Below are 144,179 nucleotides of genomic sequence, written 5' to 3'. Positions count from 1 at the left end.
CTCCATCTCCGAAGCACCGTCGTGATCACCATCGTCACCGGCGCGACACCTTGATCTCCATCGTAGCATCGTTGTCGTTTACGCCATCTATTGCTTCTACGACTATCGCTACCGCTTAGTGATAAAGTAAAGCAATTACAGGGCGTTTGCATTTCATACAATAAAGCGACAACCATATGGCTCCTGCCAGTTGCCGATAACTTCGGTTACAAAACATGATCATCTCATACAATAAATATAGAATTACGTCTTGACCATATCACATCACAACATGCCCTGAAAAAACAAGTTAGACGTCCTCTACTTTGTTGTTGCAAGTTTTACGTGGCTGCTACGGGCTTAGCAAGAACCGTTCTTACCTACGCATCAAAACCACAACGATAGTTCGTCAAGTTAGTGCTGTTTTAACCTTCGCAAGGACCGGGCATAGCCACACTCGGTTCAACTAAAGTTGGAGAAACTGACACCCGCTAGCCACCTGTGTGCAAAGCACGGCGGTAGAACCAGTCTCGCGTAAGCGTACGCGTAATGTTGGTCCGGGCCGCTTCATCCAACAATACCGCTGAACCAAAGTATGACATGCTGGTAAGTAGTATGACTTGTATTGCCCACAACTCACTTGTGTTCTACTCGTGCATATAACATCAACGCATAAAACCTAGGCTCGGATGCCACTGTTGGGGAACGTAGTAATTTCAAAAAATTTCCTACATACACGCAAGATCATGGTGATGGCATAGCAACGAGAGGGGAGAGTGTTGTCCACGTACCCTCGTAGACCGTAAGCGGAAGCTTTATGACAACGCGGTTGATGTAGTCGTACGTCTTCACGATCCGACCGATCCAAGTACCGAACGTACGGCACCTCCGAGTTCAGCACACGTTCAGCTCGATGACGATCCCCGGGCTCCGATCCAGCAAAGCTTCGGGGATGAGTTCCGTCAGCACGACGGCGTGGTGACGATGATGATGCTCTACCGGCGCAGGGCTTCGCCTAAACTCCGCGACAATATGACCGAGGTGGAATATGGTGGAGGGGGGCACCGCACACGGCTAAGGAACGATACGTATATCAACTTGTGTGTCCATGGGGTGCCCCGTGCCCCCGTATATAAAGGAGTGGAGGAGGGGAGGGCCGGCCCTCTCTATGGCGCGCCCTAGGGGAGTCCTACTCCCATCGGGAGTAGGATTCCCTCTTTCCTAGTCCAACTAGGAGTCCTTCCAAGTAGTAGGAGTAGGAGACAAGGAAAGGGAAGAGGGAAGGGAAGGAAGGAGGGGGTGCGGCCCCTCCCCCTAGTCCAATTTGGACTAGGCCTTGGGGGGGCGCGCAGCTTGCCCTAGGCAGCCCCTCTCTCTTTCCCGTATGGCCCAATAAGGCCCAATACTTCTCCCGGCGAATTCTGGTAACTCTCCGGTACTCCAAAAAATACCCGAATCACTCGGAACCTTTCCGAACTCCGAATATAGTCGTCCAATATATCGATCTTTACGTCTCGACCATTTCGAGACTCCTCGTCATGTCCCCGATCTCATTCGGGACTCCGAACTCCTTCGGTACATCAAAAATCATAAACTCATAATATAACTGTCATCGAAACCTTAAGCGTGCGGACCCTACGGGTTCGAGAACTATGTAGACATGACCTAGAACTGTTTCCGGTCAATAACCAATAGTGGAACCTGATGTTCATATTGGCTCCTACATATTCTACGAAGATCTTTATCGGTCAAACCGCATAATAACATACGTTGTTCCCTTTGTCATCGGTATGTTACTTGCCCGAGATTTGATCGTCGGTATCCAATACCTAGTTCAATCTCGTTACCGGCAAGTCTCTTTACTCGTTCCATAATACATCATCCCACAACTAACTCATTAGTTGCAATGCTTGCAAGGCTTAAGTGATGTGTATTACCGAGAGGGCCCAGAGATACCTCTTCGACAATCGGAGTGACAAAACCTAATCTCGAAATACGCCAACCCAACATGTAGCTTCGGAGACGCCTGTAGAGCACCTTTATAATCACCCAGTTACGTTGTGACGTTTGGTAGCACACAATGTGTTCCTCTGGTAAACGGGAGTTGCATAATCTCATAGTCACAGGAACATGTATAAGTCATGAAGAAAGCAGTAGCAACATACTAAACGATCATGTGCTAAGCTAATGGAATGGGTCAAGTCAATCACATCATTCTCCTAATGATGTGATCCCGTTAATCAAATGACAACTCTTTTGTCCATGGCTAGGAAACTTAACCATCTTTGATTCACGAGCTAGTCAAGTAGAGGCATACTAGTGACACTATGTTTGTCTATGTATTCACACATGTATTATGTTTCCGGTTAATACAATTCTAGCATGAATAATAAACATTTATCATGAAATAAGGAAATAAATAATAACTTTATTATTGCCTCTAGGGCATATTTCCTTCACTTAAGCCAAAGTAGCTTAGTTTTTTTAGGTTGTTCATCATCTTGGCTTCAATGACAATGCTAGAGACGCTAAATAAAGTTTCTTCAGATGCTACTCCGACGAAGTGATCGGTCCTATGGTTGGGATGGATATGGAATCCAGTCTCTTCAAGCAAGGATGATGCGGCGACGGCGGCATCCTCATGGTGGATCTGTGTCAACGAGCTCCGCCGTTGCGATGGCGTCTGCTCCAGCACTGGCGTGGAGCATGGGAGGTAGTCCATGAGCGGATGCAGGTTGTGGTGTTCATCGGATGACATGTATGGTTTGTTCCTCCGACGTCTTAGTCATGTGTGTGTGTGTGGGGGGGGGATAGATCTGGAGTTCAATGGTGTGTCCGGGATGTTGCCCTGGTCTGATTCATTCAACGGTAATGATTTCACCTTTGACGAGACACCTTGAAGGCCCATAAATCTGCATATCAGCAATGGATACGCGTCAGGCTCGGGTGTGGAGGTGATCTGTCATTTTTTTCTTTGGTGTCTGTTGTGCTAGTGCCAAAGGCAGGTGAATCAAGCTCAGAGGTTTCTTCGGTCTTGTTTGTAATTTTACTTCTTGGCTGATATTTCTTTGTGCAAAAAGTAGCGTTCTGCTAGTTGATCAGTTTTGTCAGGTGGGTGTGTACGCGGCTTGTACTATAACCTTATAATCTAAATGAGACATGTATTACCATGAAAAAAACATTGTTATACTATATGGTAAGTGACCAGACAAACATTTTCGCTCTCGAAATAAATGCAATGCTTTTAAAAGGATGTAATATTTCCAGCATTTGTTGAAGTATATCGGATGTGGGTTGAACACTCCTCTCAAAAAAATTAGGGTTCCTCTGCCTATCGCCACCGGCGCCGTCCGTCAGCATCGTCTCTCGTGGCCTTAGGACCATGGGTCGCGGTGGATCCTGACCCTCGACGGTGGGGTGGGAGCGCTCAGTTTTTAGATGTTTCTTCAAGTTCTGCTGGGGTTTGTGTCTTGCTCAAGAAGGCGATACGGCGGCTGCTCCCTGAAGATGAAATAAGATTTTCCCCGTCCAGCCTCCATTCCGGTGGTGCGTCTAGCAATGTTAGTGGGCGTGTGGGGGTGTCTCTCTAGCGGATCCATCTTTGTTGGATTTGCTCAGATCTTATTGTCGTTCGTCTTCCTTCATGTGTCTTTGTAGGTTGGATTCTTTCGATCTACGCTACTCTTCATCGGCGGCAATTGTTGTTCTGGACGTGGCGGTTGCTGTTCTGGTGCGTTAGTTCTATGTGGCATTAGCACAACGACTTCCCGAATGTCTATTAGAACACATTTTGCCCGGTTCCGACGAGGGAGGGGCGATGACGGCAGTGCGCCTTCGCTCACTTCATTACTAGTAGTCGCCCCTAGGTGGTCTATGACTCTGGATGTAATTTTTCTTATTTATGATGTTTGTTGTACTACCATGATTGAAGAATGAATATATCAAAAGTTTTCCTGCCAAAAAATTAACAATTGCCTTGCTAATGTTAAAGAATTGGCCGTGGTGGTTGCTACCACAATAAAGTGTTAGATCCAAGCCCATGGTGATGGTGCCAATAGGCTGTTGGGGAACGTTGCATGAGAAACAAAAAAATTCCTATGCTCACCAAGATCAATCCAGGAGATGACCATCTACGAGAGGAGAGATTGGATCTACATACCCTTGTAGATCGCTAAGCGGAAGCATTAAGAAACGCGGTTGATGTAGTCGAACGTCTTCGGATCCAATCACGGTCCACCCCACGAACGTCTTCGTGATCCAATCATGATCCGTCCCGCAAACTCCTGATCCAAGTGCCGAACGGACGACACCTCCGCGTTCAACACACGTACGGCTTGATGACGCCTTCACCTCCTCGATCCAGCGAGCGATGGTAAAGTAGTAGCCCGAGTCCTCCGGCAGCACAGCGGCGTGGTGGCGGAATCTCAGCAGAGTTTCCCTAAGCGCTACAGAGAGGAAGAAGGCTACGAGGGAGAGGAGGGGAAACGCCGTGGTGTATGAGGGTGTGTCTGCCCTCTCTCTACCTCTCTATATATAGGGGCAAGGGGGAGAGGGGGCGCCCCTAGGGGATCCCATCTAGGGCCAGCGGCTACAAGAGGGAAACCCTAGATGGGTTTTCCCCCTTAGGAGACTTGGTCCGCAAGCCAAAAGGGTGGGAACCCTAGGGGCGCCCCCAACCCCTCTGTGGATGGAGTGAGGGGGGAGCACAACCCCTTAGTGGGCTGGTTTGCCCCTCCCCTTGGCCCATGAGCCCCCCCAACACTTGTCGGGGGCCCCCGAAACCAATTTCGGTCATGCTGGTCATCACCCGGTACCCCCGGAACACTTCCGGACTCCAATACCCTTCGTCCAATATATCAATTTTCACATCCGGACCATTCCGTGGTTCCTCGTCACGTCCATGATCTCATCTGGGACTCCGAACGACCTTCGATAACCACCATAATGACTCCACTATACTTATATCGCAATCAAACGTATAGTGTGTAGACCCTGCGGGTTTGAGAACTATGCAGACATGACCGAGACACCTCTATGAACAATAACCAATAGCGAGACTTGGATGCCCATATTGGTTCCTACATATTCTACGGAAATCTTATCGGTCGAAATGCAATGTCAAGGATCCAGCTAATCCCGTATGCAGTTCCCTTTGTCTATCGGTATGTTACTTGCCTGAGATTCGATCGTTGGTATCCGCATACCTAGTTCAATTTCGTTACCCGCAGGTCTCTTTACTCGTTCTGTAATACAAGATCCCGTGGCTAACCCATTAGTCACATTGCTTGCAAGCTTACTATGATGTTGTATTACCGAGTGGGCCCTGAGATACCTCTCCGTCATACGGAGTGACAAATCTCAGTCTTGATCCATGCCAACTCAACAGAAACCCTCGGAGATACCTGTAGAGCACCTTTATTGTCAGCCAATTAAGTTGCGGTGTTTGGTACACACAAGGTACTCCTCCGGTGTCAGTGAGTTGCATGATCTCATGGTGATAGGAACATATGCTTGACATGCAAAAACCGTAGTAACAAACTTGATACGATCATATGCTATGTTTATAGTTTGGGTCTTGTCCATCACATCATTCCCCTAATGATGTGATCCCGTTATGAAATGACAACTCATGTCCATGGCTAGGAAACAATAGCCATCTTTGATCAACGAGCTAGTCCGGGAGAGGCTTACTAGGGACATGTTGTTGTCTATGTGTCCACACATGTATTTGAGTCCCGGATCAATACAATTGTAGCATGGATAATAAACGATTATCATGAACGAGGAAATATGATAACAACTAATTTATTATTGCCTCTAGGGCATATTTCCAACAATGTCCCACTTGCACTAGAGTCAATAATCTAGTTCACATCACAACACCCAATTTGTTCTGGGGTTTGATCATGTTTTGCTTGCGAGAGAGGTTTTAGTCAATGGGTCTGCAACATTCAGATCCACGTGTACTTCGCAAATTTTATGTCATACTGTAGATGATGCTACCATGCTCCACTTGGAGCTATTCCGAACGGCTGCTCCACTATACGTATCCGGTTTGCTACTCAGAGTCATCTAGATTGGTGTTAAAGCTTGCATTGATGTAACCCTTTACGCCGAACTCTTTATCACCTCCATAACCGAGAAACTCTACTCAGAGTCATCCGGATTAGTGTTAAAGCGTGCATCAACATAACACTTTCCGCCGAACTCTTTATCACCTTCATAACCGAGAAACATTTCATTATTCTTCTAAGGATAATTTTGACCGATGTCCAATGATCCACTCCTGGATCACTCTTGTACCCCCTCGCCTGACACGTGGCAAGGTACACATCAGGTGCAGTACACATCATGGAATACCGTACAGAGCCGATGGCTATGTCACGGGGGACGACCTTCATCCTTTCTCTCTCTTCTGTCGTGGTCGAGCTTTGAGTCTTACTCAACTTCACATCTTACAACTCAGGTAAGAACTCCTTCTTTGACTGATCCATTTTGAACTCCTTCAAAATCATGTCAAGGTATGGGCTCTGTCGTGGAATTATCATGTCAGATGTCCTCGTGAAAGGACTTAGTCGTGGAGCCATTGCAACGGGTTAGCTTGAAGGGGTTAAACCGGACAAGGGACACGGGAGTTATACTAGTTTGGCCCCTTCGATGAAGGTAAAAGCCTACGCCTAGTTGTGATGGGATTGATTGTGTTTCGATGATTAAGGAGCGGAATACGCTTGCCTGAGTCTCGAGTTGTTGTCTCTCGTCCCTGAACCGCCGCCGGGTCATCCCTTTATATACACAGGTTGACGCCCTGGCCGGTTTACAAAGCCCCGAGGCCGACTCATACAAAGTGTCCATCTCGGTCTCTCCTTTCCTAACTTATACTACAAGTTTACATAGTCATGGCGGTTTACCACTATGGGCCCTAATCCGCCTTTGGGCTTCGGGCTTCTACGCTTCCTTTAGTAAAGCGCCATCTTCTGGATCTTCGTGGGCTTCAACATAGTCGAGGGTGAACCGGGCCCTCCTGGCCGGTTTATACTCAGTAGCTATATCCTCCACATTAGGCCCCAGATTGATTTGAATTTGTTCATGTCAATCTTCAATACTTCAAATATCTCTTGCAGGCATCTTCTTGTATTTTCGTAAACCGCCATATTGTCTTCTCTTGAAACTATGTGAACCGCCGTGACATCATCTTCTGAACGCATCAACGGTCCATCATGACATCATCTCTGTAAACAATAATTAAAAAAGATTCCCTTCACTTAATGGTTATCCCAAAAATCGAGGCGACAGGCACACTCATTCTGCCGTTTCAGGCTCCTTGATTCCCGCGCCTGCCGTTTTACTCTCTCCTCTATAAATAAGGCCCGAGGGCCCTTCTCTCTTTTCCCCTTTTGTGCCTTCTTCTTCCTCACGACGCCCAAGCTCTGGAGCTCTGCCACCGTTCGCGACCTTCGAGATCTGCACTGACAAAGGCCGCTGCATCAACCTGAAATGAACCAGACTTTCATCGCCTTTCTTCCGCAGTAGATCTGCAGTGGTAAACTTCCTTTCTCCTCCGTTTTTAGATCTGTTTCTAGGGTTCCCAAGTTCTTCCGCACAGTTCTTCAGCCTTCTTTGTTCTTCCACCTGCCGCGATAGTTTTGACCCAATAATAGTGTAGATCTCATGCGGTAGGTACTCTGCGTCCATTTTTAATGCTAGCAGATCGTTCTTTTACCTCTGTAGAGTACATGGCCTTCCCTACTCTATTTAACACCTTTAGAGCTCACAGAGAAAATTGCTTTACGGATGTATGGCAGATCCAAATAAATTTGACCATTGTGTGAAACTTGTTTCTGTCAATACTTCGGATTCTGGCCCTTTTGCCTACAGGCGGTTTAACCCTTTGATAGTCAATCCGCCATATATCATTAGCCCTCTCTTAAACCGCCAACTGAACTTTGCATAGTATTCTTCTCTGGTCTAACACTGAATAAGACACCTTAAACTGGCATTTTTACTTTCAGTTCCTCTGTCGGAATGTCGAAGCAATTTTTTGCTTGCAATTGGGTTCCGTCCCGGATCACGGAGACACAGATCAATGGTTATGTCACCACTGGTGCCTTAGCCTCAAAAAGGGTTCTCCACTGGAGAGTTCTGGAATCGGAATGTCCACCTGAACCTCAAGAAGGAGAGGTGATTGTTTTTATGCAACACTTAGACCGGGGATTCAGTCCGCCCGGATCAAAAATTTTCCGGGATGTCCTTGCAAGCTTCCAACTCCATCCGCAAGATATTGGTCCGAACTTTGTGTCAAATATATGCAACTTTCAAGTATTCTGCGAAATCTATCTTCAAGAAGAGCCAACCGTGGAGTTGTTCCGGGATTTCTTTCATCTGAACCGCCGCACAGAATTCTCAGATGGTCCCAACACAGAGCTTGGTGGCATGTCAATTCAAAAAAGGAAAGAAGTTGATTTCCCTCATGCCAAACATCATAGCCATCCTAAAGATTGGAACCAGACCTGGTTTTACTGCCAGAACACTGCTCCTGATGGAGAAAATCCCTTGCCGGGTTACCGCCCTCATCGACTTAGCAATGGCCACCCATTGCCTCCATGTTTAACCGCCGCAGAACAGAAGAATTTTGCTCCTCAAGTTGCCAAGCTCCGGGCTCTGATGGCCAACGTTTAACTGGCATTGATCTTGTCCGCTGCTGGGTTTCTTGGGGCATTTTGCCTTTGAGCCGCCGCCCCGGATTGATGCATGAGTATATCAGCAATGTAAAAGACCCTCAACGATATCATGAAGTAGTAATGACCGACTTTGAAATCGCCGAATGTGTAAAGAGGATGCTTGATGAACCGGTCTCTGCATGCAGCCAAACCGGTTTGGCTCCATTTTACGTCTCCAATAAACCACCAGCGGTAAAGTTCATGTACATACTTTACTGATTTGCTTCCGTATTGATTGTCTACTAACCTTTCTTTGCCTTAATTTCAGGCCAACAACTCTTTCTGGAAACGGACTAAACCGTCCCGTGCTCCTCATGTAAAAACCAAGGCCACCAAGAAACCTGGAAAGAAGAAAACCGTCGAGTCTTCTGACTCCCCGAAGGAGGAGGAATCAGATGCTGAGGTAGAACTCGACTCACGTGGTTCCTTTTTCGTACATCTTATTGACAATGACCATCTTCAGGATGACGCTGAGGCCAGCCATGCAGATCATGTTGAGGTAATTCTTCTTTCTTCCGACTCAGATCCTGTACCGGGTCAAAGAATTCGCCGTACAGTCCAAAAAGTAAAACAATCTCACCCCCTTGCTCATTTGGATCCGAAATTTTCTTTGAAGACACGGCAAGACGAAGAACATCGCACAACCCGGCATAGTGGTCAATAATCACTTTGTCCGGTTTAGCTGATACGCCCTCCCGGAAACGCCGTCCAGAGGTGACTTGTTCTCCTGAAAAACATTATCCTTTAAAAGGTTTCTTCCGATGCCCTCTCAATCCATCTGACCCGAATTACCAGGCTTCTTCCAACTCGTCTGGCGGTTCGTCAACCACTCAATTGCCTCCTCTCAAAGTTGTCGCTGGGTGAGTATTACGTAGTTTATAACTTTATTTGTCTGTTTACCACTCTAACCTTTGATGTTGTAGCGCCAAGGCTCGATTAAGCAAGAAGGCCAGGACCAGCGACCCTACTATTGAAATTGATCCGGAAAAGACGCCAGAGCATCATGACGAAAACCCTGAAGTTGCCATGGACAGCTCTGCTGGGCAGAACCAAGATGGTAATGCTAACCCACCAGAAGTTGAACCGACTGCAGAAGCCGACACTTCACATCCTCCTGCTCCTCCAAGTCCAGCAGTGGAACAACGAGGCTCAACTGCTGATCCGCCAAGTCCAACTAACAAACTGCCAAGCCCTGCCACGAAAACACCAAGTCCTGTTCAGAATATTGATTCTTCCAGCCCGGCCAAGGATGATGACGTTGTTGTTACGGGCACTGCATATAACGCCCTTGGTAATCCGGTTGCTCTATCAAAGCACACTGCCAAGGATGAATTTGCTGCCATGAGCAAGGGGAAGGGGAAGACTGATTTGTCTGCTTATACCGATCTCTCTGCTCAAGATCTTCACTCTGGCTTCCTGAACCGGCTGTACACAAGCCGTGATTATGAAGCCGGTTTAGTAAATCTGATGAAGGAGCGCTATGAGGTAAACATTATTGCTCCTTGTTCTGTACCTTTATTGCATTGTAGCCCCTAAGGGCCGGTTTGTCTTGAGAAAGTCAAACCGGGACTTTGTATACTCCATACGGTAACTTGTGAAATTTTCTTTATGTCTGATCAAACACACATTAGCCCCCAAGTGCCATGATTAAAACTTGTATTGATCCTTGGGACTTCAAGTACCCGCATAAAAATGATCCGCATTAGCCCCCAAGTGCCAAGTGTATAACTGGTTATATGCTTGGGACTTGAACAAAGATATTGACATGCTCTCGTACTGTTTGCAGAGTGAAATAAATCAACAAATCTTGCAAATTGCTGATCTTCGAGCAAATCTGAAAACCCAACAAGCAGAAACCGCCAAGGCCAAGGATGAGCTGAAAACTGCCTTGACCACCATGGAGCAGCTTAAAGAATGGTTTAAGTCTGAACAGGCCAACTGGGACACCGAAAATGCCGGACTGGTGAAGCGGGCGGAGACTGCTGAAGCAGCTCTTGAACCGGTGACAGCAGAACTGTCTGGATTGAAGCGCCAAATCAATGCCATGACCTCTGCAATATTTGGTAAGAAGTGGTTGCCAAAGTTTTATGACTCTTTGAAATTTCATCGCTTTAACATGCATTTCTTGAACCGATATAGGTAGTCGCATTGCTCATTTAGGTTCTGACATGCGGAAGAAGCTCAAGGCTGCATATACACTGATTGAACAGTTGTATACCGGCGCTCAACGGGTTATATGCGCAACTTCATATGACAATGCGGCACCAACACTTATCAAGGACACGCTCGATCGCTCTCAATGACGCTAGTGCAAATAGAAGAGTTGAAGCGATCCGCTGCTTGGGCAGGCACTTTGCTGGCGCTGACTCGAGCCAAGGCATGGATAGCTGATCTTGATCCGGCTGATATAGCCAAAGGCTTCCCCAGTGCACAAGAAAACAGCAAAGAATTTGACAATGACACCCTCAAGCGGGTAACAAGGGAGGTGCGTCCTTTGGCGAGTCAACTAGCAGAAGAGGCGAACCTGACGGTTCACCGATCTTTCTATGATGCAAACAACAGACGGGTTGAAGCTGTGATTCTGGAAGTGCAGAACCTTATTCCACCAATCCGTAAGCAAACTTACGCCCCTGACATTGACCCAGCTGAGCTTATAAGTGAAGAGGCTGTCTTTCAGGCCTTGACCCGGATTGATTGGACCACCAATGACTTCCAGCCATTGGATGAGGAGGAGGCTGAACGGAGGCCAGATGACCCATCTGCCTCACATCAACCCGGTGATGAAGCTTAATCCGTCAAGGCGGTTGATATGTCAGAAACTGTTCATGTGAAAACAATTCCATATTTTGGGCCTCGGAGTGCCTTGTAATAGGGTAGCAAAAACTTATGATGACCTGCTGCCCTCGTGCAAAAGGAGATATTTTGTGTAGACCCGCCATATCAATGTCAATTTTGTTCCAAATATCAGAATATGCAACTCCTGTGTGCATAAAAAGACAAAAGGGTCCTGGCGGTTTCCCACTGGACGGGTCATAATGCCCAAAATAGGCCGGATTGATAATCAAATCATAAAAATATGAAATTATACATACCGGTGATATAAATCCCTGGTTAGTTGGTTGGCCAACTTGTATTGTAATAAGGGTAAAAAACCCAAATCTGGATTATTTGTATCTCCATCATTTTCTGATGTCGTAGAGTAAGTCATACCGGGTAATGATTCACGCCAGATGATCCGGGCTGTTGACAGGTAGTCAACGTTAGACCGGGTTAAGAAACTCCGGTTTAAGAATAAGGTCTGTCAACGTGTAGTTGCAAACCAAGCCGGTTCAAAGAATACCGGGCTAAGAAAATGACTGATCAAGCCAAGAAAATCGGTTTAACAGAAAATTCAGCAAAACTCGAATGAAACCGTGTAGTTGAGGCTTTTGGGGGGCTGCCAGGCCCAAATTCGAGGATTTTTGTGGGCTGCCAGGCCACTGAGTTGAACCATTTAACAAAGCCTTTTAAGATGGACCTCCAACTAACCAATCACCGTTTTAACTTTGACAAGTGCAGGGTCTCAAGGGGAGTAACTGTCAAACGATCGGAGGGCCGTGCCAGGATGACCTGGATAGGAGTGTCTTACTTGATGAAGGCAGGTTAACCCGGGGTTTTAGGTAAATATACCAGGCTTCCAAGCCGTGGGTCGATACCCAGCTACAAGGGTCCATTCAAACTTCTTGGTATTGGACCAAGGAGCCCCCAAGTAACGTGATGAGCTGTGCTCATTAGGTGCCTATGTTTGAGTTGTGCATAGCATCGAAACTCTCTTTGGCCCTTTGGGTGTGAAGCTCCCAAGCTTTTGTGGCGTGATAGTCGGTTTAACAGGTAGTACTCCGCTTTGTCAGCTGAAGCCCCCATGTTGCTCAAAGAATATTTGAGAAAAAACAGCCGAGGCCCCGCTTTAAAGCAAGGATGCTGATTTATTTATTGATGATGATATATACATTGTCAAAATATGTACATAAAAAAGAGCCTATGGCTCAAGTGTAGTAAGGCCGAAGGAGAGCTATGTTCTAGGGCTGCCGGGTCTCCTCCTAAGATTTGCGTGAGTCATCTCGAACGTCAATGAGGTAGTATGATCTGTTGTGTAGATTCTTGCTGACCACAAACGGTCCTTCCCAAGGCGGGGATAACTTGTGTATGTCGGTCTGATCCTGGATAAGCTGGAGCACCAAGTCACCTTCTTGAAAGGCTCTTGTCTTAACCCGGCGGCTGTGATAACGCTGCAGGTCTTGTTGATAAACCACCGATCGTGCCAAAGCCATATCCCGCTTCTCATCTAGCAAGTCCAGTGCCTCTTGGCGTGCTTGCTCGTTGTCTGCTTCAACGTAATTAGCAACCTGGGGAGAATCATGACGTATATCACTTGGGAGAACTGCCTCTGCCCCGTATACCATAAAGAAAGGCGTGTATCCTGTTGATCAATTGGGGGTGGTGTTGATGCTCCACAACACTGAAGGTAATTCTTCCACCCAACAACCCGGCGTCCGCTTCAAGGGAATCATGAGCCGGGGTTTAAGACCCTTTAAGATTTCTTGATTAGCTCACTCTGCTTGACCGTTGGATTGAGGGTGCACCACAGATGCTAGGTCAAGCCGGATGTGCTCTCTCTGACAGAAGTCCTCCATCTCACCTTTGGAAAGGTTGGTACCATTATCCGTGATGATGCTGTGTGGAAAGCCAAAACGAAAAATAATCTTTTTGAGAAATTGAACCACCATAGCTGCATCACACTTGCTAACCGGCTCCGCTTCAACCCACTTGGTGAATTTATCAACTGCTACCAACAGGTGGGTCTTCTTGTCCTGGGAACGTTTAAAGGGTCCCACCATATCAAGCCCCCAAGTAGCAAAAGGCCAAGTGATGGGAATCATCCGTAGTTCCTGAGCCGGAACATGAGCTCTGCGTGAAATTTTTGACAAGCATCACATCGCTTTACCAGATCCTCCGCATCAGCATGAGCTGTCAACCAGTAAAACCCATGACGAAAAGCTTTTGCCACCAGGGACTTTGAACCAGCATGATGACCACAATCCCCTTCATGAATTTCCCGGAGGATCGCTTGGCCTTCTTCCGGAGAAACACAACGCTGAAATACGCCTGAAATGCTATAGCGTGTAACTCGCCATTGTGAATAACCATGGACTTGGATAGCCGGACTATCTGTCGGGCCAGGACTTGATCATTTGGTAGCTTTCCCCGGCTCATATACGCCAGATATGGAACCGTCCAATCCGGCACAACATGTAAAGCGGCCACCAGCTGAGCCTCCGGATCAGGAACAGCCAGATGCCCTTCTGTTGGCAATTTAACAGATGGGTTATGCAAGATATCTAAAAAGGTGTTAGGAGGTACCGGTTTGTGCTGAGATCCAAGCCGGCTCAAAGCGTCTGCTGCTTCATTTTTGCGCCGATCAATATGCTCAACCTGATATCCTTTGAAGTGACCCGCCACAATATCTACCTCACACCTGTAGGCCGCCATGAGTGGATCCTTAGAATCCCAAGTCCCAGAAACTTGCTGAGCCACCAGATCAGAATCTCCGAAACAATGAACTCGAGTTAAGTTCTTCTCTTTAGCCACATGGAGACCATGAAGTAGAGCTTCATACTCAGCTGCATTGTTAGTACAAGGAAACATCAAGCGGAGGACATAGCAAATTTTATCACCTCGAGGGGAAGTAAGGACAACTCCAGCCCCCGAGCCTTCCAACTGCCTTGATCCATCGAAATGAATAGTCCAGTACGTATTATCCGGCTTCTCTTCCGGTGCTTGCAACTCGGTCCAGTCATTGATAAAGTCCACAAGAGCCTGAGACTTGATGGCTGTTCGAGGTACATATTTCAAACCGTGTGGACCAAGCTCAATTGCCCACTTTGCAACCCGGCCAGTGGCTTCCCTGTTTTGAATGATATCACCCAAGGGAGCAGAACTAACCACTGTGATGGGGTGACCTTGAAAATATTGCTTGAGCTTTCGACTGGCCATAAAAACCCCATACACCAACTTCTGCCAACAAGCTTAGTCTCGTCAGCCGGTTTGAAATGTAGGGTTGGGTCATGCTCAGTGGTGGGCTTCTTCAGAGGGGTCATATCTGCCGGATCAACATTCTCCTTGTAAAACTTTAACTCCTCTGTAGCACAAACCGACTCAGCGTAAGCCGCATCACTCTCTTTGCAATCCAAAGCGATTTTCCGACTTCCGTGAACCGTGATGGTTCCTTTGGGACCCGGCATCTTGAGCTGTAAGTAAATATAACAAGGCCTCGCCATGAATTTTGCATAAGCCGGTCGCCCAAACAGTGCGTGATACGTGCTCTGGATTCTCACCACCTTAAAACTCAATGTCTCAGACCGGGAATCATGTTCATCCCCAAACACAACTTCCAAGGCAATCTTGCCCACTGGATATGCCGACTTTCCTGGTACCACACCATGGAAAACAGTATTGGACGGTTTAAGATTCTTATATGTTAGCCCCATGCGGCAGAATGTCTCATAATACAGAATATTAATACTGCTTCCTCCATCCATGAGTACTTTGGTGAACTTGTAACCTCCCACCTGAGGTGCCACCACCAGAGCTAGCTGACCCGGATTGTCAACCCGGGGCGGATGATCATCCCTACTCCACACAATAGGCTGTTCCGACCACCGCAGATAGCGTGGAACTGCCGGTTCAACCGCATTGACTGCCCTCTTGTGCAGCTTTAGATCACGCTTACACAGACTAGTGGTGAATACATGATATTGTCCACCATTCAGCTGCTTCGGGTGACTCTGGTAACCCGACTGCTGCTGATTCCCTTGATTACTCTGTTGGTTATTACCACCTTGGTTGTTCTGGTTGCTATGATTATTCTGAAACCCAGAGCCCGAACCGCCGCCACCATGAAAACCTGGACCTGAACCGCCCGACGGGCCCTGATCATACCGAAAGAGATCAGAATTTTTGAACTCCTTCATAATGTTACAATCCTTCCAGAGATGTGTTGCAGGGACCTCTTTGGTTCCATGCTTTGGACAGGGCTGATTCAACAAGCGCTCCAGATTCATCGTCCCACCGCGCTTGGGCGGTTTACCCTTACGACGCTGCACATTAGCATTAGCCACAAAATCTGAATCCGCTTTATGCTTACCATTATTCCCATGGCCTCCCTGGTTGTGCTGCTGTCCCTTCGCACCGTCATTCCTCTTTCCCTTCTCCGGTTTCTTGTTATCAGAATCGGGATCCTTGGTATTATCAGAATCGGCATACTTTACCAAGGCTGCCATGAGGGTTCCCAGGTCGTTGCAGTGGCGCTTGAGCCGTCCCAACTTCTCCTTCAGTGACTTAAACCGGCAATTACGTTCTAGTGTGATAATCGCTTGGCCAGCGTTAATTCGGTCGGACGAGTGCAAAACTTCTGAAACCCGGCGCACCCAATGAGTCGTGGACTCGTTCTCACCCTGAACACAAGCATCCAGATCTACGATGGACATGGGCTGTTTGCACGTGTCTTTAAAATTGGCTATAAACCGGGCCTTCAACTGATCCCATGACTCGATGGAATTAGCTGGCAGATTTTTCAACCAAGTGCGGGCTGTTCCTTCCAACATCGTCGTGAAGTACTTTGCACAAGCCGCTTCATCTACATCTAGCATCTCCATTGCCATCTCATAAGTCTCGACCCACACCTCAGGCGGCTGATCCGCCGTGTAGTTAGGTACTTTGCGTGGACCCTTGAAATCCTTGGGCAGACGCACGTTACAGAGAGCCGGAATAAGGCACGGTACTCCCCAGGAACTGAAAGCAAGCCCGGTGCCTCTGTCAACCGACACTGCTGGCTGAACCGGGGCGGGTTGATAACAACCCAAAGCACCATCCCTTCGTGCCCTGCCATGATCCACTACCTCCTGAGCATTGCGACGCCGCGCGCTGCTAGATACTTCCGGTTCGTCCATCCGCCTGCTATAACTTGGGCTCGGACGAGGGGTTGAATGGATTCTATCCCGGCTATATGAATAAGCCTGTTGCTGCACTACGGCGGTTTGAAGAAGATCTCTCGCCCGCCATGTCTCAACTGCCTCTATTGAATCTCCTTCCATTGGAATGGCTGCCAAGCATGAGGCCGCAGCAATCATGTTATCTAGAGGGCTTGAAAAGTGACCCAGTGGTGTAGGCACATACTGCGGTGGGTTAACTGTCCGTCGGGGTAGCTCTGTTGCTCGTGGATGATCGGGAGCTATCCTAGGCGCTTCAGCTCGGTTTGCAGCTACCGGATTGCTTGCCCAGCGCCTGGCGTCTGAAAGAGATTTAACCCTTCGTAAACCGGCGGCAGGCGCGACCGATACTTCCTTCGTATCACATCCTCTGACGCGGTCCGATCTAGCATGAGCCGGTAATTCTGCGCTTGTATCTGCTGTGATTGAGCATTCAAAGCGGCCTGTTCCTCAGCCATCCTATTATCCTCAGCCACCAGGTCCTCCTTAGCCTGCGTAATTTGCTCCTTCAGTCTCACAACTTCCGCATTGTGCTGATCCTGCGTATCTGGGGTGACTGTCGCGGTTAACAAGGTCGCCCAAACATCCATTAAACCAGAAAGAACCTGCGCCGGCCGGTGCGCCAAGGTGCCTGCCGTGGCCGCTGATCCGGTATTCATTGCTGTGGTAGATGAAGACTGCAACACGGGCTGTGTGCCGACCATGTAAATAGCAACCCGACTCGGCGCTTCAAGGAGGTCCGGAATGCTGTTGCCATCGGAATATCCCTCGAACATACCGCCATGAATCTGGTATAAGGACTCAGTTTCACCAGTGGATGACTCGCCGTCGAAATATACAGCCGTCTCGCTCTCAGACACCGGTTCCGATCCGATCACATGGACACATCCTACGAATGCACGCTTCTCGGTGGGCTTAACCCGGGCTGGACTCGCACGCTGAGCCGTCTCGACGAGGTCGGTGTAGATGTCTGGCTCAGGGCCTGGTTCGCCGATCTTGCCAATGAAGACATGAATTCCGCCGAAGGGGACCCGATACCCGTACTCGATTGAGCCGGCCTCGGGGGCCCATCCTTTGTCGTCGATGTAGAGCTTGCCGCGATGACTTTTGGTCATCCAGCCGATCACGTACCCCTTAAGCCCTTCAGAGCAGCCCTTCAAGAACTCGACACCATTGTGCGATAGCCCCACGGTGGGCACCAACTGTCGTGGAATTATCACATCAGATGTCCTCGTGAAAGGACTTAGTCGTGGAGCCATTGCAACGGGTTAGCTTGAAGGGGTTAAACCAGACAAGGGACATGGGAGTTATACTAATTCGGCCCCTTCGATGAAGGTAAAAGCCTACGTCTAGTTGTGATGGGATTGATTGGGTTTCGATGATCAGGGAGCGGAATATGCTTGCCTGAGTCTCGAGTTGTTGTCTCTCGTCCCTGAACTGCCGTCGGGTCGTCCCTTTATATACACAGGTTGATGCCCTGGCCGGTTTATAGAGCCCCGAGGCCGACTCATACAAAGTGTCCGGCTCGGTCTCTCCTTTCCTAACTTATACTACAAGTTTACATAGTCATGGCGGTTTACCACTATGGGCCCTAATCCGCTTTTGGGCTTCGGGCTTCTACGCTTCCTTTAGTAAAGCGCCATCTTCTGGATCTTCGTGGGCTTCAACATAGTCGAGGGTGAACCGGGCCCTCCTGGCCGGTTTATACTCAGTAGCTATATCCTCCACAGGCTCTGTGAAAGTCTTATCAGGCGTGTTGATCTATCTCTATAGATCTTGTTGGCCAATATGTAAGCAGCTTTACCCAGGCTTCCTTCAAAAAACTCCTTTCAAACAACCCTTTATGCTTTCCAAAAATTCTACATCATTTTCGATCAACAATATGTCATCCACATATACTTATCATAAATGTTGTAGTGCTCCCACTCACTTTCTTGTAAATAGAAGTTTCTTGCAAACTTTGTATAAACCCAAAAGCTTTGATCACCTCATCAAAGCGTATATTCCAACTACGAGATGCTTGCTCCAGTCCATAGAAGGATCGCTGGAGCTTGCATGCCTTTTAGCATCCATAGGATCGACAAAACCTTCTGGTTGTATCACATACAACCTTACCTCATGGAAACCGTTAAGGAAACTCTGTTTTGACATCCATCCGCCTGATTTTGTAATCGAAAAATGTAGTAATTGCTAACATAATCCCAACAGACTTCCACATCGCTACGAGTGAGAAAGTCTCATCATAGTCAACTCCTTGAACATGTCAGAAACTTCTTTGCGATAAGTCGAGCTGCATAAATGGTTACATTACCATCAACATCTGTCTTCTTAAAGATCCATTTATTGTGAATGACCTTTTGCCCTTCACGTAATACTTCCAAAGTCCATACTTTGGTTTCATACATGGATCCCATCTTAGATTTCATGGCCTCTAACCATTTGTCAGAATCCGGGCCCACCATCGCTTCTCCATAGCTCGTAGGTTCACCGTTGTCCAACAACATGACCTCTAAGACAGGGTTACCGTACAACTCAGAAGTTGTACGTACGCTTGTCGACCTACGAGGTTCGACAGTAACTTGATCTGAAGTTCATGATCATCATCATTAGCTTCCTCTTCAACTGATGTAGGTGCCACAAAAACATCTTTCTGTGCCTTGTTACTCTCTGGTTGAAGTAAAGGTTCAACGACCTCATCAAGTTCTATCTTCCTCCCACTCAATTCTTTCCAGAGAAAACTCTTTCTCGAGAAAGGACCAGTTCTTAGAGACAAACACTTTGCCTCGGATCTGCGATAGGAGGTATACCCAACCATCTCTTTTGGTATCTTAGGAAGACACATTTGTCCGCTTTGGGTTCGAGCTTTTTTCGGATGAAGCCTTTTGACATAAGCATCGCAGTCCCAAACCTTAAGAAACGATAACTTAGGTGTCTTGCCAAACCACAGTTCATACGGTGTCATCTCCACGGACTTACATGGTGCCCTATTTAAAGTGAATGTAGTTGTCTCTAATGCATAACCTCAAAACAAGATTAGCAGATCGGTAAGGGACATCATAGAACGCACCACATCCAATAAGGTACGATTACGATGTTCGGACACACCATTACGTTGTGGTGTTCTAGGCGGCGTCAGTTGTGAAACAATTCCACCTTGTCTTAAGTGACTGCCAAACTCATAACTCAGATATTCTTCCTTCGATCAAATCCTAGGAATTTGATCTTCTTGTTACGATGATTCTCAACTTCCCTCTGAAATTGCTTGAACTTTTCAAACGTTTCAGACTTATGCTTCATCATGTAAATATACCCATATCTACTCAAATCATCAGTGAAGGTGAGAAAGTAATGATATCCACTGCGCGTCAACACTCATCGGGCCACACACATCAGTATGTATGATTTCCAACAAGGACGAGCAATCCAGGTCCCTTCCCCTCCTCCGCTCTCCCGCTCCCCCGCATGACCGCTCCCCCGCTCCATCGCTCACCACCGGTGACTCCTCCTCTCCACCGCCTATTAGAGCCTAAGAGCACACCCAACTCCGTCACCCTGGTCCGGGGCCTGGATTACCTGACCTCGCGCAGGAAATCCCCCGAGCGACCATATCTGTCGCCAATATAGGGCGACCTGGTCAGAGCTGCAGATGGGGTCGCGAGGGCATGGGGCGCCAGACTGATGGCAAAGCTGGAGATGCTACAAAGGGGGGCACAGAGGGCGACGCAGGCTGTCCGAGATGCTCGCTGTATGCTAGCAGTGGAGGCAATGTCGAGGATGAATGACGAGGAGAGGCGGAGATTTTTAGCTTCACGGGAGGAGATTACTGCAGAGAGGATATTGTATTGGGCTGCGAGAGAGGCGGAATCACAATCTCGTCCTCAACGGAGAAGATGGATTTTGTTCAGGGAGGAGTGAGCTCGGACCTGTCATGGTTGCGAGGTGCAGAGGAGGTGGCTCCGAAATTGAGCTGCGTTCAGGGGAGATCCACGCTGCCGGGGTCACCAAATCAGTTTGGGGTTCAGAGGAGAGGGCTTCGGCAGGCTACGCTGGTGGCGACATCGCCGGTCAGTAGGCGAGACTCGCCGTCACCATTGGTGATGACCTCACCTAGCAGAAGGGTCAACGACAAAGCCAGGAGGGCCCTACTGCTGGGGTTTGGTGAGAATGGACGGGACGAGATGGAGCCACATGGCGCAGCGGCGGCCGTCCGTTCTGAGGTTATGGCGAAGAAGGCGCCTAGTGGAAATACGTTTTCGAACAACAACTACCGGGTGACAGATAAATTCCCCATTGCTAGGATTCGCCGTCATAGAGCCGCCCACCAGAATTTGGTCTGGATTAGAAAGGATTTGGTGGAGAGGGTGAGTTTGGCTGAAGATCGCTACCAAATAGGAAGATCTGATCAGCTACCTCATCCTAAGCAATTCAGTTTTTCGAGGGATCTGTGGTCGAGGAATACCGGGAGGATCCCATTTGCTGCGGTAGTGAAGAAGATGGATGGTGGAGGTGGCCGTGAGATCTCGAGAGGAGGAGGAAGATATGCTGCAGGAAGGGGGAGGAACGAGACGGGGAGACCTACTGGCGCCATCCCCACTGTTCCTCCGGCTAGGCCCTATGCGCAGAATTCATGTCGCCCCATGTCCATCTACTCTAGGCCACCTATTGCACCGATGATCCTTGGTGCGAATTTGGTTCCACAGGGACACATGTTCTCTAGCTACCCTGGAGGGGGATGGGGAAATCAATGCAGTCAGATGCCGCAGTGGCCTCAGCAGATGCAATTTCCGTACCAGTTCGTCCTGCCACCGGCTGGTCCACCCATCAACTATCAGCAGCAACCTGCGGGGAGCAGCAGCGAGCAGGCTAGGGGAAGCATTCAATCGGGGAACTGGGTCAACCAGGGACTAGGGGGACTAAAAAGAATTAGAAGCCCAAAAATCCGAAAAACTCAGAAGCTCGTGCTGGGATAAGTCAAGCTACTGAGTCTCTGGATGAAGCTGGTAACTATCATGTGGATCCGAAGTTTATTGGTGCTATCTGCTACAACTGTGGGGTTCCAGGACATTTTGTAGGGATGTGTCCTGTCCCGAAGGTTTGCTTTATGGTGTAAAACCCCAGGGAATCACATGGATGCCTGTCCTACATGGTACGAGACCTACCCTGCTGCTCAGTACTGGGGGAGTGCCAACACAGGCTTGGTTTTTTTTCATGTAGAGACAGGGGGAGCAAGTGACAATGAATGGCTGAATATTGGAAATGTGGGTTTGGTTATTTTTGAAGAGGGAGTCATTACTGCTGAAGAGCTGGGACAATGTTTTGCAGATATGTGGAAGACTAACTGGCCTTGGCAGATAAGGCCATTCAATAAAAGCAAGTTTCTTGTGAGATTCCCTCCAAACAAAAAGATCTCTGAGCTGGTGGAGTATGATTCAATCAACCTGAAGAAGAAAGGTGTTACAATATCCTTTGAAGACTGGCTTGGAGATGTATCTTCCTTTGATTCATTAACAGAAACTTGGGTGGTCATTGAGGGGCTGCCTCCAAAATGATACTTCTGGAACACATTTGTTCAAGTAGCCGCCATGCTAAGGATTCTGGTTAATGTGGACTGGCTTTTATGAAGAAGTGAGAATACAGGTGGTTGTTAGAGATCCAAAGAAAATCCCTACTGATAGAGTAGTGGAGCTGAACCATGAGTTATACCTGCTGAGGTTTACTGCGGAGGAGGAAGCAGTAGCTGGTTAGAGTTCTGAAGACCCATCTTATCCAAAGAAGGGAAACAAAAGAACTGGCCAGGGTGGAGAGGATGAATTTGAGGATGATGATCTCCTGGTGGAAGATATGGACACTGGGCATGACAACAACAACAAATCAAATCATACCCCTCTACCTTCTATAACCCCCAGACACAAGAACAACAACAGTGCAGTGTGCTCCAAAGGAAATGAAGCAAGTTTAGAGAAATCAGTATTCAATAAACTACAAGGAGCACCTTTGACTAAGAGCTTTGTGGAGATAGTTAAGAAGAAACCTGGTGAGAATATTGGTGTCCACCTGTTGCCTCAATTTGATGATGCTGTAGGGAAGGGCGATGCTAATGGGCAAGTTAATGTTGTTGCTACAAAAACTGAGAAAAAGAAGTGGGGTCCTGTGAGGGAGTCCTGGATTAGGGGATCCTCGGACAGCCGGACTATGTACTTGTGCCGGACTGTTGGACTATGAAGATACAAGATTAAAGACTTCGTCCCGTGTCCGGGTGGGGCTCTCCTTTGCGTGGAAGGCAAGCTTGGAAATTCGGATATGTAGATCTCCTTCTCTGCAACTGACTCTATGTAACCCTAGCCCTCTCCGGTGTCTATATAAACCGGAGGGTTTAGTCCGTAGGACAACAACAATAAGAATCATAGGCTAGCTTCTAGGGTTTAGCCTTTACGATCTCGTGGTAGATCAACTCTTGTAATACTCATATCATCAAGATCAATCAAGCAGGAAGTAGGGTATTACCTCCATCAAGAGGGCCCGAACCTGGGTAAACATTGTGTCCCTCGCCTCCTGTTACCATTAGCCTTAGACGCACAATTCGGGATCCCCTACCCGAGATCCGCCGGTTTTGACTGCGACATTGGTGCTTTCATTGAGAGTTCCACTATGCCATCACTGTAAGGCTTGATGGCTCGCCTTGTTATCAAGGACAACATCACCTCCGGGGGAGCCCTGGCTGTAGGCCAAACTCTCCGACTAGGCGGCGTCGTCATGACCGCCCGTTCGGCCGCCGCGCCGACGATGACTTCTCGGGTCATCAAAAACAGCCTCCACGTCAGCTCGGAATTCACCGAGCAGATGGATCTAATGGAGCTCTCCTCCCTGAACGAGCTCTTGGATCGCATCGCCGCCCTGGGAGTCGCTACAGACTACGACCGGATCGGGCTTAAACCCGACCAAAGGGAGATTAACTCTCCGCCGGTCACCCATCAGATAGCGGTGGTGGAGGAACAATACAACGATTCTTCCTCCATTTTGAGGACGAACTATGACCAAATTCCCGAGCTCTCTGAGCCGGATACCCGTCTACGGGAGGACATGTCCCGAGCTCCGAACCTAGAATCGGACAGCGGGCTAGAAAAATTGGGCAACATCCCGGAGCCCGAACTGCCAAGCTCGGAAGCTCCTCTGCCCCTGGGTCTCAGATCGGGTCACCGTTTGGACTTAAATCTACCCACCCACCCAGATACAAGTGATCTTTCCCACATTAGACAAGATCCCCAAGAGACAGTACATCACTTCTAGGCCAGATTCCTCCTTGTAATGAGCAAGGTCAAGGACTGTCGCGAGGAAGACACAATTTCATTATTTTGCAAAAATTGCATGGACAGGGGAATCCTCAACGCCATAAGTCCCCGTGACATAGTACACTTTGCTGACTTGGCGACCATAGTACAGAAGTACTGTGTGATGGAAAGCGCCTGGAACACCCAAACAAAATTCTGGGATCCTCCGGCTCTCACTAAACCCCTCGTTCGAACTAAAAGGGTGCACTCTCACAAGTCACCCGATCCAATTACAAAGAAACCAAAGCCCACTACAGGGCATGGAACCATATTGGAGGGATGGCTCAATGGGCCATGCAAAATTCACAATACACCGGATACCATACCAACACACAACCTTAGAGCATGTTGGATACTCCGGCAGGTGGCCAAGAGCGGCGAGGATCTCGTCATCAACAATACCGCAGAGCATCATCCCGCGGAAAATAGCAATACAGTATTGGCAGTCTTCGAGACTTTCACCTCAAATAATAGGCGCAAGCGAGCACTCGCAGCCTCGCCGAAGTCTGCCACATCGCAGCAATAAATCCATGGAACGACACGGCCATAACCTTCAATGCCAGTGACGAACCTCCATTCCGAACAGTCCAAGCACCAGCCGCTTTGGTCCTTAGTCCAATTGTGGACGGCTTCCGGCTTACTAAAGTACTCATGGACGGCGGTAGCAGATTAAACCTCATCTATGAGGAAACTCTCAAAAAAATGGAAATAGACAAGAGCCGCATCGAGCAAAGCAGCACGACCTTCAGAGGAATCATCCCTAGTTGGGAGGCACGATGTGCTGGAAAAATCACACTAGATGTGGTATTCGGCACGCCGGAGAATTATAGGTCCGAAGAAATCACATTCCAAGTGGCCCCATTTAGTAGCGGATACCACGCCCTTTTAGGGCGGGATGCATTCACGAGCTTCCAAGCTATACCCCATTACAGGTACATGAAGCTCAAGATGCCCGGGCCCAATGGAATCATCACTCTAGCTAGTGATCCAGACGTAGCACTCCGCGCTGAAAATAAAACCACCGCACTGGCCCTTGAGGCATTATGCGATGCCCTCGCGGCCGAAGAACTAACTGCGCTGCGCTCCACAGTGGACAGGGATGACATGATACTCGACAAACGACCCAAGTCCACCTCTTTCAAACTAGCAGCCGAAATAGTCAAATTCCAGGTCCACCCAATGGACCCTACAAAAACAGCATCCATCGGGGCACAACTGAACCCCACAATAGACGCTGCACTACGAGAGTTCTTGCACGAGAATTGGGACATCTTCGCCTGGCATCCTTCAGACATGCCAGGTATCCCACGCAGGCTGGCCGAGCATAGCCTAAACATACTAAAGGGATACAAACCGGTCAAGCAGACTCTTCGGCGTTTTTCAGAACCTAAGCGACAAGCCATGGGAGAGGATCTAGCCAAGTTACTCGAGGCATGATTCATCAAAGAAATAAAACATCCAAACTGGCTAGCAAACCTGGTGATGGTACCAAAGAAGGACAAATCCTGGCGCCTATGTGTCGATTTCTAGGACCTCAATAAGGCTTGCCCCAAGGATCCCTCCACCTCCCCCGCATCGATCAAATCATCGATGCGACCGCAGGACACAACTCATTGTGCTTCCTCGACGCATCCTCTGGATACCATCAAATCAAGATGCCGGAGTCAGATCAAGCCGCAACGGCATTCATCACACCATATGGCCCATTCTATTTTAACACCATGCCTTTCAGGCTCAAAAATGCCAGTGCAACCTATCAACGCATGATTCAGACATGCCTGGAAAAACAAATCGGCAAAATAGTGGAGGCATACATAGTGATGTGGTCATCAAAACCATAACATTGAATCTTTAATAGACGACTTGAGGCTTACGTTCGACAATCTCCGAACATATGACATAAGCTCAATCCGGAAAAATGTGTTTTTGGCGTGCCTGCCGGAAAGCTCTTGGGCTTCATCGTTTCCAATAGAGGAATTGAAGCAAATCCGGCTAAAATCCGAGCTCTGACATGGTTGGCTACCCCAACGGACCTCAAGCAAATCCAAAAATTAACTGGATGCATGGTTGCCCTAGGCTGCTTTATCTCCCGATTGGGAGAAAAGGCACTACCTCTTTATCGCCTTCTTCGATGCACCCAACACTTCGAGTGGACGGATGCAACTATGGCCGGACTAGAAGAAATAAAGGCCCTCTTGGCCAGCAATCCAGTCCTGGCAGCACCAAATATCGGTGAACCCATGCTGTTATATATAGCTGCAACACACCAGGTTGTAAGCGCAGTGCTTGTCGTCGAACGAGAGACGGACGGACATAAGTTCCCACTTCAAAAGCGGTATACTACGAATCCACTGTCCTCACTCCATGCAAGTCATGGTTCCCACATTATCAAAAGATAGCCTACACGGTCTTCATGGCATCCCGGAAACTACGACACTACTTTCAAGATTGTTCAATCACGGTGGCCTCTGAAGTACCACTCAACGATATAATAAATAACCATGATGCCATGGGCCGGATTGCTAAGTGGGCTATCGAGCTCCTCCCGTGCAACATCATATACAAACCACGGCGAGCCATTAAGTCGCAAGTACTGGCTGACCTCGTCGCCGAATGGACAGAATTCGAACTCCCTAAAGAGTACGGCGCGTACTCCAATTGGATCATGCACTTTGACAGCTCTAAGATGCTGGCTGGTCTGGGAGCAGGCGTTGTCCTGACATCCCCCACCGGAGACACAGTCCAATACGTACTCCAAATATTATACACAGACTCCAACAATGCAGCCGAATATGAGGCTCTGTTGCATGATCTTTGGATGGCAGTCTCCATGGCATTCAATGCCTAGAAGTGCGTGGGGATTTGAACCTTGCAATATCTCAAATAAATGGAGACTTTGATGCCAAGTACCCAAAAATGGCGGCTTATCGCAATGCCGACCTCAAAATTTCAGCTCGGTTCAAGGGGCTCGAATTCCACCATGTGGTCCGAGAAAACAATCAAGCGGCGGATATCCTCGCCCGCATCGGCGCTAAGCGTGACCCCGTCCCACCTAATATCTTCTTGGAAAGACTGTTCAAGCAATCCGTCATGTGGTATGGGGAGACCAGCAATAACAGTCCAGATCCGACCACAACCCCAGATCTCGAACGCTCTGACGTAATCGGAGGCTCCGCCACCGAAATAACACCTTCAGCCCACGTGATTATGGCTGTCATCGCCCCATGGACAGAACCCTTCTTAGCCTACCTAAATGGGCAAGAACTCCCTGAGGACCAAAATGAGGCACATTGCGTTCTGCGCCGCTCTAAAGCCTACAAGGTTCACGAGGGAGAGCTTTATAAGAAAAGCGCTACCGGAGTACTCCAAAGGTGCATCTCCGAAGAGGAATGACGACAGCTTTTGGCCGAAATTAATGCTGGACTCGGCGGCCACCACGCCGCAGCTCGGCCCTTATAAGCAAGGCCTTCCGTACAGGTTTCTTCTGGCCGACAGCCCGAGCAGACGCACAGGACCTCGTCCAACATTGCGTCGGTTGCCAGCTTTTTGCAAATCAAAGCTATATGCCACCTACTGCTCTCCAAACAATCCCCATAACTTGGCCCTTTGCATTCTGGGGGCTCGATATGGTTGGACCCTTAAAGGAGGAAGCCGTAAGAAAAAAATACTTGTTGGTCATGGTGGATAAATTCACCAAATGGATAGAAGCCAAACCAGTTAAAACGGCCGAATCCGGTCCAGTGATAGACTTCATATCAGGGGTCGTATACTGTTACGGTGTCCCCCACATCATCATCACCGATAATGGCTCCAACTTCACAGCCGACAAGGTGAAAACTTGGTGCGGCAACATGGGCATCAAGCTCGATTACGCCTCCGTCTATCACCCCCAAACAAACGGTCAAGTCGAACGAGCAAATTGTCTTATTATGAGCGGCATCAAACCCAGACTAGTGCAATCCTTGAAGGAATTAGATACGCACTGGGTTGAGGAGCTCGACTCCGTACTATGGGGGCTGCGGACCACACTGAATCGCACTATCGGATACACACCATCTTTTATGGTGTACGACGCAGAGGCGGTATTGCCCTGCGACATCATTCATGACTCACCTCGAGTGTGCATGTACGAAGAGAAAGAACCCGAGCTTGATCGGCAGGACAGTTTAGATGCCCTGGAGGAGGAGCGTGATGTCGCAAAAGCTCGCTCCACATTCTATCAGCAACAAGCTCGAAGGTATCAAAGCAGAGAAGTACGGGCCAAAACTTATAACGTTGGCGAACTCGTTGTACGCCTACCGAAGAAGTAAAAGGACAAGCTCAAGCCCAAGTGGGAGGGTCCCTTCATCATTTATAAGGTTCTCACCAGAGGAGCGTACTGTCTGCGTGATGCATCTGATAATCGACTCAAGCCAAACCCATGGAACGCGGCCAGACTCCAAAGATTCTACGCCTAGTGCCGGACTCTGTGTTCGTCTCCTTACCTCCACCCTTTTTTAAGTTATATCTGCTTTCCTTCTTTCTTTCTTCCTTTTTCTTTATGGCTTTAAAAGCTTAAAGTGTGTCTTGACTACACAATCTTGACGCGGCCTGCGCGATCATTATACCCGGGGGCTTCTTATACAGAAGCTTAAAGTAATTATATCCCGGGCTTTATGCCCATTACATATGTGTCGCTTCTCAATATGTACCTTTTTTCGCCATTATATGCATCGATATGACTTAAGTTTTGGCCAAGCTGGGTTGCTTGGCTCCTGTATTTATGCCCTACATTCTTGTTAGTTTGTCTAGGGCATAAGGGGAGCACCTCTGCGATTGTTACTGCCGGATCAGCCGGATGTGTACCTCAGATTGGGTGAAGCCGAAAGCTAGCATTCTTAAGGGAATATTCGGCCGGTGAACAAAAGATGTTTCTTACCTATTACAATACATGCCCCCAGATGTTTTTATCCCGCATCTCTTTTCGCAGTTCGGACATGCACTCTCTTTTCATAGTTCGGACATGCACATTAATGCATGCGTTCCCAGGGAAAGGAACCCTTAACGGAACTATTCTCCCTGGAAGATGTTTCTTACTATCCATGTAATTTAACATAGTTAGTTGGGTACTTGTCTGTTCAAGAACTTATAACCCCTACACCTGGTTTCCACGCGTACCCCGGTTTTTACATAGCTGAGCGGGTATTCGGATAAACTCCGGACTATCGGGTCCGGAGGTTGAAGCGAAAAGGTCCGCCATGACAAATGATTTACAATCCGTCTAGGGACAAAATATGTCATTTGAAGTACACAGTCACTTAGACTGACTAAATTATTCTTCTATACCATCCAACAGGCTGTCTAGCTTACAATCCTGTTGGGAATACTTTGCGGCTAAACCTACCTGGTCATATACCAGACTAACGGGGATATCTTTCCCATCTGACCCTATAGGTCCGACCTCGACCATGTGATTCGTGTCAACCTTGGTGTACCGTGTTTTCACCATGGCCCAGGCTTCCCTCACACCTTGTCGGCAGGCCGATATCTTCCATAATCGGAAGCGCCGCCGCGCTCCCTTGAGCATCTCTACAAGCTCCTCAATGCCTCCTGGCAGGGATGCGGATGGCCACAAGGCCTGGGCAATACCCTGCATCACCTGCCAAGCTCGCTTGTGTAGTTGTGAAAGCTCTTGCAGAAGATCGCCTGCGGATCTGGGCATCTCCTCGTCGGGGAGACCTGTCAGCATACCTACAGCTATAAGTATGTTAACCCGTTTCTTCACCAAACTATATAAAGGTTCAATTGGGCACATACTAAAAATGCCGTGTCGAAGCCTCTTGTTCTCCTTCACGGAGTCTGCAAGTTGGGCCCGAACATCTCCCCATTCAATGCCCATCCGGGTATGGGCATCCTGGAGATCATTTTTCTCTCGAATAACGCGTGTAAGCACGCGCTCGCCAGCCTCTAGCTGTCGTTGAGCATGTTGCTCATCCCCTGGTATGATCTCCTGATTACCTCCAGGATTGTCTGCAGAATCTATTATTAGATTTGCATGCATGCTGAATACTAACTGGTACATGTCATTACATTCTTTTCGCAAGACAAGTATTACCAGATGAGGCCTTCTTGGATTCCTCCATTCCGGCAACTGTGGCCCGTAGCTGGGCTTTGCACTTCTCCAGCTCTTGAGACAACTGTGTATTCTTCTCCATAAGAACCTATGCATACGATGATCCTTAAATCAGTTATGCCAACTGTTTCAAGTCTCAAGGGCTATTGATATACATAATTATCAGATTTTCTTACCCGTATATCCTTTACATATTGGTCAGTGGCTCTAGCGAGGCCACCTTGAGTAGCTCGGATGTATGCGTCTCCTGAATTGAAGGCATTGAACGCCTCTTTGGAGAAATTAGGGTCGCGGAGTACGGCCCGTCGATGCCTGTGATTCATGGCGCTCTCCACTTCGAAATTAGTAGCAGACATTCTATCTGCATCCTCCGTAGGAGGACCGTTCGGTGTTGTCCCCGCGTTAGCCTCCGCCCCCGAGTCCGGCTTTGGATTCCGGCTGGTGGAGGTGTGACCAGCAGGCTCTCCAGACACAGTCCGGCGAGCGTTCTTTCTGCCAGGGACGACAGACATTATTATATTTTAAAGATGATAATCATGGAGCAGGTTTTTAATCATACCTCTGCGACGGCATCTCGGTCCTGACCGCCTTCCTTTTAAGCCTACCCGGCTTCGGTGCGCCCTGTTGACGAGTCACCGCGGGTTCGACACGGCGCCCTGATGGCCTTCCCTGTAAAACACAATACATGTGTGGCGGGTAAGGCGCAAAGAAGGGATCCATCTTGGAGGTTAGGACTCTGGTTTTACTTACACATGATGCAGGGAGTAGGCTAGGATAATCAGCTATAATGGCCACTAAGGCACCGTCATAGCTTAACTGGTAAAACGTCCTATCGACGAGCTCCACAAATATGCCCGGATCTTCTTCGAGTCTGGGGTCGAGGGCCCGGTCAGGGTCCTCTAGCTGTGGAGACGGGCTGTGCACCTCCCTCACAGCTTTTCGTAGTTCCTCCTATGAGTTAGCGAGGTAAATGTTTGTGATGAAGAATGCAGGGATGAATGGAGTTGAGAAAAAGATAGCAGCTCACCCAGCTTGGGGGGCTGTACATGGAAAATCCATCCCGCGGCTTAATGCGGAGAAACTCCTCTTCTTCTCCTTTATACAAATCAGACACTATTTTCACCAGAGCGCTGGCAGATTCAGACCTTTACGATCGTAGCAGGTGGCATTGTCTTCTCCCTTGAAGTGCCACATGGGTTTCCCCGAATACTGAAGTGGTTGCACCCCCCGCATTATGCATATTGACATAACCTCGATTATTGTCAATCCTGATTTGGCCATCATTTTTATCTGGCCCATCAGATAAAGGACCTCTCTGTTATCTTCCTCCTGGGGGCTCCGGGGACGCCAACTATGGCATTTCTTCAGTGAGGCATTGGCAAACTCAGGAAGGCCTACCCGGATAGGGTCCGGAAGGGGGACGTCCTCTATATAAAACTACTCCGAAGGCCAGTCTTCGGATGTCTTCTTTAGAGTGCCGGATAGGTATCCAGTTCCAACGATGCGCCATACTTCGGCTCTGCCAACTTGGTATATTGATCCCTCCTGATTGTGAGGGACGAGGCAGAATAGCCTCTTCCATAGCTCAAAATGAGTTTCGCAGCCCAGAAATAGCTCACAAAGGGCGACATAACCTGCGATGTGCAGTATGGAAGCAGGAGTGAAGTTATGCAGCTGGAGGCCGTAGTGCTCTAGGAGCCCGCGAAGGAATGGATGGATTGGAAATCCGAGGCCCCTTAGCAAGAAAGGTACGAGGCATACTCGCTCCCCCCTGGATGGGTTGGGGAAACTCTCTGCTTGCTTCCCGTCATCATAAGTGGCTAGTCCGGCTCGGACAGGGACCATATATGTAGGCGGGAGGAACCCCTGGGTCTGCAACTCCACCAATCGGCCATGGGATACAGAACACTTCTCCCAATCACCTGGCTTAGTGCTACGGGAGCGAGAGGAGGAGCTGCGGCGACCATCCATGATGGGATGACCTTTTTCGGGCGCGCTCTGATGAATTCTTGCTCGGGGAAGATGGTGTGATTTGGATCTGAGGATCCCCGTCTCTTTAATAGACGATCTACTAACATGGTCTTTGTGGCAAATGTAAAAATGCCCCGACTTCTCGCATTTGCTCGACACGTGGAGATTGCCATTATTAAAGTATAGAAGCCGAGGAGTGCAACATTAATGGGAAGCCGGACACTACTCGTTACAACAGGTACTCTGGATTTAGAGAAGAACCCGCCTTGCAATGCCGAAGACAATCTACGCGCCGGACTCATCGTCATTGAAGCCTGGTTCAGGGGATACTGAGGGAGTCCTGGATTAGGGGGTCCTCGGATAGCCGGACTATGTACTTGTGCCAGACTCTTGGACTATGAAGATATAAGATTGAAGACTTCGTCCCGTGTCCTGGTGGGACTCTCCTTTGTGTGGAAGGCAAGCTTGGCAATTTGGATATGTAGATCTCCTTCTCTGTAACCAACTCTGTGTAACCCTTGCCCCCTCCGGTGTCTATATAAACCAGAGGGTTTAGTCCATAGACAACAACAATCAGAATCATAGGCTAGCTTCTAGGGTTTAGCCTTTACGATCTTGTGGTAGATCAACTCTTGTAATACTCATATAATCAAGATCAATCAAGCAGGAAGTAAGGTATTACCTCCATCGAGAGGGCCCGAACCTGGGTAAACATTGTGTCCCCCGCCTCCTATTACCATTAGCCTTAGACGCATAGTTCGGGACCCCCTACCCGAGATCCGCCGGTTTTGACACCGACATCCTGTAGCAGCCACCAAAATGAGTGACAGAGTTAAAAGAGAAGGCAAACCAGCTTTACAAAAATCTCAAGAATTGAAGAAGGTGAGGGACCTGGAAATACCCAAATACAAACAAGATAAAGGTATGTCCAACTCTTTTGCTTGCTTAGATAATGAGCACTTAACTGATATTGCTAATGGTTCTGGTATTGATTTGGGTGATGCTTCTTCTATCTCTATTAATGTAGCTATCATTAAAGAGGTAGAGAGAGACAAAATAAGCACTTTCCATGAAAACAATCCAGATTTGTTCCTACCTCCTGATATTGATATCACTGGGGAGGAATTTAATTGTTGTTCCGCTAGATCTAAGAGCATATCAGATAAGGCTTCTAATGCACAGATAAGTGTGGATCAGGGGTCTGATCACTCTCCGACTGAGGTGATTTATAGTAGAAACAGTAGGAGTAGGAGAAAAATTGAATATATTATTAAATGATAGTTAATTTTTGGAATGTCAGAGGCTTGAATAGCCCTATAAAGATCTTGAGAGATGCAAGAGTTGATTATAACTCACTGCCCTGATATTATTTGTTTTTCTGAAACTAAGAAAGAAAGTTTCACTGCTTTGCAATTGGAATCCATTGATAATAGCCGTGGTTTCATTTGGAAGTGGCTTCCTGCTGATAATATAGCAAGGGGCTCCTTATTGGAGTGCAATAAGACATATTTGATAGTAGTTGTTGTAATATTTACAATTTTTGTATCTCTATGTCCTTGAAAAATAAGGATGATAAAAAAGAGAGGCTGGTATATGTTTATGGTACTACTTATGATGCATTAAACTTGGAGTTCATTAATGAGTTGCACAATATCTTAGCTGGGTGGGATGGTCCCACCATTACAGGGGGGCATTAATATCATTAGAGAAGCTAAGGATAAAACTACTGGCCAAATCAATCAACATTGGGCTGATATGTTCAATGACTGGGTGAATAGATATGGTCTTATTGAGCTTAAAAACTCTGGTAGGAAATATACCTGGGGTAATAACCAAGACAATATGATCATGGCAACCCTTGACTGTTTATCTCTATGGGCTGGGATGCTATATATTCTGCTACCCAACTGAAGGCTTTGCCTAGAGTGGGTAGTGACCACCCCCCTTGGTGGTTGACACCAAAGTTATCCCTGTCTCTAAAAGTAAAATGTTTAGATTTGAAAAGTGGTGCTTAGAAGTGGATAGTTTTAGAGATGTTGTCTGTAAAGCCTGGAACACTAAGTGTGATGCCACTAAAGACATTGATGTTTCGCAATTTAAGACTAGAGTCACTAGGAGTGCTATAAAAGGGTGGATGCTCAACTATGAGGCTGCCCAAAATAGACAAAAGCATGCCTTGGCGGCTGAATATAATTGTTTAGACATTCTTACAGAGTCTAACCCTCTGTCTCCTAGATTTAAACAGAGAATTAAATGTATTTCAGGTGAATTGAATGAAATTTGGAGAAGGGAAGAGATCAAATCCAGACAGAGATCCAAAGACAGGGACATCCTGGAAGGAGAACATAACACACAATATTTTCAGGCGGTGGCTAATCAGAAAAGAAGGAAGAAGCAGATACTGATGCTGGAGAGTGAAGATGGTACTGTCATTGACACCCCAGGTATTTTGAAAACTGTTGTGGTTTTTTATCGCAAGCTTTTTGGTTTCCAGGATAAACTGGACATTAATCTTAGTGAGGATTTCTGGAACCAAAATAGCAAAGTTTGGGCTGAGCATAATGCTAGGCTTGATGCTCCCTTCTCTGAACAAGACATTAAGGAAGTTGTCTTTGGCTCATATGCTGAAGGTGCTCCAGGTCCAGATGGATTCCCTTTTCTGTTCTATCAAGAGTTCTGGGAAGTCATAAAAAAGGATATTTTCTCTTTGTTTAGAGATTGGGAGAATGGGGAGTTAGATCTGTATAGATTAAATTTCTCTCTCCTCACTTTGGTTCCTAAAGAAAATGAGGCTGTGAAACTGGAAAAATTTAGACCATTAGCTATGACTAATTGTAGTTTCAAAATCTTTTCTAAATGTACTAGTAATAGGTTTGGGCCTGTTTGTGATGATATTATATCATAGAATTAAACTGCTTTTATTAAAGGCAGGTTTTATTGCTGAGAGCATAGTGGTTGCGCATGAAATTATTCATTCAGCAGCTAATAATAATAAACCTGGCTTTGTCTTTAAGCTGGACTATGAGAAAGCTTATGATAAAATTAATAGAGATTTCTTGCTTGATGTTATGCATAAAAGGGCTTTAGCAACAAGTTGATGAGCAAGATGAAGTCACTACTGTTGAAAGGATCGGTTGGGGTCAGGATAAATGACACCAACAACGACTTCTTTTTGGTTGGTAAAGGGGTGAGACAAGGTGATCCTGCCGCACTTCTTTTTGGTTGTTGCAGATGTCTTTACTAGAATACTAGTTAAGGCAGCTGATAAAAACTATATCTTTGGTATTTTTTCCCAACACTCTTGCTGGAGTGATCAGTATGCAATATGCAGATGACACACTTCTGTTCCTAGATAATAACCTAGAGAATGCTAAACATCTCAAGTGGTTATTTTCCTGTTTTGAACAGATGTCAGGGACGAGGATTAATTTTCATAAATGTGACTTAGTGCCTATTAATATAGAGCTGGATGAGGTAGTTAAATTTGCTCAGTGCTTCGGTTGTAGAATTGGAGCTTTCCCAATTAAATATTTAGGAGCCCCCCCCCCGCATCATTCTAAGATTAGGAGGGAGGACTTGTAGCCTGTGATTGATAAGATTATTAAAAGAGGGGCAGTTTGGAGAGGGAGACTACTATCTTATGGCAAAAGACTTATTCTGGTGCAAGACTGTCTAGCCAGCATTCCCTCTTACCTTATGGGGATTATTAAATTCCCCAAATGGGCTTTAAAATGTTCAACTCCCAACTTTCCCATTGATTTTGGGATAACTATGAGGGACACCACAAGTATCACTTGGCTACTTGGGGGACAGTCACTCTTAGGAGGGAGTATGGTGGCTTGGGTATAACTAACCTAGCTGATTTTAATCTTTATTATGCCGGCCTCCTGGGTCAAAAGATATGCTTTGGGGGATGGTAAAATTTGGAAACTTATTACTGATGATAAATAGATACCCATAATCCTAACATTTTCAACTGTACCACTGATGGTGCTTCCCCCTTCTAGAAAAATATCATGTGGGCTGCTAAAGCAACCAATATTGGGTATTTCTGGAAGCTGGGTAATGGGGAATCTGTTAGATTCTGGGACGATAAGTGGTGTGGCCAGGTTAGCCTAGCCACCCAGTTTTGGGATCTTTACAATATTGCTAATGAACATAATGTGACTGTTGCGAATGTGTGGGATGGAACTAACCTGAAAATCAATTTCAAAAGATGTTTCTCTCAGGACATGATGCAGTCCTGGAATGAACTGTTTGAGTGCATAAAAAATGTTCATCTTTCCAATGTTGTTGATAAGTTGGTTTGGAACTATGATACTAAGGGTGTTTACTCTATTAGTTCTTTCTATAAGATTATAAATTTTAGAGGGGTTATCCCTGGTAATGGACCAAAACTGTGGGATGTTAAAATCCCACCTAGGGTCCAGATCTTAATTTGGCTAGCTTTTAATAATAAACTACTAGCCAGAAACAATCTCAGTAAGAGATATCATGTAGATGATCTCTCTTGTCTATTTTGTGTTGAGCTTGAAAACGGGAAACATTTATTTTTTGAGTGTGTGGTTGTGAAGAAAATTTGGAGAAATGTTTATGAACTAGCTGATACTGCTAGTATTAATTACATGGGGTCTATGCTAGACTGGTGGAATAATAATTCGAACACTTCTCTTAAGATATACCAGGCTGCAGCTATGTGGGCCTTATGGAAACTTCGCAATGACATGTATTTTGGCTGCGCTATGTGGTCTGACATGCAGGTGGTGTGGAGAAGGATGGCAGCTATACCATCAACGTGGGAAATCCTGTACTCATGCCATGTCAAGGACAAGGTGATGGCTGGTGGCAAGACTGGAACAAAAGGCTAGAGAGCCCCATCTGATCATGTGGCCAGATCCTGGCTAGGACAGAGCTGCTGCCGTATGCTGATCCCTATACCTGATGGGCATGAAGAGTGCGAAGAAGCATCCTCCTCCCGCACTGGTGCCCCGCGCTATGTGGTCTATGATCCCCTGAATGTCGACTATGGAGTATTAGCTGGGTGAAAACACAGATAGGTAGATGTGGGATTGTTGCATTCCATTGGACTTTTTCCTGTTCTGTAGTTTGTTTTAGAGGCGTAGTATTCAGGGTATACCCCTTAGCTGCTGCCTAGTCGAGACTCTGGTACGATGTAAACTGAGATTTGGTTGGGTTTCATTGATTAATGCAATGGAGCCGGGGCTCTCACGCCCTTTTCTTCTAAAAAAACAGGGTCTTAGTCATCTTGCCCATGAGGCATGGTTCGCATGTGTCAAGTGATTCAAAATCAGGTGACTCCAAAAGTCCATCAACATGGAGTTTCTTCATGTGTTTTATATCAATATGATCTGAGCGGCAGCGCCACAAGAATGTGGTGTTGGAAATATGCCCTAGAGGCAATAATAAAATGGTTATTATTATATTTCCTTGTTCATGATAATTCTCTATTGTTCATGCTATAATTGTATTAACCGGAAACTATAATACATGTGTGAATACATAAACCACAACATGTCCCTAGTGAGCCTCTAGTTGACTATCTCGTTGATCAATAGATGGTTGTGGTTTCCTGACCATGTACATTGGATGTCATTGATAACAGGATCACATCATTAGGAGAATGATGTGATGGACAAGACCCAATCCTAAGAATAGCACAAGATCGTGTAGTTCGTTTGCTAGAGCTTTTCTAATGTCAAGTATCAGTTCCTTAGACCATGAGATTGTGCAACTCCCGGACGCAGTAGGAATGCTTTGGGTGTATCAAACGTCACAACGTAACTGGGTGACCATAAAGGTGCACTACAGGTATCTCCAAAAGTGTCTGTTGGGTTGGCACGAATCAAGACTGGGATTTGTCACTCCGTATGACAGAGAGGTATCTCTAGGCCCACTCCAGTAATGCATCATCATAATGAGCTCAATGTGACTAAGGATTTAGCCACGAGATCATGTATTACAGAACGAGTAAAGAGACTTGCCGGTGACGAGATTGAACAAGGTATGGGGATACCAACGATCGATTCTCGGGCAAGTAACATACCGATGGACAAAGGGCATTGTATACGGGATTAATTGAACCCCCGACAACGTGGTTCATCCAATGAAATCATCGTGGAACATGTGGGAGCCAATATGGGTATCCAGATCCCGCTATTGGTTATTGGCCGGAGAGGGATCTCGGTCATGTCTGCATGGTTCCCGAACCCGTAGGGTCTATACACTTAAGGTTCGGTGACGCTAGAGTAATGGGAATTGTATGTGGTTACCGAAAGTTGTTCAGAGTCCCGGATGAGATCCTGGATGTCACGAGGAGTTCCAGACTGGTCCGAAGATGAATATTTATATATGGGAAGTCCAGTTTCAGTCCCCGAAAAGGTTTTGGGAGCTATCAGTATTGTACCAGAACCACCGAAAGGGTTCCGGGGGTCCACCAGGTGGGGCCACCTGCCCCAGGGACCAAATGGGCTGAATATGGCTGGGAACCAGCTCCTTAGTGGGCTGGTTCACCCCCAAGGGGCCCAAGGCACCTAGGGTTAAAACCCTAGGGGTGGGGGCGCCCCCACCAACTTGGGGGGCAAGCACCCCCCTTGGCCACTGCCCCCCTCTAGATGCATCTAGGGGGGCCGGCCCCCTCTCCCCTTCACCCTATAAATAGAGGGGGGTGGGAGGGCAGACGCACCTCAGCCCCTGGCGCTGCCCTTCCCCCTCCTACACCTCCTCTTCCTCCGTTGAGCTTGCCGCAGCTCTGCCAGAGAACCATGAGCTCACCACCACGCCGTCATGCTGCCGGAGTTCTCCCTCAACTTCCCCTCTCCCCTTGCTGGATCAAGAAGGAGAAGACATCTCCGGGCTGTACGTGTGTTGAACGCGGAGGCTCCGTCCGTTCAGCGCTAGATAGAATCTTCCGCGATTTGAATCGCCGCGAGTACTACTCCATCAACCGCGTTCCTTGCAACGCTTCCACTTAGCGATCTTCAAGGGTATGAAGATGCACTCTCTCTCTATCATTGCTAGCATCTCCTAGATTGGTCTTGGTGACACGTAGGATTTTTTTTGAATTATTACTATGTTACCCAACACATGGTACTAGCATTATTAACTCTACATTGTTTGGCCTCAATGTTATGGACATGTCTATCACTATGATCGAGATTCAATAAACCATTCACATTGGGTGTATGGCCATATAAGGTATTATTCATGTAACAGAATAACCATTATTCTCTGATTTAAATGAACAACCGTATTGCAATAAACACGATCTAATCATGTTCATGCTCAACGCAGACACCAAATAAGAATTATCTAGATTTATCTAGGTTCAACACTAATCCCGAAGGTAGAGGGAGCGTGCAATGGTGATCACATCAACCTTGGAAACACTTCCAACACACATTGTCACCTCATTCTTAGCTAGTGTCCGTTTATTCCGTAGCTTTTGTTTCGAGTTACTAATATTAGCAACTGAACCGGTATCTAATACCCATGTGCTACTAGGCGTATTGCTACAAAGTACACATCAATAACACGTATATCACATATACTTTTGTTGAAGTTGCCAACCTTCTCATCTACCAAATATTTGGGGTAGTTCCACTACCAGTGACCATTCCCCTTACAATATAAGAACTTATTCTCGGGTTTAGGAAACCTAGGGTTTGTTCACTGGAGCGGCAACTAGCTTGCCATTCATGAAGTTTCCCTTCTTGCCCTTACCATTCTTGAAACCAGTGGTCTTGCTAACCATCAACACTTGATGCTCCTTCTTAATTTCTACCTTCGCGGTCTTAAGCACCGCTAACAGCTCTGGGATCATCTCCATCCCTTGCATGTTATAGTTCGTCAAGAAGCTCTAGTAGCTTGGTGATAGTGACTGGAGAACTCTTTCAATCACTATCTTATCTAGAAGAGTAACTCCCACTTGATTCAACCGATCATAGCACTCAGACATTCCGAGCACATGCTCACTGGCTGAGCTATTCTCCTCCATCTTGTAGGCCAAGAACTTGTCAGAGGTCTCATACCTCTCAACATGGGCATGACCCTGAAATACCAATTTCAGCTCTCAGAAAATCTCATATGTTCCATGGCGTTCAAAACGCCTTTGGAGCCCCGATTCTAAGCTGTAAAGCATGGTGCACTAAACTATCAAGTAGTCATCAGAAAGTGTCTGCTAGATGTTCACAACATCCACAGACGATGCTAGAGGGGCTGGTACTCCAAGCGGTGCATCAAGGACATAAGCCTTCTGTGTAGAAGTGAGGACAATCCTCAGACTACGGACCTAGTCCGCATAATTGCTTATAATATCTTTCAACTTAGTCTTTCTCTAGGAACGTATTAAACCAGGGAGCTATGGCGCGAGCTATTGAACATAATTTTCAAAGACAATTTAGACTATGTCCATGATAAATGAGTTCAATTAATCATATTACTTAAGTACTCCCACTCAAATTGACATCCCTCTGGTCATCCGAGTGTAACATGATCCAAATTCACCAACCCAAGTCTGATCATCACATGAGATGAGGTGGTTTCAATGGTGAACATCTCCATGTTGAGCATATCTACTATATGACTCAAGTTCGACCTTTCGGTCTCTTGTGTTCCGAGGCCATGTATGTGCATGCTAGGCTCGTCAAGTTTAACACAAGTGTTTCGCATGTGCAAAACTGGCTTGCACCCATTGTATGTGAACGTAGAGTCTATCACACCCGATCATCACGTGGTGCTTCAAAACGATGAACTTTCACAACGGTGCACACTTGGGGACAACACAATTTTATTGAAAATTTAGTGAGGGGTCACCTTATAATGCTGCTATTGTCCTAAGCAAAATAAGATGCAAAAAAGGATTAACATCACATGCAAATCATAACTGACATGATATGGCCATCAACTCGTGCTTCTGATCTCCATCCCCAAAGCACCGACATGATCTCCATCGTCACCGGCATGACACCATGATCTCCAACATCGTGTCGCCATCGAGTTTTCACGCCAACCATGCTTCTACTACTATTGCTACCACTTAGCGATAAAGTAAAGCATTACATAGCGCTTAATGATTGACATGCAGGTCATACAATAATTAAATACAACCCTATGGCTCCTGTTGGTTGCCGTACGCATCGACATGCAAGTCGATATAAACTATTACAAACATGATCATCCCATACATCAAATATATTTCATCATGTGTTTGGCCATATCATATCACAACATACCATACAAAAACAAGTTAGGCGTCCTCTACTTTGTCGTTGCATGTTTTATGTGGCTGCTATGAGTATCTAGCGAGAACGATTCTTACCTACGCAAAGCCACAACGGTGATATGCAAGTTGCTATTTAACCTTCTATAAGGACCGCCTTTGTCGAATCCGATTCAACTAAGGTGGGAGAGATAGACACCCACCAACCATCTTTATGCAACAAAGTCACATGTCTGTCGATGGAACCGGTCTCATGTACGTGGACATGTAAGGTTGGTCCGGGCCGCTTCACCCCACAATACCGTCGAATCAAGAAAAGACCAAGGAAGGAATGAATCTGAATACAAACGCCCACAAACTCCTTTGTGTTCTACTCGTGATGTCATCTACGCATAGACCTAGCTCATGATGCCACTGTTGGGGAACATTGCATGGGAAACAAAAAATTTCCTACGCTCACCAAGATCAATCTAGGAGATAACCATCTACGAGAGGAGAGATTGGATCTACATACCCTTGTAGATTGTTAAGTGGAAGCATTAAGAAACATGGTTGATGTAGTCGAACGTCTTCGCGATCCAATCACGATCCGCCCCGCGTACCTCTTCATGATCCAATAACGATCCATCCCGCGAACTCCCGATCCAAGTGTCGAACGGACGACACCTCCGCGTTCAACACACGAACGGCTTGATGACGCCTTCACCTCCTCGATCCAGCGAGTGATGGTGAAGTAGTAGCTCGAGTCCTTCGACAACATGATGGCGTGGTGGCATTGGTGGTGGCAGAATCTCAGTAGAGCGTTGCTAAGTGCTATGGAGAGGAAGAAGGCTATGAGGGAGCGGAGGGGCAACACCGTGGCATATGAGGGTGCAGCTGCCGTCTCCGCGAGTCCCGGCAGGCCCTGCCGGGATGCCTTGGCCATCTTCTTCTGGGGGTGGCTGTCACTCCCAATATGCGATGCTATCCGAGAGGAACTTGAAGGTCTCACCAAGGATAGAGCCGCATATTGAAACGCTTTTGCAAGGTGGATATCATTACATCGTACCATTACATAATAGATGGGGATACATACAAACAGAAACTCAAATGACATCCACCCTACTAGCCCAGGCTGCTGACCAGGAACCTATCCCCTGAACAAAGAAGAAGCAGAAGAAGAACTCCAAAACAAGCAAACATCGCTCTCACGTCATGATCATAGCATTACTTGTACCTGCAACTGTTGTAGTAATATGTGAGCCACAAGGACTCAGCAATCCCATTACCATGGGTATCAAGACTAGCAAAACTTAATGGGTATGGAATGTATAAGTGGTAAGTTTGCAGCAAGCGACTAAGCAATGTATGGTGGCTAACTTACGAGTACAAGAATAAGATGAGAAGCTACGCAAACGGTCGCAAACTAGTAATGATCACTAAGTGATCCTGAACTACTTACGTTCAAACATAACCCCACCGTGTTCTCTTCTCGAACTCACCCGATAAGAGACCATCACGGTTACACACACGGTTGGTATATTTTAATTCAAGTCTGGTGTCAAGTTCTTTACAACCAGACATTAAAAATTCCCATCTATTATGTAATGGTGTGATGTAGTGATATCCACATTGCAAAACATTTCAATATGAGGCTCTATCCTTGGTGGGACCTTCGAATTCCTCTCGGATAAGATCGCATATTGGGCGCGACAAGTTCGTACCAGAGCCTTGACTGACCATAGGAGCCGTTGTTGAGTCTAGACGAAAACTATTTTTCGGAGTTTAGTTATATTAGAGAGTAGGAATTCTTTTTACTCCTCAGCCCCTTCGTCGCTCTGGTGAGGAATCTTGATGTAGGTGTTTTGAATTACTCCTCTATCCCTTCAAATTTTCTTAGGATCACGCAGTTAGTTTTTCATTCATTGTGTTGTCATCTCTTTTCATCCGGCAGACTTCTCCTTGAGTTGATTCGATCCTCTTCGTATTTGGCAAGATCAATCCTCAGTTCTTTCTCAACGAAGTTGTTTCCCCGTCCTCAGTTGTATTCTTCCCCCCCCCCCGCCCACCCTTTTTCTTCTCGAGCCGGATTAGTAATCTAGTATCAATCCTATTCGTGCTAAGCCTCTACATTCTTTCCTCAATTATTTCAATCGGTGCTTTCTCTTCAAGTTATTCGCCGATCCCCCGTTCCAAGTTGCCTTTGTTTTTCCCGCTCTCCCACCCTTTTTTCCTTCCGGAGTCTACTTCTCCATTCGAGCATCAATTTAATTCATGCGGAGCCTCTTCAGTCTTTCCTCAATCATTTCAACCGGTGAATTCTCTTCAAGTTCATCATTGATTTGTCTTGTTTTCTTTTCCGGTGGACTCAATTCATGTATTCGGTGTTGATCATATTCTTTCCCTCAGCTCAAATGTTTCCTTTTGCGCGTTCGTCTCTTGCTATTCTATTGCCCCGGAGTGCTGAAGATATCTTAGGAGATTCATGTTTTCGCTCAAGACTCGTTCGTTCTATTCGAGGTTGTTGCCTCATTCAAGTTTTTCAATCGTTCTGGTGCATCATCTCTCTCAACTGATCCTTTTCAACGGTGTTTTCTCTTCAGTGGGCCCTAACCCACATGTCTTTTCCCAGGATCTTACCTGACTCTTCTGATTTTCCAGAGTTATTCTTTAATTCTTTCCATGTTTGATGTCAGAATGAATTTCATCAGTCAGGTGCCTTTCCAAGATCGATATCAAATTATTTTCATTATTGGCTCAACCTCTTCGCTTTTCATTCCCCCGGAGTATCTCTACAATTTTGGAGGTGTTTCGCGTCGTCATTCTCCACAATTGAAGTCCGAAGAAGAGTTTCTCCTAAATCTTACCCGTTCTCCCGAAGATCCATAGTTCTAGCTTCTTGTTATCCTCTCAAATTATCCCGTTTGTCAGAAATTATTTTCTTACCCATCTGGGGTATTTCAGGAGTTGTTTTCCATTTCGATTTCGATTATCTGGGGGCCATCATCCTAGAAGATTTCCTCGTTCTCTAATTATTCGGAATTGATGCCTCTTCATTCGTGTCCATATTTTTCCGGTGCTTCGTTCAAGTATTCTTTAATATGCTCGTCATCTCTTCATTCTCTTGCATCTAAATTCCCTCAAGTATCTTCGTTCGTTTTATAATTCTTCCCGGTGATTCATTCTTTTTCTTCATTCATTTTCAAATTCTTACAGTGGTTCGCTCAAGATTCCTTTTCCTTGTTATCAAATCAATTCATTCATTCTTTCCAATCCTACCAGTGGTTCGTGAAGACTTTCTCAAGTTTTGCGCTATATCTCCAACGCGAATAAGTAGTATGCAATCCATGGCTTCCCATCGATTTATTTGGTGGAGGATAAGCATAACTTAATTCTCATTCTTCTTTTATCAAGTTGATTAATCCCTTTCTTCAGAGTTTGTTCATGATGAATAATTTCTAGCCCCAAGTGTTTTCATCTTTTGTTTTCCGGAGTTCAAATTTCCTTGGCCATCTTGTCGGAACCTCCATATTAATTATCGCAAGGCTTTAATCTTTTTCTTTCAACCTTCATTTCTATCTCATCATCCATTTGTTTGCCGGAGTTCTTCACGGTTGTCCTTCAGGATTTAATTCATTCTTTAAGTGTTCATCAAGATTCTTATTGGAGGAGCTCAAGTATCTTTTCTTCTTGCATCTCAAAGTGCAATAAATACTCCGTATTCTTTTAAAGTGGAGTTTTGCATTTCTCCGTTCTTCTCAGATATTCAAGCATTTGGTTATGGCATAATTTCACCTCAAGTTTTGAGATGTTTTTCCATAAGTCCACAACAAGCTTATTCTTTCGTTGTTGATTTTCTCAACAACTCCGTTCAATCCTTCCTTCTAAGGTTGCTATCACATTCATTTATGGTGGATGTTCTTCTTCTCTTATCCGTTCTTTTCATTCCACAATTTCAATTCTTCCGGAGACATTGTGTTGTTCATCCGGTCAAGTGTCACCCCAATTTGTGAAGTTCATGTTCCATTCCTTCCATTTTAAGCCAGATTGCTGCCCAAATTCGGTAGTGTCTCTTCCTTTTCTATATTCTCCTAATCAGAGTGGTTTCATAGTCTATCTTGTTCCTTCAGCTTTTGATTCTTATCATATTCGTCGTTCCTTTTTTCTACCGAGTGCTCTCGACTTGGTTCTTCTTCTCCCTTGCGTTCTTACTTCACCTCATCCTCTTTTTCTTCCATCTCGTTCCTAAGATCTCGGGACGAGATCTTCTGTTAGTGGAGGAGAGTTGTAATGCCCCGAGACCGAAGCGCCAGGTGTCTTCCAGTTATTCGCCGTCGTTACCATGTCATTCGCTTGCGTGTTACACCTTGCCATATCATCATGTGCATTTCATCTGCATGTTTTCCAAAACTTGCATCTGTTTGGGTTATCCTGGTTCTCTCCATTGTCCGTTCTAAGCACAGATACAATCGCACGCGCCCGCCGCACCTCCTAGATCTTGTTTTGTGAGCCGCAGAAAAACATTCTCAGAATGGGGCGAGAGTTGACGAGTTGTCTTGGTACATCACCGGTAGACCGCCTATCAAATTTCTTCGCATTCGGAGTTCGTTTGATAGCCCAACCGTTAAACATACAGCCGCAATATAGCCGGTGTATTTGTCGGACGTTTTCGGTCTCCGAAAACCGTTGTCGGGCTGCACTCCTTCCCTCTCATCTCAGCCCAACCCCTCTACACAACCCATCTAGCCCATCCTGAAACCCCCCTCCAACCGGAACCGTCGGATCATGATCGAAGGGTCCCGAAACCCCCCTAAACCCCCCTAAACCCTGAAACCCAAGCCCCTTTCTATTTATAGACGCCTCCCATGCCATTTTGGGCCTCCACCAACCTCCCCCTCGAAATCCGTGTTGGACCTCCCTTTCGCCGCCACTTGGCGCCGGCCAAGCGGCCAGTCGCCACAGCATGGCCGCCCTGCAGCCAACCAGGGCCCATCACACGCCCCCTGGCCTCTCCCTCCGCCGCCAGCCCGCCCGGGCCTGGGACGAGCCCGCGGAGCCCGCCCCTGAGCCCGCGCGTGCTGCTTTCTCCACCGCCCTGGCTTCCGAGCCGTGCCGCTCGCCGCGCCTCGCCCCTAAGCTCTAGGAGCCCCGCTCCGCCCGATGGCCCCGCCTTTGCGTGTGACCCCAGTGCCAAGTCATCCCGCCAGCGACCCCGTGCCGCCGCCCGTGACCGCTGCAGCAGGTCGCCGCCCTGCCCTCCTTCCTTCTCCCTCTTCTCTCCCTCTCCCCCTCACTGGTTCTTTCTCTCCCCCAGCAACTCACCGCCGCTCGCCGTGGCTGCTGCCGCACCATCGGGCCTCGCCGGATTCGGCACCCCCGAGGCCTGATCCGGCTAGCCCATGCCATCCCCGTCATCCATTGCTCGCCGGAGGGTGCCCGCATCGCCATGGCCTCCTATGCCCACCACTGGGACGACCTCGTCCCGAATCTTCCCCCGGACCCGCAGACCCCGCGAACCAAACACCGTCCCCGCACCGTACATCTCCGTCCTGGATCCCCTTGTCCCGTTTTCTGTGAGGTGAAAAACTACCAAGTCCTAGAATTTTTCAGCATATGTGCTCATGTTTGAACTACCATAACTTTATGCATGTGACTCCGTTTAGCTTGTATGATATGTCAATGCGTTCATCTCTTGATGCTATACATGATGGAGTAGTTTGCATGCATGTTACTGTCCATCTTGATGCCTTAATCTTCTTAGCAAAACTGCTAAGTGATATAAACTGCTGAAATCTGCTGCTTCTGAACATCATGTATGCATCTTGTGAGTGTTATAACTTTGTTCCTGTTGATCCTATGGTGATGACCTTGATAGGAAAATGTTCAGCTCAGAGTTCTCTACATGTTGGTGTGCTTTGAATTCTTTTTAGGGTGCATCTTGGCATGTTAATCCCTGTTACAAAAGTGCTTGCTGATGTTAAATACTGAAAACTGTTATAACTTGCCCTTTTGTCTTTTTATATCTTTTTGTGTGATTTTCTTTTGGGCATAATGCCAATATATTTTAGGAGCATAATCATGTTCTCTTTGTAGTGGTGCAATCCATGTATTTTGATATGCCATGTGGTGAGTGCATCAAGCTTGTGAAGTGGGGTACTTGTTGTTAATGTTCTGCCAAGTCTGAATCTGCCATATCATGTTGCTATGTTCGCTTGATGCTACCATCAAATCCATGCATAATCTGGAGATACTTAGTTGAAATATTTTGATGTCAATGTTATGCTCTATAATTCCATGCCATTTCAAGCCTTATATTTGTCCTTTAGCATATGTCATCATTGCTAGGAACATGCCTAAATGATGTTTCAGTTTTCTAGTAACTTCATGATGCCATGTTGTGAGCTTGACATTACTTAATCTATGCCTCTTCTGGAGATACTCCAATTACATGAATTGAAGTATACTATGAGTACTTTGTCCACATGTCACGTTTGATAATTATAGACTACATAGGACCTCTGTTACAATCTTGAAAACATGCGACGATGATGTTGCTGTTTTACAGTTGCTGAAATTGTTATAACATTCGAACTTGTCTTGATGGTTCCCACTAATCCATGAGCCATATTCACATGATGCCTTGACGTTATGTGTTCTTTGTTATGTGTAATTTTATGCCATGCACTTGGTTGCTATGTATAGTTGTTGTAGCATCTTTGTTTCTTGCCTCCAACATGTAATCATATTAACTCTGCTCATACATATGCCCTGTTTTTCACTGTCATGAATCTATGTTATAAAGTTGCTTTTTGCATTGATCATCCTGGATTAATCTTGATGCCTATGAACCTGAAACTTAATGATATTTGAGTGAATATCAAGTTTGTGTTCATATGATTCCTGTAGCATGTTGTTTTGACGATTGCAAAGTGCCTAGTTGCTGTTTTGGGCAGATTGTTGTTTTAACTTGTTTGGAGTGTATGAGGTGCACCGTTGCTCCATTTTGAGCATGCACTATATGAAACTTGCTTAGATTTGCATGTAGTTTCACATTGTCTTGTTGCATCCATGTTTGGAGTGTGTTTGTTTGATGTTTGAATGCATTTTGCATCATTGCCATGTTTAACTTGTGTTGCTCATATCTTCTAGGCCGTAGCTCCAAATTAAATGAACTTTATATGAAACTTGACTAGAAAAACGTGTAGATCATCTTGGTGCATCTTAACTTGTTGTTTAACAACTTGAACACAATGTGTTATTCAGATCTGGACCAATTTCGAAATTTGCATATGAGGACTTACCGGAATTGTTATATGTTCTTTCCGGTCTCATTTAAGCCTGCTTTGGGGTGTGGTCTTGTATGCATCATCTCTTGCCATGATTAACATCATGTAGCCTTGTAATGCATCATACTTGGTTGAGCATCATGCCTTGTTTATTTGTTGGGTGTTTACCATGTTGGTTGCTTATTTCCAGTTGTGCTTCTTCTCGATAGTTCCTGTTTCGTTTTGATCGTGAGGATTCGTTCGACTACGCTTGGGTCGTCTACGCCTGTTCGTCTTCTTCATGGACTCATTCTTCTTCCTAGTGGGATTTCAGGTAAGATGACTATTACCATGGATCTCACTACTATCATTGCTATGCTAGTTGTCTCGATGCTATCGCCATGTCGCGTTTCCTACCACTTGTTTATCGAGTCTCCCTATATGCCATGAAATAGCCTCTAACCTTTTCCACCATTCCGGCAAACTGTTGTTTGGCTATGTTACCGCTTTGCTCATCCCTTCTTATACTGTTGCTAGTTGCAGGTTATTCCATGATGGGACATGGATATCATGGGATATCACAATATCTCTTATTTTAATTAATGCACATATATATTTGGTAAAGGGTGGAAGGCTCGGCCTTATGCCTGGTGTTTCGTTCCACTCTTCCCGCCCTAGTTTCTGTCATACCAGTGTTATGTTTCTTGATTTTACGTCCCTAACACGATGAGGGCTTATGGGCCCCTCTTGACAGTTTGCTTTGAGTAAAACTCTTCCAGCAAGGCCCAACATTGGTTTTATCATTTGCCTACATAATAATACTAAATTAATTAATTAATTGGCATAGGGCATCATGAACCCGAGGAGTAATTCCACATAAACAGGGGGGCCAGTGCTGATGGTGTTGGTCCCAAACTAGAGCACTGTGCAGGGCCGCCCCTTGGCAACTTTGGGTATTTTGGCACCTGTACTAGATACGTGCGGCTACTATCAGGGTGTCGGCACGCCGGGAGGTCTTGTTGGACTACTTTTACCATTGATGAAATGTCTTGTGCACCAGGATCCCGAGTCTGATCGGATGTCCCACGATGGAGGATTATCTCCGCGGATCATGAGCTTGTCATGGGCTAAGTTGGGACACCCCTATAGGGTTTAAACTTTGGAGAGCCGTGCCCACGGTTATGTGGTAGATGAGAGTTTTTAATGTTCGGTTGTAGAGAACTTGACACCAGACTCGAAATAAAATACACCAACTGCGTGTGTAACCGTGATGGTCTCTTTTCGGGTGATTTCGAGAAGAGAACATGGTGGGGTTATGTTTGAATGTAAGTAGTTCAGGATCACTTAGTGATCATTACTAGTTTGTGACCGTTTGCGTAGCTTCTCATCTTATTCTTGTACTCGTAAGTTAGCCACCATACATTGCTTAGTTGCTTGTTGCAACCTCACCACTTATCCGTACCATAGCCATTAAGCTTTGCTACTCTTGATACTCGTGGTAATTGGATTGCTGAGTCCTCGTGGCTCATAGATTACTACAACAGTGGCAGGTATAGGTAATGCTATGATCATGACCTAAGAGCGATGTTTGCTTGTTTTGGAGTTCTTCTTCTGCTTCTTCTTCGTTCAGGGGATAGGTTCCTGGTCGGTAGCCCGGGCTAGTAGGGTGGATGTCGTTTGAGTTTTTGTTTGTGTTTCATCCATAGTCGGTTGTTGCTCTTATGTATGATGTTGTATCCATGTGGCATCGTATGCCTTTTGTATGTATCCCCATCTATTATGTAATGGTACGATGTAATGATATCCACCTTGCAAAAGCATTTCAATATGCGGCTCTATCCTTGGTGGGACCTTCGAGTTCCTCTCGAATAGGATCACATATTGGGCGTGACAGCCACCCCCAGAACAAGATGGCCAAGGCATCTCGGCAGGGCCTGCCGGGACTCGCGGAGACCAGATCACCTCACCGACTACTCCACCACGACCCACGTCGTCAATTAGTGCATTGTCAAGCCGCAGAGTGATTTAGTGGCAACCATTCGCCACATGGCTGCCACTTCCTACCAAGGAGACCTACAGATGACACCCGTCCTATGACGTGTCGAACAAGCAGTCATGGAGCTTGCGAGATAGCCCGGCAAGCCTTGCTGGGTAACTAAGGACGTGACACTTAGTGGTGCATTAAATATGCACTCTCAGCCTACACAGTTAGGTATTTGCTATCATATCAGTGTCTAATGACTAAATTGCCACTGTGGCGACCCCTTGATCTATAAAAGGAGACCCATGGCAACCATTGGAGGGGTTAGAAAGTTAGATCACTTGCACCCCCTTACGCGCATAGTCGTTGCCGCCCCGAGGCAACCCTTGCCGGGAAAGTGTACTACGCACCACCACCACCACTTTTCCACCATCAATCTAGCAAAGTAGGAGTAGGGTTTTACGCCTCACGGTAGCCCAAACCTGGGTAAATTTGCCCGTGTGATCTCTGTCGCGCTGCCCCATGTTGGTCTGCTCTTTGTGCAACGCGACTCCCCTGCCGAACCAGCAAGGGGCCGCCCTGGTCCATAGGTTGTCATGGTTTCCCACGACATCAGTGGCGCGCCAGGTAGGGTTGTCGCTTGCGCAAACCTGAAGACGTAAGCAGCGCGTCATCTTCATCGCCATCTGCATCTTCTACGACGCCATCGACCATGGCGCCCAAGAAGAAATCAGCTTCGTTGGCTCATCCATCTACCTCGAAGGCTCCGCTACCCGTAGCCCCCAATGCTACGGGGGACACGGAGACGCGCGAGGGCACGGACGCTGTTGGAGATGTGGTCGGAGCAGGCCGCACCACCACCATTTCCCTCGCGGCCGATGCAAGAGTAGGAGATACCGGATGAGAGCAACATTAGCAACACCTCGACGGCCGCACTCCGCTCGCCGACGGGCACAACCACAACGATGGCACCCGGTTTGGGGCGAACCGCCGCCCTACGGCCGCCATTACCATAGGTGTGGCCGCTGCACGTGCGCTTTCCCCAGGGCGGGTCGACCGAGCTGATGCGCCCAATGGAGCTGATGGCCCTCAAGTGCCTCTGCCTCATCACCCTGCCACCCAAGTGGTTGCACCGCAACAACGGGGGTGCAGTGCTGCCGCTGGCTCTGTCAGGAGCCGAGCGACGGAGCAATCGACTTCATCATCATCTATGCCAAGCACAGCCTCAGAGGCCATGGCGCGGACTCAGCTGTTGCTGAGGTTTCCACCGGCAGTCGAGTAGATGGACGAATGGCGTGCCACCATCCAAAGTCTGCTCGCTTTCGTCAAAGCCAAGGGCTCACGACGAGCTGCCCCGCTGCAACCTCCCCAGGCAACGACAACGACACATGTTGCTGCCCATATGGATGTAGCCGACCATATGGTGCAGTCCCCACCACAGCAGCCAGCACGGGCGCGACCGAATCAAGACCCCAATGACGTCTCGATGGCCTTCCCTGATCCACGAGCACGTCCGGGCCAACGATGAACCCCGGAAGATGGGCGAAGAGGAGACGTGTGCGTCGTCGGGCAATGCCACGACAACCTCCTCCGAGCCGACGGGCGCGACGGCCCCGACATCGACGAGGCCACTCTCGGTCTTGGCGGCCCCCAGCCCTTCAAGGCTGGCTACCATACCTTCACCCATGACATGTGGCAAGTTTGTTGGCCGTCCATCTGCACGTACAAGCCAGAGATACCTAAGAAGTACGATGGGATGCTGAACCCGGCAGAGTTCCTGAGCATCTACACCATCGCTGTTCAGGCTGCTAGGGGAAGAGATGAGAATGTGTTTGACAACTACTTCCTGTTGGCCCTCATGTCCAATGTGAGGTGTTGGCTGATGCACCCGCCGGAGAACTCTATTTCTTCATGGGCAGACCTGTGCCACGAGTTCATCGGCGCTTTCACCGGTGGCCACCAGGAGCCGGGCCGTCCCAACGATCTGTAGCTTCTCCAACAGAAGGAAGGATAAACCCTTCGTAAGTATTTACAGAGATTCAGCAAAGTTCATAGAAATATTTCAAATATCCATCCAGCAGCCATGATAGGTGCCTTCGAGTCCAATGTGCGCAACCGCCAAATCTGTTCTAAGATGAACATGCGGTTGCCCAAGACTGTGAAGGAGCTGTACACCCTGGTGGATAAGTGTTCACGGATGGAGGAAGGGAGGAAGTTGCCCGAAGAGGAAGATTGCATCGATGTTGATTCAGAGGATGGTGATGAGTCCACCAGTAAGAAGAAGGTTAAGAAGCGCAGTAAGAAGCGGAGGGATAAGGCAGTGTTGACTGTTGAAGGGTCAGGCACCCCCAATACCGGCAAGATCACTGATACGTCTCCAATGTATCTATAATTTTTTATTGTTCCATTCTATTATATTAGCCCTTTTGGATGTTTATGGGCATTATTTTACACATTTATGTCATTTTTGGGACTAACCTACTAACCGGAGGCCCAACCCATATTGCTGCTTTTTTGTCTATTTCAGTATTTCGAAGAAAAGGAATATCAAATGAAGTCCAAACGGAATGAAATCTTTGGGAGCGTGATTTTTGGAACGAACGAGATCCAGAGGACTTGGAGTGTAAGCCAAGAAGCAGCCGAGGCGGCCACGAGATAGGAGAGCGCACCCACCCCCTCTAGGCGTGCCCCTGTCTCCTGGGCCGCTCGGGCGGCCACCGACGTACTTCTTCCTCCTATATATACCCACATACCCCGAAAACATCCAGGGAGCCAACAAAAACAATTTCCACTACCGTAACCTTTTGTATCCGGGAGATCCCATCTTGGAGCCTTCGCCGGTGCTCCGCTGAAGGGGGAATCGACCATGGAGGGCTTCTACATCAACACCATAGCCCCTCCGATGAGTTGTGAGTAGTTTACCACAGACCTTCAGGTCCATATTTATTAGCTAGATGGCGTCTTCTCTCGTTTTGGATCTCAATACCATGTTCTCCCCCTCTCTTGTGGAGATCTATTCGATGTAAACTCTTTTTGCGGTGTGTTTGTCGAGAGCCGATGAATTGTGGGTTTATGATCAAGTTTATCTATGAGAAATATTTGAATCTCCTCTAAATTCTTTTATGTATGATTGAGTTATCTTTGCGAGTCCCTTCGAATTATCAGTTTGGTTTGGCCTACTAGATTGATCTTTCTTGCCATGGGAGAAGTGCTTAGCTTTGGGTTCAATCTTGCGGTGTCCTTACCCAGTGACAACATGGGTTGCAAGGTACGTATTGTATTGTTGCCATCGAGGATAAAAAGATGGGGTTTATATCATATTGCTTGAGTTCATCCCTCTACATCATGTCATCTTTCTTAATGTGTTACTCTGTTCTTATGAACTTAATACTCTAGATGCATGCTGGATAGCGGTCTATGTGTGGAATAGTAGTAGATGCAGGCAGGAGTCGGTCTACTTGTGACGGACGTGATGCCTATATACACGATCATGCCTAGATAATCTCATAATTATTAACTTTTCTATCAGTTGCTCGACAGTAATTTGTTCACCCACCGTAATACTTATGCTATCTTGAGAGAAGCCACTAGTGAAACCTATGGCCCCCGGGTCTATCTTTTATCATATAAGCTTTCAATCTACTTTTATTTGCATCTTTACTTTTTGCATCTATATTATAAAATACCAAAAGCATGTTTATCTTATCATACTATCTCTATCAGATCTCACTTTCGCAAGTGGCCGTGAAGGGATTGCCAACCCCTTTATTGCGTTGGTTGCGAGTTCTTTGTTTGTTTGTGTAGGTGTGTGGGACTTTTGAGGAGCCTCCTACTGGATTGATACCTTGGTTCTCAAAAACTAAGGGAAGTACTTACGCTAGTATTGCTGCATCACCCTTCCTCTTCAAGGAAAACCAACGCAAGCTCAAGACGTAGCAAGAAGGATTTCTGGCGCCGTTGCCGGGGAGGTCTTCACTCAAGTCAAGACATACCAAGTACCCATCACAAACTCATCTCCCTCGCATTTACCTTATTTGCCATTTGCCTCTCCTTTTCCTCTCCCCCACTTGATCCTTGCCGTTTTATTCGCCCTCTCTTTCCCAATCTTCTTCTTCTCTCTCTCTCTCGCTTGTCTTTTTGTGTGCCTATTTGTCCTTATGGCTTTGCCTAAGAGTACCTACCTCCTTCTTAGAAGGTTGGAAGAGATTGAATCAAATATTAGAAGCTTTATGACTTTGCAATTTGAGCATAATAATTTCTTTAGAAAAGATCTTAAAGTACAAAAAGGTTTTTTGGGGTTTATGAATAAGGAGCTTGATGATATGTCTAAAGAATTTTATGGTTTGAACTCTTAAATTACCCGGCTTGGAAATTATATAGCCAAAATTTCTGATAAGCAAGCTACCTTAGTCAATAAGATGGCTGCCAAACTAGAAACATTAGGTGAAAATAATGATGAAGATCTTAAAGTTATTGATGTTTCTCCTGTTAGATACTTGTTTTGCAATATGAATCTTAATAATAATGGGACTGAAGATGAGTCAAGTTTAGTTAGAAGGCGTCCCAATAATGCGGAGTTTTTAGATCGTGATGCTAAATTTTGTAAAAGTGGGATTGGAGAGATCATGACTTTAAATAGTATTGAACCCACTATCTCGGATTTCAAGGAATTTGATTATGATAATTGTTCTTTAGAAGGTTGTATTTCCTTGTTGCAATCCGTTGTTAATTCTCCTCATGCTTATAGTCAAAATAAAGCTTTTACCAACCATATCGTTGATGCCTTGATGCAATCTTATGATGAAAAACTTAATTTGGAAGTTTCTATACCTAGAAAACTTAATGACGAGTGGGAACCTACTATAAAGATTAAAATTAAAGATCATGAGTGTTTTGCTTTGTGTGATTTGGGTGCTAGTGTTTCCACAATTCCAAAAACTTTATGTGATATTCTAGGTTTCCATGATCTTGATGATTGCTCATTAAATTTGCACCTTGCGGATTCCACCATTAAAAAGCCAATGGGAAGGATCAATGATGTTCTCATTGTTGCAAATAGAAATTTGGTGCCCGTAGATTTTATCGTTCTTGATATAGCTTGCAATCTTTCTTGCCCTATTATTCTTGGTAGACCTTTCCTTAGAACGATTGTCGCGATTATTGATATGAAGGAAGGGAATATTAGATTCCAATTTCCATTAAGGAAAGGCATGGAGCACTTTCCAAGAAAGAAAGTCAAATTACCTTATGAATCTATCATACGAGCTACTTATGAATTGAGTGCCAAAGATGGCACTACTTAGATCTATCTTCGCTTTTATGCCTAGCTAGGGGCGTTAAGCGATAGCGCTAGTTGGGAGGCAACCCAATTTTATTTGTGTTTTTTGTTTTTGTTTATGTTTAGTAATAAGTTTTGCATCTAACGTCTGTTTGTGTTTTTATGTTTTAATTAGTGTTTGTGCCAAGTAAAACCTATAGGATAACCTATGGTGACAGTTAATTTGATTCTGCTGAAAAACGGAAACTTTGCATGCACGAATTTAGTTTAGTTAAATCATATAAATATGATTTTGCATTGATTCTTTTTGCTGCTGATCATTAGACAAATTTTCCAGGACTTCCTATTTTGGTAAGATTTTTAGAGTTCCAGAAGTTTGCGTTAGTTACAGATTGCTACAAACTGTTCTATTTTAGACAGATTCTGTTTTTCGTGTTTTGTTCGCTTATTTTGATGCATCTATGGCTAGTATTAAGTGATATGAACCATAGAGAACTTGGAATGCAGTAGGTTTAACACCAAAATAAATAAAGAATGAGTTCATTATAGTACCTTATGTGGTGGTTTTGTTTTCTTTCACTAACGGAGCTTATAAGATTTCCTGTTGAGTTTTGTGTTGTGAAGTTTTCAAGTTTTGGGTAAACATTTGATGGACTATGGAATAAGGAGTGGCAAGAGCCTAAGCTTGGGGATGCCCATGGCACCCAAAGATATTCAAGAATAGCCAAGCGCCTAAGCTTGGGGATGCCCCGGTAGGCATCCCCTCTTTCGTCTTTGTTCATTGGTAACTTTACTTGGAGCTATATTTTTATTTGCCACATGATATGTGTTTTTCTTGGAGCGTCGTGTATGATATTAGTATTTTCTTTTTAGTTTACCACAATCATCCTTGCTGTACACAACTTTTTGGAGAATCCTACTTGATTGAAATTTATTAGAATATGCTATGTGCTTCACTTATATCTTTTGAGCTAGATAGTTTTTGCTCTAGTGCATCACTTATATCTTTTAGAGCATGGCAGTCTGCTTAATTTTGTAGAAATTGCTAGTCTCTCATGCTTCACTTATATTATTTTGAGAGTCTTTTAGAACAGCATGGTATTTGCTATGGTTATAAAATTGGTCCTAGAATGGTAGGCATCCAAGTTGGGTATAATAAAAACTATCATAGGAAGTGAATTGGATGCTATGCTCAATTTGATACTTGATAATTGTTTTGAGATATGGAGGTAGTGATATTGAAGTCATGCTAGTTGGGTGATTATGAATTTAAAGAATGCTTGTGTTGAAGTTAGCAAGTCCTGTATCATGCACGTATGGTTAATGTTGTGTAACAAATTTGAAGCATGAAGTGTACTTGGATTATGCATCCTTATGAGTGGCGGTCGGGGACGAGCGATGGTCTTTTCCTACCAATCTATCCCTCTAGGAGCATGCGCGTAGTGCTTGGTTTTTGATGACTTCTAAATTTTTGCGATAAGTATATGAGTTCTTATGACTAATGTTAAGTCCATGGATTATATGCACTTTTACCTTTCCACCATTGCTAGCCTCTTCAGTACCGTGCATTGCCCTTTCTCACTTTGAGAGTTGGTGCAAACTTCGCCGGTGCATCCAAACCCCGTGATACGATACACTCTATCACACATAAACCTCCTTATATCTTCCTCAAAACAGCCACCATACCTACCTATTATGGCATTCCCATAGCCATTCCGAGATATATTGCCATGTAACTTTCCACCGTTCCATTCATCATCATGACATACATTACTTTTTTTCATATTACCATTGCATGATCATGTAGTTGACATCGTATTTGTGGCACAGCAGCCATGCATAATTTTTCATACATGTCAGTCTAATTCATTGCACCATCCCGGTACACTGCCGGAGGCATTCATATAGAGTCATATCTTGTTCTAGTTTCGAGTTGTAATTCATGTGTTGTAATTAATAAAAGTGTGATGATCATCATTATTAGAGCATTATCCCAAAGAAAAAAAAGAAAGGCCAAAAGAAAAAAAAGGCCAAAGAAAAAAAAAGAAAAAAGAAAAAGAAAAAAGAGAAAAAGAAAAAGAAAAAAAATAAAATAAAAAGGGGCAATGTTACTATCTCTTTTTCCACACTTGTGCTTCAAAGTAGCACCATGTCCTTCATATAGCGAGTCTCATTTATTGTGCTTCAAAGTAGCACCATGTGTTTCATATAGTGAGTCTCATATGTTGTCACTTTCATATACTAGTAGGAATTTTTCATTATAGAACTTGGCTTGTATATTCCTACGATGGGCTTCCTCAAATGCCCTAGGTCTTCGTGAGCAAGCGAGTTGGATGCACACCCACTAGTTTTCTTTTGTTGAGTTTTCATTCATTTATAACTCTAGTGCATCTGTTGCATGGCAATCCCTACTCCTCATGTTGACATCAATTGATGGGCATCTCCATAGCCCGTTGATTATCCTTGTCAATGTGAGACTTTCTCCTTTTTTGTCTTCTCCACACAATCCCCATCATCATATTCTATCCACCCATAGTGCTCATGTATTGCGTGAAAGTTGAAAACGTTTGAGATTTTTTAAGTACGAAACAATTGCTTGGCTTGTCATCGGGGGTGTAGAATTTGGGAACATTTTTGTGTGACGAAAATGAAGCATAGCCTAACTATATGATTTTGTAGGGATGAACTTTCTTTAGCCATGTTATTTTGAGAAGACATGATTGCTTTGATTAGTACGCTTGAAGTATTACAATTTCTTGTGTAAATATGAACTTTTATTTCGAATCATTTGGATCTGAACATTCATGCCACAATAAAGAAAATTACATTGAGAAATATGCTAGGTAGCATTCCACATCAAAAATTCTGTTTTTATCATTTACCTACTCGAGGACAAGCAGGAATTAAGCTTGGGGATGCTTGATACGTCTCCAGGATATCTATAATTTCTGATTGTTCCATGCTATTATATTACCCCTTTTGGATGTTTATGGGCTTTATTTTGCACATTTATATCATTTTTGGGACTAACCTACTAACCGGAGGCCCAGCCCGTATTGCTGTTGTTTTGCCTATTTTAGTATTTCGAAGAAAAGGAATATCAAACGGAGTCCAAACGGAATGAAACCTTCAGGAGCATGATTTTTGGAACGAACGTGATCCAGAGGACTTGGAGTGCAAGCCAAGAAGCAGCCGAGGCGTCCACGAGATAGGAGGGCATGCCCACCCCCTCTGGACGCGTCCCCTGTCTCCTGGGCCCCTCGGGCGGCCACCGACGTACTTCTTCCTCCTATATATACCCACGTACCCTGAAAACATCCAGGGAGCCAATGAAAAAAAAATCCACCGTCGTAACCTTCTGTATCCGCGAGATCCCATCTTGGAGCCTTCGCCGACGCTCCGCCGGAGGGGGAATCGGCCATGGAGGGCTTCTACATCAACACCATAGCCCCTCCGATGAGTTGTGAGTAGTTTACCACAGACCTTCGGGTCCATAGTTATTAGCTAGATGGCTTCTTCTCTCTTTTTGGATCTCAATACCATGTTCTCCCCCTCTCTTATGGAGATCTATTCGATGGAAACTCTTTTTTGTTTGTCGAGATCCGATAAATTGTGGGTTTATGATCAAGTTTATCTATGTGAAATATTTGAATCTCCTCTGAATTCTTTTATGTATGATTGAGTTATCTATGCAAGTCTCTTCGAATTATCAGTTTGGTTTGGCCTACTAGATTGATCTTTCTTGCCATGGGAGAAGTGCTTAGCTTTGGGTTCAATCTTGCGGTGTCCTTACCTAGTGACAACAGGGGTTGCAAGGCACGTATTGTATTTTTGCCATCGAGGATAAAAAGATGGGTTTATATCATATTGCTTGAGTTTATCCCTCTACATCATGTCATCTTTCTTAATGCGTTACTCTGTTCTTATGAACTTAATATTCTAGATGCATGCTGGATAGCGATCGATGTGTGGAGTAGTAGTAGTAGATGCAGGTAGGAGTCGGTCTACTTGTGACGGACGTGATGCCTATGTACATGATCATGCCTAGATAATCTCATAATTATTCACTTTTCTATCAATAGCTCGACAGTAATTTGTTCACCCACAATAATACTTATGCTATCTTGAGAGAAACCACTAGTGAAACCTATGGCCCCCGGGTCTATCTTTTATCATATAAACTTTCAATCTACTTTTATTTGCATCTTTACTTTTTGCATCTATATTATAAACTACCAAAAATATGTTTATCTTATCATACTATCTATATCAAATCTCACTTTCACAAGTGGTCGTGAAGGGATTGACAACCCATTTATTGTGTTGGTTGCAAGTTCTTTGTTTGTTTGTGTAGGTGTGTGGGACTTTTGAGGAACCTCCTACTGGATTGATACCTTGGTTCTCAAAAACTGAGTGAAATACTTACGCTACTATTGCTGCATCACCCTTTCCTCTTCAAGGAAAACCAACGCAAGCTCAAGACGTAGCAATCACTAATGCTGAGGTCCCCGGCAAGGAGACTGCTGTGTGCGCTGATTGCCAGGAAGCCGCGGCTGCCGAGAAGGCTGGGAAGGGCGATGGACCGTACTGCAAGATCCACCGTACCAAAGGCCACGACCTTCAAGTGTGCTATCAAGTTGAGCAGTTGGTCAAGAGATAGAGAGCAGAATATAAGAAGCCTGATAAGGAAAAGGGTCAAAATGTCACTGGCGGTAAGGGCCGAGGTGATGGAGCAAATCACCATGGCACACCCTTTCGGAATAAAGGAAAACCCGCTAAGACCAAGGGAAGGAAGCCTGTGATGATGAGAGTGGTAAAGGGGATGAAGAGGAAACTAGTGAGCAAGAGTTTTAGAAGGCCACAGACGCCATGTGCGTTGACGGGGGTGCATCTTTGCACATCTCCCATCGCCAACTCAAGTGATGGGCACGAGAAGTCAATGTCGTGGAACCAGCGCCAGAGGCCCGGAAGCCACTCAAATGGTCCTGTACACCCATCCATTACAAAAAAAGTACACTTTCGTGATGACACGTGTTTGTCACAGTAGGTCACGTTTTCTGTCATGCATGTATATCCATGACAATTTTATGACAGAATCAAGATAGTCATACATGTGCTATCGTAGAAGTGTTCCATGACATAAATCGCGCGTCATAGAAGAGCTTTCGTCAAGGGTGACCGACACATGGCATCCACCGTAACGGAACACTATTAAGCTACCAGGTCCGGTATTGGATCCGATAACCCGTTAATAGCCCGGACCAATGGGGATTTTCCACATGTAAAATCATCATTGGCTGGAGGAAACATGTGTCAGCTCCCCGTTGGCACAGGTGTCACTCATCCAATGGGCGAGATGCGCTTATGAAATGTTGACACGTGGACTGGCCTGAAATTGGCCCATAAAGTTTAAATGGGCCGACCCAACTAAAGGCCCACAAGATTTTACGGTCCATAATGGGCCGGCCTAGCAAAAGGCCCACAAGATTTTGCGAACCATAATGGCCCGGCCCAGCTAAAGGCCCACAAGTTCTTGCGGGCCATAATGGGCCGGCCTAGCTAAATGCCCGTGAGATTTTGCGGACCATAATGGGGCGGCCCACCTAAAGGCCCACAAGACTTTGCGGACCATAATGGGCCGGCCCGGCTAAGGCCCACGAGATTCCGCCGACCATAATGGGCCGGCCCAGCTGAAGGCCCGAAAGATTTTGATGACACTAGTAGGCTGGCCCATTAATAGGCTGCCATGTTTTGGGCCAAATGCTGCCCATATTTGATCCGGTCCATTAACAACCTACCACGTTCCGGGCCTAATAAAGGCCCATATGAGATCCGCCCCGTTAAAAGCCAACCACGTTCTGGGCCAAATTGCGACCCAGATTAGGTCCGGCCCTTTGAGAGGCTTTGGGCTAAATTATGGCCCATATCAGATTCAGCCCGTCAACTGGACGCTATGCTTTTGGGCCCACTTGATAAAGGGCCATTTAGTAATTCGGCCTGATATGAGTTTTGGCCTGTTAAAGGCCCGTTTAACATTTCGGCCCTATATATATTTCGGCCTGTTAAAAGCCCGTCATATAGTTGGGCCTAACTACGGCCCCGTTTCCATCCAGCCTGCTCACAACCGATAATCTGATTCGGCCAAACAAGGACCGAGACAGTTTTGGCCTGTTATAAGCCCATGATTTGATTGGCACAATCATGGGCCGGGGTCTATTTCACCGTGCTGCTGGCCCGTGAGCTGTTCGGCACGTTTCAGGCCCAACCTACTTTTCAGCCTCCTAAAAGCCCATTAAGTTTTGTTGGGAAAATAGGGCCGGCGGTTTACTCGGCCTATTAAAGGCCCGAATCTACTAGTGAGCCAGTTTACATTTAGGCCTATTAACGGACCAAGATGACGGGGCCCATGATGCGGATCATACATAGTGATTTGCATGACGGCCCGGTTATGTACCATAATTTAACGGTTTGGCTGGTTTACTGCGAAGACAAGATATATATCCGGTAAAATAACTGCATCATCATGAATAAGAAAAAAAATCCTAGACTATACAATAAACAAATTACGGCATATTACATCCACTGGGCATCAAAGTTCGCCACTATGATAATAAAGCACAAGCAGATAGCAGATTACATACACTGGGCATCAAAGATCGCCACCAGTGCAATTAAACATGCCGACAAAATAATATATAGAACCGACAACACTTCAATAGAGTTCAAGAAAGGTTAGCCCTGCTCGGGAGCTGCAGCGCAAGCAGCTAAGCAAGCTGATGAGACTGCACTTGTTTGACACTTATATCCTCCTCGCTGTGAAAGATAAACAAGCAGACAGATGACAGGTTTTGCACATATAAGTATTAGTGCTGACAATTCATCACATTTCTTACTGACGAATGAAGGACGTAGTTTAAAATAGCATTAACACAATATGGTATTGTTCAGGTCAAGACATGTCAGGAAATGACATTGTGAAGGAGTGGGCAGTTTCACGACACCACTAGATTACAGATCAAGAACTCATAAGTATCAATGGTTAGTGTGCTATCAATTTATCCCATTTCAGATTGGCAAAATAAGATCACTTGCTCTGTATAGTTTAATTTACATGGCATGAAGAAGGAACTTGGTTGTACAACTAAAAATTTAAATTGAGAAGGACAAACTTTTGTTTATGAACTACATAATAAACTTTAAACATGCAATTTGATGCAAACACCAAAAATAAATAGTTGTTGCAGTCATGCCTAAAAAAATATACGCAACAAAGTTTGAAGGCTTGAGAAGGACAAACTTACATTATTGGTGAAAGCAGGCTCTATAAAGCCCTTGTCCATTCTGATGGGGGGGGGGGCAATTCAAGATTATTTTTTTTGAAATTGCACGACAGTGGGAGAGGCTCCCACTGACTTTTGTATTACTCACAAGGGACCAATTACAACATTGTTACAAGTGGGGTGCGAGGCCCCCCGGCCATGTGTTTCAGGATTCTATCTAGGCAGCAGCTACAAGCTTTGTATGTAGGTTTCCAAGGAGGGACGCAGGGCCTCCTTGCAATTATGAGCTAATAAAGCCAAGAGCTCTTTAAACCTAGCTAACCACGAATGGAAAGAGTGCAGGATCCCCCTGAAATAAACATTGTTTCTCTCCTTCCATAAACTCCAAGCCGCCAGCAGGAAAATGTCCATGAACAACGGCCGGCGCCAACACTCTTTGCCAGCATGTATCAGGGTTAGTCTATTACCAGAGCTTGGCCAGAGCATGCCAACTTTGTCCCAACAACGACGGCTGAACGGGCAGCTGTAGAATAGATGCTCGACAGTTTCCTCGGGAGGGTTTGGACAGAGCATGCACGTGTATATGTTTCCAGCCACATTGAAATGACGACACTTCATCATATTTCTAGTGTTCAGTCGATCAACCATCAACAGCCAGCCAAACATTTTGAATTTGTTTGGACTCTTGGCCTTCCACAACCACCCAAAAGCCTCGTCAGCAACCGTGTTCCTGAAACAGTGATCATAGTATCTCTTGGAGGAGAAAGACCCGCCAAGGTTGCAAACCCAAGAATCATTGCAAGCCCCGTCAAGCACAACATGCATGGATCCCTGCTGAATATCTCTGATTTCCTGTCTAGCTTGCATGGAGAGAGGTAGGTGAAAGATCATGCTGGGATCGGAGGCAGTCAGAATATCAACCACGGGTTCATCTTCATTCAGGCAGAAAGAGAAGGACCTGGGGTAGAGCTCCATGAGAGGGGTGTCACGATCGTCGAACCATGCATCTTTCCAGAACAGGGAGGAAGATCCATTGCCCAGAACAACCTTGGTGATCCCGCGGAACACATCACTGAATTGCATAACGTCACGCCACCAGAAAGAGTCCAACTGTTCCACTGCATGTGGAACCCTGTCAGAATAATATGTGTCCCAAATCAAGGTCACCCAGGGAACATCATGGTGATTGTAAAATTTAAACAAATGTTTTAGAAGGAGGGCAGCATTCTGGGTCTTGATATCAATGACTCAGAGCCCCCCCTTTATTTTTGGGTCTGTAGACCAACTCCCAAGCAGTGAGGGAATTGTTTTTGACGCCATCATCAGAATTTTTCGCCCGAAGGCAGTACCTGCGCAGTTTGTCGAGGTGCTCAACAACCTTTGGGTGCAGTTTGATCATGCACATGGCGTAGATCAGCATGGAGGTGACTGCAGAGTTGACCAGGGTAAGCTTGGCCCCCGAAGACATCAACGCACGAGCTGTTGACATTTCCTTTCCACCCCGTGTACCAACGGCATGAGATCAAGTAGCGTCGGCCTTGTCGTGCCCATGGGGAGGCCAAGGTAAGTGAAAGGCATAGATCCAACGGAGCAACCGAAGATGTTAGCCAAGTCAACCCTCCTGTTGCTGATCAAGGTTAATGGGTATAAGCGTGGACTTATGAAAGTTGATTTTCAGACCCACAGAAGCTGCATAATCTTCCAGGATTGATTTCATATGGGTAGCTTGGATAGGGCACGCAGGCATCACCAGGATGGTGTCATCTGCATATTGCACCACCGGATAGTCACCGTCTCGACTGCATGGGATGGGTAGATCGATCAAACCTCGAGCAAAAGCATCATTGACAGCAGCCTGGAGAAGGTCTGCAGCAAGGACAAAAATCAGAGGAGAGAGGGGGTCGCCCTGGTGCACCCCGCATTTGCATTGGAATTTTCTACCCGGGACCCCATTGAGCAAGACAAAAGACACACCAGAACCAAAGGTAGAGTTCATCCACCCCAGCCACTTGTCATCAAAACCCATATGTTTCATGATCTCCATCATCGGGGCATGTTCAATGGTATCAAAAGCTTTGGCAAAGTCCAATTTGAGCAACATTATCTCACGCGACGATCTCTGGCACTGGTGAATATATTCAAACGACCAAGCAAGGCAGTCTTGTATGGTTCTCCCCTTGATGAAACCGTACTGATTTCTATGGACGATCGTCAGAATGACTTTTTGCAAACGGTTACCAGGATCTTGGTGATGATTTTCAGACAACAGTTCAGCAATGTTATTGGTCTATAGTCATTGGCAGTCTCAGGAGAAGAAGATTTTGGAATCAAGGTTATAAACCCTTCACTGATGCTGCCAATATCTAGGTTGCCATCATGGAAATCCTGGCACATTTTTTAAAAATCCTCTTTAATGATCGGCCAGCAGCTCTTGAGAAAACAGCCATTAGAACCATCGGGGCCCGGGGCACGGTCGGTTGGCATATCTTTCACTACTGCGTCAATCTCCTCCTTAGAGAAAGGCTGGGACAGCACTTCCAGCCCAGGGATTCGTCTGATTATCCGGGGGAGATTGAAACGCATGGTAGTAGGCTTGGAGGATCCAGACGCTCCTTGTAAGTTTTGTATAAAATTCCTTCTTTGCCGACGTGATTACTAACCACGACATCGCCGTCCCGCAGGTTAGCGATAGAATTATGCCGAAATCTCTCAGTTACCAGGGATTGAAAAAGTTTGGTATTTTCATCAGCGAACCTGAACATCTTACCGTGCACCGTTTCCTCCAATATTCATTCTGATACTTCAACAACCTGTTAAGATGTAATTTCAGTATGCATCTGACCACGGCTCCATCTCTTAAGCTCATAACGGAGGTTTTTCAATTTTTTGAAGATAAGTGCAGCAGCGTTTGTAGCATGACAGGGTTTGGACCAGGAACAAGCGACAACATCAGAGAAACCCTCGTGTTGGACCCAGTAGTTTTCAAACCAAAACAGCTTGGACTTGGGGATTTTTGACTCAATGGCTACAACGCACGGGACGTGATCAGAGACTAGTTTACCAAGTGGAAAAACCACCGTGTTAGGGAAAATATTGGTCCAGTTTGACAAAAAGAAGAACCAGTCGAGCTGCTCAAGTAAGGGATCATCTTGCATGTTACTCCAAGTGAATGACCATCCCTTAACAGGCAACTCCATAAGAGATTGTGCACGGATAAATTCATTAAACAGGAGCATATCGGCAGCATCACCACCCGGTTTATTTCTATTAGCCGGTGAGCGAATGAAGTTAAAGTCCCCCAGAATCAACCAATTCTCATTACTAGGTATACTAAGATCAAATAACCAAGAGCTGAAATCCACCCTGCGCTGACCAGAACAAGGACCATAAACATTAACTAAATTCCAGGCCTCATTCGATTGGGTCAAAATGAAAGAGACACCCACAGCATATGACTCAATCAACCAAGGTGAGCCCACAAAGAGGGAGCCATTCCAGACTGTGAGAATACCACCCGAAGCACCCACCAAGGGGGCAAACACAAACTTATCAAATCTCTTAGGACAGAAAGTTTTAATAAAAGCAAGATCAAAATATTCACGCTTAGTTTCTTGAATGCATAACACTGAACAACCACTAGAGTCTATCGCATTACGAAGAGCCAAAAGTTTACTGTCAGAGTTAATACCTCTGACATTCCAAGACAACACATTCCAAGATTTATTCATGGCTATAGGTGGACTCAGTCTTTAGAAGAAGGCGCCAACTGCTGTCCATCGAGCAGTTTCTCCACCGAAAGATCATCAGGAGAAATTCCACAGCGGCTACCCACCAATTGGATTTCTTCAATTGAAGTAGGAGGTGGGGTCGTAGTGGAAACAACCTGAGCAGGAGCAGCAGCAGTAGAGACTGCCAGAACAGAGGGTAAAGCGCGAGCTCTCACTTTTGATTTAGCTTGTTTTATGCCAGAACAGAGGAGCAATTCAAGAAGTTTACCATAGAATCTTCTTCATAAGCATTGCCTTTATTCTACATTTTGCTAAGAGTAAATATAGATGTGACAATATAAGAAAAAATGGAGAATATTTAAGATAAGATGAAGAGTGATGCTACATAACCAAGTAGCTATAAATGTAAGTACAACGATACAGGCAAAAGGTACAGCCAAAAGCAATTCAGAGCTAAACTTATTCAGTACCATCGGTGTTCTCCAACCTTATTGTAAGAGTAAATATAGATATTATGTGTAGAAAATGGAGGGCAAAGGAAAATAAGCTGCAGATTGATAGTACATGAACAACTACCTGTCAATATAAGTACACAGATAAAGGACAACAGGTACTTACAAGAACAATGCAGAGCTAAAAAAATTCATTGGCATTGGATATATTCTACACAAATGTAACCATTCATACAGATCAGATAATTTGGAGCGAACAATTGATAAGCAAGCTATCATGCATACTGCTGTCACATAATAAACCAGGTATGTATGCAAGTACAGTGATACAGGATAACAGGTACTAACAAGAGCAAAGCAGCGGGAAGCATATTTGCGATATCATGTCGTTCCTTTCAAACCAGAATTCTTTTTCAAGCAGATTTCCTGCAAAAAAGATTCGTAAGGCACATGCGGAAAAGTAGAAGTTCAAATTGTCATGCGATATCATAGACAGTACCTCATCCTCGGAACGAGACCAGTGCATAACAAGGTTTTTCCATTCAATGTCTTCTAAATTTAGCATAGGAGACTTCACCGGAAATTCGTTTATAGACTTGCCATCAAAGTGTGATTTCCTCAGGTAACACCGATACTGCTGCAATGCTTCCTTGAAAAGCGCAAGCATGCTTTTCTCGTCACGACTATCCAGATTGACCCTCGCCTACTTACAACAATGTAATGTAAATCATTGATGTGTTCAATATGCAAAAAACATGAAAATAATCACCATGAATGATAGCACTTCCACATAAGTGGGACGGGAAGATGTGAAAATGGTGTTTGTCTTAACTATAATCTTCCCATGATGGGAATATATTTTACATAGTCCCTAACAACATTGAAAGCATTGTCTTTTAAACTAGGAATAACTGGAATGGGGTTCCAATATGCAGGAATTGGCCATCTCTGCAGTTGGGATAGGTCTTCGGCCGGTGGACTTGCTGTACTTTTTGCTGGAGTGGGATTTTTCTGTGGTACAGCTGGTGCTATGGCAACTGAAATCGGCATACCTTTTGCTGGAGTGCAGGTCCTGTGTGGTGGGGCCAGTCGTGTGGCTAGTGAAGTATGGGTACAGTCTGCTGGAGTTGGTCCTACGTTTTGTGTCACTGGTTGTACAGCCAATATAAGTGAGGTGCTATCTGATTTCTCCAGCACAACCACATTTTTCAAGGACTTTGCTGGTGCTCCTTCAGGTTCAGCAATCACCCTCTTCCTTTTTGATGTCTGATGCACAAGAACAACATTTGAGTGGAAATACATGGTATGATGACAGATGGAATATGTATTGATAATGGATGGGCATGGCATCTCGACATATATGATGAGTAAACTAAGCAGATGGCGGTGCAACATAGTAGAAGAAATGCAAGACAACATATGCAAGATACGCGCAATCAATAAAACCTTGCCAAATTAGAACAGGCACCTTGATGGGTGAACATGAGAGGCCATCTGCCTTTGACTCCTCGAGGTTAGAATAGTCATTAGGATCATATTATGAACAAGAATCTACAGGTGGGGAGCGCATGAGTTTCATTGTGTCCAGAATGGCACTCAATGCCTTGGTGCCAATTTTGTAAGTCATTCCAGTGTTCCACAATATTCTTCTGATGCGCGGATTCTGATATTCACTATAATTACGTATAATATCCAAGAACCATGAAAACATGAATAGTTGTGAGATTATATTTGTAATGCAGATGATATTCTAATATAGGGGCACCCCTGTAAACACTTGTGTGTTATCACTGGATTCTGATGAGAGAGATCATGTGTGTTGTAATATGGTGCGTGCATTTATATAATCTGGCACAAGTACACAAAAAATAGGCTCCAGGAGTAAGGATAGTTGGCAGATGATAGGTTCATAATATACTGTATAGAGAGTTTATTGCCAAACCATGATAACAAGAGCACACATCAACTAGGCAGATCATAGTGTACATAAAAGGGGTACACCATAACCACGATATATAAATCGGGAAAGTGGAACTAGCTTGAAAATACGGTGTTGTATTGCCGCTAGCAATTGAAAGCCTATCGATCACGTACATGCCAGCTCTATCAGCTGTTGACTGCAGATGTCCCTGCTCCCCTTCCTAACAAGGAACATACTGTATGTACTAAATACAGAATGAACAAATGGGAACATGTTAAAGAACAGACGAGGAAGCATATTCTTGAGGTTCCGCTTCATTGCATACAATGTTGGTTGCCCACTCATGATGAATCACAGGGCCCAAAGAAATGCAATTCCATGATGTCTCTCTATATGTGGCAATTTTGAACAAGAGTCATTAGGATCATATGCTGTACAAGAGTCAACAGGTGGGGAGCGTATGAGTTTCATTGCATCCAGAATGGCACTCAATGTCTTGGTGCCAATTTTGTAAGTCATTACAGTGTTTAGCTTCAAGAGTGGACTGCTGCTAGTGCGACACAAAGCAGCTACACAGATCTTAGTGTATATATAATGGGAAAACCTTAAGCATCAGAGTAAAATCAACAAAGTGAAACTTGCTGGAATATATGTGCTAGTATTGCCGGTACGGCTAGAAACGCTTCGGATACCAGCTCTCTTCAACTGAAGGTGCAATACTGTTAATATCAGGGGAACTCTCAAAGGCGACACAACTCCCCACATTTCCTTGCTATTCTTATAGGATTCAAGTGGGTAGGCCACTACAAATCCTATTCCCATGTTTACAAAATCCTACAAATCAAAGAGGCACGAAGAGTTCAAAGTGTCCATCACAACCGACCGTATAGACCTCTACACTGAAATATCCCTGCTCATCTTCAGTACAAGGAACATACTGTACTACTATCATACTCCCTCCGTTCGAAAATATAAGTCTTGGTAGAGGTTTCCACTATGGATCACATACAGACGTATCCAGATACATTTGGAGTGTAGATTCACTCATTTTGCTCCATACGTATTCCATGGTGGAATCTATACAAAGACTTGTATTTAGGAACGGAGTGATTACTTATTAAAGAAGAACAGAAGAGGAATATGCTAAATAAGAGCAAGCAGATTTTGGATAATAAAATGTTCGTTATGCAGTGCCCACACATGATGAACCAGAGCGCATTAAGAATGCAACTCCCTGCTGTCTCTCGACCATTTCAGGCGGTTGGATGAAGATTCTACATCTCCTAACCCTTCTTATTCCTCGTCTCTGATTCTTCCCATACAGAACATCGCACGGGCCGCCGACTGGACCACCGGCCCCCACCCCCTGCGTTCCTCCGCCACCCCCACCCCCACCCCCTCCCCCACCCATGTCGAGTTTTCTTCGTTCGGCGAGGCCCCACCACCGCCCCCCACAACCAACGTCCCCACCCGAGCCCCTTCGTTCGCACCGGGGAACTCCGGCGAGCTCTAAGAAATCGACTGACCCAATTTTGAAATTTAGTCTACTGCGATTTAACTTGTGTGGAATATAAAAGGGGAAAACCATAAGCATTGATAGTATAATGTTGAGCGTGCCATGGCGGATCTGAAGGTGCAAACCGGATAAAGGCAACTTTGCAACCAATGTTTGCTTTCAACTAGCAAGTAAGTGATGGACAAGAAATCAGAGTAAAGGAGTGCCGATCTATTTTCTTGCTGCGATAAATAAGTTGAGCAGATACGAAATCGTATTGCCTCTGGTGCGGCGCCGTGTATGCATCTGCTGAGAATTTGACAGTGTTGCGGTAGCAATGGCTGTCGGCGGCATGGAAGCAGATCTAGGAGGGTATATGGTGGCGGCGGGGCGCGGTGGATGAGACGATCGTAGGAGCGGTGCCGACAAGGTGGACGATGGAGGGGATGAAGCGAGAGGACGGGATGCAAGGATCGCGATCCAAAGTCGTTGATGAGAGAGGTCGATCTCTTGTAATGGACGGCGGCATCGGGGTATCAGATCCGACATGGTTGAGGAGGACGGCGGTGGATGGGGTGGCGGACGGAGGAGGCTGGGGTGGAGAGGGTGTTTAGGCGCCCACGGAGTACGAATGGGGAAATGGAGGTAGAAAGGAAGGGGGGAACCATGTCTTCAGGGCGCGCTTGTCTCAAATGTGAGGAAGTTTACAAACTTAGCCCCCGTTTCAAATTTCCTACATCACAACAATATTAGTCGGTTGGGGATAGGATGGTAATCTCGCACACACTGAATATTTGTCGACGAGAGTTTGTCTTTGGCGCCCACCGTGTATGAATCGGGGAGGGAGTCGATTTCAGCCAAGGACACACTGTGTTTTGGCCCACTGTGTATGAATCCGGGTGAGAGGCGGTTATGTCACGTTTGAGTGAAATTACAAACCTACCCCTATCAAAACCTATAGAAATCGAGCACATAGGCTTTGCGTAGCAGGGATAGGCAGTATAGTAATTTCCATCTCGCAGATTTTGATTTCGGGCGGTTACTGCGACTTTCCTCGCTTCGTTCAAATTTTGCAGAGTGCACGTTTACCGTGCCAACTCAATTCGAATCCCGTTTGTATTCTATTTTTTTCGGGCGGGATCCATTTTCGATTGGAATAAAATTCTATATACATAATTTTTTATATATACTTTCAAAAGCACAACACCATTTATACATAAATATGGTTTACAAATGGCATGATCTCAGATTCATAAGGTTGTATCCATCAATTTGGATTTTCAAATATTTGAAACCACTTTATGTTGAAATCCAATGTATGCATTCCTCGCTATCTGTCTCCAATTAATGTGTGTTTCATGCGGTTCTTTTTACTTCTCAAACATGTATAATGCGTTTCACACACGCAACATATAGTGTAATCCCATTTAGACATTAATTGCATATAAACCATGCATTGTTTCTAATTAAAGAATCCACGAATCACCAATATTGATAAACTATATAACATTACACGTGGGCCCAAATTCAAATGAATATGCATGTTTGATCCACCAATTTGCATTATGATATTATCGATGTCGTGATCTCCAGTTTAAATATTTGAATCCCCTTTAATCCAGATATTCATCTCATATAGCTATCACTCATGCTTATATAGGACTATCTCTCTAGGCCTATACACGTTCATCATCTCTCAGGTATCTCTCGCGCTACCTGTATGTCGACAATGATCTGTTACCTTCGTAACACACTGACGACACTCTCTCCCTCGACCTTCATCACTCTATCTCTCTCTAAGTATATCTCGCTCCCTGCTATGTGTCTCTAACTATGATTCTCCATCTGGAATCTCTTTCTCTCACACAAACACAAAACTTTGTCTCCCGGGGTCTCATTTCTCTCTACTATTCCCCTGTGTGCCACTCGCACGCCCCTCATACAGAGATGTCTTTCGCTCCTGAGGTATAAGAACCTATGACTCTTCCTCTTAAATATCTCTTTCTCACACACAAACACAAACTCTGTCTCCCAGGGTCTCATATTTCTCCACTGTTCTCTTGTATGTCGCTCACACACACTCTCTCTCCCGAGAGATATCTTGCATTCCCTCATATGTCTCTCTAGCTATCACTCTCGTTGTGAAATATCTTCCTCTCTCGCAGACTCAAAACTCTGTCTCTCGGGGTCTCATTTCTCTCTGATATTTGTTTGTATGTGACTCACATGCACCCTCTCTCTATCTCTCTCACACCCACACACATAACTCAGCCTTCTGATCCACTCGACTCCTATCTCTAACGCACACTAGCTACCATCTTTATCTTTCTATTTATCTGTTTCTCCATCAACCTTCTTTCTTGCCCTCACTCTTGCTTCCTCTCACGCACACTACATATGTTCCTCTCAACATGCAGTCAAGTGCCCTCTTTTTATCTTTCTCTCACACACACATAACTTCACCCTCTGAACCACCGGCTTTCATCTCCAACACTCAAACTAGCGGATGTCCCTCTAGCAAGCATCTCCATCTCTATATCTTTCTGTAGTTTCTCCGTCAACAATTCTTTCTCACACGGAGTCTTGCTTCCTATCACCCACACTATATATGTCTCTCTAGCCCACACCACTATCTCTTAAAGACAAAAACACATGCTTAATTGTCGGGCCTTCTTCCCTGCATTCTCACATGCATGCATATTGTCATACCGATCCGTCTCCCCCATGTCTTTGATCTTATGACTTATGTCTTCTTTCTTTTATCTCGATCATGCACGCGCGCACACACACATATCCCACGTATACATGTATACCTCTCACACATGCACGTTCAAGGTCTCTATGTCTCCATACGTAGTTAATTACCCTCAACCCTAACGCCTCTTCTTGTGTGCACATAACTTCCGCCTGGATGGGTAAAACACACACTCACACTTAACAATCTCCTTCTAGCTACCCCCCTCTCACTCTTCCCCTATATCGCCGAAACCAATAAGACCATCCCTTCGTTTAATTCCCGCCTACATGCAACATTGATATATAGTAGTCTTCCTCGGTGTCTCTCGAACAAACACGTTCTCTCGATGTCGACTCCTCTCACGCGCACACACCTTCTCTTCCCTCTCTACGGGCATTTTCTCTCTCGCACCCCATCATTGGTGGCCTCTGCCATACACATCACCTCTCTATGATGAAGCATGCACACTTAAATTACATCCGCCACCAAGGACCCTGCGGCACACACACAAACACAAACACACACAAACACACACACACACACACACACACACACACACACACACACATGCACACCCACCCACCCACACACACAAACACACACACACACACACTAAGACTCCATCTCTCTCTCTCTCTCTCTCACACACACACACACTAAGACTCCATCTCACACACACATGCTCTTCCACATTACTTTAGTAGTTAGCAAAGTTATCATCTGTACCCTTATAAAAACTGAGTTGGCGATGATGGTGTGCCTGCCATCTTGTAATATAGACCGTCTGATCTATATCTGTGGATAGAAAGAAAACTATGATAATTTTACAAAAGATACACGCACCTCTCTCCACATCCTTATCTCCCAACACCTCATTGCTGAGCAATTAAAAAAGGAAGTCTCTGGAACAATCTAGCATGGCGGCTGCTGCCGCCTTTCGGCGCCGTCCATCCCCATGCCTCCGCCCATTCCGACAACCAGTCACCACCACGCTCCACTCCTCCTCACCTTATCTCTCATCTTTCATTTTTTCGAGGACATGCTCGAGATACCAGTTTTCCGATAAAATTCTCCAGATATCATTAGTTTTTACACATGGGATTACTCCTGCATGGGTCAATCACAACAGGTGTTTTATAAAAAAATGCATATTGATGTTTCGTGCAATGCACGAGCATCTTGCTTGTAATTATATAACACAAATCACGAGCAGGAAGTGACATTTTTTTACACAACCATGTTAACATGGCCACGTAAATCACTAGCTAAAGTAAATACCATTATACTTATATCCTGATGCAAAAGGTTGAGTACATGTCCGAATAGTAGAGTCGCACACACGCACTCTGTCTCTCAAAATCACACACACACACACCAGTTACGTGACGCCCACTTAAGCAGACACGTATGTTACTGTGCACCTGCGGGTACACGTGATGCTGCGCATTTATTTAAGCCGGACGGTGAACCCAAACAATAGCTGCATTTATTCCCCTCCCACCGCCTCTTCTTTGGTTGTTGTCGCCCGGTATCCATGGCCCGGCCCAAGGTAACAACATACGCCATACTCCCGTCGGAGCGACGCTTTAATCTGGAACTTTTAGTGGTTATGCATGCATCTTTTTGTGCTAGCACTCCTATATAAGGGTTAACCGGTCGCTTCCCGCGGACGTGCGCGAGTGGTCGAAGAGGAAAGAGAAGGGAAGCGGGCTGTGGAATAACGTTTTTTTACCACAATTTCTTAGGAAACTGAGTGCAATAATTGAGTAGTTTTGCAAACTACCAGTACTACACCAGAAATGGTTCAAAACCTATACTCCCTTGCCAGCGCGTACTTCCCGCGTGAAACGGTCAGCGCCGCTGTTGGTGTCAAAACCGGCGGATCTCGGGTAGGGGGTCGCGAACTGTGCGTCTAGGCGGATGGTAACAGGAGACAAGGGACACGATGTTTTTACCCAGGTTCGGGCCCTCTCGATGGAGGTAAAACCCTACTCCTGCTTGATTAATATTGATGATATGGGTAGTACAAGAGTTGCTCTACCACGAGATCAGAGAGGCTAAACCCTAGAAGCTAGCCTATGGTATGATTGTTGTTCGTCCTACGGACTAAAACTCTCCGGTTTATATAGACACCGGAGAGGGCTAGGGTTACACAGAGTCGGTTACAATGGGAGGAGATCTTCATATCATATCGCCAAGCTTGCCTTCCACGCCAAGGAAAGTCCTATCCGGACACGGGACGAAGTCTTCAATCTTGTATCTTCATAGTCCGGGAGTCCAGCCAAAGGTCATAGTCCAGCCATCCGGACACCCCCTAATCCAGGACTCCCTCAGTAGCCCCTAAACCAGGCTTCAATGACGACGAGTCCGGGCGCAAATTGTCTTCGGCATTGCAAGGCGGATTCCTCCTCCGAATACTTCATAGAAGATGTTGAACACAAGGATAGTGTCCAGCTCTGCAAAATAAGTTCCATATACCACCGTTCCACCTCAGCGCGTTTAGCGAGCCGGTTTCCTTGGCACGTCTTGTCAAAGCAGAGATCGTGTCCCCTTATTCCGGGATTCTCATCAATACGGGCGTGGGTAACCCAACCGCGCCATTAACCGCGGCGCTTGGGAGATAAGCGAGTTTTATTAGGCTGGTGGGAGCTGGTAGTTTTGGCCGCCCATATAAGGGGATAAGGATCTACCCTTTCCATTTACGCCTTCTTCCTCCTTTGCTTATCCATCCCTGCGCACTCGAGCTCCAGCGCCCAAGTCCGCACTTCCCACCTCAACCTTCTCCGATCATGTCCGGAGCGGGAGGTACATGGATGGCCTCCTCCGTCACGGAGGGACAAATCAAAAAGTTGAGGAAGGCTGGATACTTGTCTGACGACATCGCGCATCGGCTTCCAGATGAGGGGCAACTCATCCCCACCCCTAGGCCTCATGAGAGGGTTGTATTTCTCCCCCATTTCCTCCACGGACTGGGCTTTCCTCTTCACCCGTTCGTTCGAGGGCTCATGTTCTACTACGGCCTGGACTTCCACGATCTGGCCCCGAACTTCATCCTCAATATCTCGGTGTTCATCATCGTGTGCGAGGCCTTCCTCCACATCCAGCCTCACTTTGGCCTATGATTGAAGATCTTCAGCGTCAAGCCGAAGGTCGTGGGCGGCCGCCAAGCAGAGTGCGGAGGCGCCATGGTGGGGAAGATAGCCAATGTTACATGGCTCGAGGGCGCCTTCGTAGAGACCATTAAAGGTTGGCAATCGGGGTGGTTCTATATCACCGAGCCGCGTGATCCTGAATGGGCAGTGGCCCCCGAATTCTGATCTGGCATCCCCACATGGCTCACATCCTGGAAATAGACGGTCCTGTTGTGGGGTAATTCGGCAGAAGTGACCGGACTTCAAACCTGCATCAAAGACCTGATCGGCAGGAAGGTTAAACTTGTCACCATAGTCCAGGTCATGCTCTTCCGCCGGATTCTCCTGTGTCAACGACGGGCTTTCAACTTGTGGGAGTTCGACCCGGCCCAGCACCAGACTCTGTCCCGGCTCTTCGACACAAAGCACGAGGATGCCTGGAAGGTGCTATTCAAGAGCTCCGAGGTCTCCCCTCCCGTCACCGAGGATCATGGATTCTGCGCCAAGCGCCAAGCCAGCGCGGTGAGCTTAATTTTCCCATTATGGGGTATTTGTTTTCCATAGATTTGATTCTATGCGGGATTTAAACCCCCATCCCTTTAACAGGACTGGCAGAAGAAGGCCGGACAGATCAACTGTCTAGCTCCCTTGCCCGAAGACCCAGCAGACGCCCGCTTAATGAAGTTGCTGGTTTCGACACCTCATGTGGTGCCAGAGAAGAAGGCCAAGAAGAAGACCACGGGGACTCGAAAGAGTTCCCAGCGCCTAGTGGTGTCGGATTCATCGCCTGACAACCCCGAAGCACCCTCCGCCTCTGAGGACGAGGAGGAGGAAGAAGAAGAAGACTCTCCCCCTCCAATGGGGGAAGGAAAGAAAAGGAAGGTCGCCCCAACTAGGGAGGCCGGAGGGTCCAAGAAGGGGAGAACCCTCCTGCCGGACTACACCTCCGATGCCGAAGACGGCGGGGAGGAATGGCCATCCAGTGTCAAGCCCCTGGGAAAATGATAAGCATCTGGATATCTGAATAACTTATGGCGCTCCTCTATTATTTGGTATTTTCTAACGCCGAATTTGATCATGCAGTCCGCCCAAGGCTCAGCTTGGCGATTCGACGAGCGGCTCCTTGGATTTGTCGGATGTGAATAGTGCTTCACTTCCGACGGCCTCCTCCCCTCTCCCTACGGACGACGCCGAGGTGGAGTCCCAAAAGGGACCTAACCTAGAGGAGGTGGTCCTGGAGGCACCGCAAGGCGACCTCCCGGACTCTAGGCCCAAAGGGGGTAAAGCCCCACAGGGTGCTAAGTCCGGCCCTGGGCCGGACACTACTCAGGAACCTTCAGTGGTTCCGGAGTCCGGCAGACAGCGCCTTCGTAAGAAGGGCAAGCCTACGACACCGGCGACCTCCGTCCACCCGGAGGCACCGGACAATTTGCTGGAGGTGCTTAACGGCGCCTCCATCAATGAGGAGCACCACACTGTTATGAGTGCGGTGATTCAGAAGGTTCAGTCTGCCAAGAACGGGCTGACCGAAGCTTGTACGAGCCTGCTAACAGGCTTTGAGGTATGTATTCAAAACATATAAGAATGTTACCGCATAGACAGTAGCCCCTGATGCTCAGTTTGGTGTTCAGAAAGAAAAGCCGAGCTGAGGATCTAAAAAGATATACGCACGAGTCTAAAATAAATATGTCAATATGGGAATGCAGGCTGCGCTGCTGACCTCTGCCTCACTGACTGCGGAGGTCAATGCATTGAAGGAGAGCCTCGAGCGGTCCGAGAACGAGCTCGGCCGTGCCAAGAAGCAGCTCGAGGACAAGGAGGGTATGTAATACCGTATGTAAATGTATATAGAAATACCTGGTTGCAAATAATGACAGGACCAACGTGAATGTTGCAGGGGCCATGACCGAGGTGGCGACCCTGAAGGAAGCGGTGTCCAAGGCCGAAAACATTGCGGCCTTGGAGCGCACCGAGCGAGAGAAGCAGGAGGCGCGGGTGGCGGAGGTGCGGCAAGAGCTCCAGGCTCTCGTGGAGAAACACGAGAGTTTGGAGCGTGACTCGAAGACTCGAGAGTCTGAGCTCGCCTTGGCTCTTGAGAGTGCCAAAATCGCTAAGGCCGAAGCCCAGAAGGCACTCCAGGAGATCGAGGTGATAAAGAAGATAGCGGCGGGTAAGGCATTCTTTATGCAAAGCAAGAATATAAAAGTGAATTATCTGTTACTTACCCGAATCCGGAGCTCTCCAGGAGTGTTTGCCGATCTGCCCTGTAGTGTGTCTGATGCTGCCGCATTCTACCGAGCCGAGAAGGGAGCTCAACGGAAAAGGTGTTCTGGTCTCAATATGCTGAGGCCGGACATCCGGTGCCCCTGAGCGACCAACTGAAGCAGCTGGTCGAACTCCACAAGGTGGCTGAACAGGCCATGAAGGGCCTCACAGTTTGGCTATGGCCTAGAGAAGCCATGCCTAGGAGTTACTTCGGTCTGGTGCGGCGGCTGGTGGACGCTTGTCCATGGATTGAAGTCATCAAGTGCTCCGTCTGTATTGAAGGTGCCCGTCGGGCCCTCGCCCGTGCTAAAGTGCACTGGGGCAAGCTGGACGCTGAGAAGCTATTGACGTACGCGCCACCGCCGGGCAAGGAGTATCGCACGCCCGAGATGTATTATAAGGGCGTCCTGAAGGGTGCCCGCCATATAGCGGGCGAATGCTCCAAAGATGTAATTTTTGAGTAGACTCGCATCTGTTATCCTGTACGCTGAAAACTTTGTTCATATGCGTTAAGCAACGCTTGTTAATTTAAAATATTACCTTCTATGCGGCCGTTTATCAAATCTGAGAGATGCAAGTCGTCGGCTTCTACCCCCATGCCACGAGTGCTGGGGTGTTCGGATAAACCTGAGCACTCTTTTTCCCATTCTTGGGTCCATCTAGGGAGGCTCTCAGCACAACAAACAAGGCCATCAGACTTATAATGCTTTATCACTCTCACTTAGCCATAGAATTCTATAATTTTAAATTTCGGCGAAGCCCCTAGTATTCGAAAGACCGAGTTCGGGGCGCTATCCACGCCTAGGCCAGAAAAATCCGGCTCCTCGCTCTAAGCAGCATAAGTCTTTAGGGACTCGAAAAACCTCACGAACAGCGACTGGTCTCTCACACTATCATGATGGTCAGTTTTAGCTTTCTCTACTGAGGTGTTAACCCAACTCAACTGGGGCACAATCGCAGTAGTTCTCCCAGCGCTACCTTAGCCAACATTGCGGAACAAAAGTTACCAAAACATGGGAGCCGGGCAAACCCAACTATTGACCCAAGACATGATTCGGAGCCGATGCATATAGTGCTATAAGTTCGGGGTGCCGCACTCGTGAGAGTGTTCGGTCTTCTCACACCATGTTATGGGGTGCTTAAGCCCGTGGTGTATTGGCCGTACCAAAGTGTACGGTTGCATAATGTCATAACTGAACATATTTGTATAAAAAATAGATGAATAAAATAATAGATAAGAGCTATGTATTGTTTATTAAAAAGGGCTGCTATGAAAGCAGAACGATACAAATAGTGCGATAAGCAAGAGATGGGATTAGTTGACATGTCCCCCTCCTGGGGCAAGCTGCGGGACTTTAAGTAAAACAGGTATTTAGCTCGTTATAGAGACCACCTGGACATTTTGACGTGGCTTGTTCTCTCCCTGGCTGTTGTATCGTGTGTTCGGCGAGTGTATTGCCGGACAGTCCTTCCGAATAGTTAGGTCCTAAAAGTATATAAAAAAGGAAACGGCAGAATAGGGAGCCCCTAAGTGCGGTTGAGTCGCATTCTGGGCGTGCCGTAGTTGTGCCCCTCCCCTTATGCCCATGGTATTTCCAAAGCGTATATGTGTACGCGTGTTACCGATATCGCCATCTGGCAAGGGCTGGGGTTGGGGCCGCACTGCTATGCTTGCTCGGAACGTGCCAGCCGGTTTTTTTGTAGGTTACTTCGGGCGCGCTTGACGTTGTCCGGACGTTTAACACCCGGATTGGAGAATTGCCTTGAGAGGCTACTCTGTACTTCCGCCGCCAGGGCCGCCGTGTGCTCCTCCGTACGGAGAGAGCGTTCGGTGTTTCCATTTATCGTGATGACTCCGCGAGGGCCTGACATCTTGAGCTTAAGATATGCATAGTGTGGCACCGCATTGAATTTTGCAAATGCGGTTCGTCCGAGCAGGGCGTGATAGCCACTGCGGAATGGGACTATGTCAAAGATTAACTCTTCGGTTCGGAGATTATCCGGGGATCCGAAGACCACTTCGAGTGTAACTGAGCCTGTACAACTGGCTTCTACACCTGGTATGATGCCTTTAAACGTTGTCTTTGTGGGTGTCGGTGTCAAAACCGGCGGATCTCGGGTAGGGGGTCCCGAACTATGCGCCTAGGCAGATGGTAACAGGATACAAGGGACACAATGTTTTACCTAGGTTCGGGCCCTCTTGATGGAGGTAAAACCCTATGTCCTGCTTGATTGATATTGATGATTTGGGTATTACAAGAGTAGATCTACCACGAGATCAAGGAGGCTAAACCCTAGAAGCTAGCCTATGGTATGATTGTTGTTCGTCCTACGGACTAAAGCCATCCGGTTTATATAGACACCGGAGAGGGCTAGGGTTACATAGAGTCGGTTACAATGGTAGGAGATCTACATATCCGTATCACCAAGCTTGCCTTCCACACCAAGGAAAGTCCCATCCGGACACGGGATGAAGTCTTCAATCTTGTATCTTCATAGTCTTGGAGTCCGGCCGATGATGATAGTTCGGCTATCCGGACACCCCCTAGTCCAGGACTCCCTCAGTAGCCCCTGAACCAGGCTTCAATGACGATGAGTCCGGCGCGCATGTTGTCTTCGGCATTGCAAGGCGGGTTCCTTCTCCGAATAATTTATAGAAGATGGTGAACACCAGGATAGTGTCCGGCTCTGCAAAATAAATTCCACATACCACCGTAGAGAGAATAATATTTACACAAGTTCAATCTGCTGACATATTTCATGGCATGATGTCACACCACTACCAAGCCTTTACTCGAATCGTTTTTATTGTACCACCTCAGCGTGTTTAGCGAAGCGGTTTCCTTGGCACGTCTTGTCGAAGCAGAGATCGTGTTCCCCTTATTCCGAGATTCCCATCAATAAGGACGTGGGTAACCCAACCGCGCCATTGATTGCGGCGCTTGGGAGATAAGTGAGTTTTATCAGGCCGGTGGGGACGTATGTTTCCATCCGCCCATATAAGGGGATAAAGATCCAATCCTTTTACCTGCACCTTCTTCCTCCTTGGCTTATCCATCTCTGCGAACTCGAGCTCCAGCGCCCAAGTCCGCACATCTCACCTCAACCTTCTCCAACTATGTCCGGAGCGGGAGGCAAGTGGATGGCCTCCTCCGTTACGGAGGGGCACATCCAGAAGCTGCGCAGCGCCGGATATCTATCCAGCGACATCGCGTACCGGCTCCCTGATGAGGGAGAGCTCATCCCCACCCCCAGGCCCCACGAGAGGGTAGTATTTCTTCCCCATTTCCTCCGCAGACTGGGCTTCCCACTCCATCCCTTTGTCCGGGGGCTCATGTTCTACTACGGCCTAGATTTCCATGATCTGGCCCCGAATTTTATCCTCAATATCTCGGCGTTTATCGTCGTGTGTGAGGCCTTCCTCTGCATCCAGCCCCACTTCGGCTTGTGGATGAAGACCTTCAGTATCAAGCCGAAGGTGGTAAAGGGCAGCCAAGCGGAGTGCAGAGGCGCCATGGTGGGCAAGATGCCCAACGTTACTTGGCTTGAGGGAACTTTCGTGGAAACCATTAAGGGGTGGCAATTGGGGTGGTTCTATATCACCGAGCCGCGTGACCCTGAATGGGCAGCAGCCCCCGAATTTAGATCTGGCATCCCCATACGGCTCACCTCTTGGAAAGAGAGCGGCCGGACATGGGGTGATTCGGAGGAGCTGACCGGACTCCAAGCCTGCATCAAAAAGCTAGTGAACAAGAAGCTCAAGCTTGTCAACATAGTCCAGGTCATGCTTATCCGCCGGATTCTCCCGTGCCAATGACGGGGCTTCAATATGTGGGAGTTCGATTCGGCGCAGCACCAGACTTTGAGCGGGCTCTTTGACACTACGTACGAAGATGTATGGAGGGTGCTGTTTAAAGGTGCCGAGGCCCCCGCATCCACTACCGAAGATCGCGGATTCCGCTCGCAGCATCCGGTGAGCGAGGTAAGCGATTTTTCCCTTTACGGGACACTTGTTTTCCATAGTTTGACTCTATGCGGGATCTAAACTCCCTCTCCCTTGACTGGACTGGCTGAAGAAGGCTGAACAGACTATCTATCCGGCCCCATTGCCAGAGGACCCAGCGGACGCCCGCTTAACGGGGCTGCTGGCTCCGGCACCGCACGTGGTGCCGGAGAAGAAGGCCAAGAAGAAGGCTACGGGCACTCGGAAGAGTTCCTGTTTTCAGGTGTCATCGGACGATGACTCCGAGGCAGACTCCTCCCACAAAGGCGAGGAGGAGAAGAAGGAGGCCTCTCCCCCAGCGGGGGGAGGGAAGAAAAGGAAGGCTTCCCCAACAAGGGGGGCCGAAGGGTCCAAGAAGGGAAAGACTCTTCCCCCGGACTACTCCGCCAACACCAGTGATGACGACGAGGATTGGTCTCCAAGGGCCAAGCCCCTGGCAAGATCGTAAGTATCCGAACTCCCGGATAACTTCATGGTTTTTCTTTTCGCCACATAGTGTCTTTCTAATGCCGCATACAACCCTGCAGTCCGCCCAAGGATGATTTTCCTGCTTCGTCGAGCGGGTCCTTGGGTGCGTCGGATATGGATTCCCTTCCGACCGCCTCCACCCCCTGTGATACGGACGATGCCGAGGTGGGATCCCGGGAAGGGACCCACCAGGAGGGGGAGGCCCCGGAGGTGCCGCAGGGCAACCTCCCGGACTTTGCGCCGGACTCCGCACCGAAACCTGAAGTGGCTCCGGAGTCCGTCGGTCGGCCCCTTCGTAAGAATGGCAAGACCGCGATGCCAGCGGCCTCCGTCCAACCGAAGGCGCCGGATAGCTTGCTGGAGGCGCTCAACGGCGCCTCCATCAAAGAGGAACACCGCACTTTCATGAGTGCGGTGATTCAGAAGGTTCAGCTCGCCAAGAGCAGGCTGACCGAAGCCTGCAGCAGCCTTCTAACAGGCTTTGAGGTAAGAATTTTGATATATGTAGAATAGTATCGCATAGACAGTAGCCCCTGATGCTCGGTTCGGTATTCGGAAAGAAAAGCCGGACTGAGGATCTAAAAAGATATACGCAGGAGTTATGAAATATGTCAATATGGGTTTGCAGGCTGTGCTGCTGACCTCTGCCGCACTGACTGCGGAGGTCAATACTTTGAAGCAAACCCTCGAGTGGTCCGAGAACGAGCTCGGCCGTGCCAAGAAGCAGCTCGAGGACAAGGAAGGTGAATAACACCGTATTTACGATTGTACCTTACAGAAAAGGATTTGGTTGCAAGAAAAGTGACAAGGATAACATGGGTATTGCAGGTGCCACGACCGAGGTGGCGACCCTGAAGGAGGCGGTGTCCGCGGCCGAATGTAATGCGGCCGCGGAGCGCACCGAGCGAGAAAAGCAGGAGGCGCGGGTGGCGGAGGTACAGCAAGAGCTCCAGGATCTCGTGGAAAAACATGAGAGCCTGGAGCGTGACTCGAAGACTCGAGAGTCTGAGCTTGCATCGGCTCTTGAGAGTGCCAAAGCCGCTAAGGCCGAAGCCTACAAGGCCCGCCAAGAAATCGAGGCGTTGAAGAAAATAGCAGCGGGTAAGGAATTTTTCATGCAAAGTAAGCATGTGAGTGTGAATTACCTATCACTTACCCGAATTCGGAGCTCTCCAGGAGCGTTCGTAGATCTTCCTCGCAGCGTGTCCGATGCTGCCGCTTTCTACCGGGCCGGGGAGGGAAGCTTGATGGAGAAGGTCTTCTGGTCTCAGTATGCTGAGGCCGGACATCCGGTGCCCCTTAGCGACCAGCTGAAGCAGCTGGTCGAGCTCCACAAGGTGGCCGAACAGGCCATGAGGGGCCTCATAGTTCGGCTGTGGCCTAAGGAGGCCGTGCCTGGGAGCTACTTCGTCCTGGTGCGGCGGCTGGTGGATGCGTGTCCATGGGTTGAAGTCATCAAGCACTCCGCCTGTATTGAAGGTGCCCGTCGGGCCCTTGCCCACGCAAAGGTGCACTGGGGCAAGATGGATGCTGCGAAGCTTGTGACGGACGCGCCACCGCTGGGCAAGGAGTATCGTACTCCTGAGATGTATTATAAGACTGTTCTAAAGGGTGCTCGCACTATTGCGGGTGAGTTCTCCAAAGATGTAATATTCGAGTAGACTCGCATTTTGTTATCCTGTGCGCTGAAAACTTTGTTCATATGCGCTAAGCAACGCTTGTTAATTTAAAATATTACCTTATGTGCGGCCGTTTATCAAATCTGAGAGATGGCAAGTCGTCGGCTTCGGCCCCCATGCCACGAGTGCTGGGGTGTTCGGGATAAATTTGAGCACTCTTGTTCCCATTTTTGGGTCCATCTAGGGAGGCGCTCAACACAACGAACAAGGCAACCGGACTTATAATGCTTGAACACTCTCACTTAGCCATAGAATTCTATAATTTTAAATTTCGGCGAAGCCCCTAGTGTTCGGAAGGCCGAATTTGGGGCGCTATCCACGCCTGGGCCGGACAAAGCCGGTTCCTCGCTCTAAGTGGCATAAGTCTTTAGGGACTCGAAAAAACCTCTCGAACAGCGACCGGCTCTCGCCTCATCATGACTGTCAGTTTTAGCTTTCTCCACTGAGGCGCTCGCCCAGCTCAACTGGGGCGCAATCGCAGTGGTTCTCCCAGTGCTACCTTAGCCGATACAACGAAACATAAGGTACCAAAACATGGGAGCCGGGCAAACCCAACTATTGACCCAAGACATGATTCGGAGCCGATGCATATAATGCTATAACTTCGGGGTGCCGCACTTGTGAAAGTGTTCGGACTTATCGAACCATGATGCAGGAAACATAAGCCCCTGGTGTATTTAGTCGTACCAAAGTGTACGGATGCAACATGTCATAAATGAACATATGTATAAGAAAGGAATGCAATTGTAAGCAAAAAGGTGCATTGTTTATTCAAGAAATACTGCTGTGAATGCAGAACGATACAAATGGTGCGGTAAGCAAGGAATGGGACTATTAAACATGTCCCCCTCCAGGGGTAGGCTGCGGAATGGTGTATAAAATAGATTTAATGCTCATAATGGAGACCACCTGGATATTCGTCGTAGCCTTTATCCTTCCCTGGCTGTTGCATCGTGTGTTCGGCAGGTCCACTGCCGGACAGGGCCTCTAATGAACGGGGTCCTGTGGGTAATAAAAAAAGAAAAGAAAAAAGAACGACACACTAGTGAGCCCCTGGTGTGGTTAAGCCGCATTCTGGGCCTATCGTGGTCGTGCCCCTCCCCCTATGCCCATGGTATCTTCAGAGCGTAATGATGTACGCGAAGGACCTGTCTTGAAATTTTGTAGGGGCTGGGGTTCGGGCCGCATTGCTACGCGTGCTTGGAACGTGCCAGGTGGACTTGTTGTAGGTTACTCCGGGCGCGTTTAGCCGTGTCCGGTCGCTTAACGGCCGGACTCGAGAATTGCCTTAAGAGGCTGCACTATACTTCTGCTGTGAGAGCCGTTGTATGTTCCTCCATTCGGAGAGAGCGTTCAGTGTTTCCGTTGACCGTGATGACTCCTCGAGGGCCTGGTATCTTGATCTTAAGGTATGCGTAGTGCGGTACCGCGTTGAACTTTGCAAACATGGTGCATCCGAGCAGGGCATGATAGCCGCCGCGGAACGGAACTATGTCGAAGATTAACGCTTCGCTTCGGAAATTATCCGGGGATCCGAATACCACTTCCAGTGTAACTGAGCCTGTACAATTGGCCTCTACACCTGGTATGTCGCCTTTAAAGGTCATCTTTGTAGGTTTAATCCTTGAGGGGTCTATGCTCATTTTGCGCATTGTATCCTGGTAAAGCAGGTTCAGGATGCTGCCGCCGTCCATCAGGACTCTGGTGAGGTGAAATCCGTCAACGATTGGGTCTAAAACCAATGCAGCGAATCCGCTCTGGCGGATGCTGGTGGGGTGGTCCCTTCGGTCAAAAGTGATTGGGCAGGAGGACCATGGATTGAACTTTGGGGCAACTGGCTCCATCGCGTATACATCCCTGAGTGCACGCTTCCGCTCCCTTTTGGGTATGTGGGTTGCATATATCATGTTCACCGTCCGCACTTGTGGGGGGAAACCCTTCTGTCCTCTATTGTTCGGCGGTCAGGCGTCTTCCTCGTCGTCGCTATGCAGCCCCTTGTCGTTGTTTTTGGCGATTAACTTGCCTGCCTGCTTGAATACCCAACAGTCCCTGTTGGTGTGGTTAGCTGGCTTTTCGGGGGTGTCGTGTATCTGGCACGAGTGGTCGAGTATTCGGTCCAAATTGGACGGACCCGGAGTAGTTCTTTTGAATGGCTTTTTCCTTTGACCGGGCTTAGAGCCTCTGAATCCGGCATTGACTGTCGTATCCTCACTACTCTCGCCGTTAATGCGGCGTTTGTTTTTGTTGCGATAGGGCCTGCCATTGCGGTCCTTGATATCCGGACTGCCCGAATTTTTACTGAGGTTGTTGCTGTGTGCTAGCCAGCTGTCCTCACCCGCGCAGAAGCGGGTCATGAGTGATGTGAGGGCTGCCATGGATTTCGGCTTTTCCTGTCCCAGGTGCCGGGCAAGCCACTCGTCACGGATGTTATGTTTGAAAGCCGCGAGGGCCTCCGCATCCGGACAATCGACGATTTGATTTTTCTTGGTTAAGAACCATGTCCAGAATTGTCTGGCCAATTCGTCTGGCTGCTGAATTATATGGCTTAGGTCGTCAGCGTCTGGTGGTCGCACATACGTGCCTTGGAAGTTATCGAGAAATGCGGCTTCCAGGTCTTCCCAGCTCCCAATTGACTCTGCTGGCAAGCTGTTAAGCCAATGCCAGGCTGGTCCTTTAAGCTTGAGTGGGAGATATTTGATGGCGTGGAGATCATCACCGCGGGCCATGTGGATATGAAGGAGATAGTCCTCGATCCAAACCGCAGGGTCTGTTGTGCCATCATAAGATTCAATGTTCATGGGTTTAAACCCTTCAGGGATTTGATGATCCATTACTTCATCTGTGAAGCATAGTGGGTGTGCGGCGCCTCTATATTGGGCGATATCATGACGGAGTTCAAAAGAGCTTTCTGTATTTTGTTCGGCCCGGCCGGACTTACTGTGTCCGGCGTGACGGTTGTCGTCGCGTATCATGGGGCGCCCACGCGATCCATATATCGATCTTGATTGTCTCGCCTTATCCTCCAATATATCTCGCAAGTCCGGAGCATTCCCCTGTGGCCTTGTGCTTTTCGAGCGATGCCGGGGTACGGTTCTGGTGGAGGGCCTAGAGGCCTCTCTGTCGCAGCCACGGGGTGGTCGGTCAGCCGTATTGTCTGCTGGTGATGCAGGTTCATATGCCTCCTCCTCTAATCGGGGGAGCAGCTTGCGTTTAGGGTATCTTTTGGAGGGGCGGTCGAGCTCATGCTCTTCGGCCGCAAGGACTTCAGTCCATCTGTCAGCTAGCAGATCTTGATCAGCTCTAAGCTGCTGCTGCTTTTTCTTAGGCTGTTTGCCGTGGCCATAAGCCGGCGTTTAAAACGCTCTTGTTCGACGGGATCCTCAGGTACGACGAATTCGTCGTCGTCGAGGCTTGCCTCGTCTTCGGAGGGAGGCATGTAATCCTCTACTTCTTCGTCTGCTGCCTTCTCATGAGGGCTAGCGTCTCCGTCCTCCTGCGCTGAATCTTGCTGGAGGGGGTTGTCTTCGGCACTCTCTAGGGTGTTATTATCTCTGGTGCCGGAATCTCCATTCTTGCTGTGGCGGGATTTAGAGCGGCGCCACTGACGCCGGTGCTTGGGCTGTTTCTTGGAGGGGTCATCCTCCGCTTTTCCTTCGCCATTCCCATCCTTTGGGATATCCACCATGTATATTTCATATGATGAGGTGGCTTTCCAGTGCCTAGTAGGTGCTGGTTCTTGGTCGTCTCCGGCATCGTCGTCCATACCGTCGATGTCTTCAGAGTTGAAGTCTAGCATGTCGGTTAGATCGTCGATAGTGGCTACTAAGTGGGTGGTGGGTGGGCTTTGAATTTCTTTGTTGTCCGCATCCCAACCATCCTGACCGCAGTCCGGCCAGGGCTCTCCTGATAACGAGAGATACTTTAGCGAACTCAAGGTGTCGCCAAAAGGTGAGTGTTGAAAGATGTCTGCAGCGGTGAACTCCATGACTGGCGCCCAATCGGATTCGACTGGAGGGGCGCGGGAGGTTCGGAGTCCAGCAAGGAGTCCGGCACCTCGGAGTCACGAGCTTCATGAGGGACAAGGTCAGTGTTCGGCTCTATCGCCGTAGAGGTTGCAGCCCTCGAGGCGGTGTCCAGCCACCCGTCCTCGATCTGCACAGCCGGCTCCAAATTGAAGATCGGAGCGGACTCGTGTGCGGCCTCCAGGTTACTGTCTGGTTGCAGAGCTAAGTCATGCCCGTCGTGACAGTGCGGCGCGCTCGGCTGTGGCTCGAATCCATCGAAGATCAAGTCCCCGCGGATGTCAGCCGTGAAGTTCAAACTTCCAAATCTGACCTGACGGCCAGGGGCGTAGCTTTCGATCTGCTCCAGATGGCCAAGCAAATTGGCCCGCAGTGCCAAGCCGCCGAATACGAAGATCTATCCGGGGAGGAAGATCTCACCCCGGACTGCATCGTTGTTGATGATCGAAGAAGCCATCGAGCCTATCGGTGATGACACAGAGGAACTCTCAATGAAAGCACCAATGTCGGTGTCAAAACCGGCGGATCTCGGGTAGGGGGTCCCGAACTGTGGGTCTAGGCGGATGGTAACAGGAGACAAGGGACACGATGTTTTACCCAGGTTCGGGCCCTCTTGATGGAGGTAAAACCCTACGTCCTGCTTGATTGATATTGATGATGTGGGTATTACAAGAGTAGATCTACCACGAGATCAAGGAGGCTAAACCCTAGAAGCTAGCCTATGGTATGATTGTTGTTCTTCCTACGGACTAAAGCCATCCGGTTTATATAGACACCAGAGAGGGCTAGGGTTACACAGAGTCGGTTACAATGGTAGGAGATCTACATATCCGTATCGCCAAGCTTGCCTTCCACGCCAAGGAAAGTCCCATCCGGACACGGGACGAAGTATTCAATCTTGTATCTCCATAGTCTTGGAGTCCGGCCGATGATGATAGTTCGGCTATCCGGACACCCCCTAGTCCAGGACTCCCTCAGTGGGTTTAATCCTTGAGGGATGTATACCCATTTTTCGCACTGTATCCTGATAAAGCAGGTTCAGGCTGCTACCGCCGTCCATGAGGACTCTAGTGAGGTGAAATCCGTCAATGATTGGGTCTAGGACCAATGCGGCAAATCCGCCGTGGATGCTAGTGGGGTGGTCCCTTCGATCAAAAGTGATCGGGCAGGAGGACCATGGGTTGAACTTTGGGGCAACTGGCTCCAACGCATAGACGTCCTTGAGAGCATGCTTCCGCTCCCTTTTGGGGATATGGGTTGCGTATATCATGTTCACCGTCCGCACTTGCGGGGGGAAACCCTTCTATCCTCTGTTGTTCGGCGGCCGGGGCTCCTCCTCGTCATCGCTATGCAGCCCCTTATCTCTGGTTTCGGCACTTAACTTGCCTGCCTGCTTGAACACCCAACAATCCCTGTTGGTGTGGTTGGCTGGTTGCTCGGGGGTGCCGTGTATCTGGCACGAGCGATCGAGTATCCGGTCTAAACTGGATGGGCCCGGAGGGTTTCTTTTGAATGGCTTCTTCCGCTGACCGGGTTTAGAGCCTCTGAATCTGGCATTGACTGCCGTATCCTCAGTATTGTCGCCGTTAATGCGGCGCTTGTGCTTGCTGCGATGTGACCTGCCATTGTTGTCCTTGGTATCTGAATTACCAGGGCTCTTGGTTATGTTATTGCTACGAGCTAGCCAGCTGTCTTCTCCCGCGCAAAAGCGGGTCATGAGTGTCGTGAGGGCTGCCATAGATTTCGGCTTTTCCTGTCGTAGGTGCCGGGCAAGCCATTCGTCTCGGATGTTGTGCTTGAAGGCTGCAAGGGCCTCCGCGTCCGGACAGTCGACTATTTGATTTTTCTTGGTTAGGAACCGTGTCCAGAATTGTCTGGCCGATTCCTCTGGCTGCTGGATTATGTGGCTTAGGTCATCGGTGTCTGGTGGTCGCACTTAAGTACCCTGGGAGTTGTCAAGGAATGCAGATTCCAGGTCCTCCCAGCAACTAATTGACTCTGCTGGTAGGCTGTTAAGCCAATGCCGAGCTAGTCCTTTAAGCTTGAGCGGGAGGTATTTGATGGCGTGTAGATCATCACCATGGGCCATGTGGATATGAGGGAGATAATCCTCGACCCATACTGTGGGATCTGTTGTGCCATTGTATGATTCGATGTTTACGGGTTTAAAACCCTCAGGGATTTGATGATCCATTACTTTGTCTGTGAAGCATAGTGGGTGTGCAGCGCCCCTGTAATGGGCTATATCGCGACGTAGCTTGGATGAGCTTTGTCTGTTGTATTCGGCCTTGCCGTATTTATCACATCCGGCGTGACAGTTATCGTCACGTGACGTAGGGTGCCCACGCGATCTGTAGATCGATCATGTTTGCCTTGCCTTATCCTCCAATATGTCTTGCAGGTCTGTTGCGTTTCCCCATGCTTTGGTATTCTTAGAGCGGCGCTGGGGTGCGGCTTGGATTGAGGGCCGAAAGGCCTCTCTGTCGCGGCCACGTGGTGGCCGATCGGGCGCATCGTACGCTGTTGATGTAGGTTTAGTTGCTTCCTCCTCTAGTTGGGGTAGCAGCCTGCACTTTGGGTAGCTCTTGGAGGGGCGTTCGAGTTTATACTCTTCGGCCGCCAGGACTTCGGTCCATCTGTCGGCTAGCAAGTCTTGGTCAGCTCTAAGCTGCTGCTGTTTTTTCTTGAGGCTGCTCGTCGTGGCCATAAGCCTGCGTTTGAAACGCTCTTGTTTGACGGGATCCTCTGGCACGACGAATTCGTCGTCGTCGAGGCTTGCCTCCTCTTCGGAGGGAGGCATATAATTGTCGTCCTCGACCTCTCTGTCTGCCGCTCTCTCATGAGGGCTGGCTCCTTCGTCCTCCTGCGCTGAATCCTACTGGAGGGGGTTGTCTTCGGCACTGTTCGGGGTGTTGATGTCTCCGGTGCCAGATTCGCTGTTCTTGCTTTGGCGGGATTTAGAGCGGTGCCGCTAACGTCGGCGCTTGGGTTGCTTCTTGGAGGGGTCGCCCTCCGTTTTTTCATCGCCATCCCCTGCTTTGGGGGTGTCCACCATCCGTCAAAGATCAAGTCCCCACGGATGTCGGTCGTGTAGTTTAAGCTTCCAAACCTGACCTGATGGCCAGGGGCGTAGCTTTCGATCTGCTTTAGATGGCCAAGCGAATTGGCCCGTAGTGCGGAGCCGCCGAATACGAAGATCTGTCCTGGGAGAAAAGTCTCACCCTGGACCGCGTCGTGGTTGACGATCGAAGAAGCCATCGGGCCTAAAGGTGACAACACAGAGGAACTCTCAATGAAAGCACCAATGTCGGTGTCAAAACTGGCGGATCTCGGGTAGGGGGTCCCGAACTGTTCGTCTAGGCGGATGGTAACAGGAGACAAGGGACACGATGTTTTTACCCAGGTTCGGGCCCTCTCGATGGAGGTAAAACCCTACTCCTGCTTGATTAATATTGATGATATGGGTAGTACAAGAGTTGATCTACCACGAGATCAGAGAGGCTAAACCCTAGAAGCTAGCCTATGGTATGATTGTTGTTCGTCCTACGGACTAAAACTCTCTGGTTTATATAGACACCGGAGAGGGCTAGGGTTACACAGAGTCGGTTACAATGGGAGGAGATCTTCATATCATATCGCCAAGCTTGCCTTCCACGCCAAGGAAAGTCCTATCCGGACACGGGACGAAGTCTTCAATCTTGTATCTTCATAGTCCGGGAGTCCGGCCAAAGGTCATAGTCCGACCATCCGGACACCCCCTAATCCAGGACTCCCTCAGCCACCCTAGAGCGTCAGTGCCGCATTAATGCCCGGCCAGAGCGGAGGCGACCTCTCAATGGTGCCGGCTTTGTAGTGGCGCGACGGCGAGAGAGTGCTACTTCACGGTGCTCGCGACTGCTCCGCGTCGAGGCTGGCCATAGGCCCTGTTTGGATCCATGGGTTATAGTTAGTTTGAGCTAGTTGGGGCTCAATAGCCCTAAAGTATCCAAGCATGAGGGTTTAAATTGAAGCAAGTTGCACCGAACCAACCAAAAAAAACAATGCCACCCAAGAGGTGCTAACTGGAGATAGTTCTCATTGGGACCACTGAAAAATCACTTTTCTCTCTCCATCAACTACATTTATTGTCAATCTAACCCTGTCACCCAAACACCTCTTTGGCTACAGTTAGTTCAGGGTTAGTCATGAGTTAGTCTAACCTCTAGCTAAGTTAGAGTATCCAAACATGAGCAGTATAGGACATGCAAGTTTCTCAAAGCATACAGTCAAATTTGTACGTGAAAGGATTTTTTTTGAAAACGGAACGTAAAGGAATATTTTTTAGAATGCTCTTGGCATGTCGCTAACATGTGATGAGTTAACCGACCTCAATAGACAGCAAAACGGCAGCCCGCCGCACTTTGAGAGAGATGAGGAGGGAGAAGCGATACATGATGCTAGATTACTAGAGATAGGTGTCGCACAGAAGCCAAGAAATATGGTGATAGTGTGGGTTAGCCATGTACTAGTATGATGTAACTACACTGGGCTGCCGTGTTTCGTACTCTTCCAGTCCACTGTGGAGATGATTGGTTGATTTTATATCGCTAAATAATATAAAATATTATGGGTGCAGACGCTCTATCACGAGGTTCCTTGCTCCTTGGTCGTCGGGAATCTATGTTCTTCCACTCTATTTTTTTACGTCAGATTTGTTCATCCTTTTGCCAACACGCGAGACATCTAGCATCAAGGTGCACATGTCATGCAGGGATCGTTCCATCTATATGAAGAACATGTGGGACTGGAACTACGAGACGGGCATGTACCCAGGAGTGGACGTACGAACCTGAGTAATGTAGTGCAGTAAGTGAAGTAGAAAGGCACAAATGGTATGAACATGCGTGGCATATAGAGTGTGTTTGGTTGCGTTCTCATCTCAGCATAGTTGTTCCCTCTTCATGCATGCACAACTCAACACCCCTCTTCATGCATGCACAACTCAACACCCCTCTTCATGCATGCTTTCTTCATGCATGCTTCTAGTGTATTTGTGCTAAACTAGTGTGGACTCATGCATACACTCTACCAAATACCCAAAAAAGTGGGTCGAGAAGGGAACTCTTGGGCGGCATTTGTCTTTTACTACGTACTACCACTCAATGTTGTACGTGCAATGCGTGATGATGTTATGGAGTACGTGCTTAAGTACTCTACTACTACTATATTAGTTGGAGGCGCATATTAACTTTTATATTTGTTTATGTGTATGCCCGAGACCTTCCAACTAGACGTGTCTTTCTCTCTAGGTTGCACTTTGTATCGTTCATACCACTAGTACTACTACGTGTGGTCTCGAACCCAGAAGTGGAAGAAGTGGAGACGCTCTACCACGTTGTTGTTTTTTTGCGCTGGGCTCTACCATGTTGTTCAAGTCCCACTCCTTTCGCTGACATGTGGGACATCCAGCACGTGCCATGTTTGGCACTCTTCGTCGTAAGAGTTGAAATGCTAGCATTCATCAGAAATAAAAAATAATTATAAATCAGCAGTGATACTATTTTTTAGAACCAATCAGCAGTAATACTATACCACGCGGTTTCCTTGCTCCTCGATATTGGAAATAATACGTCTGTTCACCAACATGTGGGACCTCGACCATCCTGGTCCACTTGCCATGCACGCAGAACTCCAAGGAAGAGTCATCTCGGTCGTCGCGCCGCAGTAATAATGACTAATGAGCCATCAAATCACAGGCCCAACCTTTCCCACTTTGAAGTTGCTTAGACGAAGGAACCATCATGACTTTGTTGAATTCCGCTTCTTGAAGAAAACTACTGTACCAGCAGCACTGCTAGCTATAGTAGTTACTCCAACAGAGGCCTCCTTTTGTTCATAGGATAGGAATTTTGTAGGAATATGAAAATCATAGTAAGTGAGATGACATGCATCTCAATTCCTATAGATAAAGAGATGCCATTTGATGCATAGGATAGGAATTTTTCCATTTAATCTAGGCTAATGTACTGGTAATTTGCTCTAAAAACTACAGTAGTAACTAGTAGTACTGGTACATGCTCGTACTCAAACACAGACACACACACACACACACACACACTAACTACTAGTACTACTACTTCTCACATGCTGGCCAGACGCCGTCGTTCTCCTTCCCGGCTTTGTCGGCGACACCCCACCGTGCTTGGATCTCCGCCGACCTCCCCGCAGCAGCGCGTGCGTCCTCTTCTTTCTTGCGGTGGTGGGCCTCTCTTTTCTTGAGTGCTTTCTGACTTTTCCGCTCCCTCTGTGCGGCTTTGGCCGCCTCTTGCTCTACCGCCCATTCGGATTTGCAGCTTCAAATTCCTCCCACACAGGTGTGAGGTCGCGAGCGGTGATGAACTCGGCATGGCGGGATGCCATCGCTTCCCTACCATTTTGTGTGCGGTCATGGGTGACGAGGAACTTGGCGTGGCGGGATGCCATCGCTTAATTACCGGTTAGTGTGCGGCACGGTGGCATGAACGATGCTTCGTGAGAGCTCTGGGGTGGAGTGGCTGGACAACTGTATAGTGCATTGGTTTGTCAAGAGCTCAAGGACAGAAGACGAAGGAAATTTGGATTCCCCTTCAATCCTGGTCATTTATTACCGAGTAATATGCATTGGCGGTCATCGAACTTGTCTTGATAGATCACTTTGATCATTGTATACGAGATATGGTGATTATAGGGTCACTGGCTCAGCGTATAGCTCCGTATTTGTCTGGTTGACCAGTCAAACAGTCCGCATGCGCCTCATTAGCTCGTGTTCTTTATCTATCTACGCGGGCATACCTGTCAATGGATAAAGAAATAAAAACCAAAATTATGCGTATGTGGGGAATCAAACCACGGACTCGTCGCTGCAACGCACACTCGTCAGCCAAATGAAAATGAAATACTTTGCGTGAGATACTCACGCTCATGCTGTCAATGCATGCTAATGCATGCACGTCGCCCTCTAAATCAAAGTCCTGCTCATGGCGCAACGCAAACGGTGAGCCCATCACGTGCGCGCCCAGGCGGTGCCTGACATTACTGTTTAGACGTTTGATGGAGGTCTACGCGAATGTCGAGCATGTATTCACCTGCCTCAACACTAATGGTAATACTCGGAGCGCCTTGCTCATGTATATCGTCCATCACAACGACAATCTATAAATAGCCTAGCTAGAGAGGGTACTATGGTACGGAGTATGTACTATCATGAGTGACCGATCTTAGTACCACTGCACACGAGTGTGTGTCTGATCGATTCATCCATTATTCGTAAGTTATGCATGGTTATGTGGTGTCTAATGTTGGTCGTCAAAGGTTAGCTGGCGACAAGAGCGGTTGCATGGATGACTGGTTGTCATTACGTGCCACATATGTTTCAAAGGCTCGTCATCCATGAGTTCACACTTTACCACCACGCCAGCGCTTAACGCTCTGGCCTACCAAAACCCCTTCCATCGCTAGCGCGCGCTTCCCGCCTGAAACGGTCACCGTCTCTCCAGAACGTCAATGCCGCATTCACCGGACTTAACTGCAGGTGCAGTTGGTGCGTCACTGACATACGGGCCAGATGCCCGTTGGGCCCACATGTCAGTAACCCAATGCATCTGCAGTTAAGTCACTGAAGCAGCGTCCGCATTCACGCCTGATGAACCTACTCCGGCGCCAGCTGTCCATCCGTCTGCCGCGGCTCATTCCCATTCGCCCAATATATTAACTTCAGCCCCAGCTCCCAGCCATAGCCAAAGACCCACACTCATTCGCCTCTGGTCCCTTCCTTCTGTTCGCACCACTCCAACCATGGCCTCCTGGCGCTCCGAAGCTCTCTTGGACATATTGTCGTGAGAGCAGACAAGGGACATCGGCGGCTCTTCTCCGGGCGCGCTCCAAAGCTCTCTTCGACGTACTGTTGCAGGAGCAATCGAAGGAGATCGCCAGCACACCCCCCCGGCCGCCCTCCGCCGCCATGACCACGAAGCCGGCGCGCGTGCAATGGCGCAGCCAGCAGTGAGGAAGGGTAGTACACGGTAGGTCGCCGCCGCTTTGGTCCCAAGAAGGCCACCGCTACTCCACTCAGTCGATGCCAAGCTTGGTGGGGTAAACATCGGCGGCCGATTAGCCGCTTGATGGCGACATGGAGGCAGAAATCTTCAGAAGCTTGTGCTCCGGAGGAGGAGGTTATCGAGGCGGATGAGGAGGAGGCAAAGGCAATGGCCGGCTTTCCATGGCCGGACATGGTGGTCGGGCGCCGGTGATAATTTAGATTAGGTTTACAGTAGGTTTTAGTATGGTTTGTGCGAAATACGTAATGAATTTCGTCCAGTTTGTAGGAAAAGTTTTCGAAATGTAATGAATTTCATCCGGTTAATTTGAAATTTGCTTTGTTTGCACGAATTTTGTCCGGTTAGTTCATATAGTTGTCGAAAGGTATGTGGGCAGCAACGGATGGCATCCATCAGTGTCCCCGGATAGATGCCGGTGTAAATTTGTGGGCCAACACTGGAGATGCCCTAACTATCATGCTATAATCGCTAACAGTGCTCCATTATTTGGCAGGGAACAGTTATCCCTCGATCAAAATCATATCCGCAGTGTTTTGCACTCCTCCCACGTAAGAGTGTAAACTCTTGCTTACATAAAAATGGAGCAAGTGGACGGCACTGTAGCATGTCATATCACTCAAACTAGCCCGCCTAACGAGCGGAAAAGCACCGCCCTCGTCATTTTGTTCTGGATTTCTATCGATCGATCGCGCAAAAATGTTACGCTTTGCAAGTTCTAAAGGAAAAGGCGGCACACTTACGAATCATACGCGTCGCACCCCTAACAGTCCGGCTTGCACGCCGCTCACTAGAGGGGACACGCGTTGTCTTGCAATTTCACTGACATGTGGGACTGCCATTGAATAAACCATCGATAGCCGAAATCTAATCGCTCAGCGAGCGTTGGCTAAGAAGAGAGAGACAGGGGAGGTAGAAGAGATCGCCCACCCGCCGCGCACGGACTCCAAGAAATATATGGTGATAATGTGAGGTGGGCCATGCTAGAGTCCGGACCGCTTCCAAGCCCGCACTAACCGCCCTGGCTCCTCAGACGCCAGCTGCCCACCACATGCATGCATAGAAAGTAGTACTAGTAAAATACTGGGCTATAAGCCCGCTTATGTGGAGGAGAGAGAGGCATTGACAAAGTCTAGGACTAGGCTCTGCAAGAGCCCGTCTCTACACGTGCTCCTAGGTAGAAAAAATAATTCTAAAAAAAGAGGCATAAAAAAACAATTGTGTCTAAAAAAGAAAGGTAAAAAACATTTGAGAGGAAATAGATAGAGAGAAAGTGAGAAAAAGTTGTAACCTTATAGCGAACCTTATAGTCAACAGTATGGTAGCGTTACATGAGGAAAGAGGGAGTGGTGCACATGCCAAGTTCACTGGGCTGCCGTGTTTCACTCTCCTCCGTCGTAACAATGGAGACAATAGCTTTCATAAAAAATAATCAATGAATACTCGTTGCTCGTCCTCTATATCGAAAAGAATACTTTCATTGGCCGACATGTGGGACGTCGACCATCCTGGTCCACCTGCCATGCACAAAATTATCCTGGTCTACCCCGGTCGTATCGCAGGCCCAACCTTTCCCACTGTAAGTTGTTCGAATGAAGGAATCATCATGACTTTGTTGAATTCCGCTTCTTCAAGAAAACTTACTATACCCACAATACTGCTACCACACGCGAAGACTGGACGGCACTATACCACGTCATATCACTAAAACTCACTAGGCCAAACTAGCCCGCCTAGGTCATCTTTTTTGGAACGGAGGGAATACGTCTCTATGCTGCTATGATTTTGTGTTGTACGTATCTGTACTTTTGCTACGATTTTCCTACCCTATGAACCAAATGAGGCTTGAATTTATCTGTGTCGACTATTGTCTGATCGATCGCTAAGCCTAGAATTTTAGGAGCTTGGGCTATTGGTCGATTAACGACGGATAAGTATAAGCGTACCACGAGCTCATCAGCCTCAACGTTTCTCTTCGGTGAGTGTTTTGCAAGTACTATAGCTCACACAGTAGCTAGCCTACTAACACCAAGAATCATCAAACAAGCCCTGCTGATATGATAAACAGTTCAAACTTACATCTAAGCATGCCATATATTACATCAAAAGCTGGTGATGATACATCTGTTTCCATAACTCGGAGAGGGTTCGCATGATTCGCTATCAAACAAAAGTAGCAAGTACCTCCCACACAAGACAGTGCACTAGCCCTAAGATGGTTTGATAACACACATCATTCTGGCAATTAAACACAGGGCAATGCAAACTACCCTGAAGGATTAGCGCGACCAACTATTTCTTGTCATCGATCTCTCGGGCAATGACCACAGCACGGATAGCGGCATGGGAATCGATCTCTGGGGCGATGTCCATAGGACTGACCGCTACATCAGAATCAATCTCTGGGGCGATGTCCACATGATGGACAACGGCATCGGAATCGGTATTCGGGGCAATGCCAATAGGATGGACAATGACATCGAAAACGATCTCTGGGGCGTTGTCCACAGGACAGGCCGCGACATCGGAATCGTCAAGGACGTCCACCAGCACATGCACAACCCTAACATATTAGCAAGCACATTGCAAATAATCAAAAACCACAACTATGGTAATAAGCCATTATTTTTTACCTTGTGCAGCTCACCGGGGGATCTCATCCCTTCGGGGGCCATCTCCTCGTCCCCGATGGGGGCCATCACCTTGCCAGGGGAATACTGCTTCTCAACGGTGACTATCTCCTCAAACTCGGCCTTGAGCCTCGCATAGGCGGCCATCAGAGTTTCTGGGGTAGGCACGGTGGGGCCCTTGCTGTTCTTCCAACTTTCTTTGAGGAGTTCCTCCGCCAACGTCGTCAACTCTTTGGCCAGTGCTTGTTTCTTGGAGTTCTTCGTCTCCATGGGTTGTCCCACCAACATGGTCAACTCGTTGGTCGGTGCTCGCTTCCTGGAGATCGCTGTCTCCAGTGGGTTGTCCGTCGGCAACTCTTTGCCTAGTGCTCTAGGATCCATCAACGAACTGACAAACAAAAAGCAATCAAAAGTAAACCACGATTGCAATGAAAACGGGAAAAGAATAGGCTATGAGAATCGGTTGGTGCTTCCCAAAAAGAAGATTCTTGGAATGAAAATATAGCAGCATCACTGATTCGCCCACCTTTCCTTCTACGGTACAAAAGAAAAATGGCAGAAGTGAGTAGCCTGGAGTGAGGTTTTCTTCAAGAAAGGGGAGAAAGGGCTTCAACGAGCGTTCCGGTGAAATGATGGTTGCTTCGTCTAGTCCAACTTCGAGGCCACTTTACCACTGCTGGTAAAGGTGTGGGTTTTTTTATATGACGGGTCATGGGGGCACACCAGGGTGACAGGTGAGTCTCTACTGTAGCACCTCGCTGTGATTTGGTGGATGGCACGCGGGCCCGGAAGCTTTGATGTCCCGCATGTAGATAGAGCGGCTAGTCATATAGGAGTGCTCAATATTGTGCACCGCGATCAAGGCGGAGAGAATGAGAGAACTACATAATTAATGCATGAGTTTAATTAGGGTAGTTTTGTAAAGTACGAGATACATTCCACCAATCGCAAAATGCCTTGGTTCATGAGATTTGACATTTGAGCCCTATAAACCGGAAGGGAGGGAGTACTGCATGCGGTGTAGTCTAGTCACTTGTTGAAATCTCTAGAAAGGCAAATACTCCTTTCCGGTTTACAGGGCTATACTACTCCCTCCGTCTAGGTGTGTAAGTCATCTTACGAAAACCAAATAACCCCAAATACTTAGGCGCGGTGCATTAACTTCTACCTTGTTAATTGTTTCTTTACATATCAACCAATAAGAGATGAGAGGTGTGCATGCTTTTAATGACTTGAGACTACCAAACACGACATGCAGTGGCTAGTTCATTGCATGCAATGCTATTAATTAGCAAATAAACATTAAGGTCTCTCGTTTTCCCCTCCTCCTTGGTCATGGTGCACAACATATAAAATGACTTACTCACCTAGACGGAGAGAGTAGCAAGTAGGAGTACTAGTACTACTACAATAGTGGCTCAAATAGCAATTTTGTCTCATGCAAGAGCCTAGCTATATGCGTGCTCCAAGGCACCACACCACGCAAGCGTTCGCAAGTGCCATGTTCAGGTTGTGCTTGGCTCTTCGCCTCTTCGAGAAGACGAACAATAATGCTACTCCTACTTCTACAGTATCGAATCCACTAATGCATGTACATCCACCTCGTGCGGGAGGGATAGCGTGTAGCGAAAGCTTCTACTAGTCCTACTAGCCACCACGCTCATGCGCGAGGGGGGGACACACTTCATTGACTTACTGCTCCTGCCTTTGCGTCTATGACAGGTGGGCCCAACAGGTGGTTGGCCCACATGTTATGCAGCCAAAGGCAAGTGCAGTTAAGGCACCGGAGCTCAGTCCGCGAGTGAGAGGGCGTTGTAGTAATCAAACTTCTCGGTCTTGTACGAGTTGACGCGAGACATCAAAGCACTACACTCGATATAAGACTTTTTACACATTTCAAATGGACTACAACATATGTATGTATGTATACATATTTTGCTTTGTATGTAGTCACTTGTTGCAATCTCTAGAAAGACTTACATTTCGTAACGGAGGGAGTACAACGCATGCATGCATGCCATGACTTTCCTTTTGATACTTGCATGTGTTGATTTGATGCACCTTGCCAAATTTTGACTATAAATTTAACTAACCAAATGTTCATGCATGTCACAAAAAATTACGGGGCTGTTTGGATTGTGACTATGTTTGTCTTATGTTGCCACATTATTTTTCCCACACTTGCCACACTTGCCTAACTTGAGTTGCTCAAATTGTTAGACACACTTTGGCTTGCCTAAGGGAATCTTGCCACACTTTTTGTGTCTATGACATGTGGGGTTCACTGCTAATAAAAAAAATTGTCTTAGGTGTGGCTAATAAAAAACACTTATATTTAGGAAAGGAGGGAGTAGAAAATATAAATAATAATGCATGTTGGGGCAACCCACGTTTCCGATAATTTTAGCCATGGGCTTTTTCACAATTTTTACGAGGGGGTGGTTGTTCATTTAATGGAGGGACGTGTACCAGACTTGAATGATACAAAGTGTGACCTGGCACACCGTAATACCACTTGGAACAAGTGGGTAGCTATCTCAAAAAACAATCAAAAACTAAAAATACGGCGACCTGACACGTAGTACACAATTTTAAACGATTGTTTTGATGGAGTGAAAAAGGAAAACTAACCCACTACGTATATATAGACTGGAGCCTCCGCGCTTGCTTGCTAGGGTTGCTCTATTCACACACTCTCATCCTCTATAGATCTAAACAAGATAGGGGTGGTAACACTATCTTTCTCCCTTCAAAAAACACTGTCTTTCTATCCTCACTGCTGGTTACACATCCGGACGTATCCCCCTTCGTCGGTGAAGGGGAGGAGGGGCAACGTTTAGGCCATCATCGACAGCGAGGGAGGAGACCCACTGTCGGCCGCACCATTATCTCTGGCCGAGAGCCGGCACGGGAGGTCCTCCGATCCCTTCGCTATTGCCCTAGTGTGGGCGGATCTAGCCTCCCGCCGCCCACCTATCCACATCCCGACGACCTTCAGGTATATGTTCATTCGAAATCGCCTTAGCTCTTCCCCAGCTTGCTACGTCGCTGCATGTGCATCATTTTCTACCTCTCAGCCCCTCTCGATCGGATGGTCCAACCTCACCTTTTTTTTCTATTGTTAGAGGTAAAGCTACTTCATGGAGTCGAATCTTGTACTCCCTCCGTCCGGAAATACTTGTCATTGAAATGGATGTATCTAGATGTATTTTAGTTCTAGACACGTCCATTATGATGACAAGTAATTCCGGACGAAGGGAGTACTTGGTTCAAACAAGAAATAAAGTGGGGGTGGGGGAATTTAGTATGTACAAACAGGAAGGAAAGGGGGTGAAAGTAGTACAGACTCGTCATCCAACCGGTCTCTTGGTCGAAAAGGGAAATATAGGGGTAACGTTGTACACAGTGGTATGACCAGGACTAGATTTGCTATCCACACATAGGAGTAGGTGGCTAGAGTGAACAAAAATGGGACCAACCCAGATATGTTTCTTGGATGTTTGTTTCTCGGGGAAACAAACTAATGAATCACCATTTTATGCCCCTGTTTAGGTACATGGTGCTGGACTGCTAGTGCACCCACTGTCCCATGCCCTTATACCAAATATTTAGCTGTTCTTAATCTAATGTCCCTGGTAAAAATGCCACTGTTATAAGCCATGACAAGTTTAGCCAAATGTTTTTGCCTATAATTGTTTGAGACTCCGACTGTTTCCTCTGTAGCATTTTGTGCAAACAGGGATATCCATTTCACCTGGTTGTTGTTGTGACCTTTTGGTGCAATGCACAAAACTCTTCTTAAAAGAAGTGACTTTTGTGCTGTTTAACTGGAATGACAGAATGGAACAGTTGGTTCATTTTGGTGGAACTGCACAAAGGGAGATCTGTGCTCCAATCCTCATCATCCATATTGGCACCATAACCTTCCTTTAGGTAAAATGATATTTAATGCATGTGTTCATCTCTATTTTCTGACTGCCATGAGAAAATAATGCTATTTTTTACTAGTACACTTGTACTCCCTCACTAACAAAACCAATTCTGAAATAGAAGGCCAATCATGTACTTGGTTTCACCAACTAGTGAGGAAAAAGAGAAACATAGCATGAAGAGGAGGAAGAAGAAGAAGAAACAGTGCCATGGCGATCTTGCTGAAGCCAGAGGCCTCAGTTGAGGCCATTCAAGGGCTCCGGTAACGACTACCTTACACGTGAGATGATCCTCCAGGGAGCCCTTCCACTTCTGTTGTCTCACTTAATTAATTAGAAGTACTTAAGTACCACTAATTTATTACTGCCTAAATTTCTTGTAGGAGTTAAACAAATCTTTAGTAGGACCCTATGCTGAATCATGTACGTGTGTATGTTTGTCTATGGAGGTGAATCATGTGGTGGAGCAGGGAGGGAATATTATTAGTGTCATAACATAATAGTGTTATTGTTTTGGATGTCAATTTATTGCCATTGGTTCAATGAGGCAATGTTTTGCGTATTGTCCATCATGAATTTGATGCTACTGTTAGACTAATTTGCTAAAGTCTTTCTATCCTTTCTCACTAAGTTAATGAAGGTTTCACTTTGTTCCTACTTGTGCAAACAAGGATCATGTTGTGCCAATCATACATTTTAGTGGAACTACACAAGACAATACAATGAACTGTATCCTAGCCAGTGCTTTAAATCTGCTGGAAGTTCTTGATAATCTTTCGATATAATCTCAGCACTGGTAAACAAGAGTGATTTCAACCATACATTTGAAGTGCACAAAAATATATACTATTCAGTGATTCCAAAGAGCTTTATCATCTCTTATGGGACTACATGAATAAGATTTTTTCTCAGGTTGGTACGGGCCTAAGGCCTTCATCCATATTAATTTGCTGTCATCTCTATTTGTATCGTGCTACTCTCATGAGAAACTCCTTTATCTTTGCACGTTAAAGTTTTGCAACCTATGATAAATGGCAATGCTTTGAGTGTTGAGCTAATTGGCACTGATTAAATAAACTAATACCTCTCTTTAAGCAAGACTACTATGTTTCTAACTTTACCCATTAAGATAATGAGGGTGCTTCTATTTGTTAGTGTATGTTTCATCAACTAGTCCCACTATTACAGTAATCTCCCTCTGTCAATATATGTGCCAACAGGGCTGCTCGATTTTGGTGGAACTGCACAAAAACTTTGGGTGCTTCATTTCCTCAACAACTTCCATCCTTTCCTATCAGTCGCTAATTTGGGCCTGCTTTCTTCCTTTGCTGTCAATCGCTTCGCTTATCTCGGCTTCTAGTCAAAGGAAATAGTAATTGATATGCTACCTCACACAGATTGGTACTGCTCTTTATCCTGATTATTGAGCTTGTCATGTATTGGTAATTTGGTATTGTGCTACTGTTTGCCGATTTTTATAAAGGAGTAACTTGGAGCCTGAACTCGCAGGCAAATCATTGCATTGGGTGATTTCAGTAGAACTGCACAAAAAGATCAGATGGACAGATAATTATGGTGCTGCTATGTACTCCAATGTTCACTCAGACAAGCATCGATGTTGACAAGAAGTGCCTATATTCATTCGAGTATCAACCGGCGTCAACCAATTGTAAACTCCAAGTATTATGAGAGTGAACGCCAAAAATATTGCTTGGCACATAGCCCGGAAGAACACACTCCAGTCTTTGGTCCCAACTTGTGCCTTTTGGTTATCGACAGATATGGTAGCAAACTGTATGGCATGGAGTCTAAAGATTCCAGACAAGTTGGTTGACGCGTACATTCATCTGGCACTTAATCAGTCTGCATGCCAGGGATGCTCCATTTTAGTTGAACTGTACAAAAAATTTGGGTGGTTCATTTTCTCAATCGCCTCCTTTCTCATTTGCAATGTAGAATTTTGGCGAGCTACAGGACCAAGATGAGCCGGTAAACTAGTTGGATGAAAGTAGTGGCCAAGTTGCTCAAACCTCCCTCGGCACGAGGCCACTATTTGAGGATAAACCTACAAGCAAAGTTCAGTTAGTTTACTCATACAAGCATTAATTTTAGCAAGAAGTACCTCCGACTGAATGCCATTTACTAGTCTGCACCCTATGTAATTAAAGTTCGTCCATGGATCATATTGGCTGTGATCTCAATCATTTGGATGCATAAACATACTAAACATGTGTATATTTGAATCTTTTGTGAATTATGTATGAATATTGTCGTGTGATCTATCAATCATTTGGATGCATAGACATGCTGAACTTGTGTATATATGAATCTTTTGAGTTGTTGATAGTGAATGTTGGCTATGAATAAGAATGTGTCCTGTGAACCTGAGTTTGATATGAATGTTTACCTTTTCTGTTGTACTTGTGTGTGAACTTGTTGGTATGCCTACTATGGGGTATGTGACGTGTGGGTGTCAACGGCACACCTTCTTCTCGAGAAGAATTGCACCTGCTTTATTAGGGCAGCAACAACGCATCAGCTCTTTTTAATCTTTTTACTCTGTCTTCCCGCCTCCCCCGCTCAACCCCTGCGGTAATGTTTTTGGCCTCAGAACAAACATAGTACTGCGTTGTTTTTGGGACTTGACGAAAAATCGAGTGCTGGTTTCTGTAGGTTGGCCCGCCCAGCAAATGGGTTGCTGATCCACCACGACGGACTGGGAGGCTAAAAATACAAGTTGTATGGTGCAGAGGCAAGTAAAAAAATGCCATCAAGATCCATCCACTAAAGAAAAAAAAATTGCTCCTGATGTGCTTCTTAAGTCGTGCCGCCGGCCCACTCTTTAATCCAGTTCGCTCGGGGATCTGGTATCATTTTTTTCCAGAGGGCGAACAAGTATCAGCTAGGCCTAGGTTTTGTATTTTCACATGCGTAGCCCACGACATATGGAGGCAGTGGTTTCAACTTATTTTTTGAGGTCCATACTGGCCTATGGGCTTTTTCTTAAAGATCAGCGGTCCAATGTATTTTTTTAATAAAATGTAGGTCTCTGTTCTATTTATCTATATATAAGAATAAGAATGTTGTGTCCAATTTATGTTTTCCCTTCTAACCACAGTATATATATATATATATATATATATATATATATATATATATATATATATATATATATTTATATTTATATTTATATTATTACTATTATCATATATTTTATAGAGACTTATATATACATTATAAAAACATCCCATGTGTTATTAACTCATAAAAGTAAATGTTTCACAGACGTTGGCAAGGAAAATTCTGGTTGTTTTTGACTCACACGCAAGAAAAATCCTAGTGATTGCGTACAAAAGCTTGCGAAGATTTTAAGGACCAATGTAATAATAACGCGCTCATTTTTTTTGAGCAATAACTTGCTAATTTGTTAATTATATATATAAAAAATGTGCCTCTCCAGTTTATTTTTAGATATTAATTGCTCCTTCTAACATAACATTATATATATAATGAGCCCAGCTAATTCATGTATTTCAAGGAAGTGTAAATGGGCTGGGATTTCTTAGAAAATATAAATGGACCTGATTGATGCGAAAATATTTGTTCACCCACCCCAGCAAATGGACTGTATATTCTAGAAAACATGGGTCAAATATATGCCACATTTTTGCAGACTGACATGTGGGCCAATAGGTCGAAGCCTATGCAGGGCGTTGTCAACTTGGTCAACAAATGGTTATGACATCCACAGCCATTGGATTTATATCCAACGGCTGGCATGCACCTTCAATCTCTCGTCTTCATCCTCCAGCGTCGCCGGGACCGCCTGGTCCGGCCTCTGGCGGCTAGCTGCTGTGCTTAGCACGCATCGTTGTGAAGCGCTACCCCACCGCCGGCCAGGCTATCCCTCCACCTCTCCACACCTCATGTTATTCTCCACCGACTGCAGCCCCACGCCGCACCAGAAACAGTTATAACCCTTCTCCTCCTCTCAATCTATGACTCGACTGCCGCGTCTTCCCATCTCCGAGTCGTTCCCGTCCGGGGCCTCGATGTTGTCCACCGCCTCGCTACGCTCGGTGCAGCGTGGTCAACAAACAAGAGTCATCGGAAGAGGACTGTACGTGGAGAGCCTGAAGGCTGGGACCCACGAGGTCCATGGTCGCACACAAGGAAAGTTCCTCCTTATTAAGCTGAAAAAAAATGTTTCCTCCACCTGACAGCTGGGACCCACCGGCTATATCTTCGCACGGAAGAAAGTGCCTCCTTGTTATGCGAAAAAAATTATTCCTCCCGTTAACAGCTGGGACCGTCATATTTGGTGGCTGACGTGTGGGCATACTAAGCGGACGTGTACGTAGGGCTTTGTAAACTTAATCAACAAATGATTCTCGTAGCTAGACCGTTGGATGTTAATCCAACAGCCGTGCTCCTTCTTCAACCTCTGTTCTTGCTCTTGTCTCCCGTAGGCGGCACCGCGGCTGTGCTACCGCGCACCCGAACCAGTCAAGTTTCCCACTCCTCTCCATTTGCGACTCCACTGCCCCGTCTTCCCCATCTCTGGGTCGTTCCAGCCTGAGGCCTCACCGTCGTCCACCGGCCTTGGTGCACTCGACACGGTGTGGTCAACGTGGTCAACAACCGAGAGTCATCAAAAGATGACTGTACGTGAAAGGCTGACAGTGGGGACGCACCACGCCAATGGACGCATGCATGCAACGGAACGTGGCATGGTCAACGTGGTCAAGGAACGACTTCTATTGGAAGTGTATTGTACGTGGAGAGGCTGACAGCTGGGTCCACGGCCACAGCAAGGAAGTGCCTCCTTTTACGCGGAAAATAATGATTCCTCCACCTAAACCCAGTAATAGTTTCAAAACCAGACTGAAGCCAATCCAAACCATACGACTCAACCTCTTCCATCCAAACCAATCCAATCCAAAATCTAACCATGATTGTCCAGACCAAACCAAACTACATACATTTTCAACCCGAACCCATCCAAACTATATTTGTTTCTGGACTGAATCTGCGGTCTGAAACCGTGGAATGGACACAAGAAGTGGGCATGTTCGCCTACCCATGCTCATGAGGATGGACGTGCTCTCCCACCCATCCGAGGGAGAGGATGCATGGCGAGGAGCCAGGGCACGAGCATGCTGACATGCGCTCGTAAGATTTTGTTGACATGGACGTACACGGGCGAGCACCGGCCAGTCCGTGTGCTCCGCTGCCAGAGCCGATGGAGATCGAAACAGTAACATCAAATCACAAACTACACGAAAGTTGTCTCTTTATTATGGGGATTTACCCATAAGGGAGATGCACAGAGGAAGAGAACTAACTTCATATATCCCTTTTTTACTCAATCAAGAAACAAGATCGGACGTGATTCCGGTTCGTCTCCATTTTAGTGACACTCTTCCTCAAGCAAGGCAGCCGATAAGTCATCGAAGGGTTTGTTTGAATAATGGACTGGTTAACTATTACTCATTTGAAAGTTTCCCACGGTGATCTAATATCTTTTAAAGAAAATGACGCGAGAACCCGCGGTTTTGAAATAAGGAGATCTTTCTATATCGACATATCAGTTGGAAAAATCATAGGCAAATTCCTATCGGCCATATCAGTTGGAAAAAGAAGAGGCAAATTCCTACCGGCCAGAATCTGGAGAAGAACAAAAAAAGAATGGTTCCGCTTACTCACAACTCAGAGGGGATGCCGCTTACTACTCAAATCCAAGGAATTGCAAAAGTTGCGTTCTTATATGCAAGAAGAAGACTTTGAAAGAACAAAGAAGTTTGGATCTGCAAAAGTATGCTTAGGCAGTTCCTTCGCTGAGCACAACAGAATGAAGAGGAATTTGTTTCATTTCAAATACTTCTTCTTATTGAAAAGAGGGAAGGAGAAAAACCGAAATCTTCCTACTCGAACAATAAGTCCTTTTGTAGAAAAGTCTTCTTTATATAGTAATTCGACCTATTGCTCCAGATCCCCGTTTACTAGGAAGATAAGAATCAAAAGGATCGAACTACCTACTCATTATTCGGAGGTGAATCATAGAACACTAAAAGCTGTGGTATCTTATGGACCTAACATAGGTCACATCCCTCACGGCGTTTATGAGATCCGCCGGGATGGCACGACCGACAACATGTATGACGCGGTCGTAGGCACATCCAACACGCAGGTGACACTGAAGGGAGAGTCCGGATTGGAGGTGTCAAAACCGGCCACGTCGACGATCGTGATCTATGGAGAGCCTGGGACTAGCTTGCCGCCGCCTGGCCATTGGCCCATAGTGGTCGTGAAGGCCTTGGCGATCCTATTTAGACGGCACGTACTCCATCAGGATCACGGACAGGCCACGCATGCTCAATGCCTCCACGCACGTCATTGATGGATGGAATGAATTGAGTTAAGTACGTACATGTGTATGGAGTGAAGTGAACTGGAAGTTGGCTGTCTTGTACGATTTGGTCGAGAGACTAGATTCTTTCCACGGATTGAAACGGTTTGAGATCAACTTGTTTGTGTCCAGACCAAACCAGTCCAATCCAGTAGTTGACAGAATCCAAAGCACACCAGATTGCTTTAGATTTTGAGCCCATTTAAACCAACCAAACACAATCTAACAGGGAAACCAAACTAAAACTAAGGTTTCAGTCCAAACTATTCCCAGGGTTACCTCCACCTGACAGTAGGGACCCACTGGACGAGCCACCGTATTTTGCGAAAAAAATGTTTTCCTCCTGACTGTTGGGACCCACCTGACGGGCCACCGTGTTTCGCGAAAAAAATGTTTCCCTCGCTCTCAGCTCGGACCCACCGGAAGTGCCTCCTTATTACACAGAAAAAATGAATACTCCCCCTCCTAGCTTGCACCCACCTTGGTGGGAGGCTGACTTGTGGGCCTACTAAGTAAACGGGGATGAAGGGCTTTGTCAACTTAGTCAATATAAATGATTCTAGCTCCAGTGACCTTACGATGTCTATCCAACAGCCGTAGTGCTTCTTTAACCTCTGGTCTTCTTGCTCCAGCCTCTCAAAGCAGCACCGGTCGTGCCGCGTGCTCCTGCCTCCCGTGGCCGGCTGTGATGCCGCGAAGGCCTCACCGCCCCCTATTACTCCCACCGCTGGCCAGACCATCCCTCTACTCACCCACACCCCCTGTTATTCTGCAGCGACGGCAGCCTCACACTGCAGCTGAACCAGTGAACCCTCATACTCCTCTACGCATGGGCATCCACTGTCGTGTCTTCCCCGGCTCCGTGTCGTCGCCTTCCTAGGCCTCGCCATCGTCCACCGCTCTGGTGCTCTCGGTGCGGCGTGGTCAACATGGTCAAGGCACGACTTCCATCGGAAGAGTACTATATGTGGAGAGGCTGATAGCTGGGTCCACGGCGGCCGCAAGGAAGTGCCTCCCTATTAGGCGCAAAATAATTATTCCTCCACCTGACAGCAGGGACCCATCGGACGGGCCACCTTATTTTGCTAAAAAATGTTTCCCCCCTGACTGCTGGGACCCACCAGCTACATCTTCGCACGCAAGGAAGTGCGTCTTGGCAAAAAAAATGATTCGCCCCCCTAACTGCTGGGACCCACCATCTACATCTTCGCACGCAAGGAAATGCCTGACAGTCGAGACCCACCTTGTCGAAGCGTATGTAGCGTTGTCATTTTGGTCGCGAATGTGTACGTACATACTGGTCGATCTAGAGCCGCGCACGTATCGTAGTAGAGGCGCACATGCAGCATGTACACGTACGTACATGGGCCAGTGTGAAAGAAAGAAAATATGGCCACATACGTACATACGGGCGGGGTCTCGAACGCCTACTTGCGCATAGGTACGGCCAAGGCTCGTGTACATGGCTGGGTCGGAACGGAGAAATAGGGTCGTCATCATGTTCATCGGGAGCCAACCGGCTGGGTCGGAATGGAATGCGTTGTCGTGTTCATCAGGAGGGCTTGGACGGAATAGCTGATGGAAACGAGGCCTGGTGTACCGCAGAACGGAGGAAACGATCTTGTGTTCGGCCTGCCATGTTCGAAACGGGATCCTGTTCATCGGTAGGGGTCTGGCGTACCGCAAAACGGAGGAAACGGACCTCCTACGGTCGAAACGGGGGTCCTGTTGATCGGGAGGGGTGTGGCGTACCGCAAAACGGAGGAAACCGACCTCCTATGGTTGAAACGGGGGTCTTGTTGATCCGGAGGGGTGTGGCGTACCGCAAAACGGATGAAACGAACTTGTGTTGGAGCGCTATGGTCAAAACGGGGGTCCTGTTCATCGGGAGGGGTGTGGCGTACCGCAAAACGGGACTCCACGGGATACTGTTTGATGTCTACTACACAACCTTCTTCTTGCAGACGTTGTTGGGCCTGCAAGTGCACAGGTTTGTAGGACAGTAGCAAATTTCCCTCAAGTGGATGACCTAAGGTTTATCAATCCATAGGAGGTGTAGGATGAAGATGGTCTCTCTCAAACAACCCTGCAACCAAATAACAAAGAGTCTCTTGTGTCCCCAACACACCCAATACAATGGCAAATTGTATAGGTGCACTAGTTCGGCTAAGAGATGGTGATACAAGTGCAAAATAGATAGTAGATAAAGGTTTTTGTAATCTGAAATTATAAAAACAGCAAGGTAGCAAGCGATAAAAGTGAGCGTAAACGGTATTGCAATGATAGGAAACAAGGCCTAGGGTTCATACTTTCACTAGTGCAAGTTCTCTCAACAATAATAACATAGATAGATCATATAACAAGACCTCAACATGCAACAAAGAGTCACTCCAAAGCCACTAATAGCGGAGAACAAACGTAGAGAATATGGTAGGGTACGAAACCACCTCAAAGTTATTCTTTCGGATCGATCTATAAAAGAGTTCGTACTAGAATAACACCTTAAGACACAAATCAACCAAAACCCTAATGTCACCTAGATACCCCATTGTCACCTCAAGTATCCGTGGGCATGATTATACGATATGCATCACACAATCTCAGATTCATCCAACCAACATAAAAGTACTTCAAAGAGTGCCCCAAAGCTACTACCGGAGAGTCAAGAACATGTGCCAACCCCTATGCATAGGTTCCCAATGTCACGAAACCCGCAAGTTGATCACCAAAACATACATCAAGTGGCACATGATATCCCATTGTCACCACAGATAAACACGGCAGGACATACATCAAGTGTTCTCATAAAGACTCAATCCGATAAAATAACTTCAAAGGGGAAACTCAATTCATCACAAGAGATTAGAGGGGGAGAAACATCATAAGATCCAACTACAATAGCAAAGCTCGGGATACATCAAGATCGTGCCATAGAGGGAACACGAGAGAGAACACGAGAGAGAGAGAGAGAGAGAGAGAGAGAGATCAAACACATAGCTACTGGTACATACCCTCAGCCCTGAGGGTGAACTACTCCCTCCTCGTCATGGATAGCACCGCGATGATGAAGATGGCCACCGGTGATGGGATCCCCCTCCAGCAGGGTGCCGAAACAGGATCCTGCTTGGTTTTTGGTGGCTACAGAGGCTTTCGGCGGTGAAACTACCGATCTATCTTCTGTTCTAGAAGTTTTAGGGTACAAGATTATATATGGGTGCAGGGGGTACGTCAAAGGAGCTACGGGGGCCCCACGAGGCAGGGGGCGCGCCCAGGGGGGCGCCCCCCACCCTCATGGGCAGCCCGTATCTCCCCTGACGTGCACTCCAAGGTCCCTGGGTTGCTTTCCTTCCAAAAATAACTTCTCCAGTTGATTTCGTTCCGTTTTGACTCCGTCTGATATTCCTTTTCCTCGAAACACTGAAATAGGCATAAAACAGCAAATCTGGGCTGGGCCTCCGGTTAATAGGTTAGTCCCAAAAATAATATAAAAGTGGATAATAAAGACCAATATTGACTAAAATAGTAGATAAAGTAGCATGGAGCAATCAAAAATTATAGATACATTGGAGACGTATCAAGCATCCCCAAGCTTAATTCTTGCTCATCCTCTAGTAGGTAAATGAAAAAAAAAGAATTTTTGATGCGGAGTGATACTTTGGCATAATTTCAATGTAAATCTTCTTAATTGTGGTAGGAATATTCAGATCCGAAAGATTCAAGACAAAAGTTCATATTGACATAAAAGTAATAATACTTCAAGCATACTAATCAAAGTAATCATGTCTTCTCAAAATAGCATGTTTAAAGAAAGTTATCCCTACAAAATCATATAGTCTGGCTAAGCTCTATCTTCATCACACAAATTATTTAATCATGCACAACCCCTTTGACGAGCCAAGCAACTGTTTTATACTTTAGTAATCTCAAACTCTTTCAACTTTCACGCAATACATGAGCGTGAGCCATGGACATAGCACTATATGTGGAATAGAATGGTGGTTGTGGAGAAGACAAAAAGGAGAAGATAGTCTCACATCAACTAGGCGTATCAATGGGCTATGGAGATGCCCATTAATAGATATCAATGTGAGTGAGTAGGGATTGCCATGCAATGGATGCACTAGAGCTATAAGTATATGAAAGCTCAACAAAAGAAACTAAGTGGGTGTGCATCCAACTTGCTTGCTCACGAAGACCTAGGGCACTTTTGAGGAAGCCCATCATTGGAATATACAAGCCAAGTTCTTATAATGAAAAATCCCCACTAGTATATGAAAGTGACAACATATGAGACTCTCTATCATGAAGATCATGGTGCTACTTTGAAGCACAAGTGTGGAAAAATGATAGTAGCATTGTCACTTCTCTCTTTTTCTCTCATATTTTTTTTATTTTGGTGGGCTTCTTTGGCCTCTCTCTTTTTATTTGGGCTTCTTTGGCCTCTTTTATTTTTCATGAAGTCCGGAGTCTCATCCCGACTTATGGGGGAATCATAGTCTCCATCATCCTTTCCTCACTAGGACAATGCTCTAATAATGATGATCATCACACTTTTATTTTTCTTACAACTCAACAATTACAACTCGATACTTAGAACAAAATATGACTCTATATGAATGCCTCCGGCGGTGTACCAGGATATGCAATGAATCAAGAGCGACATGTATGAAAGAATTATGAACGGTGGCTTTGCCATAAATACAATGTCAACTACATGTTCATGCAAAAAGCAATATGACAAAAGTAATGTGTGTCATATGAACGGAACGGTGGAAAGTTGCATGGCAATATATCACGGAATGGCTATGGAAATGCCATGATAGGTAGGTATGGTGGCTGTTTTGAGGAAGGTATATGGTGGGTGTATGATACCGGCGAAAAGTGCGCGGTATTAGAGAGGCTAGCAATGGTGGAAGGGTGAGAGTGCGTATAATCCATGGACTCAACATTAATCAAAAGAACTCATGCACTTGTTGCAAAAATTTAGAAGTCATCAAAAACCAAAGCACTAAATGCATACCCCTAGGGGGATAGATTGGTAGGAAAAGACCATCACTCGTCCCCGACTGCCACTCATAAGGAAGACAATCAATAAATAAAATTGTGCTCCGACTTCATCACAAAGCGGTTCACCATACGTGCATGCTACGCGAATCACAAACTTCAACACAAGCATTCTTTAAATTCATAATCACCCCAACTAGCATTGCTTTGAGATTATCACCTCCAAATCTCAAAACAATTATCAAGCATCAAACTTATCTTAGTATTCAACGCACTCAAAAGAAAGTTTCACAAATCTTGAATACCAAGTATATTAATGTTAAGAAAATTACCATGCTATTAATGACTCTCAAAATAATCTAAGTGAAGCATGAGAGATCAATAGTTTCTTTAAAACAAATCCACCACCGTGCTCTAAAAGATATAAGTGAAGTACTAGAGCAAAAATTATCACGCTCAAAGGATATAAGTGAAGCACATAGAGTATTCTAGCAAATTCCAATTTGTGTATGGCTCACTCTCATAAAAGAATTTCAGATCTTGATACTTATTCAAACAGCAAGCAAAGCTAAAGAAAACTACAATGCAAGGATAGCACAACTCATGTGAAGAAGCAAAAACTTAGGCTCAACCGATACTAACCGACAGTTGTTGAAGAAGAAAGGTGGGATGCCTACCGGGGCATCCCCAAGCTTAGATGCTTGAGACTTCTTGAAATATTATCTTGGGGTGCCTTGGGCATCCCCAAGCTTGAACTTTTGTGTCTCCTTAATTCCTCTCATATCATGGTTTCTCTTCTTTTTATAAAAAGTTTCATTCACAACAAACTCAACAAGAACTCGTGAGATAGGTTAGTATAAACCAATGCAAAACCTTATCATTTTCTACTGTAACAAATCACTAAGATTATTATTAAACATTTAATACTAAATGCCTCTGTATATTTAATACTCCTATCCTCAAATAGAATCATTAAACAAGCAAACATATGCAAACAATGCAACCATAACAGCAATCTGCCAAAACAGTACAGTCTGTAAAGAATGCAAGAGTAACAATACTTCCCTGAATCCGAAAATTATGAACTAAAATTCCCACTGTATTAAATTTATCAGATATTAATATGCAAAAAGATTCAACGTTATACCATTCTCTGACTTTTCTAGGGAATTTTTGCAACAGCGGTAAACTTTCTGTTTTCAAACAGCAACACGTATACTAGCAAAATAAGCATGGCAAAGGCTATCCTTGACTTTTTTATTGAAACTAAAGATGCAAAACATTAATCTAACTAACAGCAAGCAAAAACTAACAAAAGAAAATGACACTCCAAGCAAAACACATATCATGTGGTGAATAAAAATATAGCTCCAAGTAAAGTTACCGATGAACGAAGACGAAAGAGGGGTTGCCTTCCGGGGCATCCCCAAGCTTAGTTGCTTGGTTGTCCTTTAATATTACCTTGGGGTGCCTTGGGCATCCACAAGATTAGGATCTTGCCACTCCTTATTCTATAGTCCATCGAATCTTTTACCCAAAACTTGAAAACTTCAACCACACAAATCTCAAAACAAAACTCGTAAGCTCCGTTAGTATAAGAAAATAAAACCACCACTTAGGTACTGTATTGAACTCATTCTAAATTCATATTGGTGTAATATATAATGTATTATAACATATCTATGGTTCATACCACTTAATACTAGCCATAGATGCATCAAAATAAGCAAACAACACAATGAAAACAGAATCGGTCAAAAACAGAATAGTCTGTAGTAATCTGTATAAAACGTATACTTATGGAATCCCAAAAATTATGAAATAAATTGCTGGACCTGAGTAATTTGTGTATTAATCATATGCAAAAAGAATCAACCTAAAAGCACTCTCCAGTAAAATAATGGCAGCTATTCTCGTGAGCGCAAAAGTTTCCGTTTTCTACAGCAAGATCATATAAACTTCACCCAAGTCTTCCCAAAGGTTCTACTTGGCACTTTATTGAAACAAAAGCTATAAAACATGATTACTAAAGTAGCATAATCATGTGGACACACAAAAACAGTAAGGATAAATATTGGGTTGTCTCCCAACAAGCGCTTTTCTTTAATGCCTTTCTAGCTAGGCATGATGATGACAATGATGCTCACATAAAAGATAAGAATTGAAACATAACTGGAGCATCATGAAGCATATGACTAGCACATTTTAAGTCTAACCCACTTCCTATGCATAGGGATTTTGTGAACAAACAACTTATGGGAACAATAATCAACTAGCATAGGAAGGTAACACAAGCATAGCTTAAAGAATTGAAGCACATAGGGAGGAAACTTGACATTATTCAAACTCCTACAAGCATATGTTCCTCTCTCATAATAGTTTTCAGTAGCATCATGAATGAATTCAACAATATAACCAGCACCTAAATCATTCTTTTCATGATCTACAAGCATAGAATTTTTAGTACTCTCCACATAAGCAAATTTCTTCTCATGAATAGTGGTGGGAGCAAACTCAACAAAATAACTATCATGTGATTGAAAATTAAGATCAAGATGACACGTTTCATGGTTATCATTATTCTTTAAAGCATATGTGTCATCACAATAATCATCATAGATAGGAGGCATGCTTTCATCATAGTAAATTTGCTCATCAAAGCTTGGGCGACAAAAAATATCATCTCCATCAAACATCGCTTCCCCAAGCTTGTGGCTTTGCATATCATTAGCATCATGGATATTCAAGGAATTCGTACTAACAACATTGCAATCATGCTCATCATTCACATATTTCATGCCAAGCATTCTATGTAATTATTCTTCTAGCACTTGAGCACAATTTTCATTTCCATCATACTCACGAAAGATATTAAAAAGACAAAGCGTATGAGACAAACTTAACTCCATTTTTTTGTAGTTTTCTTTTATAAACTAAACTAGTGATGAAACAAGAAACAAAAAGATTCGATTGCAAGATCTAAAGATATACCTTCAAGTGCTAACCTCCCCGGCAACAGCGCTAGAAAAGAGCTTGATGTCTACTACACGACCTTCTTCTTGTAGACGTTGTTGGGCCTGCAAGTGCACAGGTTTGTAGGACAGTAGCAAATTTCCCTCAAGTGGATGACCTAAGGTTGATCAATCCGTAGGAGGCGTAGGATGAAGATGGTCTCTCTCAAACAACCCTGCAACCAAATAACAAAGAGTCTATTGTGTCCCCAACACACCCAATACAATGGCAAATTGTATAGGTGCACTAGTTCGGCGAAGAGATGGTGATACACGTGCAAAATAGATAGTACATAAAGGTTTTTGTAATCTGAAATTATAAAAACAGCAAGGTAGCAAGCGGTAAAAGTGAGCATAAACGGTATTGCAATGATAGGAAACAGGGTCTAGGGTTCATACTTTCACAAGTGCAAGTTCTCTCAACAATAATAACATAGATAGATCATATAACAAGCCCTCAACATGCAACGGTAAAAGTGAGCATAAACGGTATTGCAATGATAGGAAATAGGGCCTAGGGTTCATACTTTCACTAGTGCAAGTTCTCTCAACAATAATAACATAGATAGATTATATAACAAGCCCTCAACATGCAACAAAGAGTCACTCCAAAGCCACTAATAGCGGAGAACAAACATAGAGATTATGGTAGGGTACGAAACCACCTCAAAGTTATTCTTTCGGATCAATCTATAAAAGAGTTCGTACTAGAATAACACCTTAAGACACAAATCAACCAAAACCCTAATGTCACCTAGATACTCCATTGTCACCTCAAGTATCCGTGAGCATGATTATACGATATGCATCACACAATCTCAGATTCATCCAACCAACATAAAACTACTTCAAAGAGTGCCCCAAAGCTACTACCGGAGAGTCAAGAACGTGTGCCAACCCCTATGCATAGGTTCCCAATGTCACGAAAGCTGCAAGTTGATCACCAAAACATACATCAAGTGGCACATGATATCCCATTGTCACCACAGATAATCACGGCAAGACATACATCAAGTGTTCTCATAAAGACTCAATCCGATAAAATAACTTCAAATGGGAAACTCAATTCATCACAAGAGAGTAGAGAGGGAGAAACATCATAAGATCCAACTACAATAGCAAAGCTCGGGATACATCAAGATCGTGCCATAGAGGGAACACGAGAGAGAACACGAGAGAGAGAGAGATCAAACACATAGCTACTGGTACATACCCTCAGCCCCGAGGGTGAACTACTCCCTCCTCATCATGGATAGCACCGGGATGATGAAGATGGCCACAGGTGATGGGATCCCCCTCCGGCAGGGTGCCGGAACAGGCTCCCGATTGGTTTTTCATGGCTATAGAGGCTTGCGGTGGCGGAACTCCCGATCTATGTTCTATTCTGGAAGTTTTAGGGTACAAGAGTATATATGGGTGCATGGGGTACGTCGGAGGAGCTACGGGGGCCCCACGAGGTAGGGGGCGCGCCCAGGGGGGCGCCCCCCACCCTCGTGGGCAGCCCGTATCTCCCCTGACGTGCACTCCAAGTTCCCTGGGTTGCTTTCCTTCCAAAAATAACTTCTCTAGTTGATTTCGTTCCGTTTTGACTCCGTCTGATATTCCTTCTCCTCGAAACACTGAAATAGGCATAAAACAGCAAATCTGGCTGGGCCTCCGGTTAATAGGTTAGTCCCAAAAATAATATAAAAGTGGATAATAAAGCCCAATATTGCCTAAAACAGTTGATAAAGTAGCATGGAGCAATCAAAAATTATAGATACGTTGGAGACGTATCACTGTTCATCTCCACCGTCGACCTCCTCCATCCTCCACGGGCTACTATTCATCCACCGTCGACCTCCTCCAACCTCCACCTACGACTGTTCATCAACGGGCTCCTGTTCATCCAGCCTCCACCGCGCGCTACTCCACCGGCTACTGTTCAACCACCCCTCTCCACGGGCTCCTATTCAACCACCCCTCCACGGGCTACTGTTCATCCAGCCCTCCACCATCCACTGTTCATCCAGCCCTCCACGGGGCCGTCCTGTTCATCCAGCCCTCCACGGGGTCCTGTTCATCCAGCCCTCCATGGGGTCCTGTTCATCCAGCCCTAACCCCCACCTCTCACTGTTCATGTGACGCCGCCGATTCAATCGTACACTAATCATACATGCAAACGTGTACGATCAAGATCAGGGACTCACGGAAAGATATCACAACACAACTCTAAAAATAAAATAAGTCATACAAGCATCATAATACAAGCCAGGGGCCTCGAGGGCTCGAATACAAGTGCTCGATCATAGACGAGTCAGCGGAAGCAACAATATCTGAGTACAGACATAAGTTAAACAAGTTTGCCTTAAGAAGGCTAGCACAAACTGGGATACAGATCGAAAGAGGCGCAGGCCTCCTGCCTGGGATCCTCCTAAACTACTCATGGTCGTCGTCAGCAGCCTGCACGTAGTAGTAGGCACCTCCAATGTAGTAGTCGTCGTCGACGGTGGCGTCTGGCTCCAAGGCTCCAGCATCTGGTTGCGACAACCAGGAAGAAAGGAAAGGGGGGAAAAGGAGGGAGAAAGCAACCGTGAGTACTCATCCAAAGTACTCGCAAGCCAGGAGCTACACTACATATGCATGGGTATATGTGTAAAGGGCCATATCGGTGGACTGAGCTGCAGAATGCCAGAATAAGAGGGGGATAGCTAATCCTGTCGAAGACTACGCTTTTGGCAGCCTCCGTCTTGCAGCATGTAGAAGAGAGTAGACTGAAGTCCTCCAAGTAGCATCTCCAAGTAGCATAGCATAGCATAATCCTACCCGGCGATCCTCCCCTCGTCGCCCTGTGGAAAAGCGATCACCGGGTTGTCTGTGGAACTTGTCTGGGTGTGTTTGATTAAGTATCCGGTTCTAGTTGTCATAAGGTCAAGGTACAACTCCAAGTCGTCCTGTTACCGAAGATCACGGCTATTCGAATAGATTAACTTCCCTGCAGGGGTGCACCACATAACCCAACACGCTCGATCCCATTTGGCCGGACACACTTTCCTGGGTCATGCCCGGCCTCGGAAGATCAACACGTCGCAGCCCCACCTAGGCGCAACAGAGAGGTCAGCACGCCGGTCTAAATCCTATGCGCGCAGGGGTCTGGGCCCATCGCCCATTGCACACCTGCACGTTGCGAGGGCGGCCGGAAGCAGACCTAGCCTCCCTTATACAAGAGTAGGCGTTCCAGTCCAATCCGGCGCGCGCCGCTCCGTCACTGACGTCAAGAAGGCTTCGGCTGATACCATGACGTCGAGTGCCCATATCTTTCCCACGTAGTTGGTTGGTGCGTATAGGCCAATAGCCAGACTCAGATCAAATACCAAGATCTCGTTAAGCGTGTTAAGTATCCGCGAACGCCGAACAGGGCCAGGCCCACCTGTTTCCTAGGTGGTCTCAACCTGCCCTGTCGCTCCGCCACAAAGTAACAGTCGGGGGCCGTCGGGAACCCAGGCCCACCTCTACCGGGATGGAGCCACCTGTCCTTTCAGCCCCCTCATCAGAATCACTTGCGGGTACTCATCGAGCTGACCCGACTTTAGTCACCATCTGTATAGTATGTATGTATAGTATATACCCGTGATCACCCCCGAGTGATCACGGCCCAATAGTATAGCAAGGCAGACTGACAAGAATGTAGGGCCAATGATGATAAACTAGCATTCTATACTAAGCATTTAGGATTGCAGGTAAGGTATCAATGACTTTAGCAACAATGACAGGCTATGCATCAGAATAGGATTAACGGAAAGCAGTAACATGCTACACTACTCTAATGCAAGCAGTATAGAGAAGAATAGGCGATATCTGGTGATCAAGGGGGGGGCTTGCCTGGTTGCTCTGGCAAGGAGGGGTCATCTTCGGTGTAGTCGAACACACGGACATCGGCACCGGTCTCAGAGTCTACCAGAAAGAAGTAACGAAGGGGGAACACAAAAAATAACAGAGCAATCAAATGTAACACAAAGCAAGACACGGCAATATGCGGCGCTAGGTGTTCCCTAACGCGGTAGTACCTGATACCGGCTAAAGGGGAAAACATCGGGGAAAGTATCCCCGGTGTTTCGCGTTTTTGAACAGATGAACCGGAGGTGAAATGTTGCAGGTTCACTATGCTAGGGACGCATGGCGGATGAACGGGCTGCGTATCCGGATTCGTCTCATTATCCTCAGCAACTTTCATGTACAAAGTTTTTCCATCTGAACTACGGTTTATTTTATATTAATTATCAAAGATTTAATCATTTTTAGAATTTATTTAATTATCTATCTCTAACATTATCCAGAATAGTGTATGCTGACGTCAGCACGACGTCAGCAGTCAATAGGGCGTTGACTGGTCAAACTGACGTGTGGGTCCTGCATGTCATACTCTCTTAACTAATTAACCAACTTAATTAGTTTAATTAACAAATTAGTTAGGTTAGTTAATTAATTACATTAATTAAACATGATTAATCAAGTTAATTAATTTAGTTAATTAATTAATTAAATTTATATTCATTATTATTAATTTTATCTCTTTTTTTAAATCGTTTTGGGGTGGGGCCCCACTGTCATAGGCCCTATGGGCCTTAACGGGCACGGGCACGCGGGCGCGTGTTAACGGGCGCCGAGGCGTGCGGGTGCGGGTGCCCAGACTGGACGCGGCCAGTCGAGGCCACAGTGAGGGGGGAAACGCCTGCGCGGCACCGGCGTGGCAGCGGCGACGCCACGGCGGGGCAAAAGGGGGGAGCAAGGCGGGCGCCGAAGCGCCGGAGGTGGCCGCGGGCGTGAGGCGCGGCACAGCCTAGCACGGAGCGCGCCGGTGCGGACGATGGCGTGGACCACAGGCGAGGCTAGCGCGCGGGTGCGCGCGTGCTCACCGCGAGCACGAGCACCGGGCGGCGCGTGCACGACCGCAGGACGGCGCGAGCAGCAGAGAGGAAAGGAGGCCGGGGGCCTCATCGTGGATCCGTAGGGTCAAGGGCAGCATGGCTCGGGGAGGAATCGGGGAAGCGAGATCCGGCGACGGCGAGGTAGCTTCGGGCAATGGCGGTGTGGCGCCGGTGATATGGTGGTGGTTGGCGACGGCGTCAGGGCGACCGGGGCGCGTCGGGGGCGGGCTGCGGTGGTCGGGGCACGAGGATCGGGCGCAGGGAGCTCCTCTCCCTGGCGCATGTGTGTGTGTGCGCGCGCCGCGAGGTGGAGGGGATCGAGGGGAGAGATGGGGTTCGAGGGAGTGGGGAACGGGGAGGGACCGCTAGGGTTTCGGGACAGGGGGGTTAAGGGGAGTGGGGTGAGGCCGGATGGGCCAGGTGGGCTGGCCGGCCGGTAGTTGGGCCGGTTGGCCCAGGGGGGCTTTTCCCTTTTTGTTAGTTTTCTGTTTGTGTTTTTTTCCTTTCTGTTTGGGCACCAATGAGTTTTGTAAAATATGAGAGTTGGCCCACAAATCACAGCACAAGATATCCTACCACCAAAAACTAGTTTGGGGTAAATATCATTTCATATTTATTTTGTATTAATAAAAAGGTTATTAAATGATGTTTTCAACCACTGTTTGAGGTTGTTTAAGTCACTTATCAAATTTCAATAGTGTTGTTTACAATTTTACCATAGCCTCTGATTTATCTACTATTTATTGAACACTTTAGTTTTAATATTCGGAAACTTTTGTTGTTTGCTTGTTTTTGAATTTTGAATTGTAATCGGTTTCGAACTAACGCGAGATTAGCAACAATAATCGAGGTGACGTGGCATCATTAGCAGATGGTTACTGTAGCTTAATTATCCCGGCGTCACAGTTCATCCAAACCCCCCAGCAACGCTCACTGTTTATCCACCCCCCAGCAAACTCTCACTGTTCATCCAGAGGCAGCATCGATCGGCTTCATTTAGCAGCAGTAGCAAAGGAATTACTCGGGTTCAGTAACATGGCTAGTGCAATCGCTCGGGTTTAGTTAGAGCCCAATGCCTCACTCGGGTTCAGTTAGAGCCCAACGGCTCGCACACACGCGCGTACGTGCACGAGAGAAACGCGCATCGTTCGGCCCCCGACCACCCACCGTAACCGGGAACTCCCTAAAAAATTTCTCGCCCTTGCTTCTACCACAGTTTTTTCCGTCATGGACGGCCCAAAGAATGTCATGCAGCTGTGTCTCCAGCCCGCCCAGGACGAAAAGCCTATTTTCTGTCATGATTTTTTGTCATAGAAGTAGGAGCCTGCCACATCTATGATGATACCGGGTTTTGTCACAATTATCATCATAGAAGTGTCATAAGTATGATAGGAAAAAAATTCATTTGGCCCAAAATGTCACGGATGTGTCTTTTTTTTGTAGTGATCATCTTTCACGAAGAGGATCATCCTAGCTGTACCACTGCGGTAGGATGCCTGCCTTTGTTGGTTTCTCCAACAATTCGCAACCTCAAGGTCACGAAGATGCAGGTGGACGGTGGGGCAGGACTGAATCTAATTTCCCCAGCAATTATCCGCAAGCTTCAGATAGCAACTAGAGGTTACAGGCACGTTTCAAGGAGTCAACCTCGCCAGGAGTCATCCTAAGGGGAAGATTACGTTGCCAGTAACATTTGGGGGAGAGCTTAACTACCAGACTGAGAAGATTGTGTTTGACGTACTTGATCTCCCCTGCCGTACAATGGAATCCTTGGACGCTCGGCCTTTGCTAAATTCATGGCGACATCCCACTATGCCTATAACACCCTATTCTCCCCCTTCTCCCATCTAAGGAGAAGGTCAAGGAAGAATAAGAAGAAGGGGGGCTCTATCCCCCTTGCTTCCGGTGGCGCCGGAGCACCGTCGGGGGCCATTATCATCACCGTGATCTTCACCAACACCTCTGCCATCTTCACCAACATCTCCATCACCTTCCCCCATCTATATCCAGCGGTCTACTCTCCCGCTACCTTCTATACCCTCTACTTGAACATGGTGCTTTATGCTTCATATTATGATCAAATGATGTGTTGCCATCTTATGATGTCTAAGTAGATTTTCGTTGTCCTATCGGTGATTGATGAATTGCTATGATTGGTTTGAGTTGCATGTTTTATTATTGGTGTTGTCCTATGGTGCTCTCTGTGTCGCGCAAGCGTGAGGGATCCCCGCTGTAGGGTTTCCAATATGTTCATGATTTGCTTATGGTGGGTGGTGTGAGTGACAGAAGCACATACCCGAGTAAGTAGGTTGTTTGCATATGGGATAAAGGGGACTTGATACATTAATGCTATGGTCGGGTTTTACCTTAATGATCTTTAGTAGTTGTGGATGCTTGCTAGAGTTCCAATCATAAGTGCATATGATCCAAGAAGATAAAGTATGTTAGCTTATGCCTCTCCCTCAAATAAAATTGCAATAGTGATTACTGGTCTAGTAATGTAGTCAATTGCTTAGGGACAATTTCACAACTCCTACCACCACTTTTCCACACTCGCTATATTTACTTTATTGCTTCTTTATCAAAACAGCCCCTAGTTTATATTTACTCATTCTTTATTATCTTGCAAACCTATCCAACAACACCTACAAAGTACTTCTAGTTTCATACTTGTTCTAGGTAAAGCGAACACTAAGCGTGCATAGAGTCGTATCAGTGGCAGATAGGACTTGAGAGAATATTTTTTCTACCTTTAGCTCCTCGTTGGGTTCGACACTCTTACTTATCGAAAGAGGCTACAATTATCTCCTACACTTGTGGGTTATCAAGACCTTTTTCTGGTGCCGTTGCCGGGGAGTCATAGCGTGGGGTGAATATTCTCATGTGTGCTTGTTTGCTTTATCACTAAGTAATTTTTATTTACTGTTCTTAGTTGTTTTCTATCTTTAGTTATGGGTAGGAAACGCAAAATACCAAAAAAAATAGTTGTACCTACTACACCAATGGTTGAAGAACCACTCAAAATCTATCACACTACTGAAGCTTTTTACTTGGATCATCTTCGATCCCTTTGTGCTCGTGCTGAAACCCCCACTAGCTTAGTTGAGGGCAAATCTTTAGATGAGCATGCTTGTTATGTGCGACACCGTATATCTGAAAAAGGGAAACTTTTACTGGATCAAATTCATCGTTTGCAATGCTATTCTTGGAGTTTATGTGAAATATATGATATTACTTGTTGTTCTGAAAACCCTAAGAAGCACCATCCCTACCAATGTGAATTTATTGATAATGGGATCATATCTTCGTATGCTAAGGGTGTTTATAATTACTATGATGTTCAACAAATTGAAGAATTTGTTGCTTTTAAGGGTGCTTATGAAATTGCTTCTTTGATTGAAAAGTATGATGCTACTCTCTACAAATCTGAAAAAATTGCCATATTTGAATATTGTTATGATAATTATGCTTCTAATGCCTATGTTAAACTATATATTGAGAAATTCTCCGCTGTCCAAGAAGAGATTAATATTTTGCAGGAAGCTATGGAAGAAGAAATTGATGAAACTGTGAGCTCATTGGATGAAAAAGATGATGAGGAGAGCGAAGAACAAAAGGAGAAAGAGCGGATTGATCACCCGTGCCCACCTTCTAATGAGAGTAACTCTTCAACTCATACATTGTTTAATTCCCCTTCGTGCTTACCGAAGGATGATTGCTATGACGATTGCTATGATCCCGTTAATTCTCTTGAAATACCCCTTTTTGATGATGCTTGCTATGCTTGTGGCCAAGATGCCAATATGAATTATGCTTATGGAGATGAACTTGCTATAGTTCCTTATGTCAAACATGAAATTGTTGCTATTGCACTAACTTGAATCTCCGCCTTCATCGAGGAATCGGCTGTGGCGTACTTGTCTGCTATGATCAGCAGCTCGTCGAGGGTCTCCGGCTCATCGCAGAGGAGCTTGTGCTTGAGGAGGGTGCCTTCTCTACACCCGGCAGTGAAGTACTCGATAGTCTGCACCTCGTGCACGCCCTCGCAGGAGTTCCGAAGCTCGGCCCAGCGCGTGAAGTAGTCGCGAGTCGACTCGTTGGGGCATTGCACGCACAAGGAGAGTTGGCGAGGCTTGGGAGGCCGCTTGTATGTGCTCGTGAAGTTGCGGACGAAGGCTTCGGTGAAGTCGACCCAGCTGTTGATGTTGCGGGGCTTCAGGCTGTTCAACCATGTCCGGGTCGTGCCCTGGAGCATGAGTGGAATGTATTTTACGGCAACACGCTTGTTGTCATTTGCTATGTTGACGGCCGTGGAGTAGTCAACTAGCCAGTCTTCCGGCTTCATGGAGCCGGTGTACTTGGGCGTGTCTCAGGGGAGCGTGAACCCTTTGGGGAAGGGCTCATCTCGGATGCGGGGCCCGAAACAGGGAGGATCCAACTCGTCCTCTTCTTCCAGCACCAGGGATAGGTGGAGTCGGTCGATCCGGTGGCGGGTGTCATTTTCTCCGACTCCCTCTCGGCGGCCAAGGCGGTCGCCGAGAGTCGGATGCTCAACGGGTGGTGGGGAGACTCGCCTTTCTTTGCGAGGAGGGGGAGGCAGATAGTCGTCCCGCCGCTCTACCACTTTGGGGCGGCCGTCTTGGTCGCGCTCGATGGTGATGCGAGTCCGACTGTGGCTGACAGCCGGACCCTTGTCCTTTCCTCCGCGGACACCGCCGATTGGTGTCCGAGACGTCGCGCCTTGATCTCGGTGGGGAGGCAAGTCGTCGTTTTGTCTTTGCGGCGCCTCCGTGCGGCAGCCGGCTTCGTTCTGCGCGGCAGCCGCATCGAGGAGTTGCTGACCTCGCTCCGTCATTAGGCGGCGCTCTTCGCCTTCGAAGTTGTCGAGCTCGTCCGCCGCCGCCTGGTCGGCGCGGATGTTCTCCACAGACGTGGCATACACAGGGCGATTGGCCCCGAACAGGTTGGCGATGGCTGCGCCACGCTGCCGGACCGCGCCTACGCGGCTAGGCCCAGTTGGAGCCGGTGAGCCGCCCACGGCGCGATCCATCTCACGCTGGTAGGCTTCTGACAAGCGTCTCATGCTTGCCAGATTCTTCGCGCCCTCGACGAGCTGGAGGCGGCGCGCCTCCAGCGTCTCGGCGTCGGCGTCTCCCGGAATGGGCGCGGTCAAGTCTTGCAGAGCCGCGTCGAGTGGATCACGAGCTCCCTCGCCGGAATGCTCGCCCTGATCGAGGACGAGGACCTCCGTGACGGTGCTTCCACCGCTCTCCGCGCAAGGGAGCGGCTCGTCGTAGATCACCACGTTGGTGGGGAACGCGTCGAGCGACGCGGTATCGGAGTCGACTAGCATCGGGTCGGTGGAGCCTATGGACACCAGGTCCCCGGCAAGCTCGCCGGTGACGTGGAGTTGGTCAAGGAGGCCCGCGAGGAGGCTCTTGGGGCTGCTCGTGCCTGCGTCGGATGCAGGCTCGTCGGAGAGGCGAACCTCACCGATAAGTTCAGCGAGGCAGCTGGCCGCGCAGACGATCTCAGCGCCGTGCAGCACGTCGGTGCAGACTCCGTCTGGCGTGCCGGGCTGGCTGCGCTCGCCAGGGAGGAATAGGGTTCCCGTCCAGAGTAGGTCTCCGGACGACGGTGCACCTCACCCCATGGTGGGCGCCAAATGTCGAGGGTTAGGTGCGACATATGCCAAAGGATGGCTTATCATGGTGGGAGCGAGTAGAACGTCGCCGGTGCCCGGAAGCGGGATGAGGCGAAGACATGCACGCCGGCGGATCTTACCCAGCTTCAGGGCTCTTCGAGGAGATAACACCCCTACTGCTGCTCTGCGGGGTCTCCGCATGATCACTACGGCAAAGTGAATACAAGGTTGCTCCTAGAGCTGTTTTCTAGAGGTAGGAGAGGGCAAGGCTAGTTCCTTCCTTCCTATATGATTGGGTCTAATACTCAAGAAGCTATCCCCCTTGCATGGGTGCCCCGGGGGCCTTATATAGGCCTGCCCCCCAGGGAAACAATGGTAATCCGGCTGGGCACGGGTCCCAGCCGTCTGTCTCTCAGGCCGCCGTCTTCTCCGGCGACTGCTGGGGCCCACCAACTGGCGGGCCCTGCCGATAGGCCTGGTACTGTAGCAGTGCTTCTGATTACGCTGGCTTGGTCATGGGGTCATGGCAATAGTGCCGCCGTCTGGCGGATGATCACTGTCACCATTCCCCGTCTTATCTAGTTAATGGCGTGCGGGGCCCGTGGGAGGGGCTGGCCGACTCCAAGGGGCCGATTCCCACGGGTCCGTCTTCGGGGCGCTCTCGCCGTCTTCTATTCTCCCGTTGACGAGCGGGTCCCACCGTCTCCGGGCCGTACAGGTAGGCCGTCATGGGCACAGTGCGCCGCCCACTGAGGCTGAGGTCAGGGCAGGCATGGCAACAGTGTCGCGCCACGATGGAGATCTCCAGCGATACGGCGCACTGTAGCCATGCCAGCCCCTCGTAGGCAGGGTAGAGACGGCCATGCAGTGACTGTACCCCGCCTCGTCCATCGTGGCGAAGGCAGGAGATGGTTGGAGTCATGGGCCGACTCCCATAGTCGTCTTATCTTGGAGTCGCCAGCCAAGAGTCGGCTCATCTCGAAGTCGTCAGCCAAGAGTTGGCTTAACTCGAAGCCGTCCCTGGGACTCGGCCGTGAGGGACAGTTGCTGCCGACTCCCAGGAGGCGGCTCTTCATCGTGGGGTCTTGAGGGGCGCAGTCTGCCCCGATGTTTTGAAAGGTTCTGGGGCTCGGGTTAGCCTACCCGTGGCCCATTACTCCGACAACTCGTGTCTCAATATTCATGCCATGATTAGACATATGATCAAGATTATGCTAGGTAGCATTCCACATCAAAAAATATCTTTTTTATCATTTACCTACTCGAGGACGAGCAGGAATTAAGCTTGGGGATGCTGATACGTCTCCGTCGTATCTATAATTTTTGATTGTTCCATGGCAATGTTCTTCAACTTTCATATACTTTTGGTAATTTTTTATACTATTTTTGGGACTAACATATTGATCCAGTGCCCAGTGCCAGTTCATGTTTGTTGCATGTTTTATGTTTCGCAGAAACTCAATATCAAACGGAATCCAAACGGGATAAAAACGGACGGAGAATTATTTTGGAATATTTGGGATTTTCCGGAGGAAGAATCAACGCGAAACGGTGTCCGAGGTGGCCACGAGGCAGGGGGGCGCGCCCTCCACCCCTGGGTGCGCTTGGCACTCTCGTGGGGCACCCGTAAGGCGGTTGATGCTATTCTTCTGCCACAAGAAAGCTAATTTTATGAGAAAAATTTGGGCGAAAGATTCACCCCAATCGGAGTTACGGATCTCCGGATATAAAAGAAATGGTTAAGGGGAAAGATCTGAGAACGCAGAAATAGAGAGAGACAGAGAGATAGATCCAATCTCGGAGGGCTCTCGCCACTCCCATGCCATGGGAGCCAAGGACCAGAGGGGAAACCCTTCTGCCATCTAGGGAGAAGGTCAAGGAAGAAGAAGAAGAAGAAGAAGAAGGGGGGCTCTCTCCCCCTTGCTTCCGGTGGCGCCGGAGCGCCGCTGGGGGCAATTATCATCACCGCGATCTTCACCAACACCTCTGCCATCTTCACCAACATCTCCATCACCTTCCCCCATCTATATCCAGTGGTCCACTCTCCCGCTACCCGTTGTACCCTCTACTTGAACATGGTGCTTTATGCTTCATATTATTATCCAATGATGTGTTGCCATCTTATGATGTCTGAGTAGATTTTCGTTGTCCTATCGGTGATTGATGAATTGCTATGATTGGTTTGAGTTGCATGTTTTACTATTGGTGCTATCCTATGGTGCTCTCTGTGTCGCGCAAGCGTGAGGGATCCCCGCTGTAGGGTTTGCAATATGTTCATGATTTGCTTATGGTGGGTGGCGTGAGTGACAGAAGCACAGACCCGAGTAAGTAGGTTGTTTGTGTATGGGATAAAGGGGACTTGATACTTTAATGCTATGGTTGGGTTTTACCTTAATGATATTCAGTAGTTGCGGATGCTTGCTAGAGTTCCAATCATAAGTGCATATGATCCAAGAAGAGAAAGTATGTTAGCTTATGCCTCTCCCTCATATAAAATTGCAATAGTGATTACCGGTCTAGTAACATAGTCAATTGCTTAGAGACAATTTCACAACTCCTACCACCACTTTTACACACTCGCTATATTTACTTTCTTGATTCTTTATCTAAACAGCCCCTAGTTTATATTTACGCGTTCTTTATTATCTTGCAAACCTATCCAACAACACCTACAAAGTACTTCTAGTTTCATACTTGTTCTAGCTAAAGCGAACACTAAGCGTGCGTAGAGTCGTATCAGTGGCAGATAGGACTTGAGAGAATATTTTTTATACCTTTAGCTCCTCGTTGGGTTCGACACTCTTACTTATCGAAAGAGGCTACAATTATCCCCTACACTTGTGGGTTATCAGATCCCGTGGCTAACCCATTAGTCACATTGCTTGAAAGCTTACCATGATGTTGTACTACCGAGTGGGCCCTAAGATACCTCTTCGTCATACGGAGTGACAAATCCCAGTCTTGATCCATGCCAACTCAATAGACACCCTCGGAGATACTTGTAGAGCAACTTTATAGTCACCCAATTACTTTGCGATGTTTGGTACACACAAGGTACACCTCCGGTGTTAGTGAGTTGCATGATCTCATGGTCGTAGGAACATATACTTGACATGCAGAAAACGATAGCAATAAACTTGATACGATCATATGCCACGTTTATAGTTTCGGTCTTGTCCATCACATCATTCTCCTAATGATGTGATCCCGTTATCAAATGACAACTCTTGTCCATGGCTAGGAAACCATAGCCATCTTTTATCAACGAGCTAGTCCGGTAGAGGCTTACTAGGGTCATGTTGTTGTCTATGTATCCACACATGTATTTGATTTTCTGATCAATACAATTCTAGCATGGATAATAAACGATTATCATGAACATAGAAATATGATAATAACTAATTTATTATTGCCTCTAGGGCATATTTCCAAGATAGGCATCTCAAATGCCAACTCTCAAACCGCCTTTAAACGTTGGGACCATGTGGTCGGGACGTGTTCTATCATTCAACATGTTCATGTATCGGTTTACAAGCCGGTCGGAACATGCTTTTTCCCATAAATGGGAGACAAAGTGGGGGGTTTTGCGAGTGTCCGAACCGCTGCCACGCCCGCTCCTCACTACTCTGGCCCCCACAAAACCCTCCTCCCACGCCCGTGTGCATTCCTGCATGGAGTTAGATGTCCGCATTCATGCCACTATAGAGCAGCCGCTCAGCAATGATGCTGGCCCAGAGCGGACGCGACCTTTCACTGCCGATAGAGTTGAAGCGGCATGACGACCGAGAGCGCTGCTCGTGCCACGTCCATGTCATCCGTGCATGTTCAATGTTGGAGCAGCGTTTACTGTACGTGATGTGAAGAATATCTACAACACTTGTTCAATGCCCATCTGTCCATATGCCACTATTAAGCAGGCTCACCGACCAAGGAACCTACTTTGGGGCCATGCATTGATGCACCCGAATGCTTGGCGTCGCTGGAATCTGCTATTTAAGGGTGGCCACACCCAGCTAAACTCCACATCACAACACTTCCTCTCCACATTCTCCTCCCTTGCACCTCATCCACCATGATCACAAGCTCTAGTGCGATGTGGGAGAGGCTGTCATCGAAGAAAAAAGCACGAAGTGGCCACCTTTGCAGCCACTAGGCAGACCTGTCGCGCGTGGTGTATCGAGCACGACATGCCGCCCAGCTCACCCGAGGTCTCCGACAATGACACAATGCTGGACTCCACGCCTGTGCATGCCAGACCGAACAAGGAGCTGGTATAGGTGTCGGCTCCTATGTCAGCATACTGGCAAGCGCGGGAGGTGCAGATGTATAACGTGTTCCTCCTCAAACAGCAGCAGCTGGAGGAGGGCCAAATCTATGGCCAGCGCACAAGCGAGACGCCCGTGGTCTCCATGGCCGCGAGGAACCTGAACTTCATTGCGAAGCAGTGGGCGCTCTACTAAGCCACACGTGCTCAAGGCGGCGCTTGCAACAAAGAGCCAACGCAGCTCGACGCGAATGCAGATGCACTGGCCACACAGGCGGTTAAGGACTCCAATGCCTTCAACCGTGTCCTATGCACCGCCATTCAATATTCAGGGGTGCGTGTGGCGGCTAGATAGTTACAGACCATACACGTCCATCATCGACCTCACGTCCACTGGCACTGGTGTCGGGGTTAAATCCGACAAATCTCCTGTAGGGGATCCCAAGCTAGTGATCTTAGTTAGATGGTAACAGGATGAGCAAGGGACACAATGTTTACCCATGTTTCGGCCCCCTCGAAGAGGTAAAACCCTATGTCCTGCTTCTGATGTATTGATTGTGATAGAGTACAAAGTACATGACGATCTACCTCGAGATCGTATGTGAATGTATGATTCTATACCCTATAGCCTAAAACCCATCGGCTTATATAGATACCGAGGGCACCTAGGGTTCATGTAGGTCGGTTACGTCTAAGCATAAACATGACGATTGAAAGATCGTGGATGTCGCCTAAAGGGGGGGGTGAATAGGCGCTTTAAAATAATTATGGTTTATGCTTGAACAAATGCGGAATAAACCTAGCGGTTAATTTGTCAAGCACAAAACCTACAACAACCAGGCTCACCTATGTGCACCAACAACTTATGCTAAGCAAGATAAGCAACTATTTGATAGCAAGATATATGACAAAGAACAATATGGCTATCACAAAGTAAAGTGCATAAGTAAAGGCGCTCAGGTAAGAGATAACCGAGGCACGCAGAGACGACGATGTATCCTGAAGTTCACACCCTTGTGGATGCTAATCTCCGTTTGGAGTGGTGTGGAGGCACAATGCTCCCCAAGAAGCCACTAGGGCCACCGCAAGATGTCGTGATTCCACTAAGGGACCCTTGAGGGCGGTCACCGAACTCGTACAAATGGCAACCCTTGGGGGCGGCCACCGAACCCGTACACTTTGGCAACCCTTGGGGGCGGTCACCGAACCCGTACACTTTGGCAACCCTTGGGGGAGGTCACCGGTACCCGTCGAATTACTCGGGGCAATCTCCACAACCTAATTGGAGACCCTGACGCTTGCCCGGAGCTTTACACCACAATGATTGAGCTCCGAACACCACCAACCGTCTAGGGCGCCCAAGCACCCAAGAGGAACAAGCTCAAGGGTACCAAGCACCCAAGAGTAATAAGCTTCTCAACTTGTAACTTCCACGTATCACCGTGGAGAACTCAAATCGATGCACCAAATGCAATGGCAAGGGCACACGAAGTGCCCAAGTCCTTCTCCCAAATCCCACCAAAGCAACTAATGCTAGGGAGGAAAATCAGAGGAAGAACGAAAGAAGAACACGAAGAACTCCAAGACCTAGATCCAAGGGGTTCCCCTCACTTAGAGGAGAAAGTGATTGGTGGAAACGTGGATCTAGATCTCCTCTCTCTTTTCCCTCAAAAACTAGCAAGAATCCATGGAGGGATTGAGAGTTAGCAAGCTCGAAGAAGGTCAACAATGGGGGGAGAACACGAGCTCAAAGGATAAGGTTCAATGGGGAAGAAGACCCCTTTATATAGTGGGGGAACCAATCCAACCGTTACCCCACTGAACAGCCACGCACAGAGCGGTACTACCGCTTGGGCAGGGCGGTACTACCACTGAGGGCAGTACTACCGCTCTCACCCAGCGGTACTGCCGCGCTGACGAGGAGGACAGGGCCCTGGCCCCAGAGAGGTACTACCATGGGAGTAGGCGCGGTACTACCGCTTCGAGCGGTACTGCCGCCACTACTACCGCACTTAGTACCGCAAAACCCGACACGAAAAACGACGGTCACGAATCGAGGCGGTAGTAGCTCGGAACCACTGCGGTACTATGGCCGAAGACCACAAGCGGTACTACCGCTCGGAGAGCGGTACTACCGCTTGGGGAGCGGTACTACCGCTCTGGGAGAGGTACTACCGCTTGAGTGCTTCGGCGGTACTACCGCTGTGGACCGCGGTACTACCGCTGGCGCCATCCTCAACCCACTACCGCGAAAACAAAGAATACTCCAAGGAAACCAGAACTGCCATAACTTCTGCAAATGAGCTCCGAATTGAGCAAACTCAAGCTTGTTTGAAACAAGACAACGAGTAGCATCCCTCCAGCAAACTCAAGGTTATAGTAAGAAGAGGCAGGGGAGGTATGCTTAGCAAACAAAGGAGTGACACCTCCAACAGAGAAGAACCGGCATACCCTCCAACATCGAAAACATCATAGAAGATGCATGTGAACTTCGTTTTCGATGAACTCGAGCTTGTCATGAACATGACCAAAAGCTCCAAATCTCACAAGGAGAGGAACCAAACAAGAACCAATAAAGATGATGCAAGGATGCAATGGTTTGAGCTCTCAACGAATGAAACGATCAAGCAACTCATCGAGATCCCCCCTTGATAGTACGGCAAACGATCCTATAACCCGGTCTCGCACAACTACCATGAGACCGGTAAAATAGAAAACCTATCAAGGGCAAACCTTTGCCTTGCACATGGTCCACTTGAGATTAGATGATGATGATCTTGACTCCCTCAAGTTGGACCACCTTTCTTGATTGCGCTGGATCGAGGAAGACTAGTTGATTGCTCCCCCATACTCCACTATGGGTGAGCCATTCTTCCGCTCATCTTCACGAGTCCATTGTCACCATAATGGACGGCAAACTTCAAGCACTTCATCTCTTCATGATGCATCACTTGAACTTGCACACCGCAATCTAACCCCACAAAGAACTCTCACGAAGACCATGGGTTAGCACACAAACGGTAATGGACAATGCTTACCATACCATGGGATCACTTGATCCCTCGGTACATCTTGTTCGCTTTGTGTGTTGAATCTTTCCAACTCTCTTCATTTGGATGATGTCTCGAAGGTGGACATGAATGGCCACACAAGCTTCTTCTTCAAGACATGCTTGCAATACGCTCAACACTCACATGACCGGTTTTTGGATAATTCCTTAATAGCACCATGGTCATCACAAACTCTCCTTGAAACCAACAAATAGACTCCAAGAAAAGCATATGGGCAAACCCTTCAAATATAACTCAAGGCAACCATTAGTCCATAGAGATTGTCATCAATTACCAAAACCACACATGGGGGCACCACATGTCCTTTCAACGATGATTCCAATTTGTCTTGGAGTATGTGTTGAGTCTTCAAAGAATTCCATCTTGAGCATGCCAAGGGGCATGATAGTATTGGCCAACTTGTTGATGATCCAGGGGTCCTCGGCCCAACCCACTATGGAGGGGCCGACGTGGTTAGCACCCCCTAGTCTAGAACATTTCCAGTAGCCCGTGAACTGGTCTTCAAGCCGAGGACTTTGAACTCCTTGGAGTGGCTTCGTATTGGGTCTTTGGCTTCGTAGGCGAGTTCAACAAACTTGATGCTTTATCTTGATTCCACGTCTGAGGACACCCTTGGATCCAAAGTCTTATGCACATTTGATTGATTCCCCCTCTCCGACGTCTTCCTCTACTATAACCAATGTTGTTAGTCATGGAGGTTATATACTTTGGACATCCGAGGAAGTCTAACCCAAAATTCCCCGATAAGTGATTTTATCTTATCGGATTCGAAGACTCAATCCAAGCCTGTGTAGCTTAACAACAAAATTTTGTAGTGATGTCATAGATGGGTCGATCGGGCCATGCCCTGACAACTTTTGACCCAAAACTGAACCGTTTCCACGGACTGTAGAACCGAAAGGTCCCATCAATGGTCATTATACCAAGTTTACCGTGGCTCGAGGCCGTTTCCATTGGCACGCCTTGTCAATGAGGGATAATGCTCTGGAGTTTCGGGAATATCTTTAATAAAATCCCTCAACCGACGCGTGCACGTAATGCACATCAGTGTTGGGAAATTGCAAAATTATCGTGCGGCGTCGTGCGCCTTGGTATTTTCTATTGGGCTATAAAGAGAGGAGGATGAATCTAGTTCATTTCATGCATTCCCGATTGCCTCTAGAGCTCAAACCCCCCAAGCCCCACCGCCTAGAGAACACAGAAAAACCCCAACCTTCATCCTCTTCCCATCTTCGTTTCCTTCCTTAATGTCCGGAAAGGGGAAAGGGCGCTGCTGCTCTGATAGTCAAGGAGAAAGCAGCGAGCCAGAGAGGGTTGTGGATGCCCTCCATCGTCACCGCTGCCAACATCACTGAGGTATAGGTGAGTGGCTACCTCAACTAGCGATGCGAGATCCGCTCCACCTCTCGAGTTCCAGAACCTTAGCAGGAGAGCAAGTTGTGTTCATCCCCCACCTCATTCGAGGTTTGGGCTTCCCCGTACACCCCTTTCTTGAAAGCCTCCTAGATTTCTATGGGATCCAATTCCACCACCTCGCATCCAAGTCCATCTTCCATATTGCAGCCTACATTGTTTTCCTGAGGCATTACTCCGTACAGGGCATCACTTCAGGCTTTGGCTCAAATTGTTCTGTGTCAAGCCACAGACCAATGGCCTTCACATTACAGAGTGTGGAGGTGCCATGAGAAGGCTCAACAACATCAAATGGCTGCCGAGCAAATTCATTAGAACGGTGAAACTATGGCAAGAGGAGTGGTTCTATATGGCCGACGTGTCATCAGGGGACGAGGAGGGAGTCCTCACCTTCTAGACAACTCCCTTGAAGAGGTCGCACTCCTGGACCACCAAGGGCCTCGACTGGGGGAATCAGGAGGAAGTCCGGGTGTTCCAGGACCAAGTGAAGGTCCTTATCTGCAATGGCATCACCCTGGTGGATGTGATCCATGTCATGATCCACCGCAGGGTCTAGTCCCCCCCCCCCAGGCCCGATCATACCCTATATAGAGGTATGAGCTGGACGGTGAGGCTTCGATGATCCGGAGTTTCTTCAGGGGGAAGGACTTATACTTGTGATAGCTGTTGGATTTTCTTAAAGATGAAAGGTGATGTATTATAGTAGCATATAGTATTTCGCTTAGTAAAGAACCAAGGTTAACAAACTAGAAGGAGACGACACACAGACAACATGAACGGTACATGTGCACACAAAGCAATGCTTGCACCGAACAAAAGCAAGGGGGCCGTCACTCCCCTTGTTCTTGCCAGCTACAAGTATCAAATCTGGTAGTGATAGGCAACAAATAAAATAAAATCGCAAGTTAAAAGATTTTGATGCAACTTCACTTTCAATTTTTATAGTTTTCTTTTATGAACCAAACTAGTGATAAACAAGAAACTAAAATATTTAATTGCAAAATATAAAGAAGATACCTTCAAGAACTCACCTCCCCGGCAACGGCGCCAGAAAGGGCTTCATGTCTACTATGCAACTTTATTCTTGTAGACTTTGTTGGGCCTCCAAGCGTAGAGCTTTGTAGGACAACAACAAAATTCGCTCAAGTGGATGACCTAAGGTTTATCAATCCGTGAGAGGTGTAGGATGAAGATGTTCTATCTCAAACAACCCTGCAGTCAAATACAAAGAGTCTCTTGTGTCCCCAATACACCCAATACAACTGTCAGTTGTATAGGTGCCCTAGTTTGGCGAAGAGTTAATGATAAATGTGTAATATGGATGATATAAATAGCCTTTTATAATCACAACACATAAAAATAGTAAGGTAGCAAGTAACAAAAGTGTGTGAAAACAGTATGTCAATGCTTAGAAATAAGGCCTAGGGTTCATACTTTCACTAGTGCAATCTCTCGACATTACTAACATGATTAAATCACATAACAATCCCTCAAAGTGTGGTAAAGAATCACTCCAAAGTCTCTATTCCTATAGGATAAAGTAGGATGACATCGTGTAGTTAGTGAACCACCTCAAAGTTGTGCTTCTAATCAGTCTTATGAACCACTCCAAAGTGTCACGAATAGTTCTAGAGACCATACTACGACAACACCAAATGATACACATCAATCAACTATAATGTCACCATGAGTATTCGCGAGTGATACATACATCAAGTGATCTCAAATCCAAGAACATTCAATCCAACATAACGAAACCTCAAAGAGAAAAACTCAATTCACCACAAAAGAGATAGAGGGGAAGAACATCATGTGATCTGATTATACCGATAAAGATCATGATAAATCAAGATCATGCCAAATCAGGAACAAGAGAGAGAGAGAGAGAGAGAGAGAGAGAGAGAGAGAGAGAGACAGAGATCAAACACATAGCTACTGGTACAAAAACTGAGCCCTGAGGATGAACTACTCACGCATCACCGTGGAGGCAGCAAGGATAATGAAGATGGCCTCCGTGATGGCTTCCCCCTCCGGAAGGGTGCCGGAAAAGGCCTCCAAATGAGATCGCTTTGGAACAGAGGTTTGTGGTGGCGAAGTAAAAGTTCGAGGTTTCTCTCTGATGGTTTCTCAATTTATAAGATTTTCAGCGTTGGAATCATGCCAAAAGGAGTTACGAGGGACCCACAAGCTCATATGGCACTCCCGACCCCAGGGTGTGCCATGTGAACTTATGGGCACCTCATGGGTCTTCTGGTCCTTCCCTGAAGCTTCGAGAGTCTCTTATGTTCCAAAAAAAATCACTGTAAATTTTCTCGTGCTTGTACTTCGTTTGGTAATGGCTTTTCTATGAAACAAAGAAGATGCAAAAAAACAGAAACTGTCACTGGGCACTAGATTAATATGTTAGTCTATAAAAATCATATAAAAGTGCACCAAATCCATGTAGAACTCATGTATATACCATGAATACTTCATAAATTATAGATACGTTGGAGACGTATCAGTCTCCCATGTTCTACTCTCCTCGCCGGAGACCGCACCTCCATTGCACGGGTTTTGAACTCCGCCGCTGCTCATGGAGATGGCATATGGAGGATGTGGTCGCCGGTACGGAATACCAAGGATGTGAACGACGGGCGCTGCCGTAGGATAGGTTTAGGGTCCATCCGCTTTATTTAATGAAAAATGTTTGTCCGGTTAGTTGAAACAGTGTTTGAAATGTATGCGGGCAGCATTGGATGACCGCCTCCCGCATATGTGTCCGCAAACTGCCCGCACCCATTCCACGACGGATGCGGGAGCAAATTTACGGGTCAGTGTTGGAGATGCGTTAGTAGTTTACAAGTATGCTCGAAATTTAACTATTATTTAGTGGTTTCATTCATGATGTGACTGAAATTTTCGAGGAGACGCATAGTAAATTAATATTTACCTAGATAGGCTCATAGTCAGTTAGATTACCAAAGCCATTCTCTTCTTTTTTACTATATAAAATTTGGATTTCATGAACATGGTTCCACGCACACTAACGTGAATTGTAAATTCAAAGAAAATACTATAAAACTCAAAAGATTTTGATATTTTGGGTATGAAACTTGGCCAACCATTCTACTCAGGTGTGAAGTTTCGTGAGTATTGACACCTGTGGTATTTTTAGCAAAGAAAATGCAAGTAGGACCTTACAGTTCTTTTTCTTTCTTCTTCATCATTTACAAGCACAGGCGGAGCTCCCGGTAGGGCGAGGCAGGGCGCCCGCCCTACCTTGATTTTGGGCAAAACGATTTCTACATGTACGCATACGCTATCGCTGTCTGGTTCTGGAGTCACTGTCGCTAGAAAAAGAAGAGAACCAAGAAAAACGAGTAGGCCTAGTCGGTCGTCAGATTCTCTCCACGTTATTTAGGCCCATGAGTTCCTGCTGCTGGGCACCGTTCGCACGCACCAGTACACACCATGCTATCTCTCTTACATTGAAAAACAACACGCTGTCACTCTTTCTCAAAATAAAAACACGCTATTTTTTTTTCTAAAATAACCACACTTTCTCTCTCACAAAAAAAAACCGTACACAACGCCATCACATGTTGCGAATTTATGATGTAAATTTTCTGAGAATAGCTTTGCAATGTTTGTCCATTTTACGTGGTCCTGACTCACTCCTACGGACTCCAGAGAGCCAATGATTACTGGGTGCAACCAGAGGGAGATAGTAGCACGGGCTATATTCAACCGGTTTGGATGACAAACGCATAACAATGATATGAGTCTAGGGAGTTTGTCCCTTGTTGTCATACCGGTTGTGATATTGAGCCTTTTTATTTTTCTCTTTGCTCCGCTTGCGAGCTGTAATACTTTTATGACTCTGTGATACTTTGAGACTTTTTAATAAGATGGCTGTCAGATGCAGAGGCCGGGGGCAAGCCTCCTTTTTCAAAAAAAAAAACTCTTCATTATCCATATGTTTTCAGATTTATTTAAATATGATTGCATTTCTGTTGTATTTGAATTAGTTTAAAATTATGTAAAATTATGAGTGGACTATTATTGCGTAAAAGCTATTTTGATATTGCATCACATCATTTATTAGGCTTAGAGTTCGCTCCACCTTAAATATTTTTCGTCCTCCGCCACTGTTTACAAGTGTGTGTGTGTGTGTGTGTGTGTGTGTGTGTGTGTGTGTGTCTGTGTGTGTGTGTGTTGTGAAGGGACAAAGGTTATAACTAGGGCGAGTGGTTCAACGACATCCAACAAGAACCACAACCCTCCCCTCCCTATGAAGTTAGGTGGATGGTCAATGGTGGCCAGAGGGGGAGGGTAGACAACGGGAAAAGGGAGGATCAACATGTGCAAAAGCGCTAATACGAGAGGGCGGTTTGAGAGCTGGTTTCCGCGAGAGCCCAAAGTAGAATGGGCACAATGGCATTGAAAACAAAAGAAGAAGGGATCAGGGATATGAGGAGTTGAAGAAATGAGAGGGATTTATGCCAATGGATTTTGATCCGACGGTATGCATAGGGTTAACATCTTATCATCCTTGTCTCGGGTCACAAGGTTGTCAAAATCAAATTAGACATGGGATGGACCATTTTTCCTTGATAAAAAAATACTATATTAGCACCAAGCTATCTCAACAATATAAGGATAGCATACTAGATGAGGGGTCATTAGCACGATCATCCTGTGGATAACATACGAGATGAGCATCATGTGGAGAGACCACCCCATCTTAGGACACCACCACCATGCGCTACAAGAAGCCACACCGCTACCTTCTCCTGCATGGCGGAGAGGGGAGGGAGTTGTCGAGGAGGGGAGGGAGGTACAGCCCAAGTCACCGAGGAGTAAAGACGCCATGACCGGTCAACAAAGGTTGAATGGTCTTAATTACTGCCTTTTAGTTAATAGTACTTCATCTGTCCAAAAATACTTGTTGAAAAAATGGATGTACAGAATATTTCTAGGAGAAATGGACGAGGGAGAATTTATTTTCAAAATATATCCACTGATAACATACTGTACATCATAGAAACTTTTGAACTTTTGCCAAACGGTGCGCCCATTTGCAGTTTCTTATGCATCGTGCGAAACAAAACTACGAGATTGGTCAAAAAAGCTGAATTTTCCAAAGCATGGAGATGCTCACACATCACGGTTAGGTGGGAACATATTTTACTCGGGATCCCATGGACGCCATCGTGCCATACATGGAACCAACGGACTTAAAGTTGTGATCCGGTCTGCATGTGATTCTCATGCACGTACACCACAAGAGTACATGATATACACAATTTTTTAGCTCTAGCTAGATACGTAAAATACTCACATCATTTGTTGATCGAATCAAGTAGCATACGCCGCGTCCTAGCTAACTCTAGACTTTGGCAGCCTCACCTTGAGCTGTCATGGAGTGCCCCACCCTACACAATAGGACTAGGACGAGTTTGTCCTAGGATGGTTGAAAGATGAGCATCATCGGTAAACACGATACCTTGATAGGTTGGTTGGGTAGAGTTGTATATTTCCAATTTCTTCCATCGAGCTATGTTATTTCTCTCATTGCATCATACCAGTAAAATAGACTAGTTTGATTACGTATGCTAGTACTATTTTCCTTTCCTCACGCGTAGGCGCTAGGGTAAAGTTCTTCTCCACTTCGACCTCCATCAGCCAATCCATGGATTCTCCTTCCCTCTACTTGCCGCTTCTGTGCCTGGTGGCGGCGAGGGGAATTCCGCTGCCTTGCATCCGGCTAATAGTTTAGGTTTGATATTATTTTTTTAGTCATCGCAGGGGCGCGCTTCATCTTTGAGTTGGACTCGAGGCTTCGATCCTCCTCGAATTCGTCCATCACAACGGAATCAACGAAGCTCCAACGTAGATTTCTGACCTCTCCTTGGAGTGGCGGCGTTAGGCTTTCTAGTGGTACGTTTACAACCAAGATATGGTATCACACACTTCATATCGATTTAAGGGTTTTAACGACGATGGCCGCGGCTGGTCCTTAGTGGCACGTCCACGAAGACTTCTGGGGTGACAACAAGTCAACCGACCGGCTCCGGTATGGGAGTGGCGCCAACGGTGCATCCGCGGCTCATTCCGACGGCGACATTGGTCGCTCGGTGGTCAGGATCCTTGATGTAATTCTTATTATGTGTGAGCTGCTTTGTTCTTCCGGTGAACTTTTACATAATAGATCCGTGACTTTTCTAAAAAAAACACCAGTAGAACAATAAAATGAAAGAATGCGCCAAAAATACAGCAAATTGAGCTCCCACATGGAGTCCCCCTACACAAAATTGTTTCCACATGGGATTATATGCTGAAAATCGTTGGAAGCCTAGCTAGAACATGCATGGGATCGGAATGGATCGACGAGGTTCGAGGGAATCTCGTCGCGAGCTGTGGCGCCCTACCACGTGACGTGTCCACGTCCACATGGACCAGCCCCTGCGTTGTCCTACCACACTTGCATGTCTCCCGGTGGGCACACCACACGGTTGGCCACATGGTTGCTCGTAACGTGCTGCGGCGTCTGGGTTCGGAGATCGATCGGGTGCTGCAAGCAAATTGCTGCGGCGCCTGGGTTTGGGCAAAACGGTCATTCGCCGTTCGGACGTCAAGGCCTCTTTACCCGTGGACTCCATCCCGTTGGATAATACGGATCCCGTGGACTCGCTAGCAGCGTTACCCCGACAGGGCGGCATGGACTCGCCACCAATTGGCCACCGGACACCTGGCGCTCCTCTCGGATCTGGTGCGGCTACACTAC

General features: G+C 46.9%; 1 pseudogene; it reads left to right on the top strand.

Annotated features, from left to right (window-relative positions):
- Window positions 1–52,680: 52,680 nt before the first annotated feature.
- On the top strand, window positions 52,681–110,385 carry LOC119321280 (annotated as a pseudogene).
- Window positions 110,386–144,179: the final 33,794 nt, after the last annotated feature.

The sequence above is a fragment of the Triticum dicoccoides genome, chromosome 6B, assembly GCF_002162155.2.
Source record: "Triticum dicoccoides isolate Atlit2015 ecotype Zavitan chromosome 6B, WEW_v2.0, whole genome shotgun sequence".
NCBI lineage: Eukaryota > Viridiplantae > Streptophyta > Magnoliopsida > Poales > Poaceae > Triticum > Triticum dicoccoides.
Note: the sequence above shows the minus strand (reverse complement) of the source record. Positions and strands in the feature narration are given on the sequence as shown.